The sequence below is a fragment of the Pelodiscus sinensis genome, chromosome 1, assembly GCF_052426305.1.
Source record: "Pelodiscus sinensis isolate ZL-2025 chromosome 1, ASM5242630v1, whole genome shotgun sequence".
In the NCBI taxonomy this organism is placed as follows: Eukaryota; Metazoa; Chordata; order Testudines; family Trionychidae; genus Pelodiscus; species Pelodiscus sinensis.
The window spans coordinates 15,787,290-15,931,468 of record NC_143052.1 but is presented as its reverse complement, the minus strand read 5'-3'; the positions used below and the strand labels follow the sequence as shown (position 1 = coordinate 15,931,468).

Genomic DNA, 144,179 nt, shown 5'->3' with positions numbered 1-144,179 from the left:
GTGCTATTGTGCTGGGGGTAGTGTGAGTGTGCCAGGGGTGTGTGACTGTGCCACAGGGTGTGTCAATGTGAATGTGTGCTGTTGTGCTGGGGGTAGTGTGAGTGTACCAGGGGTGTGTGATTGTGCCAGGAGCAGTGTATCAGAGGGTGTGTCAATGTGAATGTGTGTTATTGTGCTGGGGGTAGTGTGAGTGTGCCAGGGGTGTGTGATTGTGCCAGAGGGTGTGTCAATGTGAATGTGTGCTATTGTGCTGGGGGTAGTGTGAGTGTGCCACGGGTGTGTGACTGTGCCACAGGGTGTGTCAATGTGAATGTGTGCTATTGTGCTGGGGGTAGTGTGAGTGTGCCAGGGGTGTGTGACTGTGCCACAGGGTGTGTCAATGTGAATGTGTGCTATTGTGCTGGGGGTAGTGTGAGTGTGCCAGGGGTGTGTGACTGTGCCAGGAGCTACATCAGCGTGCCTGAGGAGCAGTGCGTGTGAGCATTACAGGGTGCGGTAGAGTATCTGATGGGGAGTGTGCTTGGATGGAATTGGTGGGATAGTGTTCCAGAGCAGAGGTGAGTCACAGGTCTAATCAGAATTGAGGTTTGTAAAAGTCTCATTGACTACAGGATCCTCTAGCACAAGTCAAAGATACATCCCACTAATGTCTCAGTGGTTTGGGGTTTTTTTACACAGCAATTGAAAAAATGAATTGTCCCACCACATGCAAAACATTTTCACACATGCTGATGACTGCACCGATGCAGGCCCTGATTGACCTGGAGGGGGGGAAACACACACAATCTCCTGCTGCCAGGGGCACAAGTGCCAAGAGGGAACCGCCATCTGTTCAGAATAGCCGGGGGTTCTCGGGTGGAGGGCGGGAGCAAAGACTTCCCAAGCTCCCACATCCCTAGACCAATCAGGGTCTGTGGGCGAGGAAGCATGGAAGTATCCTGGCCCCCCCCCCCTTCCACCTGAACCCCCTTTCACCTTCCAGGGCAGCCCAGGGCCACTTACGAAATTTCTGAAGTGGCCCCCGGTCAAAAATTATTGCCCACCCCTGCCATAAGTGATCATTGAATGTTGTCTTAAAATTATTGAATTCATTATTACTGATTTTGAAAAGTATCTACCATGATAGGTTAGGTCTAAGTGGTGAGACTGATGGATTACTTTTGCTACTATATTCAGAGAAGACAATCACCTTTCTCTCTCTTATAAATCTACTATTGAAAGAAGCCATTTGGGTCATTAATGCCATCCAGGCAATCTTATTGATGCAATGTAGCTTCTACTGCTGAACTGATAGAGAGAGCCATTGAAAATGTACTGGAAGAAGCAAAGATTGTATTTCAGAAGTTGCGTAATGAAGGCACTAATAATCCTTAAGTAAAGAGGACAAGAAGTGTTTATTAAGCCAGCTGAAAAAATACACAGACTTGATTCTTACAAATATACAACAGTGGCTTCTGGATTCTACTCAAATCTATGTAGCTTTTACAGATGCCTACCTTGTAAAATACCGACAGTTCAGAGGTGTGAGGCACTACTAACAGAGGGGCTGCCATGTGACTAGGACAAAATAGAGAATTTGAACACTAAGTGGAATGTCAGGCTATGTCTACACTACAGAGTTTTTCCGGGATATTAGAGGTATCCCAGAAAAACTCTGCCGCGTCCAGCGAATGTGTCTGCTTTTTTCAGATCTGTTTCTGAAAAAGCGGGTGTGCTCTTTTGGAATCCCTGTATTCCTCATTTTATGAGGAATAAGGGATCTTCCAAAAGAGGAAGTTTTTCCCATATTTGGCCCCATGTAGACTGGCCAAATGTTGGAAAAGCCTCTTCCGAAAAAAGAATCGGAAAAAGGTATGCAAATTGCGGTTCACAATTTGCATACCTTTTTCAGAAAAATAACTTCAGTGTAGACAGCCTCGGATAGCAAATGAAGATTTAACTGCAACAGCTTCTTTATTATCACTAGTGGCTGGACCCAATCTTTGTGCTGTTTCCTCAGTTAAAATATGTAGGAATTCATCTCTTGTTACTCAGTCAAAATAGCTAGAGTGGAGTGTTCTTTGTCATTGAACAGAATTTTGTGCTCTATGAGAAGCTGCCACTTGCCTGATAATGGGAATGAACTAACGAGCATACCATTTGAAAGACTAGAAGTACCAAATACATGGGAAGCCACTAAAGATTAACACACTGCATTTGAGACAGTCACTAAGATAATTGTGCAAAATTACAACAGAAAATCAAGAAGGAATTAGCTGTAGTGCTTCATACAAGGCTTGAGTAGCCAACTTTAATTTGTGTGAAGATTTTAAAACATGAGTTAAATCTAATAAAATGGTAATGAAACATGTTTTAGGTTTTACTATGGTGCCAGTATGCTGTGGATCCTGCATTTTACAGTTGCCTCTCACCTCTCAGCCTCACCTCCCTGTAAATTTGAACATTCCTCCATAGCTTGAATTCCAATTTCTGGGGAAAATACTGATTCTTGCCTTTCCCTGGGAATAGACCAAGGACAGACCTCATTAAGATAATGCATTCTTTCAACTGACTAATCTGCTCTCTGCCTTCCTTCCCATATATCTTACTTTATGGTATCTTAAACTGTGATCCTGCAGTGAAGAGCCATGTGGATACAGGCGTTTCTTTAACTTTACTCCTCATGGAATCTTTTTTGTTGTCTATATTGTTACAGGCATACTTCCTGACAGATATTTTGAAATAAATTACCAAAATAATTGAAACTGTATTATTATATTGTGTTTATTTTGATAAATAAAGTTTGCAGAATTTTAAACTATTGTGTGCCAATTTTTTAATTTTTTGATACAGAATTGCCCCAGGCATAAACAGTTACTAGGTCATGAATAAGGCCGAACAAAATTCATGGCTATGAAAAACACATAATGGACCATAAAATCTGGTCTCTCCCTGTGAAATCTGGTCTTCTGTTGCTTTAACTCTATGATATACAGCTTTCCTGACTTTGGTAAGGGTATCTGAATAAGAATACACATTACAAATTTAAATCTAACCAGTGTCCCTGAAGTAATTTGCCACACAATGTAAGGACATGTTAGTGTTAGAACTGAGTGGGTCTAATATTTCTTTTTCTTTCTTGATATAGGAACTAGATACAGTGTTCCTGTCAGATAATTTCTAAATTATCTGAAAAAAAAACCCTAGTTTACAATTGCCTAAGAACTCCTGGAATTATGGTTATAGTCCCCTCATCCCCCAAAAAATCTGGAATAGCACCCTCTGAATGAGCACTCTGCACATGGTGCAATTCACCATCACAACACCTTCTGCTGGTCACTCAGGAATTACCTCAGCTTGGTGCTGGAGCACCCCCTTTTAGGGAGTGTTTCACTTGCTATTACCTGTTGGTCTGTTAATGGCTCTGCCACCTTACATTAAAACCTGTGTCCCTCCCAGAGTGTGGCACCTTTCCCTCAGTGTACTGCCCTGCTGCAGTGCCCCCACATTCTGGAGTCTTCACCCTCAGGGAACTTTCAACCCCCTATGCTCACCTTGCCTCAGTGTAGGAATGTTAAATTTAGATTAATTGGCTAATCGAATAGTCGATACAATTCGATTAGCCGATAAGGGTGCCTCTGCCTTCAAAGGCAAAAGCACTGCAGGAAGCACGAGGACAGCAAGGGACGTGCTCCCCACAGCATTTCAAATCTGGGAGTCCCCAGCTGGCCCTGGGCTGTATGCAGCGTTTCAAAGCGGCAGACCCCAGGCTCCATGCTTTGTTGCCGCTTTGAACCACCCCCTACTCTTAACCCCCTTGCTGCCTCTTTCTGATAGAGGCAGCAATGGAGGGGGGAAGCGACTAGTCGACTAGTGTGTCGACTATCCGATAAGCATTTGCTTATTGGGTAGTCGACTAATCATTCACATCCCTACTTCAGTGACCCTACTATCCATCATTATCTAGCTCCTTATCTCGGGCAAATTGCAGTCTGAAATGCCCATTCATCATAGGCAAGGGGGCATAGGCCTGTTGCCTTTGCCTGCCCTGGCTGCCTCCCTGCAGCTCTAGTACTCCTCAGGCCCCTGTCACTGGGCCTCAGCCTGGGACTGCTCAGGCCAGGGCTCCCCTGGTTCACCTTGCCTTTCCCCAGCATTGCTCTGTCCATGGTACCTATGCTAGCAAAGAGCTAGGTCCCTCTCCTTGGACCCTCCAGAGCTGGCATGAGTGTATCTTCAGTCAGGCCAGCCATCTCTTTTATACAGCCCTCCTGGGCTCTGATTGGCTGCCAGAAGCCTTCTCTTGATTGGCTCCTCGCCACAGCCCTCTCCCAGGGCTGGTTTAACCCTTTTTATTCCAGAATGGGGTGGCCACTCCATTACATACTCTTGTTGGAAGGCACAGAATTTGCCTCCCAACACATCACCCCACTGGCCTGAGTGGATTCACCACCCCAAATATAGAAGTCAAACTGTACCAGTGGAGCAAAGTCTGGGCCTGGGAATTCACTAGAGTTGCTCCGCAATGTCATTCAAGAGTGGCTGGTCATAGCCCCCATATACTATACTTGGGAGTCACCATCATCAGCGATCCCTTGAGGTCGAGGATGATCTCTTTCACAGGTCTTATTTTGCATAGACCTTTGGTGACTGAGGAGTCTGATCCTTGAGCCACAGGCTGGTTGGCAGACAATGGTGTTGGGCCACAATTGCTGCATGACACTGTCTTTCCTAGCATTTTTCTGCAGCCATGGCATCGCTTTGCCCACTTGGGAGTAACTTATATGCTGGAAGCAGTTTGGGGAGACCAGGAATGGTAACTCACACAATAAAGCAGAGTAAAAGACACCCCAGGTTGGGGAAGTGACGGGTCAGCTGTTCATTGGTCCAGACTGTACCCTGGCTAACATCACAGAGTAATAACACCTACCAAAGCTACAGGGGTGTAGTGAGGACTCATTAATGTCTGTCAAGAGTTCAACAGATATGACGTGTTAGGTATTATTGTTACACGGTAGGTACAGGAGATCTCTCAGTAAAACCCATTGCTTCAGGAACTACCCTTGGTGATTCAATTAATGGCATGAGCGGCAGGTGAATACCTACTTTGGGAAGGCCAGGCCACTAGCTTCATTCCCTCCTGTCCACGACCCTCGCATCCATGTGCTGAAGCCCCTCCCTAAAATTAAAAGCCCCGAGGGGCCCCCTGATTAGAGAAACTCTAGCCCAGCTGCCCCAGCCTCACTGGGCCAAGCCGCAGATGCTGCCCCCCACCCCAACCCACTGCCTCCCCCAGCAGCAACTGAGCTTCCACTCCCCTGGCCCCAAAGTGCTGTGCTGGGCCCAGTGCTGCTAGTCAGGTTGGCCCCAGTGCTGGGTCGAGTTGTCAGTCTCCCTGAGCGTCTGCTTCTCCCACCCTGAAGGCCTCTCCCCTCGCATCACCTGGCAGCACCTGGCCAAGCCTCCTCTGTACTCCAGCTGCTGGCTTTCCAAATTTCTCCTCACTCCCCCATCCTAAGGAGGAGGGATGCTGTGAGCAACGACTTTTGGGGGTGGGAGTGGTGAAGGGAGGAGGTGATAGGGTTCTCAGGGAAGACTGTGCACTGCAGCCCAGTTGTTTTGCCCCAGATCGATGGCAGTGCCTTCCCTGGCCTATTATATCTGCTGCACATGATTAATGGCATTCTTGACCCTACTGAGTCAGTATTCCAGTATGTCAGGGGATGGCGTGCTCTTTTTTGATTGATATGTAAAATGAAGGCTCTGATTACATGTGGTCATGAGAAAGCTCACAGAACTGCTAGTGAAAAAAGTGGATGTGAGCCCTTGACAATACATTTATTGTTTCTATTGCTTCAGTAGCACTGGGCAAATCAAGTTATTACTAGAATACACATAGATGCCAGTTCCTTTGTACATTGAACAGCTACAGTACTAGTATTATCACTCTGGCACATACACAAGAAAAGGAAAACATAATTATAGACAACACAGCACACATGTATCCAAAGCACATAAGAACTGCATGAGTCAGCCCTCCAGCTTGGCTTCCAACTTACAGCTCCTTACTCAGCCCAAGCTTTGTTGTGATATAACAAGTACACAGCCCAAAGTGGGATACCTGCAGGCAATGAAGTTTCCACACTTTGCTGGTAATATGTTGTGTCAGTGAGAGCTGAAGGCACAGTTTCCAGCAGTGACCAGTCAGTGCAGCAGAAGCATAGCACTGTCGGTATTGATAGAAACTTTCTCCAGGAAAGATGCACTGGCAGATAAGAGCTGGACAATGGGAATGCAGACCGATCTGCAAGAATACAGAATGAAGGCATATTTTTCAAAAACTGGATATACGGTAACTACAGACCACGGGGTTGGGGAGAGAAAGATGACATGTTCAGGGAGTCTGTGAATGCAAACCCTGGTTTTTAGGATTTTTTTTTAAGTTGACTTAAATTATAGTTGACTAGACCTTTTATTGCAGTAGCCACAGTGCAGAATACTTTCCACTAAAACTGTAGAAAACCTTGTGAAAGCACTTCTCAATGATTACAGCTGGATATTTTTGAATGGTCTTTGAAGATGAATGGCTCAGTGGTTTTGAATTGAATATTGTACCTTTAGCCCTTATATCATTCATTAAAATGCAGTCCAGGACATTTGTTATTGAAAGTGTTTTTTCCCCAGTGTTTTTAGTTGGTTTTTAGACAGATTAGAGGGGTGAGGTATTTTGTTATTTATTGAACAAGAGTTCTGAAAGAACACAAATGTGAAATTGCAGAACTATTAACTGTGGTTTGTAACCTATCCTTTAAATTATCTTTAAATCATCTTCTGTACCTAATGACTGGAAGATAGCTAATGTAACACCAATATTTAATAAGGACTCTAGAGGTGATCCTGGCAATTACTGTACAGTCTAACATCAGGACCTGGCAAATTAGCTAAAACTATAGCAAAGAATAGAACTGTCAGACATGTAGATGGACATAATTTGTTGGGGTAAATTCAACATAGTCTCTGTAAAGGGAAATCATGCCTTACTAATCTGGGGCTACTCCTAGGGTGGGAGCAGGGGGACAGCCACCACGCAGCCTGCTGTGTGCCAGAGTTGTCATTTTTCATTTTAATTTAAAATGTTACATGTATTTTGGGAATAACAAAAGAGATGTATTTGGTTCCATACTGAGCCATATTTGGCTTGCGAGTCATAGGTTGCTGACTCGTGGTCTCCAGGGCTGTCAATCTCCTACCGGTATGAAATTCACATGTAAGACAGTTACCTTTTTCTGTAACTGGTGTTCTTCAAGATGTATTGCTTCTATTCACTCCAGATTATGTATGTGTGAGTGTCACATGCACCAGTGTCAGAAGTTCTTCCTTCAGCAATATCAATGGGAGACCAGCACTAACACCCTACACAGTGAGACATGCACATGCCATGGTATAAGAAGTGCCACCTGCCCCGCACTCTCAATTCATTTTTGCTGGAAACTCTGACAGTGGGATAGGAGGGAGGATCATGAGCCGCACATCTTGAAGAACATCAAGATTAGTGATAGAGATGTAGCCGTGTTAGTCTGGGGTAGCTGAAGCAAAATGCAGGACAATGTAGCACTTTAAAGACTAACAAGATGGTTTATTAGATGATGAGCTTTCGTGGGCCAGACCCACTTCCTCAGATCAAATAGTGAAAGAAAATATTTTCTTCCACTATTTGATCTGAGGAAGTGGGTCTGGTCCACGAAAGCTCATCATCTAATAAACCATCTTGTTAGTCTTTAAAGTGCTACATTGTCCTGCATTTTGAAGAACATCAGTTATAGAAAAAGATAACTGTCTTTTCTTCTTTGAGTGAGGGTTGTGTCCATTCCATGTTAGGTGACTCCCAAGCAGTACCAATGGAAGCAGGTAGGAATTCACAAGCATCCAGATTGCAACTCAGCTCTGCCAAACCAGCATCATCTTTGGCTTGCTAGTGATGGCAAAATGCACTGTGAATGTGTGAAGAGAGGACCATGTCACAGCTCTACAGATGTCTGTGGAGTTCCACAGTTTAGAAAGAAATCACTGGAGACACAGAGAGTGGTGATTCCCCTCATACTTCCCAGATCCTCTCCAAAAACAGCAGCATGTTTCTTTAATACAGGCAGTCCCCGACTTACGCAGATCCGACTTACGTCGGATCCGCAGTTACGAACGGGGCTTTTCTCTCCCCGGAGGACACGGACTGCGGGACCTCGCGGTCCCGACCCCCGTGTACTCCGGGGCGAGAAAAGCTGCTCTGCGTCTCCCTGGTCTGCAGACCAGGAAGACGTGGAGCAAAGCCGCGGAGGGGCTCGGGCAGCGGGGCAGCCCAGAAGCGCCTGGGCTGCCCTGCTGCCCGAGCCCCTCCGCGGCTTTGCTCCTCGTCTTCCTGGAGACCCCCCAGCAGACTAGGGAGACATGGAGCAAAGCTGGGGAGGATGCGGGCGGGACCGCGGCGCATCTCCGCGGTCCCGCCGTCCGGGTTTCCCTGGTCTGCTGGGGGGCGCAGTTAGTACGCCCCCCAGCAGACCAGGCTTTTGTCACCTGGGGTAGAGCAGCTGGGGCTGCTGGGTTGGTCCTGCAGTGCTGCTCCTCGGCGCTGCGGGGACCAACCGGGCAGCACCCCAGCTGCTCTCCCCAGGTGTCCCCAAGTCAGCCGCTGCTTAAACTGATCAGCGGCTGACTACAGGAAGCCCGAGGCAGAGTCACGTATGGCAACATTTAACATCTCCTTAAATTCAGTGTTCTGCAAGTTTTTTCAAATTTGCTACAAATTGTACAATTGTTTCACTTTCTTTTTGGTCTCTGTTATGGAACCTAGACCTTCCTGCAATTACCAGTGATTTTGGAGTATAATGTGACCCCAGGATTTCCACAATGTCACTGTAAGATTTGGTTTCTGGCTTAACAGGGATCAGCAAACTGCATAGGAGAGAGTAGGTCTTAGCCCCTACAACACTTAAAAATATTGGCACCTTCTCTTCCTTAATGTCATTCGCAATAACAAAAAATTCAAACCACTCAGTATATACGTGCCATTGCTCCAGAGTCTCCTCAAAAGGTCCCACTGGCCCTGTAAGTGTAGCCATGGCTGCTGCAACTCCTTTCTTTCTTTTTTATTTTTTTATTTTCCAGCCTCTGGGCTTTACTGATCTTAGTTTCAGTTTGCACTGTCAGTATAGTAGTCAGTTCTCACCCCCAGCTTCCAGAACAGCAAAAAGGTTTGTTTTCTTATATTGATTTCTATTTCTTCTGTTACTAGAGGTAGCACAAGTATCCTACCCTCATCATCACTTTGTTATATCGTTTGGAGTTTCACAGTTTAGAAAGAAATCACTGGAAACACAGAGGGTACGTCTACACTGGCCCCTTTTCCGAAAGGGGCATGCTAATTTTGCAGGTCGTAATAGGGAAATCCGCGGGGGATTTAAATATCCCCCGCGGCATTTAAATAAAAATGTCCGCCGCTTTTTTCCGGCTTTTAGAAAAGCCGGAAAAGAGCGTCTACACTGGCCCCGATCCTCCGGAAAAAAGCCCTTTTCCGGAGGATCTCTTATTCCTACTTCGAAGTTTCCTAGTTTCGAAGTAGGAATAAGAGATCCTCCGGAAAAGGGCTTTTTTCCGGAGGATCGGGGCCAGTGTAGACGCTCTTTTCCGGCTTTTCTAAAAGCCGGAAAAAAGCGGCGGACATTTTTATTTAAATGCCGCGGGGGATATTTAAATCCCCCGCGGATTTCCCTATTACGACCTGTAAAATTAGCATGCCCCTTTCGGAAAAGGGGCCAGTGTAGACGTAGCCATTGAGCTTGAGCAGTTGCAAGTGTCCATTTTATTTCATAACACAGAACTTACTAGAATCAGCTCAAACCAGCTGGGCTGACCCATAGTGACCAAACTCAGTTACTATAACAACAAGATCTATATCTACAACCCAATACACAACAACGTCCTGCATAGAAACAAGGGCAGGAAGGCTGCTGAGGATGCCTGAGTTCTATTTAGAAACTGGACCTTTAATAACTACATTCATCTGAAGAAGTGGGTTGTACCCATGAACGCTCATGATACCATCTACATGTTTTGTTAGTCTCTATGGTGCTGCTAGATGATTCGTTGTTTTTAAAAGTTTTTCCAGTTACAGACTAACACGGCTACCCCTCTGAAGCTTTTGAGTTCTATTTGACAGGCTTCTGATGATTGATGGTGGCAGGACTCCATGCCAGTTTGTAATAGGTCCATATGCAAGAGGTAATCTAGTTGGAAATCCTCTGTGAGGACACCAGAAAGCCCTTCATTCTATCTGCTGTAGCAATGAAGAATTGAGTTGATTTATGGAAAGGCTTGGTATGTTCTAGGTAAAAAGACAAGGCCCTTCAGACATCCAGTGCATGATGACACCTCTTTCACTGGTTTTGTGCAGTTTGGGACAGAACACTGGGAGCAAGATGTCCTAGTTCATATGGAAGATAGATACCACAGGAAGGTTGGGTGGGGTCACAGTTGAACCTTGTCTTTGTGGAAGACCATTTATGGGGGTTTGGAGGTCAAGGCTTTAAACTCAGAGACTCATTGCCAATGTCACTGCCGCCAGGAAAGCAAATTTCTGTGACAGGTAGGAAATGAAGCAGGAGCCCAGCAACTCAAAGGGCAGGCCTATAAACCTAGAGAGAGCCAAGTTAAGTCCCCATTGCTCTGGTGTTGGAATGAGTGCCAACTCCATCAGGATTGCTTTAAGGCAGTTGTCACATTCCTTTCTAGTCCAGTGTTTGAAGGACTTGCAAATATGACACTTATCTCCTATGTGCCCTTCTCCAAAGCACTTAGGATGCTAGTAAGGCTATGGGGATCACTAGTGGGCATAGGCCTTTTGCAGCTTGCAGGGCTTAAAGCAGGGGTGGGGAACCCTTTTTGGATCAGGGGCCACTTACCCACAGAAAATGCCTCACTGATGGCTCCCAAATAAGAAGGAGAAAGACATTCTCCACATTCCTCTTGCAAACCAGAGATTTTGTGTGCTTCAGTCCCATGATGAGGCATCAGGGGGCTGGAGCACCAGCACAGGTTCCCCAAAGCTAGGGGAGGCATTGAGCATCTGGAGCCAGATCCAGACAAGCTGGGGTGCCGCATCTGGCCCCCGGCCCCGAGGATCCCCACCACTGGTTGAAAGCCTAGGGACCAGGACCTGCCCAGTCCTCAGGCTGAATGCCTTTCAGGACCAACAAAGATTTTAAGAACTACTGCTAAAGGTAATTAATTCAACTACTAGCTATATATAATTATAGGTTTTGTAAAGTTCACTAGACTGGAGAACAAACAACACTAGCTGAATCATCACTGGTGGAAAGGGGGAATTGAGGTTTGGGGGATTCAGCAGCACCCCTTCTACCACAGCTTGTGTGTGCCACTCCAGAGGGCTCCAGAGCCAGTCCCCTATGGCTACTGTTGAGGGAAAAACTTCCAGCACCCATACATGTGGTGAGCACACACAGCTAATGTGAAATGTACATGAGCAAGCACTTGAAGAAGAAGCTACTTTCTAAATATGTGGGAGTGGAGAGATCCACCTTTTGTCCAGGGAAAAAACTTGAATTATTAGAACCAAAAAGCAGGCTGTTATTTCCTAATGTAACCTAAACCATTTCAGTGTTCTGAATTTTAAACATTTGGTGAAATACAGCTTCTCAGCCAGCGTTGTTGTAGCAACTTTTCATGATTTTAGCTCATAGTGTCCTATGTTACAAGCATTATATTTTAGTACAGAAATTCTCATTGGGAGAGGAGATTGGCAAGATGTCAGGACAGCCTTGTGAGTTGATGCTAATATAGCAGCAGTTCAGAGCAGCTGGGTGGGCTGATAGAGCCGATCAGGGCAGCCCAGAGAAGCAGTAAGAGGATCCAAATAAGTGGATTAGTAGCATACCAAAATATACATTACTTTTAGTTTTCAAAGTCCTATTGATTTTGGTGCAAATGTGCAAGAAATAGAACAGGGTCAAAACAGAATCAAGGAGCAAGAACCCTATGGCAAGCTGGAAGCTATGATAGGATTAAACTGGGAGGCATAGCATGAGGTACTGTCCCCATCATTAGCCTCAGTCTGGACTTACATGAGGCTGGCTGGCTGGGGATGGGGGGGAACCTCATTGTACAGCCTCATATAGCTGGCTACTACTGCTAAGTGCCAGTGGGCCAGCAGCTGATTGATGAATATTTTTGGGGGGGTGTAGCAGCAGTGTACACACTGCAATGCGATTTTTGTGGTGAAAAACACCCAGTTTGGTTAATAAAAAACTTTCACTCCTACAAGAGACTTCCCCTCCCCTTAACTTTCGACAGACATGCAGTGTAAACACCACAAGGTGCTTTTCCACTTTTATTGCCCTCTAGGAAGTGTCCCACAATCCGCATGCTGCAGCTTTGGTCAGAGATTTGAACTCTGCTGCACTGCAGACTGGTAAACAGCTATCCACTACTCCTTCTTGCAACCCCTGGGAACTTTAAATTCCATTTCCTGCTTGCTGGCTCAGTGCAGAAAGATCTCATGGCAACTTCCCAGGTGACCATGGCTAGCTATAGTACCAAACACTCTCCCTCTTGAACCACTGCAGAGCTGTTCGGACCTGATCGATGTATGGGGAGAGGAGTCTGTTCAGTCCCAGCTCATAGGAATTGGGATGCATGTAGGCAAATTTCCTAAGGGGTGTGTGAAAAGGGCTATGAATGGGACAGGTTGCAGTGAAGAGGGAAGATAAAGGAGCTAAGGCTAGTGAACCATAAGGTGCTGCACCAAAGACCTGCCATTTCTATAAGGAGCTGGATGCTATAGACCCCACCTCCACCAACATGAACCACATGAATACTTTGGAGGGCACGGAGACAGTAGAGAGACCTAACCTGGAGGATGAAGAGGTTGAACTAGACAAGGATGCAGGGTGAACAGGCAGCTAGGAGCTATTCTCCACTCCTGGGCTATGTCTAGACTACATGGCTCCATCAATGGAGCCATGTAAAATAGTTTATTCTGCATAGTCAAAGAAGCTGGGATTTAAATAATCCCCACTTCATTAAAATAAAAATGGCTGTCTTGCTGTGCCAACGATCAGCTGATCACAAACTGATCCCCTGCTCATGAGGTTTACCGGAGCGGTCGACAAAGGCGTCCCTTGTCGACTGCGCCGCGTCTAGACTGCCACGCTGTGTTGGATCAGCTGATTGTCGGCACAGCGAAGTGTCCATTTTTATTTTAATGAAGTGGGGATTATTTAAATCCTCAGTTCTTTGACTATGCCGAATAAACTATTTTACATGGCTCCGTCGACGGAGCCATATAGTCTAGACATAGCCCTGAGGTGCAGTCAGTTGCAGTCTTTTGGGAGCAAAATCAGGAAACAAGATGCAGAGTAAGTGGCTGTGGCTTGAGGAGTGAAGAAAAGTGGGAGGCTGGCTGTGTTTCTGTGAGCTGCACATTGCCCTGCATAGCTAATCAGTATGGCCAAGCAGGGCAACATTGGTGCACATTGAGATCTCAGTGGAATCCTCCAGAGCAGGGTTTCCCAAACCCTTTGTTCTATGGGATCCTGAAAATTTAGTGGAGCCCTTATTAGCGCTTTCTCAATGTCAGCAATAAGATCTGGAACACAACGTGCAACAGTACTGTTGACAGTGGCATGCTGCCTCTTTGTTATTCGATTGTTCATCAGGTATACATATTACAATATCTTTTGCACAAGGCTTGATGAGTTTTTCTGCAATTGTATGTGCTTCTCCAGCAAGTGCAACATGGTAGCTCCCGTTGTAGGGTGCTTCTCTTCCATTTTCTTTGTCCAATTTATTGATTTTCATCATTGAGACTTTATTATGTGAAAGTGCACCAAACTTTCACTTGAAAAAACTTAAACCTTTGTCTTTGAGTTCAGAAAGATTTGTTTCTAAAAGTTGTTTCTTCATAGTTTAGCAGGTGTCAGAGAACTAGTACTTAGTGGCACACCATGCACTGTGCATTGTGGGCATCTTTACAACAAATAACTCTCATCATAACTTGTGTTTCTTGTTGCCTGCTGATAATTCAGTGGATGAGAGGGATTTTTTCTTTGACAACTCGCTTTCCAATTTTTCAGTCACAAAAGGCTGTGATTGTCCTTCTTTTCCTGTCCCAACATTTTGCTCACTCATTCCAACCAAAGTCCGATTGCTGGAAGCCAAAGTTTCTTTTTTTAGCCACTTATCCATGAAGAATATGTTTGATAATAAGGACAGGCAGCGATGTATTGTGAAAAGTTAAAAGAAAAAGCAGCATGAAGAGCACTGTATTGCAGGGAGCTTCTGTTTGAAGAAAGCGGAAAATAAATATCTTAAATCTTTGATATGTGAAGAGCTGGGCCAGACAGCTGAAATGGATATTTGAAGCATCCAATACATATCATAGGGTCTGTAGCTTGCATGCAACTTGCTATATACTATTGCACCATACCTTTATCTGCATCAGCAGTAGTCCACGCGTAGCTTGGCAAAACACTGAGTTTTATGTACTCCCTCCCCCTATTTCATGTTGCAATGTTGAGCTTATTTATTAAATAGAGCCATAATAATTTTCAATAGGTTATTTATAAAAACAGTCTTCTAAATTTTTAGCAAAAAATGTTGCTCCATACAACTATCATTAATATTTTCTTGCAGAGCCCCTGGACCCATCGCATGGAGCCCCAAAGCTCCATGGAGCATACTTAGGGACACCCAGCTCCAGAGAAATGCTCTGGAAAGATTTCCATGGCAGGGCAGCTGTGTTCCTTCTCTCACTATTGGACAATGTCCCGTGCCATTTTCCAACCACTTGTGCAAGGACCAAAGCGGCACATAGGTGGGCTGCATATGGAGCAGGGTGAAAGCCGCAAGCATCCAGTAGTTGCGCCTGGTTTCCCTCTATACCCTCACCAGTGAGATGCCTGGTAGAACCAGACTGTCCTGTGGAGAAGTGTGGGATAATTTTAGAATCAGTTCCCTGCATAACTGAACCACAAGCCCTGCAAAAACTATTTTCTTTTGTCCATATGCACACATGCTACCCCAACCGTAATACCATGCTTCGGGTGCTTACAGAGATGTGTGCCTGCCAGGGGTCAGTAAAAAAGTGATTGGTATGTTGCAAAAGATGGTTGTTAGAGAAATGTTTCTATATTCAGCTGGAATTTAACAATCCCTCTTTTGTGCATTGTGCTTACAGTACAGACCCAGAGGTTCAACACACATACATCCTAGCACAGTGGCTCTGGCAGATAAGAAAGGGCCAGGATGAATCAGAAAAAATACAGTTAGAGAGATGAATCAACACTCCTCTGCAGAGACAAGGAGATGATAGGACCACTGGGAAGTGGAAAGACAGGACAGAAAAGAAAATCAGGCATTTACTTGGGACACTAGTGAACAGATGATAAAGGTCATGGAGGAGTAAACTGAAATGCTCAAGTCTTTAAGCAAGCTGCAGAGGGTGAGAAGAAAAACCCTGTTGCGCAATGCCGTTATTCCTGAAAATAATCAGCATAACAGCATTGCACAAGAGGGTTTTTCTAGCGCAAGAAGGGGCAGTGTAGACAGCTCCTTCTTGCGCAAGAGCCTCTTCCGCAAAAATGGTGGCTCATTAGATATGCAAATGAGGCTCAGCGATATTCCACGAATAGCCTCATTTGCATAGCTCTGGAGCAAGATCGTGCCAGAGTAGACATAGCCTAGGTGTGTGGCTTACACTTCAGTGCTCCATCCCAAACAAACATTTCAACCTTAAAAAAAAGCTTAAAAAATGAGTGATCCTGTAGCACCTTAAGACTAACAAAAATATAGATAGTATCATGAGCTTTAGTGGGCACAACCCACTTCTTCAATTTTGTCATTTGAAGAAGTGAGTTGTGCCCACGAAACCTCAGGATACTATGTACAGGAGCTCCCTGGGGAGAGTTATTATGGACTTTGGGACTCGAGATACAAGCTCTGAGGTAAAGGCAAAGAGCTGTCTCCAAGAGGGAAAGCCCAGAAGGCACCACTCTCAGAGTGGGGCATCAAACTGAGATACAGAAACAGAGGGACACTAACAGAGAGTACTAGGATAGGCCCATTAAACATGTACCTTGGAGGGGGTTGTGATCCACACTGAATGTAACTCTGTCAGAGGGCTGAGTAGCCAAAAAGGCTGATACTGAGACAGTGCAGGTACACGTACTTGGCCATATGGGGGCTTGCAGGAAGTGAATGCCTTGAGTTCAAACAAACAAGTCAGGCTCTTGTTCAGAGGGAAGAAAGAATGCCTCCCCACTGGAGAAATGACACGTAGGCCATGTCTACACTATGAGATTAGGTCGAATTAGGGTCAAGTTGTAGCACCTGATTTTGTAAGTTCAGAGGTGCATATCCTCACTGCGCACATCAGGTCAATGTAGTGCATCCCCAGTAGTGTGGCTACCTTGGACTGACAGTGCTGCACTGTGAGTAACCATCCCATAGTTCCCATCGCCCCTTTGCATTCTGGGTTAAATTTTCAATGCCCGATGGAGGAAACTGATTAAGTGAGGGAAGGGAACTGATCCCAAGGTCACACCTCTGGCTCTGTATCATAACACATATGGTTAATGGCAGGGCTGGTCCTAACCAATTGGTGACCCTTGGTGACCACCCATCTCGCCCGCAGGGTTGCCAGATGGTTTAAAAAAAATACTGGACAGAAATTTGTCAAGAAAAAAAAGGGGGGGGGGAGTAACCAGGGAAACCTGGGGGGAAGATTTGGAAGGTCAGGCTGAAATGCAGTCCCGGTCCACCCCTAAGATTGGCTCTTTCGGCAGCCTCTTGAAAATGGCGGCCCCAGGTGACTGCCCAGTTTGCCCACCCCTAAGACATGCTCTGACTAATGGCTTCTCCTTGCACTCACATATGTGAACCTGAATTCTTTCAGTCCTCAAGGAGGTACCCTGAGAAGGAATCATGGGTAGCAAAGCCAGAGGGGTCTCTAAGATTGGCCCAGCCCTACAGCCAATCCGGCCTGGCTATAGTCAGGATCTCTGTATGAGGTCACCTCTTTCCGACCATCTTTGCCCAATAAACTGAGATCCTGCAAATGGCACTTGTGATGTCACTGCCACACCTGCAGGGCTAAAGTACTACCTTTGGATGTTTGAGATGCGTCATCTCACTCATTAGGAAATAAGTTCTAGGAAATAAGCAGATTCGCATAAAAATCAGAAGTCGCTCAAAGTGTCACTCAGTTTTTCATAGTTTTGTCAACTCTCAAGACAGAAGAGACTATTAAATCATCTGATCTGAGCCCCCTTCCTGCATATCATAGGCCTCCTATATAGCCTCCTATATAGCACTGTCACCGGTTTTTGACCAAGCACACTCCAGAAAGGCATCTAGTCTTCATTAGTAGACAACAAGAGATGAAGAAACCAACTACTGGGTAGTTTGGAGAAAACTGATGAAGTGAGGGAAAGAAATTGATCACAGGGCCACACTTCTGGCTCTGTATCATAACACATATGCCCAATGGAACTGCACTAAGGTTCTATGGGAAGCCTTAAGTCTTTCGTTTGATGACATTTAAAGGTCTTTGTTATAAGACTATTTTGGGTAGGGTTGCATTTATTTATTAATTTTTACCTAAGTAATTGTCCCCACACACTTGTATTGTGAACACAGTAATGTCTTTATAAAAGGGCCTTTGTCAGGGGGCGATATACCCGTGGAGGCCCCTCAAGCCTAATCTACTTCAATTAGGTGACTTGCCCATCACCACCACAATTTACAGGACAGCTCAACAGCCTCAGTTTGTACTCCCGACCAGTGTTCCCTCTAAGCTGCCTGGTAGCACAGCTTCACAGGTGATTAATCAGCCCCGCCCAGTCAGAGGCTCAGGGCTCCATGCACTGAACTGACTAACTGGACAGGGCTGCTCCTCATCTTAGAAGAAACACTGCCCCCGACCTTTGATTCAGGGTATTTCGGCTCAGCAGCCCAAGTCCATTTGTAAGTCTCTCCTACTCAGGTTAATACAGCCCAGCAGCCTAAGTCCATAGGTAAGGGGAACTCCCCCACACAGGGATATGTACGGAGGGGGTAAAGGGACCCAGGCCCTCCCATTCCACCGGGTCCCAGCTGAGGGCCCTGTTGGCAGTAGCAGGGGATCCTGCCACAACACGCTGAGCGCTCTGGGATCAGTTCCCTGCCCTGAGCTACTTCCTGCCGGTCCCTAGCAGATCTTGTCTCCATAGTCTCACTCTGTCGCTGCAGCTTCTCATATACTAGGTCTGACTGCACTTCCTTCCCTGTAGGTTCCTCAGCACCTCCTTCCCCTTCAACAGTCAGCCCTAGCTGAGCTGTTCCAGAGGCTTTTATAGTCTGTCTCCAATTGGAGCATGCCCAGTAGGGCTGTGGGGGTGGGACCCTCTCAGCCAGCTGGGCCAAGACAATTCCATTAGCTTCAGTGCAGGGTTGATACACCCAATCACAGCCTTACACTTGTACAGCTTATTCCCCTCCCTGTACTAGAATAGCCATGCTGATATAAGGCAACTTTATACTGGTATAACTAGGTACGTCTAGACTACACCTCTGACGACAGAGAGATATAGATTAGGCACGTTGAAATTGCTAATGAAGCAGGGATTTAAATATCCCGCGTTTCATTAGCATAGACATGGCCACCGCTTTTTTTTTTCAAAACTGAGCTTTTTAAAAAAAAAAACGGCAGTCTAGATGCGGATCTTTCGAAAATACAACCCTTTTTCAAAAGATCCTGTATTCCAAAAAATGAGGAATACAGGATCTTTCAAAAAAGGGTTGTATTTTCGAAAGATCCACATCTAGACTGCCTTTTTTTTTTTTTTCAAAAAACTCCATTTTGAAAAAAAGCGGTGGCCATATTTATGCTAATGAAGTGTGGGATATTTAAATTCCCACTTCATTAGCAATTTCGACGTGCCTAATCTATATGGGTATGTCTACACTACCACCCTAGTTCGAACTAGGGTGGTTAATGTAGTCATACAAACTTGCAAATGAAGCCTGGTATTTGAATTTCCCGGGCTTCATTTGCATGTTGCCGGGCGCTGCCATTTTTAAATGTCTGCTAGTGCGAACTCCGTGCCCATGGCTACACGCGGCACGAACTAGATAGTTCGGATTAGGCTTCCTATTCCGAACTATCTGTACACCTCGTTCCAAAGAAGTCATTAAACATTTCTGCCATTTCCAAGTTTCCTGTTACTGTTTCTATCTCCTCACTGAGCAATGGGCCTACCCTGTCCTTGGTCTTCCTCTTGCTTCTAATATATTTATAAAATATCTTCTTGTTTCCCTTTATGCCTGTAGCTAGTTCAAGCTCGTTTTGTGCCTCTGTTTTTCTAATCTTGCCCCTGCATTCCTATATTGTTTGCCTATATTCATCCTTCGTAATTTGCCTTAATTTCTATTTTTATATGACTCCTTTTTTATTTTTAGATCATGCAAGATCTCCTGGTTGATCCAAGACGGTCTTTTGCCATATTTTCTATCTTTCCTACGCAGCGGAATAGCTTGCTTTTGGGCCCGTAATAATGTCCCTTTGAAAAATTGCCAACTCTCTTAAGTTATTTTTCCCCTCAGTCTTGCTTCCTATGGGACCTAGCTCTCTGAGCTTACCAAAATCCACCTTCCTGAAATCCATTGTCTCTAATTTGCCGTTCTCCCTTCTACCTTAGAATCAGGGCTCGACAGATTATGGAAAACCCTACTTGCCAGACAAAAAAGGGACTCACGCCCCGCCAAAGTGTTTTTTAAATGGCATACATTCCTAATAAGAATAATAACAGTAATTACTAATAAGTTATTAGTAAATATCACCCAAGTTATTAATAAATATCTTATAAACCTCTACCTCTTCCCTCTGCTGCCATGTCTCCTCCCCTTGCTCCATCAGCTCCTCTGGTGCCTCCTGTCCCCCAACTCCTCATCCTCCTCTGCTGTCCTGACTCCTGCCCTTCTCACTGCCCTCAGCCTTCCTGAGACCTGCCCTCCTCCACCAGCCCTTCTCTCCCCCCTGTACCCACTCCTCCAGTAGCCCCACTGGATCATGTGAGCTACCCTTCCTCATCCCCTCTATTAACACCTCCCTCTACACACCTGCCCTGCCTCTCTCCTCTGGTGCTGGTCCCTCCCCTGCAGGTTTCTGGCCTTCTGCTTCACCCCCAGAATCCCCTGGCACCAGCACCCTCCTGGTGCCTCCCCCTTCCCTCACTGCCCCTGCTCCCTTTGCCCTCTTTTTCCCTGATACCCACCCCCTCACCACCCTCTCCCCCATTCCGCTCATGCCTCTGTGCCCTCACACATGCCTAGCTCCAACCCCGCCTTCCTCATGCCCACTCCTTCTTTCAAGCCTTCTCCCAGCACCTTCCCCTCCCCCTTTAGCTCCCAATGCCCTTACCCTCTCCTCTCCCAATATCACTCTGTTCCCCCCTCCCACTGACACCTCCCCTCCTGCCCTTTTCCTCATTGTCTGCACTTTGCCCCCTGGCATTTGTCTCTCCTGCACTCCTGTCCCTTGGTGCCTCTCCCTTCTTCTTCTTCTTTTCCTGACCTCCTCCTCTCTCTTCCCCTCTCCTAAGCACAAGCCCCTTCCCCATATTTTTCCCCTTCCCTCCCCTCAGCACTAGCCCCTTCCCCCTATTTTTCCCTTCCCTTCCCTTCCCTTCCCTTCCCTTCCCTTCCCTTCCCTTCCCTTCCCTTCCCTTTGCACAGCACAGCACAGCACAGCACAGCACAGCACAGCACAGCACAGCAGAGCTCAAGCCCAAGCCCTTTCCGCTCCCCTACCTGGCTTCTGCCTTCCACTTTGAGGGGTTGCCGGAACCTTTTGAATCCGGCGGTCGCCAGCCGTGACGTCAGGACTCCACGTCACGCCAGCGTCCTGGTGTCTGCCGGCATCCCGCCTCTGGCTTGCGCCCTGCCTCCTCGTGCTGGAGCTGCATGCAGGCAGGCCGGCACTGAGAATTGCTGCACTTCTCCCTCCCTGGCGGCGCTCCACTCCTCTGCCCAGCCAGTGGATTGGATGGGGCTGCGCCGCCCCATAGTGCGGGCTTCGGCCAGCCCGTCACAACGGCCCACCAGACCAGTCTGCCCCTGCACTCGCCAGCTGGTAAAATCTACTCTCCATGGGCGAGCGGATTTGTCGAGCCCTGCTTATAATCAAAAAGTGATAGGGAATAGCCAGCATGGGTTTGTGAAGAACAAGTCATGCCAAACTAATCTGATAGCTTTCTTTGATAGGATAATGAGCCTTGTGGATAAGGGAGAAGCGGTGGATGTCATATACCTAGACTTTAGTAAGGCATTTGATACGGTCTCGCATGATATTCTTATTGATAAACTAGGCAAATATAACTTAGATAGGGCCACGATAAGGTGGGTGCATAATTGGCTGGATAACCATAGTCAAAGAGTTGTTGTTAACGGTGCTAAATCCTGCTGGAAAGGGATAACAAGTGGAGTTCCGCAAAGGTCTGTTTTGGGACCCGTACTGTTCAATATCTTCATCAATGATGTAGATATTGGGATAGAGAGTACGCTTATTAAGTTTGCAGATGATACCAAACTGGGAGGGGTTGCAACTTCTTTACATAACATAAGAACATAAGAACGGCCATACTGGGTCACACCAAAGGTCCATCTAGCCCAGTATCCTGTCTACCGACAGTGGCCAGCACCAGGTGCCCCAGAGAGGGTGGACCGAAGACAATGATCAAGCGATTTGTCTCCTGCCATCCCTCTCCAGCCTCTGACAAACAGCGGTCAAGGACACCATTTTATCCCCTGGCTAATAGCCTTTTATGGACCTAACCTCCATGAATTTATCCAGCTTCTCTTTAAACTCTATTATAGTCCTAGCCTTCACAGCCTCCTCTGGCAAGGAGTTCCACAGGTTGACAACACGCTGTGTGAAGAAGAACTTCCTTTTATTAGTTTTAAACCTGCTACCCATTAATTTCATTTGGTGTCCTCTAGTTCTTCTATTATGGGAACTAATAAATAACTTTTCTTTATCAGCCCTCTCCACACCACTCATGATTTTATAGACCTCTATCATATCCCCCCTCAGTCTCCTCTTTTCTAAACTGAAAAGTCCCAGTCTCTTTAGCCTCTCCTCATATGGGACCCGTTCCAAACCCCTAATCATTTTAGTTGCCCTTTTCTGAACCCTTTCCAAGGCCAAAATATCTTTTTTGAGGTGAGGAGACCACATCTGTACACAGTATTCAAGATGTGGGCATACCATAGTTTTATACAGGGGCAGTAAGATATTCTGGGTCTTATTTTCTATCCCTTTCCTAATAATTCCTAGCATCCTATTTGCCTTTTTGACTTTTTGACTTTAGAGGATAGGGACATAATTCAAAATGACTTTAGCAAGTTAGAGAAATGGTGAGAGGTAAACAGGATGAGGTTTAATAAAGAGAAATGCAAAGTGCTCCACTTAGGAAGGAACAATCAGTTCCATACATACAAGATGGGAAGCGACTGTCTAGGAAGGAGCATGGCGGAAAGGGATCTAGGGGTCATAGTGGACCACAAGTTGAATATGAGTCAACAGTGTGATGCTGTTGCAAAAAAAGCAAATATGATTCTAGGTTGTATCAACAGGTGTGTTGTAAGCAAAACTTGTGAAGTCATTCTGCCGCTCTACTCTGCACTAGTTAGGCCTCAGCTGGAGTACTGTGTCCAGTTCTGGGCGCCACATTTCAAGAAAGATGTGGAGAAATTGGAAAGGGTACAGAGAAGAGCGACAAGAATGATTAAAGGTCTTGAGAACATGACCTATGAAGCCAGGCTTCATGAACTGGGCTTGTTTAGTTTGGAAAAAAGAAGATTAAGGGGGGACATGATAGCGGTTTTCAAATATCTAAAAGGGTGTCACAAGGAGGAAGGAGAAAATTTGTTCCTCTTGGTTTCTGAGGACAGGACAAGGAGTAATGGGCTTAAAGTGCAGCAGGAGAGGTTTAGATTGGACATTAGGAAAAAATTCCTAACTGTCAGGGTGGTCAAATATTGGAATAAATTGCCAAGGGAGGTGGTGGAATCTCCCTCTCTGGAGATATTTAAGAACAGTTTAGATAGACATCTGTCAGGGATGGTGTAGACAGAGCTTGGTCCTGCCTTGAGGGCGGGGGGCTGGACTCGATGACCTCTCGAGGTCCCTTCCAGTCCTATTATTCTATGATTCTATGATTCTATGAACTCTATGATTTCATGATCACTTTCACCCAAGTTGCCTTCCACTTTCAAATTCTCAACCAGTTCCTCCCTGTTTGTTAAAATCAAATCTAGAACAGCTTCCTCACTAGTAGCTTTTTCAACCTGTCTTCAATGCAGTCCAAGAACTTATTGGATAGTCTGTGCCCTGCTGTGTTAGTTTCCCAACATATATCTGGATAGCTGAAGTCCCCCATCACCACCAAATCCTGTGCTTTGGATGATTTTTTTAGTTATTTAAAAAAAGTCTCGTCCACCTCTTCCACCTGGGTAGGTGGCCTGTAGTAGACCCCCTAGCATGACATCACCCCTGTTTTTTACCCTGTTAGCCTAACCCAGAGACGCTCAACACATCTGTCTCCTATGACCATCTCCACCTCAGTCCAAGTGTGTACATTTTTAATACATAAGGCAACACCTCTTCCCTTTTTTCCCTGCCTGTCCTTCCTTAGTAAGCTATACCCTTCTATACCAATATTCCAATTAAGTGTATTATCCCACCAAGTCTCTGTGATGCTAATGTTATCATAGTTGTATTTATTTATTAGCACTTCCAGTTCTTCCTGCTTATTACCCAGACTTCTTGCATGTGTATATAGGCATCTAAGATACTGATTTGATCTTGCCTCCCAGTTCTGCCTTGTCCCTCCTTTCTCTCTGCTATTATAGCCCACATTTCCTCCCATTTCCGACCAATATCCCAGGTCTCTATGTTCTTCATTTACCCGTGGGCTTTGGTCATCTGTCCCCATTGAACCTAGTTTAAAACCCTCCTCACTTGGTTAGCCAGTCTGTATCCAAATATGGTCTTCCCCTTCCTCAAAAGGTGAACGCCATCCCTGCTTAGCAGTCCTTCCTGGAATAGTATGCTGTGGTCGAGGAAGGCAAAGCCCTCCTGGAGACACCAGCTTCACAGCCAGGCATTCACCTCCAGGATGCATCTGTCTCTGGCTGGGCCCTTACCTTTGACAGGTCACCTTTGACCCCTGGACTCTGCTGGGGGTGAAGAAAAAGTGCAAGCGGTAAAGGATTAAGAATGTCAAACTGTTTTCTTATAATAATGTTAAGATGCTTCTTGGTAAATCTTTTGTAAATGTCATTTGTAAGCTCCCTACCCTTTCCCAGTGTGAATGCAGAAGTATGCTTGTGGTAGACACGGGGGCCTCATGGGGACATGAACACGACAACGCACGCACAACCAGGGGTGGCCCATGCCTACAGGCAAACTAGGCAGCTGCCTAGGGCACCAAGTTGCATGGGGTGCCAAATTCCAAACCCTGCCCCTTCCATTTCCCATTCCCTTTCCGGTGCCTTACCGGGAGCACGGCTTCCCTGCAGCCAGGAGGGGGTAAGTCCTGGGAGAGGCAGCACGCGGGGGGGGGGGGGGGTTCCCTGTGCCACGGAGGGGGGGTTGGCCCCGGGGGAAGAGGAATGCGGGGGGTTTCCCCTGTGCCGCGGGGGAGGGGGTCAGCCCCAGGGGAGGAGGAACGTGGGGGGGGTTCCCCTGTGCCACAGGGGGGGGTTGGCCCCGGGGGAAGAGGAATGCGGGGGGTTTCCCCTGTGCCACAGGGGAGGGGTTGGCCCAGGGGGGAGGAGGAACGCGGGGGGGTCAGCCCCGGGAGAGGAGGAACGCGGGGGGGTTTCCCCTGTGCCGCAGGAGGGGGGGTTGGCCCTGGGGAAGGAGGAACACGGGGGGGTTCCCCTGCGCCGCGGGGGGGGGGTCACCCCGGGAGAGGCGCATGCCGGCTTCTCTCTGGGGGGAGGGGGATCTTGGGAGGAGGCGTGTGCAGGGGACTCTCTCCCCTGACTGGCACCCTGGCACCCTGTTCCCTCCCTGTCCCCCAACCCCCAAACTCCATCCCCAGCCCCCCTCTCCCCAGCACAGAACCAAAACCCTCAGTCGATATCTGCCCTTGGGGTTGGGGGAGGGGCAGGGGGCTGATTGCATGGTTCGCCTAGGGCGCCACTTGCTGGCAGCTAGTCTAGGGCCGCCCCTGCGCACAACACAAACTACATGTAGACATGCCCAAATATGGACGACTCAAGAAAGCCAAGCTAAGGAACAAGCAGCGATCAGTAAAAGAGGGAGGGACGCAGCAGAAGTCGTCGACCATCAAGCAGAACCTCCCGACGGTGCCCTCTGCTCGGATTGCCTGGCCAGCAAACCAGCTCAGGATTTATTGCGGGAAGACGGCATGCAGTGGTGCCTGCTAGCACTGGCGTACTGCCTTGAACTGTAAGTGTGCTCGATAGCATAAGTGAGTCCCCATTCCCCTCCCTTTACTGACATGATCAATAAACCCTTCACATTCCCATAAGGCGGTCCCTTGTCCTTAGTGCCCGAAGCAATTGCATCAGGCTCCATCTTGGGTTTTGCCCCTGGAACATTCAGAGACTGTTGGGGAACTGGTTCGAATCAGATTTTTCTGCATTTGTGGGCAGCTCCATTCCCCTCAGATTTCCCGAACCTAAGCCATTCCCCTCAGGGTTAGTCAATAAGGGGCCCTGCTGTGGCTCTACAGTTTAAATGTAGCAGGAGCCGGGCACGCAGGCAGTGGACATCCTGGATTGCTGTGGCTCTGCATTTTAAATGTAGTAAGGGTGGCTCTTACTACACTTAAAATGCAGCGGCACAGCAATCTGCTCCCACCAAGTCCCAGACCGCTGCGCTTCTGCCTCCTTTGTCTCCCTCACCTGCCCTCCACACTGTGGAGACGGTGCTGGAAAGAACCGGCTTTTAAGCTGGCTCCCCCCAGCACTGGCTCCTGCTTCCCTATACAGAGGCAGCGAGCGAGGGGAGCAAGTAGTCGAGTAGTGACTCGACAACCCGATAAGCCTAGGCTTATAAGGTAGTTGACTACAGGCAGTCCCCGGGTTACGTACAAGATAGGGACTATAGGTTTGTTCTTAAGTTGAATTTGTATGTAAGTCAGAACTGTCTCCAGATTCAGCTGCTGCTGCTGAAACTGACCAGGGGCTGACTACAGGAAGCTGGAGGCAGAATTGCTCTGTCCCCAGCTTCCTGGAATCAGCCACTGATCAGTTTCAACAGCGGCTGAATCTCGAGCCTGGGACAGAACAGCTGGGCTGCCAGGTAGGTCCCTGCAGGACCAACCCGGCAGCACCCCAGCTGCTCTACCCCAGGGTCCACAACAAAAGCCTGGTCTGCTGGGGGGGGGGAGGAGGCGCACTAGCTGCACCCCCCCCCCTCCCCGCAGCAGACCAGGGACACAGGGAGCAAAGCCGCAGTGGCGTGCTGCGCCTCTGAGGCTTTGCTCTGGCAAAGCCTCAGAGGCGCGGGACCCGCCGCCGCTGCGGCTTTGTTCCCGGTGCCTCTGGTCTGCTGGGGACCGTCTCCAGCAGACCAGGGACACCGGGAGCAAAGCCGCAGCGGCGGCGGAGTCCCGCGCCTCTGAGGCTTTGCCACATCAATGGGGACTGGCCAGCCTTGCACGCTGCAGCTTTGCCCAACCACCAGTCTTGTACATCCACCCTATCATCAACTACTTGATCCCCACCACTTATCACTGGCCTGTGGTTGGCTGGCGAGCAGGAATTCAAAAAGCAGTAGGACCTACCAGCACTGATGAGAGGGGAGAGACAGAAAATAAGGAACAATTGCAAAGGGGGGACAGAAGGGGTACTCCAAAGTGGCAGCACTGCACAGTGGCACCGCTACTTTGAAACCCCAAGGCGGTATTTCAAAGGCGCAGACACTGCACAGATGATTTGCAGATCAGCTGTGCGACAGCTGCCCCTTTAAAATGCCACTTCTGTGCTTTTCAAAGGAGCAGCTGGGGAGCCCAGGGGTCAGCTGGGGACTCCCAGCTGATCCCGGATTCCACGCAGCACTTCCCCGGAACTTGGGATCAGCTGGGGAGTCCCCAGCTGATTCTGGGTTCCACATGGAATTGCCACGGGGAGCCCAGGGTTAGCTAGGGAGTCCATAGCTGACCCCGGGCTCCTAGCAGCATGAAGCATAGCATGGAGCTTGGGGTCAGCGGGGGACTTTGAGTCCCCTGCTGACACTGGACTCCATGGCTTTGAAATGTACAAGAGCCCCTGCTGGGGACTGTTGTGCATTTCAAAGCAGGCACAGCTGTGTGCGGCCCAGAGTCAGCGGGACTTCCCGCCAGCCCTGGGCTGTACGTGGTGTTCCATATTCCTCCTTGGAACTCTTGTACATTTCAAAGGAGGAATGAGGAAGGCCTATCAACTACTCAATGGACATTCCATTGACTAGTCAATTAACCGCATTTTAATATCGTTAGTTGGTCTAGTTGTGATCAAGGTAGTTTTATTGTGTGGTTTGGTTTGAACTGCTCTGTGTAAATCTATGTCTCCCCTCCACATTTACTATCTCGCATTGTGCCCAGAAACTTTTCTCTGTGTTTTGTTTTCCTTACTTGCTCTGTAACATCTGGCAATCAAGTATGCCTTATCAAGTCTATCTTTTGTTTTCTAATAAAAATCACTTTTTTAAGGTGATGATTTGATTCTTGAGTCCTGAAAGGTCTGTTTGTCTGTGTATTTGCATGCCTCTGACTGAGAGGTCAGCTACCAGAGACTGCAGCTTATTTTTCTATTTTCTTTTTCCAAGCTCTTTTGGGAGCTTAGAGTACCCCAGGGGTGGGTTCAAGTGTTCACCTCCAGTTTTAGGGATAAAAAATAACTTGATGGTGGCAGTTTGTTTACTTCTCAGAGCCAGGGAATCTGTGACTCTGGGAAGTTTTGGTAACCAGTGCCTGTAGAGGCAAGGTTTTTAAGCTCTCTCGAGGGCCCTCACCTTCTGCACTTGGAGTGCCAGAGTGGGGAACAGCTCTGACAAAGGGTCACATGCCCCTTAATGCCATTGGGAGGCAAGTGACGAGCTGCCCGCAGGCAGATCCTGATTTGTCCAACCGCTCTAGGCCCTGCGCTTGGGAGACCCTACAGGGCCCAGGCAATCTGGAGCACTGGTGGGGTATGATGCCAGCAGCAGTGGTTGCTCCCCCCGCAGCAGTAGAAAGTAGAGCAACCTGCCACCAGCCTATACTGCTCCCCCCTTGGGGAAGGGGAAGGGGAAGGGAAGGGTTGGAACTGCTCCCCATACTCATCCGCAGTGTGAAGTGGAGGGACATGTGTGGAAGCCAGATGAGTGGAGTGGGCTGGATCACTCCACTTCCCATGCATTCACTTGTGAATGCAGTGTGTGTGTAAACCAGGGAGAGCTTCTCTTCTGAAGAACTAGGTAAGCTCAAAAGCCTGTCTTTCTCCAGCAGAGGTTCATCCAATAAAAGATACTACCTCATCAACCTTGTCTCTTTAATACTACAGTACACAGCTTTTAGCGACATGGCTGTGTCACTACAGCTGTGTCACTAAAAATCAGGCAGTATAGCCAGTGTTTATTGGCTCTTTTGCTGACAAAATGCTTCCACAGCCAGCAAGTAGCATTAACTTTATTGGCAGGACAAAGTGCTGTTCACACAGGCACTTGTTGGAAAAACTTGTCTTTCATGGACAAGAGGGTCATTTAACACCTTTGAATAACAAAAAGTTTGTTGTTCAGTTGTCAGGATAGACTTAGCCTTAGACCATGATACACTACAAAATTATGTCAATTTAATTGATGCTGCCACACAGCTACTACAGTTACTAAATCACGTGGGCTACGTCTACACTGGCATGATTTTCCGAAAATGCTTTTAACGGAAAAGTTTTCCATTAAAAGCATTTTCGGAAAAGCACGTCTAGATTGGCAGGATGCTTTTCCGCAAAAGCACTTTTTGCGGAAAAGCATCCGTGGCCAATCTAGACGCGGTTTTCCGCAAAAAAGCCCCAATAGCCATTTTCGCGATCAGGGCTTTTTTGCGGAAAACACTACTGTGCTGTTTACACTGGCCCTTTTGCGCAAAAGTCTTTTGGAAAAAGACTTTTGCCCGAACGGGAGCAGCATAGTATTTCTGCAAGAACACTGATGATCTTACATGAGATCGTCAGTGTTCTTGTGGAAATTCAAGCAGCCAGTGTAGACATCTGGCAAGTTTTTCCGCAAAATCACATGATTTTGTGGAAAAACTTGCCAGTCTAGACACAGCCGTGGATTCTTGCATCAGTGATGCATGTTCTCACCAGGAATGCTTGTATCCATTGTATTGTCAGTGTGGGGCATTGTCGGACAGCTCCAGAAAGCCAGTGATAGTCATCATAAGCAATTTGTTGATATAATTACATCGTGACTCTGCACTGCTCAGGGAGGTGCTGTTATTAAATGGGTGTAGAAACATTTACATCAGTAGAAGCCAAATTTAAGTGACGAACACTTCCACAGCTAATTTGAGGCAAGGCAGGTTACATTAACCTACCCCGTAGCGTAGACCAGGCCAAATGCACTTAAAGTGACTTAACCTCCAGTGTGGATCCACTGGTAGCCAGTACTGGCATAGTTGTATCCCCATTAGGATGGAGGCATAATAACTATTCTGGTTTAAAAACCCAGCCCTCACCGAAATAGTTGTTCTGGTACAAATATGTATGCAGATGAGGCCTAAAAATGAAAATCAAGCAGAAGCATTCCTTGCTTTTAATTGAAGCCTGGTGTCCAGCAATGTTCCCGTAAAGATTTCCCATCTATGGCGGAATAAATTTTGTCCTGTGCACCAAGACATATGCAGATGTGTACCACCAACAGAAACACATGCTGCTGACTGTGGTCAGCTGTGGGCACTCTGCCAATCAACTGGGTGGCTGTCCAAGTGCTCTAGGGCTGTGTCTAGACTGGCAAGTTTTTCCACAAAAGCAGCTGCTTTTGCAGAAAAACTTGCCAGCTGTCTACATTGACTGCTTGAATTTCCGCAAGAGCACTGATTTCCTACTGTCTGAAATCAGTGCTCCTTGCGGAAATACTATGCTGCTCCCGTTCAGGCGAAAGCTTTTGCGCAAAAGGGTCAGTGTAGACAGCCCAGATTTGTTTTGCGTAAAAAAGCCCCGATCGTGAAAATGGCGATCGGGGCTTTTTTGCGCAAAAGTGCATCTAGATTGGCACGGACACTTTTCCGCAAAAAGTGCTTTTGCGGAAAAGCATCCGTGCCAATCTAGACGCTCTTTTCCGCAAATGCTTTTAACGGAAAGCTTTTCCGTTAAAAGCATTGGTGGAAAATCATGCCAGGCTAGACGTAGCCTAGGTGTGTTCTGGTCTGAAAGGGGTTGTCTTTGATCCACAGCCTGAACTTTACTTAAGATGGCAAATCCTTTTAGCAGAGCTGGGGGCCTGGCAGGAGGCAGCACCTGACCCTCATTCTAGGCTGCGTGAGGACAGAGCCTGCATCTTCCTACATGGCCCCAATCTCTTCTGCCTTAGCACTGCAGGCCCTAGATTCCCTCCCCTCTCCTGAGGAAGTAGGGTGGGGTGTGCCCCGTGGGCGCACTGCAGGCAGCGCACCCTAGGCTGGGGGAACAGGGCCCTGGGGAGGGGGGGGACCCAATGCCACCAGCCTGCCTCACTAACACCCAGTTCTGGAGCCAGGCGGCGGCGCTGGCTGGCGCCCTGCGCCTGGGGCAAGCACCCAGCCCGGGGGGCGGCCCGCGGCTCCAGGGGGCCGCGGCAGGCGCCAGCTCGCGCCGCGCGCCTCAGGGGACCGCACAGGGGACGGGTGCACAAAATGGCGCCGCCCTTGCGTTCCCTTCCCCCTCCGAGAGTCAGATCCCGATCCCCCCCCCCTCCCCGAGACCTGCCCCGCCCCGCCCGGCCGGCAGCGGAGGGGGAAGAGTCACCTCGCCGCCCTCTCCGTTCACTACCATGAGGCTGAAACCGCTCCCCCTCCCCCCTCCCTTGGGGCCCGCGGCCGCCGCCGCCGCCTCGGCGTGGCGTGGGGCTGCGGGCCGGCCTCGGGGTGGCGGCCTGCGGGCCAGGCTCCCTCAGTCACCACGGGGCGCGCTGTGGTGCGCGCAAGCTTCCCCCAGCAGGTGGCAGCGGGGTCCCAGGCGCCGCTGAGGCAGCGCCACACGCCCGCCGCCGAGCGCTGCTTCCCTTGGCGGTGGCGGCGGCTCCCGGGAGGCGGCCGGCGAGCTCCCCGCACGCAGCCGGGGCTTCCCCGGCACCTGGCGATCTGCCCCCCGCAAAGTTTGGGGTTGGCCCCGGGAGGTGGGGGAAGGGAGCCCGGAGCCAACTTGTCCCAAATCCCCGCTCCGCAGTTGGAACTGAAATCTCCCAGCCCCGGTTTATTTTTGCTGATTAAAGGGACGGACCTTGGTCCTGCGGCTGGGTGGCTGTATAGCCTCCCACTCGCTCTGTGCCATCCCCTTTCTCCTTCCTTTCTTCCTCCTCCTCCCTCCTGCCCACACCATGGAGTTTACGGAGAGGAAGAGGAGCAGGAAATCCCAAAGCTTTAAACTGATCAACCAAGGTAAAGTGGTGCCGGTGGGGGGTAGCGTGGTGTGTGACTTTTTGTTGTTGTTCATTTGTCTCTCCAAAGGACTTTCGGCTCAACGTAGCTGGCTTTCAAAGGAGAAGAGCAGGGTGTTATGAAATGTATGCTGCTTTCCCTTCCCTCTGTCTCCTTCAGTGTCTTTCTGTCTTTATGATTTAACTCCTTGGATTTGTTTTTAAACCCCCTCCCCAATGACAGCACGGTTTTCAAGGCAGATGGTCTCCAAAATAAAGTTGGATCGTAATTTCCTTGTAAACCCCGAGTTAAAAAAACGAAGCAGGAAATTAGTAAAATAATGGTACTTGGGGAACAGAGAAGAGAGCCCTTTCGGTATTCAACTCCTGTAGGGTTTTTTCCCCTGTTGATTGCGCACATACACGTATTTCAAATAAAACACTAATAGAGGTTGTTTTTCTTTTTTAAAAAGGCAACGCAGCCAATTAATTGTATAGAGATAAGGAAGAATTCCTGTCATGCAACTTGTTCGCTCATTATGTATTTGCTTTACGAAAAGAATAGGGTGATTTAAAAGGGATGGTAAAGACTTGTATTTATGTCGGGGGGAAACAGACCTTTCTGTTTAGATCTAAAAATCGTTGATGGTCATTTTCACAGGTGAGCTTTACAGCCTTAGTGTTTTATTTTGGTGGGGATGTGGACTGCTACTCCCACTGATTAGATCTTTTCCTCTCATTGATTTGACTTCCGTGTTTTAAAGTATTGAACTGAAATATCTCCATGAAAAGCTGTGTGTGTCCAGCATGCTAAGTTCAAGGCAAGTGACTTCTCTGGCATAATGTTACACACTTTTTCTTCAGTGTGTCACACTTGGGCACTTTTAGGCATCCCTCTTCAGTCACTGTTGGATGAAAACAAATGGGAAGCAAAGGAATTTAAACATGAAAATAACTTTCGGGAATCTAATGAAAAATATTCATTATGAGCATTGGACATAACATACTTTCTTAATCTAGAGGAATACTGTACTGTCAGGTCAAAATTGGCCAAAAATTAGTGTAGATTTTATAAAAGCAAGTATTTGCAAACATAAGGCCAGAAGAAATTAATCTGGGATTTAAAGTTCAAAAGGAAACTTTTTGAGAAACAAGTATTCTTCTGCACTGCTTATAGTATAAGCACTAGAACAGTGGTTCTCAATGTGTGGTCCATGGACTCCTGGGGGTCTGCGATAGTACTCTAGGGGGTCCACAGAAAACTTAGGAAAGGAAAAGTAAGGATTGGGCCACCACATGACTGGAGCTTTACGCCAAGTGATCCTCACCTGGGGCGTGCACACACTCTCCCCTCCCCCCCCCCTTCGTTCCCACAATGGACCCCAAACCTTACTTTTCTTTTCCTTTTCTCTCCCGGGGCTCTGTGCCTGGCCAAGGGCAGAATGCCAGGGCAGGAGCTGCCTTTGGCCTTGAGAGCCCCCTTGCAGTATCCTCTGTGGATGGGCAGGGAATGAAGCAGCACAGATCAAGGGATGTGCTGGTTGCCCCTTCATGCCACTCCCCTTGGGGGTCCATAACATTTTAGCAGATTGAAAAGGGGTCCGTATGCTCGAAAAGGCTGGGAACCACTGTGCTAGAGTATGAGGATCTGAAAGTGAAACTGATTAGTTTGTATTTCCAAGTTGAGAAAACTGTTAGATGTGCAGAATAACTCAAATAGTCAAAAGTAAATTAATATTTTACAAGCATTTAGTCTTGACATGTCATTTGTAACATAGATTAATAATTTTGTAATAATACTTTTAACTATTTTTCACTGGTGATTTAGCTTGTGTTTCACTTGTGGGTTAGCTGTTTTTTGTCTGAGAACCCTTCTAAATTATAGAACACTAACAACACTAAATGCAATTTTGGAAAAAGTGGTGTTTTGATTCAGGGAGAACAGAGAAGATAAAAAATGTATATTAGCAAAGTAAGATTCAGCTTTTATGTATGTCCCTCCTCATTTCCTATGCAAATTGATTACAAAGATCATTGAGTATAAATAGGTGTTTCCCTGCTACTCAGCTTTTGCTTCCTGCTTGAGTCATTCACTGTCAGAGTTTAATGTTTACTGTGAAGATATTGATAGTGATTTCAAAGCCTTGGACTAGGACATTGCAGACAAAAGAAGGGGGCCAAAGGAGACACCCACTGTATTGACTTATATTATGTAAATTATTGTCATTTTTACTGTATACTGTACATCCTACATCTTCTTTCATCCCACTGAATCTCAAAGCAGTTTGTCATCATAATGAAGTAATTCAGACTACTGTATATATAAAATTGTGTATTCTTCCACTGAAATGCAGAAACTGATACAGCAGTCAAGGACCAGTGAAGAGTACCATATCTAACTGGAGACATAGGGGAATTTTTAAAGATATCATGCAATCTGGGTGTCTAAGCCAGGAGTGGGGAACCAATTTTGGGTTGGGGGTCACTGACCCGCAGAAAAATCAGTTGGGGGCTGCACACAAGTTGGGGGAGAGGAACCCTTCATTGACATTGTCTTTTTCCTTCTCAGTCAGGGATACTCCCCACATTTTCCTCATGCACCAGAACTTACGGGGGGCCAGCCTGGTAGATTTTGTGTGCTCCATCGCTGCAGTGTGGTAGCAGGGGGGCTGGAGCATCACTGCTGACTCCCCAATACTGGGGGGAAGGGGAACGCTGAGCCTCAGGGGCTGGACCCAGTCAAGCTGGGGGCCCCCCGGGCCTGAGGTTCCCCACCCCTGATCTAAGCATTCTGAATCTGTGCCTCACTGTAGTTCTTAAGCATTATTACACACTTTTGCCCAAATTTTGACAATCTTCACCAGGAGGAATAAAAATATAGAAAAAAAAGGTAAATGCTTTTTTAAAGAATTCTCATAAAAGAGACTTAGCTTTTCCCACTTCACTTCCTGGAATTTTATTTTTGGTCCCATGTGTCATGCAACTTAATTCTCCTTCATCTACCTGCCCCAGTACAATAAACCAAAACCAATCCTCCTTTCTTCTGACTTGTCTATCATCACTTACTTCCTCATCATTCCTTCCTTATGTTCACAGTCCTCATCCTTTCTTTACAGCCCCTTCTGCCTGTCATGTTGCTACTGTATTATGTGTGACTTTGGTTTCCTGATGGAGAGCGTGTCTTTTTTTAGATAGTCACAATAGTATTGTCTTACAAATAATAAGTAACAATAATGTTTGTAAATTATGGGTCTTTTACATCTGGACCTGATTATTTTGTCGGAGGCGCAGGTGCCTTTCTCAAAAAAGGAATGAACATAATACTCATTTTTGTTGTGCCTTTTTTCCGAGTATCTCAAAGCACTTTTCCATAAATTTAATTAAGGAAGCCTCACAACGCCTTTATGAAGCATGTGAATGTTTTAAAAACCACTTTTAAAGAAGGAGAAACAGAGACACATGGAATTAAAGAATCCTGTCCTGGTGAAGTGCTTAGTGGGCTCAAGTCCTATTAAAGTCAGTAGGAATTGAGAGTTGCAACATCTCCCAAAAGCTTCTTACTACCTTATTCTTTAGTTCAAAGTGATTTTTCTCAAGGTCACACAGTTATGGTCACGGTCACTGTCACATTGTCAGTAGTAGAGCGAGAGTTAGAATCCTGGTGTGTTATCTACCAGTATTCCTTGTTGTAAAAGTTACTCTCTTTTTGTGTGCATGTAAATAAAGTAGTTTGTTTTTACTACATGCACACTTGTAGTCCGAGCTCAGACTACTTATCCAAATTGTATTTCATTTGCAATAAAAAATGAGTGTTTTTATGACGGTTGTGAAGATCAGTTGTCATGAGTCAGTACCCGTACATAGCTCTCAAATCTAGTCAGATAGGAATTCAATGGCCAAACGATGTCAGCGACTCAGGATCAGGCCACAAAGTTAAAAATGTATCCCATAATGTATATCACTAATTTTGTTTTGAGATAAGGTGTGAAAGTTTCCCTTAGCCTATAGGGAGGTAAACTTACATTATACATTTGCTTTCCATCTGTAAAGCAAGATAATAGTCATCTGTGGAATAATTTACTGTGAAAATGAACACGGTAATTTACAGCAGGCATATCTTATCTCTAAAATCAGAAACTTTTCAGTTGTCTTTGGTGTGAACAAAGGTTTTTAGGAAGTGCTGATGCAGGGCACATTTTTTGTGGTTAATGTACATGGAGTAAACTGCAGATGTATTGATAAATGATGTAGTAAAGCAAGGGTGGGAAAACTTTTTTGGATTGGGAACCTTTTTTGGGTCAGGGGCTACTGATCCACAGAAAAATTAATCGGGGGCCGCACACAAGTGAGAACCAAAATGAGAAGCCCCTGACTGAGAAGGAGTAAGACACTCCCTACATTCCCCTTGCACACTGGGGAGGCCCACGCTAGTATATTTTGTGTGCTCCAGCCCTGCAGGTGGGTGGCAGGGGAGTTGGAGCGTCAGCGCAAGCTCCCCAGTGCTGAGCCTCGGGCCTGATCCAGGCAAGCTGGGGGCCTCATCCAATCCTGGGGCCAGAGATTCCCCACTCCTGGGCTGTGTTTAGACTGGCAAAATTTTCCGCAAAAGCAGTTGCTTTTGAGGAAAAACTTGTCAGCTGTCTACACTGGCCGCTTGAATTTCCTCAAGAACACTGACTTCCTACTGTCTGAAATCAGTGCTTCTTGCGGAAATGCTATGCTGCTCCCGTTGGGGCAAAAGTCCTTTTGCGCAAAGCTTTTGCGCAAAAGGGCCAGTGTAGACAGCTCAGATTTGTTTTGGGCAAAAAAGCCCCCATCGCGAAAATGGCGATCGGGGCTTTTTTGCGCAAAGGCGTGTCTAGATTGGCACGGACGCTTTTCCGCAAAAAGTGCTTTTGCGGAAAAGCGTCCGTGCCAATCTAGACGCTCTTTTCTGCAAATGCTTTTAACGGAAAACTTTTCCGTTAAAAGCATTTGCGGAAAATCATGCCAGTCTAGACATAGCCCTGTAGTAAAGCTTTAGCAATGTATTCAGTGGTCTTTTTTACAGGTCACTTGAGCTCTATTTTTAAATTTTTTTTGTTTGTTACAGATTATCATCACGAGGTATACATGATTTCTGACTACAGCAATGATGTTAATGGGGAAACCAAAGAAACACAACCGGTTTTTTTAGGTATGGCATTGTGTCGATTAATTTCTGAGCAACACCATAGCCATTTGCAATTAAGGTGCAGTGCAAATATAGGAGGTATATACCATTATTTAATGTGACATGGTTTTACAGGACTTTTTATTTTACAAATTGCCAATATATCCTTTATTAACATTGCTAAAAGTTGTAGTTTCAGACATAAATGTTTATTAGAATCTACAGAGTGCTAATTATCACTCACTCTCAGAGCCAGATGCTGACTGGGCAGTTTTGCAGCTCTCTGTTCACCCCATTTACATTGCATATTCCCTGGCATGCTTCACTGGCAATAGTTTGTGTAATGGGGGTATTACATCTTTGACATCTGAATAACAGAAATTCAATTTCCAGGAAGCTGCTATTTGTTTGGTATTGCTTCTGCCATAGGTGGGACAGAGAATTAATGTAATGTCTTAATGTAATGTCCTTTCACCTCTGTAGCCTGGCTGCTAATCCTGCCATCGCAAAATTGAATTAAATCAACAGTCAAAAATGTGTAAAGAAAACAGATAAGTAATGTATAGGCTGCCTTAACTCTTAGCTTGATAGAATTGGTTATCACTGAGCTACTCATCATTTTGGTGGCTGTGTATTCTTCCTTTTACATTCCACTCCTGACTTATCTGTAGTCTGATCTTGAGAGGTTTTGAGCCTTTGCAGAAAAATTCAACTGCTTTATCCCATGGACTTCAGCAGGACTTGAAGATACTCAACACATCACCTCATTAAAGACCTGGGCAGCTGCCAGTGAAGTCAATATGAGTCTTTCAGTTGATATCCATGAGAGTTGGATTTGAAAGCAAATACAGTATCTCTGATCCTGAATAGTCCCATTAAATTCACATGAGTAAAGGTTGTCAGGTTCAGGCTCTGGGTCAGATGTTTGAGTCGGTAAACCCCATTACTGTCTGGCAGATACTGACAGCATGTCTGTTTTAACGCAAAGATGTTAGCTCAGAGATGAGCATGCAAGTCCTTGAGAGGATTGTACACTATATATTGCAGACAATACTGTTGCATATAGACACGATGGCTTTTAAAAAGTTGATTGCATACATAATTTGTTTTCTTCAGTCTTTGTATTTTATTATCTTCAAAAAAATGTTGAAGTATATTGTGAGGTATCTCCTATCTGAGTCTTTTTACAGTTCTTTTGACTTGAAATTCATGCTCTATGTTTGAAAGGTTAATGTGGAAAACTAATTATTATCCTGGTAGCCAAATGTGTGATGAGACATTTGTCTGTGTAATTAACAGTGAAAAACTTTTATAGTTTCATAAAATCGAATGTCATATACAGTATGCTGTGTACATTTGTTTTGAAGAGGTGTCCAAAACAGAGATGTTTATGGCTGATATAAAGTGGAACTGAAATGTACTGTAATGCAGATGTCTGTGCATTTTACAACATTTCACATTGTTAAATGAAAGTCAGCAGATTAATAACTTTATTTTGTCATGATAAAATGAGTTATGTGTACTTGGAACAGTGGAACAATGCATACGTTTCTCAGTAATTCCAAGAATATATTCTGTTCCAGGAATAATATCCTTCACAATTTATTCATACAGAAAAAGTTGACTTTACGTAAGACTATGAAGTTACTTGTTAGATTGAATTGAATTATATCCAGGTATGATTTTTCTGAGGCAGCAGCTACTATAGTTTAGCTTGCAAAAGGGTTTATTTTATATAGCTGTTTTTCAGATTGTCATAACCAAAGCCATCTCTTAATTACAGAGAATTGGGGTGACTGCTCCAGTCCCTACACTTTGGAGGGGGGCCACTGTTAGTCTTAGAAGATATGGACATGGGAACTAGTGATGCGGGTATTGCTACAGACTGCAGCAACCCCATGCTTCGAACTGCCAGCACCAAGTGCCCGAGTTCCTGGCTACTGGCCCTGTGTGCTCAGGGATCTACTGCAGAGTGAGACTCCCAAGCTAGTGAGGGCTGATTTGTCCTGGGGCCTGCATTCCCCTATGGATGGCCCCGGTTATAACTATGCAAAACATTCACCTTTATGACTGAGATTTACTCTGCTTGATATCTGCCCAAAGGTGACTTCGCCTCTCTTTTTTAGATTTATAAGATTAGAATGGCCATACTGGTTCAGACCAATGATCCATCCAGTCTAGGGTCCTGACTTCCAGCAGTGACCAGTACCAGATATTTCAGAGGCAATGAACAGAACAGGGCAATTTAATGAGTGATTCATTCCTTGTTGTCTGGTGCCAGCTTCTGGTAGCCAGATATTTAGGGACACTTTGAACACCAGAGCACCTTGGCTAACCACTGGTGGACCGATCCTGCATAAATTTATCTAATTCTTTTTTTTCAAGCCAGCTGTACTTTTGGCCTTCACAATATCATCTGGCAACGAGTTCCTCAGATTGGCTGTGTGTTGTGTAAGGTAGTACTTCCTTGTCTTTGTTTTAAACTTGCTGTCTATTAATTTCATTGGGTGACCCCTGGCTCTTGTCTTATGTGAAGGGGCAAATACTTCCTTAGTGACTTTCTCCTCACCATTCTTGATAATCTAGTGTATCTTTTTGAGTGAGGGCAACCAGAACCATACATAATTTTCAAAATGTAGGTGTACCAGGAATTAATATAGAGGCATTTTGATGTTTTCTGTTTTACTATCTGCCCCTTTCCTAATGGTTACTAGCATTCCTTATTGGGGATGGGGATTTGAAGCCCACTTTCCATTAAAAAAATAATGTGACTTTATTTATTTAGCTATATATTGAACAGCCCTCCAGCTGAAACATCTAGCTATAGATTAATAGTTGCAATGTAACATGTAGTTCTGCTCCAGGGAAAATGGTTTTGATCTGACTGATTATAAGATTTTCAAAAGCTTATACCAAGCACACACAAGTAAAGGGTGGGGGTTTTCCTCCTTTGCTAAGCTTGTCCAGGGCTGACACCTGTGTCCTGCTCTTATTGAAGTCAGTTTTAAAACTCCCACTGATGGAAGATCTGACCCTCAGGTCAGATCCTTTAACTTGCTCAGCTGAGATGGATGCCTGCATCCACATGGACCTTCGTTAACTTCTCTGAGTTTCCATGTGGACTGAGGGTTTGGCCCATATCTTTGCAGGATTGGGGACAAAATGTACAATGAGAAAATGATACTATGCCAGATTTTAATAATTTAGTTATAAAGTGAAATGGCTATTCTCAGCTACAAAATAGGGCAACTTTCCAGTTGTTTTGGTAAACCTATGATCTCATAGAAAACACCCTCCTCATGCCTTACTTTCCCAGCCAAAGTACTTCCTTCATCTAGGGCAGGGGTTCCCAAACTTTTTGACATGGGGACCAGTAAATCTATTCACGAGCTTTTGAAAGACTGGTAACATTCATTTGCATATTTGCATATTCATTAAGCAAATTATGAATATTCAAATACGTTGTTTATGGTCTTCCCAAAGCCCCCAGTGCCAGCTTTAACAAAGCTTTTGATACGGTCACCCACAATATTCTTGCCAGCAAGTTAAGGGAATATGGATTGGATAAATGGTCTGTAAGTTGGATAGAAAGCTGGTTAGACCAGGGTTTCCCAAACTTTTTACTTTATTTGAAACCTGGTTTTTCTTAGTACTGTTTTTTGCAGCCCAAAAATATAAACGCATATGAAAAATGAATAAATTTTCAGTGTTTCACCCGGCTGCATCCTCTGCCCAGCCTGGGCCAGGGCTTGGGGGGACCCAGTACCGCATAGGCACTCCAGGAGGCGGGAGTAGGAACAGATTGGGGATAGGCTATCTGGCTAGGAGGAAGGGTACAAGGAGGGGTAGGGTTGCCAGGTGTCTGGTTTTGTACCTGATAGTCCGGTATTTGAGGGTTCTGTCCGGGAAACAAATTGAGAAAATACCGGACATATAAAATGTCTGGTATTTTCTAATTAGGTATGTTTTATTATTATTAGGTGTATCAGTCCTTAGCTGCGAACTGCCTGGCTGGTAGATGTGCTAACGCTGCATGAGTGTGTCTACCAGCCAGGCAGTTCACAACTACTCGATGGAGGGTATGGGGAGGGGGCAAAATGGAATCCCTGGGGCCGGACTCTCTCGTGTGCCCGGGTCTGCATGTGCCACGGTCAGCCCCGCTTCCCGCCGACCGATTCGCGCCCCCCTACCCCGCCTCCCGCTTCTCCTCCCGATTTCCCCCGTCCAGCCCTGCTTCTGCTGGCTGGTTCCCTACTGATCTCCCCCAGCCAGCCCCGCTCCCCCTGACGATCCCCCCGACCAACCCCACTCCCCCCCACGCCCTCCCAGCTGGCCACTTCTCCTCCCGATCTCCCCCGGCCAGCCCCATTTCCGGCAGCTGCTTCTGGCGGCTGATTCTGGCGTCCTCCTCCTCCCGATCTCCCCTGTCCAGCCCCTTCCCCCCCGCCAGCCCTGATTCCACCAGCAAGTCCCCCCCCCCCATCTCCTCCTCCCAGCCCTGCTCCCCCCGACCCCCTCCCAGCCGGCCGATTCTCCCCTGCTTCTCCTCCAGATCTCCCCTGGCCAGCCCCACTGCCCCCGTCCAGCCCTGCTTCCAGAGGCTGGATCTCCTGTCCTCCTCTCTATCTCCCCCGGTCAGCCCTGCTTCCACCGGCCACCCACCCGGCCTTCCCCTCTCCCCCCGATCTCCGCCGGACAGCCCCGTTGCCCCCAACCCTGCTTTCCAGCGGCCGTTTTCCCCCCCCCACACACATACACCTCCTCCCAGCCCGCCCCGCTCCCCTCCTGGCAGCCACGCTGAGGCCTGGTATTTTTTTCCCATAGTTTGGGAAATGCTGATCTAGGGAAATGTGCACAGAGCAGGAGAGGGCATGAGTTTGGCAGTCCTGTTTCCACCTTTTTCTACTGAATGGCCTTCATAATTACATGCACTTCAAAGCCACAATTTGGTGACATGTGAAGAGGATTACTGCAGAAACATTTGAAGTTGAAAGTTGTGTTTGGATATGGAAATAGTCCTAGCAGAGGATGATTGCATGTGTTTATGCTAGGAGAAATTTACTTTCTTTTGACCACACATTTATAAATCAAATAGCGTGAATATGTGAGTTTTGGCTGGCTCATTAGCAATGTACATAAGAAAGAATGCACTGCCCTTGCCCATGTGTGTAGTTGTGTGCTTTAAACTCTCTGGTCCCCTGAAGCGCTTTGAATTAGTCCATGTAAATTCTTCAAATATGGCATCTGAATTTTCCTGGCCTTTGTACAGAAAGGCAGCATTCTGGTGATGATTTGAATGGAAGAACTTGAATGTTTTGTTGCACTTATTTGTAATTCAGCAAAATCTTGAAACTATATCAAGTAAAAGGAAAAACTGACTAAATTTGGTAAATATTTCCCACCTTTTTATATAAAATAAAAACTGGGACGTTAAATTTGTGCTAAGAGAACATTAATGTTGTTTGTTTTATCTGTGCACTGAGTAAGGAAATGCCAAAGCAAAGGATGAATGTGTAACACTAACACTTCTCTCTTTTGTCTGTATATATATTTCCATAGAGATTTTAATTTCATGATCACATATCATTTCTCAGCTACTGTAATATAATCATATATGTTTTCTCACAATCCTTGGTAGCAAAGTTGCATTGTTCTATATGCCATTATGATAAAGACAGTCTGTAACATTAATGTACATGAAAAGTACACAAGTCTAAATGCAATCACAATATACTACATACAAAGTATAACAATAAAGAAAAATAGTAAAACCATAGCGGTGAAGTAGAGGTTTAGAATTAAATTACAACATTTTCAGTGCTGTTTCATTAATTCAAGTTGCTATAAATACACTGTTGTTACTTAATACAGTTAAATATTTTGCACGTAGAATTACACATGTGTTTGTTAGTGGGAGAATTCAATTTGCACTTGTTTTAATTTCAAGTATTTTGATGATTCTCAAAGCAGTATTGTGAATTCTGTACACAAATTCTCACTATTAAAGAAACAATTTAACATGATTTTTAAAGAGAGCTCAACCATTCCTCAAAAAAAGTGGTATCTGAGCTTTATTAAGTTAGCTGGTAGTTAGGACACATGAAAATTACAAATTAGTTATGCTTTGGCATAAAAGGGATGCAGTTGAACAAGAAATAATAAAAAGTATGTTTTGTAATACACCTTGGTTATGAGCATTTCTTTGAAAAAATGTTTGTGATATATTAAAATAGGGTCAGATTTTTCCACTTTTCCTCACTGTTCTACAATAGGGCAGAACCAGCCTTGGCAATGTTGAAGCCAGTCAGATGGGAGATGCACTGATTCGGTAGAGACAGATTTTGCAGCTGTCCTCCCATGTTTATTTCGCCACTCAAGTCCAAAGCTCTCTTTCAACATAGCAGGCCCCATGGACACGCTGGGATTGCAGGATGCACAATTACAGACCCATATTGTGTATTAGTTATAAAATAGGCTCCAATTCAGCAAAGAACCAAAGCTCATTGCAATTATTATTATTGTTTGTATTGTATCACTGAGGAGCCCCAGTCATGGACCAGGATCCTATTGCACTAGGCATTGTACAGGCACAACAAAAAGACAGTCTTTGCCCCACAGACCTTACAATCTAATTATAAGGATACAGACATACTGATTTGAGGGAACAGAGTACAAGGGAACAATGAGACCATGTTGGTCAACATGAACTGCTGTGTTCCCTACTGCCTAACTGTTGTCAAGTCACTTTAGGCATCACAACAGCCTAATTTTCATGAATAGTTTCATTCAATTTGATATGACTGGATATTATGTTTCTGAAGTTACGCATGTGCTTAAGTACTTTGCTGAATTGGAGCCATTTTATATTTCTTTCCTAAATCTTTTTCGTATAGATGAACATATAATTCCAAGTGGCATTGTCTTAAATGTATTCTGAGAGGAGGATTGATTAGATCAGTTTCTTGATCTTCTTCATTTCTCTTGCATACGATGCTTGATTTTTTTTTTCTTTTACCGGTAAAAAATAGACGCTTCTTATTTCAGAAGTAGTTATGAATATTTCCTTCTTACTAATGAAATGTAATGCCTACTTTTATAGCTACTATCTGCACAAAACATATATATTCATTGTGCAATCGGTAGTTTCATACATAAAATTAATACTTAAATGTTGCTGAGAGCATTAAAGTATGTAATTATTATTTAAATGTGCTGAATTTATTTGAAACTTACATTTTTCCTGTACTAATTTTCTTTTTTTCCTCATATGACCTGTATTTTAAGGCATCCAGAAATTTGCCTATATCAGGTTATTCAGATATTAACTGTTTTAAAATTACTGTCTCATTATTATGAAATTCTGTGGACCAAAGGACTTAAAGTTAACGGGAGCTATTTTGTTGATTTCAGTGGGGAATGGAACTGTCCCTCCTAGGTAACTGGCTCCTTTCTTTACAGTTTGATCCTACATCCTTTACTCAGATGAAACTCCCATTGATGTCAATGTCTGAATAGTAGTAGATTCATAAAAGGATAGTGTATTTGAAACAGTTGTACCCATTGTTGTTTCCTTCAGCAAACCAAACAAAAAACAACAAAATTAGTATACATAAGAGCTTTAAAAACAGTATTAGGAAAGCCAAAATCAGAGGAGTTTTTTAACCATAGATATCCCAGCCAGTGCTGTATTAAAGCGTGGCACAATACATGGCAACTACCACTTGATTGTGTGTTTTATTTTTATTTATTTGTTGTTTTGTAGTCCAGCACCTAGACAGTCTTTAAAATCACTAATCTCTATCAATTACCATTTTTGCTAATTTACAGTGATAACTGTAGCTCTGTTTTCATTAGGAGATGAAAGCCGGGAAATTAAAAAACAAATTACAGGGATGAGAAGATTACTGAATGACAGCACTGGAAGAATCTATCAGCGAGTTGGCAAAGAAGGAGAAAAACTGAAGGAAGAACCCCAGGATTTAGATACAGCATGGGCCCAACGCCTGACCGCCCTAGCAGACTCCCAGGCGAGCCTCCATCCTTCTCAGAGTGGTGCATGGAATGAAGTATCACCTCAAGCTAGCCATTTTTCAGGGCAATATGGGACTCGGTCTAAAACCTTCCAAAATCAAGCAAGAGCTGCAGGATCTAATGGTATGAATTAGATTAGATATTCCAAATACCATTTTTACTATACTAAATATCTACCTGTGTTCAGATAAATATGGTATAAATAAATGACTGATAAATGATACTTCATCATTAGCAAAATGAAATTCAGTTATCACTTTGAAAAACTGTGGATAGGGGCATGGTGCATGCTGATCCCAGAGGTCTTAGTTTTTAAAGCGGATTCTTAGTGGTTGGGTATAATATTAATATTTTATTCTATAGACTTTATTCATGTATTTATTAAAACCATTGTTACTGAATTCATAGCTCTTTACAAGGCAGATTTTGTCACTCATATTCCCGTTGAGTAACACAATGAAGTAAGGATGTAAGCGACTAGTCGATTACCCAATAAGTATATGCCATCAAAGAGAAGCAGCAAAGCACCGGGGGAGCAGGAGCCAGTGCTGGGGGGGAAGCTGCCTTAACAGCTGGTTCCTCCCAGCACTGACTCCGCAGGCAGGCAGGGGTGACAGAGGCATAGTGTGGGGAGCAGGTGCGAGCCAGGCCAGTTGATTCCCAGCTCGCACCTGGTACCCCCTGCTGCAGCTCTGCCTTTTAAATGTATTAAGAACCTCTAAGCTCTTAATACATTTAGAGGTGCAGTGGGGTTAGCTCCCTCCTTATCAACTAATCAAGTAGTCGATGGAAATTCCATTGACTACTCGATTAGCTGATCAAATGCAACTTAATGTCCCTACAATGAAGTCTAGCACAGGGAGATCAGAGGACTGGAACAAAATTCAACTCATTGTGAGTAAAGGTGGCAGAATCAGGTTTAAATCACTTTTTACCTTCAGACATGAAATTCCATTGTAGCCATGATCTAAACTATCAGTTTTTTTTCAACATAGAGCACATGCACATGTAGGCTTTTGTTCTTATGGGATCATTAGGGTTAAATTGTGCTTTAATCTGGTGCATGTTGTCTATCAGACTTCCAATATAGGATTGTTTCTGAAGTAGATGTTCCAGTGTTTTTAAATATATTTTTTCCTAGAGCTTTAAATGTCACAAATGAGCTTTCTTTACTCCAGATGTGGGCAATAATTTTTGACAGGGGGCCACTCCAAGAATTTGGACAGTGGTTAAGGGCCGCACTCTTCCATGATATTAATGGAGGAGGTACATGGTCTTGGATGGAGGTTAGAGAGAGTTTGGGTGAAGGAGGCAGTTGTGACCTAAGACACTGGACTGAAGCGCAGGGGGTTGGATTGTGAACTAGGGCAGGGAATTGGGGTACAGGAGGGAGTGCAGGGGGTTAGGTTGTGAACTAGAGCAAGAGGTGACTGCGATCTGGGGCAGGGGATTGGAGTGTTGGATCTGGGAGGGGGTATGGGTGCAGGCGGGGGGCAGAGGATTTGGGCATGTGGAGTGGGGGGCAGGAGTCCGGGGCAGAGGATTGGGGGAGGCAGGCTTTGGCCAGGAGACTTACCAGCCATTCCTGAATTAGCCTCTCTGCCTGCCCTGTCCCTGCACAGGCTGCTCTGTGAATAGCTATGAGTTCCTTGTGCTTTGTGGCTGCTTGTTATTGAAACTGGCAGCTCCCGTTGGCCAGTTTCTGGCCAGAAGCTGTTCAATGGGATTGTGTCCTAAAGTTTTTCCCCCTCCCCTCCGGGCTCAGTTTTTGAAGTGACACCACCCCACAGCCACATTTCTGAGTGGTGTGCAGGTAGGGCAAGGCAAGCAGGGATTCTGCCTGGGGCTCCCCGCTATGTCCACAGGACGGATCTGGTGTCTTGATTGGCTGAATCCAGCCTGCAGGCCTTATTTTGCTCAGGCCTGCTTTACTTCCTTGGAAGATTCTTCCATCATCTGCTAGATCTTTCTGTCAGAGAAATTTCCCTGATACTCAACCTGAATTACAAATTTTTAATTTAAAATTCTGAAAATTGTGAGCTTCTATCCAAAACCAGTGTCAACTAAATTGCAGTTGTCCCCACAGATATTAATAATTGCCATAAAATGGTATCTCTTGTGTGTCTTTATGTAAGGACACACATATATTCACCATTGTAGCAGATGCAGAAATTATTATTGTTGTTATTCCCTCCCTGTGCTGTACTAGACCTGCATTCAGAAGCTTAGGCATCAGTTTTCTTGGATTGACTATATCCCTGTATAGACAATTATTGGACTCACGTACTGGGAGATCTAAAGAATGGTGTTATAATAACTGAGGTTTTGTGGATATCTTTGTGTTGGTGTGGCAGTACATTTTTGAGGTATAGCAACTTAGGGTTTGTGGGCCTTGCAGGATTTTGTTTTTAAGGAGAGATTTGGAGGATGTGCAAGGGGATAGGGTGGGAGTTCCAAGTGTAGAAGACAGCACAGACAAGAGCGAAAGAAGAAGGTGAAAGGGTACAATGATTATTGAAACTAAAGCAAAGAAATAACAAGGTCATGATTACAAAGCAAGAACCAGATCCTGCAACACTGAAGCCAGTGGGAGCTTTGCTTCGATCAGGCCTTAAAGTGCTAATCCTGACCAGGATGGGCGAATTCCTGTGCTCATTTAGTGCCCCATTGCTTTTAGTGGAAGTCTGTCTGGCCGCAAAGATCTGGCTTAACATACCAGTCCTGCAAATGCTCATGCATGTAAGTAAAGTGTTTATATAATCTGGGCCAAAATTACTTTCTGAGATTTTTTTTTGTAAATTTCTCTGTTTCGTTGGAGGATCTGGAAGCAATATACCATCTTAATTGCTTTTTGGTTACACACAAATTGTTTTTGATAAATTGTACTCAAGTGCTTTTCAAGAATAAATTTGTTAGTGTAGTAATGTTATTACACCAACATGATTTACTGTCATCAGATCCATTTTTAGGGAGAACCATCCCAAAATACTTGCTGATTATGCAGAGAGAGAGAGTCATCAGGTGATGTATTTGTGTCACCTCCATCATACAAGCCAGTATCAAATTCACATGCTGGCTTGCCTCCAGAATGGTGGGAGATGGCTCTATAAAGACTCCTCCATAAAAATAAAAAGTCTGCTCTCTTTTTAAAATTAAAAATTGATTTATAGCAAGTGTAAAAAGTTGCTTTTGTTCTCTAAAAATGAAAACGCTAGTGTTTGGAACAATGACTGGGACCATTCTACAAGATGTTTCTTACTCCACTGTTGTAACTGATTAGAAGAGAGATGATGGAAGAAAAATAAAAACTCTTCATGAATATGTATGAAGCTGGCAGAAATCTGCTTTGATTTGAAATACTGGTGATCTCTTTTCCCATTTACAATACATATCAGAGATTTACATGGGTAATTTCTATCAATACTAATGGGAATTATAATGTAAATCCCACATGCCTCAATGGGAAAATAGACCCTTTGGTTTTTAGTCAGGGGCTTCTGTGCCTTCATTAGGAATGTATTATATTTGTAACAGGAAAGAGGAACAGGTATTTACTGGCAGTATTTGCTTAGTCAAAGTTTCTACATTCTCAAGACTAATACGTAAATCAGAAATATCTGCTCTTTCAAATGTTATTTGTTTGCTACGCCCCTGCAATATGCTTGATGCTGTACAAGCGAGAAAATAAGACTGGGGCAGTCCAAGGAGATTGTTGTTCAAAGAATTAGAGTAGACAGGATGCCTTGGAGAAGCCCAGAGAGAGGGTGACTGAGGTTTCTTTTATTTTTGTTGTTTTAATTGCTGGTATTATAACTCACTTTTTGTGGACACCCATTACAGCTGTTTTCTTGCTGGAGGTGGCAGGTAGCTGTGATGTTGCTGCTGAATTTTTATACCAAGCACTTACACATTTGGAAGCTGCCTTGAACCTAATTTATTACTGATATCTAAGTTAAAGTACCAGTGAAAGGTTTTGGTGGATGTTTCTTCAGGGACTTAGAGGGCTGGTTTACACTGGGAACTTATATAGGCATAGCTCTGTCTCTCAGGGAGTGTGAAAAATCCACATGCTTGAGAGACATAGCTACATAAGCATGGTCTACGGAGGGGAGTGAGGTTAAGATGACCTAGCTAGTGCTTCTTAGGCAAGTGGTTTACCTATGTTGATGGGAGAATACCTCCTTTTGTCATAGGTAGCGTCTACATTGACACTCAGCTGCATCAGTTCAGATGTGCAGCTGTAACATGTCAAATGTAAATAAGCCCGGAAGATATACAGAGGCAGTGGCACTGTAACAATTTAAGTGTAGATGTACCCTGAGTGATTTGCCATAACACTAAAAATAAAAATCTTCCTTATGTGTTGTTTTTGTAGCTCTAACCGTGGCCTAAGCACTTTATGAGCAATTGGGAAGATGAAGTCCCATTCCTCTCCTCAAAATACCTTAAAGCTAAATCTATACTATAAAATTATGTCAACCTAACTTATGTTGGCATACAGCCACTGCAGTTATTAGTTGGCTCCTTGTGTCACTGGTATGCATCCAGACTAAGAGCTCTTGTGTCAATTGTTTTGCCAATGTGGGGCATTATAAGACAGTTCCTGAAAGCCAGTAGCAGTTGACATATGCAATGCAGTCCAACACTGCATTGACCTAATTACATCGAATTTGACACTATGCCATTGAGGAAGTGGTGTTACTGAATTGGTGTAGAAAGGCACTTAAATCAGTGGGAGCTATGTTTAAATGAGGATGCTTCTACAACAAGGAAGACACAAGGCAATTTACATTGACTAAATGGTGTAGTGTAGACTAGGCAAGGGGTCAAACTTGGTGGGCTTGTGCTAAGTCTGTAATTCCCTTCTTGATTGTTTCTTTTTTTTTTAATTTAAATTGGGACTTTCTTCCTAGTCTTCAAAATTGCTTTTTACATTTAACCAAAACCTAATTGCTATCTTTAGGATTGCAAACAAAGACATAAAACATGACTCAAGTGTAACTGGTGCAGTTGTGTTTGCTAAATAAACAGAAAGCCTGAAACAATAGGTCTCAGACATGAAATGCTCCCATTATTTCAATATGATATTAATAGTAGATTCCCTGGGGGAGAAATTTAAATGGTAATATTCTTAATTACTTTGCTGATGGCAATCAAAATATATAAATAAATAAAGGAAGGATCATATTGTGAAAGGCTGTCCAGTCTACTGTGAGTGACCTCACACATTGGTACCACCAGTGGGAGGCTCTTGGGAGAATTATCACTATTTATTTTTCCTTCAGTCTGCTCTTTGGGGGTGTCACACAAAGTAGTGTGAGACTGGAAAATACAATTCTTCAGTAATCTTTGATTTCCAGTCTTTATTTTGATTTTTTTTATGGGAGATTGTTGTTTAGTTTTGCCAGTACAGGCAGTCCCCGGGTTACGTGCAAGATAGGGACTGTAGGTTTGTTCTTAAGTTGAATCTGTATGTAAGTCGGAACTGGAGTCAGCCGCTGCTGAAACTGATCAGTTTCAACCGCGGCTGAATCTGGACTCCAGTTCTGACTTACATACAGATTCAACTTAAGAAACCCAGGCGTCCCCAAGTCAGCTGCTGCTGAAACTGATCAGCGGCTGATTCCAGGAAGCCTGGGGCAGAGCAACTCTGGCTCGGGATTCCTGTAGTCAGCCGCTGGTCTGTTTCAGCAGCGGCTGACTTGGGGACGCCTGGGGCAGAGCAGCTGGGGTGGGTGCTGCTGGGTTGCTCCAGTAGCGCGGGTCCTCGGCGCTACTGGAGCAATCCAGCAGCACCCCAGCTGCTCTGCCCCAGGCGTCCTGATTCAGCCGCTGCTGAAACTGACCAGCAGCGGCTGAATCAGGACGCCTGGGGCAGAGCAGCTGGGGTGCTGCCGGGTTGGTCCGGAGCAGCGCTGCGGGACCAACCCGGCAGCCCCCAGCTGCTCTACCCCAGGGGCAGGCAAGAAAAGTCTGGTCTGCTGGGGGGGGCACTAGCTGCACCCCTCCCCAGCAGACCAGGGAGACGGGGGTGGCGGGACCGCCCAAGTCCTCCACGGCTTTGCTCCGTCTCCCTGGTCTGCTGACCTGGGAGACGCGGAGCAAAGCCGCAGAGCACGCGGGCAGCGGGACAGTCCAGGCGCGCCGCGTGCTCCAAGGCTTTGCTCCCCGTCTCCCTCATTCCACGAGGAGTAACGGTAGTTCGGAATAGGAAGCCTAATCCGAACTACCTAGTTCATGCCGCGTGTAGCCGCGGGCACGGAGTCCGAACTAGCGGACATTTAAAAATGGCGGCGCCCTGCAATATGCAAATGAAGCCCGGGAAATTCAAATCCCGGGCTTCATTTGCAACTCCGGTTGCCTACATTAACCACCCTCGTTCGAACTAGGGTGGTAGTGTAGACATACCCCTAGTCAGGTTGGAGAAAAAATAAACAGTGGTACTCACCCAAGGTTCGCACACTAGGGATTTCCTAGTGTAAGTGACTAGTTGATTATGCAATAAACATAAGTCGACTAGTCGGCAAAGGGGGGGGGGGGGACAAGAACCGGTGCTGGGGGAACTTGTTTCAAAGCTGGTTTTCCCCAGCACTGTTTCTACAGTGGGCAGTGGAGGCAGAGGTGTAGTGGGGGACTGGGCGTAAGCTAAATCCTGACTCGCCTCTAGTCCTAGGCACCACACCTCTGCTTCTTAAATGTATTAAGAGCCAGCAGTCAATGGACACAAATCAGATATATGTAAAGGGAACATACAGAAACCTGTTGGGGAACACTTCAGTCTACCTAATCACTCTTCAAAACATCTCCTAGTGTCTGTCTTGTCACAAGCCAAATACACAGAGAGGCATTGGAATTACAATTCATCCACAAATTCAGTTCTCACACTGATGGCCTCCTCAATCGAGATAATGGATGGCTGGGACATTATCAACCTAACATTCAATGAAGGTGCCAACAGCTCTTTGTCTGTGTGGATTCTTGTGTTAGTACCCTTCCTCTCCAATTGCTATCCTATGATCCTTCTCTGCTTCTTTTAACTATCCAATCTTTAGGTGCTTATAGATGACCTGTTCTGCCTATTTGGTTTTCCCTTTGATATTTTCATACCCTCTGCTTCTTGTTTCCCACCCCCTTCCATTTTTCCCTTCTCCCCTATTTATTTTGGGTCTGCACATTCTAAATTCAAAACTCCGGTCATCTGAAGAAGTGGGCTGTGCTCATGAAAGCTCATACCCAGGGCTCAACAATCTATGTAATCTATTCGCCCGTGGCGAGTAGATTACATCCTGGAAGAGCCGGGTTTGGGTGATCTGCGCATGCGCAGAACAATCTGCGCATGCATGGAACGCCGGACAGCACGGCTGGCTAGCAGGGCTCGCCGCGGCCCAGTGAGCCCTGCTCATACCACCATCTACATGTTTTGTTAGTCTATAAAGTGCAACCAGACTATTTGTTGTTTTTTTAAGTTTATCCTTAACTCAGCTACCCCCTGAAGCTTAAAAAGCAGAAGTGGGGGTTGAGTGGCGGGGGGGGGAGACCAAGAGCGAGTCTGGACAGCTCATTCCCCCTCCCTCCCCGCTGTGCTTCAACCTTTTAAATACATTAAGAGCCAGCCACTTCTTAATACATTTAAAAGGCAGAGCCACAGTTTCCCCCACTTATTGACTAGTTGATTAAACACAATTTAACATCCCTATCACACTCCTGTGACACACAAATGAGATGACTTGTATTAGGTTGTTCAGATCTTCATAATATTATCATACCTCTTGTGCTTTGCTAAACAGAAAAATACCATTTTAAATAATCATCGTTAGTCTTCAGTGTTAATGATTATTGAAATGAGGTCAGTTTCTTTATGTTTACAAGTTCGGACTGATATCTTTGCTGCTGTTGACATTCTGTTTGTATTTTATAAGTTTTATTTGCAGCTTTAAATGCTAGAAGCTTAATTTTTATAACAAAAACTTTAGATTCTTCAGCAAAAGATACATCCATCCATTTCAAGACCTGAAAGTATGTGAAGATGAAAATGGTCTGGAGACTGAGGCAGAGCTAAGGTTTTTACAAGGAGCTAGAACTAGAAGTAAATGAATGAAATTAAGAACAGAAAAATTAAGCTGAAACATCAGTAAGAAATTGTGGCCCAAACCAGTCTATTGGATTGTTGAATAATCTCCCCAGCAGACTTGTGGGAACACTGTCTTCAGGGACACAGCATTAGAAAACATACTGTAGGAAATAAACCTCTATTGGCAGAAGGATGGAGCAGATTATGTAGGTTTTCTTGCTGATGGTTTTTTCCCATCTGCAATTTCTGTAACCATAGGATCTGATTTTCATTTTCAATTATTCATGTTCTAAAGCAACATGTATAGCATTCAAGCAATTTTAGAATTGTTAGGCTCTTATTTAATGCTTAATATACACCTTTATTACACAGGTGGCTACCCATTCTTTGTGGGGCTGTTCTAGGAGATGGTTTTTTGGTTTTTTTGTGCGTGATAAAGTGAGCATGTTTATAATGAGATGTGGAGCTCTTGTTATCTGAGATGAACAAGCCTGGCAATAGAGAGCCCTGCTGTGAGAGTGCATTGTGTTCACACTTTTGTGCAGTGCTCACCAACCCTAATAACATCATGTCCCTCCCCAAGTATATAAGCATAACAGGATAAACAGGAATGTGTAGCACTTTAAAGACTAACAAGATGGTTTAATAGGTGATGAGCTTTCGTGGGCCAGACCCACTTCCTCAGATCAAATAGTGGATCTATTTGATCTGAGGAAGTGGGTCTGGCCCACGAAAGCTCATCACCTATTAAACCATCTTGTTAGTCTTTAAAGTGCTACACATTCCTGCTTTTTGTTTCAGCTGCACCAGACTAACACGGCTACATTTCTACCACTACATAACAGGATAAATGGCCCCTTTCTCCCAAAAAAATGAATGTTATGGTAATTATTGGCTGTGCTTTCCTTGGGTCCAACTTCACGATAGCACCCATTGCTAGCTTAAAATCCTGTCCAGTTCTGTTGACTGTATCATTGTTTTATTTCATTCCTCCTCCAGGAGAAATTCCAGGGGTCAATTCATCAGTTGGACCAAACTGTTGTACTTGTAATTGCCAGTCCACTTTGCAGGCCATTCTCCAAGAGCTGAAGACTATGAGGAAGTTAATGCAGATTCAAGCAGGTACCGTGATCTCTCACTCTCATATACCTTTAATCTGTGTGTGATACCTTTCATCAGGATGTTTTTAGATTGCTTTCACAACAAAGAATGGTCCTGGGTTCAATTCCCTACTCCTCAGGGCCAATTTTCATAAGCGCCTAGGTGACTTAGCTCGATAAGAGACTTAGGAACCTAACAATCATAGAACACTAGAACTGGAAGGGACTTCAAGAAATCATCAAGTCTAGACCCCTGCTCTCATGGCAGGATCAAGCACTGTCTAGATCATCCCAGTTAGATGTCTATCCAGCCTGCTCTTAAATATCTCCAGTGATGGAGATTCAGCAACCTCCCTAGACAATTTATTCCACTGTTTAACCACCTTAAAGTTTTTCCTAATGTCTAAGCTAAACCTCCCTTGCTGCAGTTTAAGCCCATTGTTTCTTGTCCTACCATCAGAGGCCAAGGAGAACAATTTTTCTTCCTCCTCCTGGTGACACCCTTTCAGATATTTGAAAACTGCTAAGGCCTGGATCCACAAAGAAACGTAGCTATTGGTATGCTAAGTGCCACAGTGCCTAACTGTTAGATAACTAGAAAATCACTAGAACAGCAATGTGCTCCACAAAGCCCAAGTTAGGCATCTAGACCAGTGTTTCTTAAACTGTTCTGCGGCACTCCAGTGTGCTGTGGAGATCAACAATTCAAAACCCAAACTCCTTGGTGTTCCTCATAAAAAATAAATTATTGTTTCGTGTTTCTCGGTCTTAAAAATTTAAGAAACACTGATCTAGACTCTCTGTACAACAAATGGGGAGATATAGGCACCTTAGACTGCAATTCACAAAAGCCAAAGTGCTAAGTGGGGAGATGCCAACCAGAGAAGTGTGTCCTAAACCATGCCTCTCTCATGGTGATACGTGCATAATCTCAGCTGCAAGAAGGCTTCTGTCTCTGCTTGTAATCCACTAATGGGAACCCCTCTTTGGCAACCAGAGTTATTGCTTGTGAGAATGTTAGACAGCCATGTAATTCCACATAACATGGCCCGGGAACAAGGGGGAAAGGAGGAGGAGCAGTTGCTCCCTTCCAACTTTTGGTTGGGGTATTCACCTGGGGTGTGGCAGATCCTGGTTCACATCCTCACGCTGCATGATAGAGAGTGGTTATTTAAACAGAGGATCACCACCTTGGAGAAGTTATGCTGTTCATAGTCTCTGAAAAATAGGCAAAAGAGGCCTATTTAAGCTATCAGTCATGCTCGATAATTCACAATGTAGACAGGAAACTGCAGCATGGAAATACCCCTGTCAGGATAGGGAGAAATGCAGGTCTTCGCCTACAAGAGTTGACAACTGGGAAGTCATAAGTTTGAAAGTGAGCACCTTTGATGAACTATGACAGGGATACATAGGTGCAGTCATCTGAACTATGACAGCCAACAGACCTAGGGGAAAATTCTTTTAATTGAAATATGATGGAAGTTGAAAGGACAATGAAAGCGATGCATAGGCATAGTATGATACCTGAAATAATGTTAATATGAGCTAATGATAGATGAGACAATTACTGTAATGTCAAGTAGCTTGAGTAAAGATATTTGGGTTTCAAAGAAGAGTGAGGGTCCTCTAACTTTTATGCAGGTGAGAAATCCTTTAAAAGTAGTTGCATGGACTTCAGTTTGATTATTTGCATGAGTAAGGATGATATGAGGATTAGGGATGTGAATGACTAGTCGACTATCCGAATGCAAATGCTTATCGGATAGTCGACAGGCTAGTTGACTAGTTGCTTCCCCACCTTGCTGCCTCTTGCTGCCTCTATCAGAAAGAGGCAGCAAGGGGGGGAGAGGAAGTGGTACTTCAAAGGAGCAGCATCGCGTGGAGCCTGAGGCCAGACCCTGGGCTCCACGTGCGCTGCCGCTTTGAAACGCTGCATGCAACCCAGAGCCAGCTAGGGCATCTCCAGCTGCATGCGGGTGTTTCAAAGCAGCAGTGCCACACAGAGCCTGGGATCAGCTGGGGACTCCCCCACTAACTCCGGGCTCCATGCAGCACTGCCACTTTGAAATGATGCGGGGAGCCTGGTGCCAGGCTCCTCGCAGTGTTTCAAAGCGGCAACGGAGCCTGGGGTCAGCGGGAGAGTCCCCAGCTGACCCCGGGCTCCATGTAGCACTTTCACCTTTGAAGTGTAGCAACAGTCCTAGGATTGTTGCTACACTTCAAAGGTGGAAGCACCCTATCGACTAATTAAATAGTCAATTATTCGATATTTAAAATCCTTAATCGGGATAAAAATGTGGGACTAGACCTTCAGGAATAAAAGCTTAAATCCAGGATAATAGGAGTATTTCTCTTTCCATGCTGTGTAACTGTAATGTAAGTAAATTTGTGCATAATAGACCTCTTGATGAAAAGGTGTGGGGAATCGTTTTTAGTTTGTGATATGTAATAAAGAGTACTTGCAACAGAATAGCTTGTTTGGCATTCTTGTTTTATATATATATATATAAATATATATATATATATATATATATATATATATGAATTAGCACCTAAAATACAAACATGGACACGAAAACATGATGATTTATTTTGGTAGTTAAGAACGTTACTATTTAAATTAAAGTACAAATTGCAGCACTCGTAATTCTTGCCAGAAACCTCTCAAAAATCCATTAATTAACTGTCACTTTACAATGGGGTTCCTATTAAGAAACCTTTGCAGAGGATGGCAGTTTGCTGTTAGCTAGAAGCTATAGCATTTTGAATGGGGCTTTCAGTTGCACGTGGACAAAAAATAAGGTCTGTTCTACATTAAATAGTTACATTGACCCAGCTATGTCACTCTGGAGAGTCAAAAATCCACACCCTTAAGTGAGGTAGTTAAGCTAATCTAACCCCCAGTGTAGATAATACTAGATACATGGAAGAATTTTTCTGTCAACCTAGTTACAAGCCCTTAGGGAGGTGGATTACCTACACTGACAGGAGATATGATTATTTTCTATAAAGACATCAGAGGAGTAAACACCAGCGAGGGAGAATTGTTGTTCCCAGTAAGGGCCAATGCAGACCCCAAAACAAGTGGTTATAAACTGATAATCAACCAGTTTAGGCTTGAAATTAGACTATGGTTTCTAACCATCAGAGAAGTGAAGTACTTGGCCTTCCGAAGGAGCAATGGGGGCTGGGATGGGGTGGGAAACCTTACTGAAACTTTCCAGATTGAGCTTAATACATCTATGGAGGAGATGAGAAATTATGTTAAGATTGCTTACAGTGGCATCTGTCCCAACTGTAAGTGTCTCCAGTGGCTGAAGATGGGACATTAGCTGGAAAGAGCTTTGAGTTACTGCAGGGAATTCTCTCTCGGTTGTCTGGCTGGTAGATCTTGAGCACATACTCAGGGTCAAACTGATTGCCATATTTGGGGTCAGGAAGGATTTTTCTCCCAGATCAGGTTAGCAGAAACTCTGGTGGGGGATGGGATTGCTTTCTCTGCAGTATATGACATGGGTCAACTTGTTGATTTGAGCTAGAGTAATTAATAGATTCTCTGTAACTTGATGTCTTTAAATTGTTGTTTGAAGTCTTCAGAAAGCCAGCCAGAGATTATAGGTCTATTTCATGGGAGGATGGGAGAGATTCAGTGCCCTGTGATATGTAGGATTATCACAGTGGTTCCTTAGGGCAGGAGTGAGGAACCTTCAGCCTGCAACTTTCCTTGATTGAACCTGCAAGGCTTAGGACCCCCACCTAACCCCGGCATAGGCATAAACCAGCCAGCCATGCGGGGGGAGGCACTGTCAATGGCACTGCGGGGTGGGGCCAGAGTCTTGCAAGCCTGATCAAAGCAAACCCTGCAGGCTCTGCCTGGCAAGGGGAGGAAGTGGCTCTTCACGCTGCAGGGAACTACTCTCTGCGTGCATTGCCCTCTATCGCTCCCGTTGGCTGGGAATCTTGGCCAGTGGAAGCACTGGTGGGTGGTACCTGCAGGGAGTGCTTTCCTTCAGTGTGCAGACCCACATGGAGCCACTTGTGCCCCCCCACCCCACTCCTGGAGCTTTGCCAAGTAGGTGCTCCTGTCCCCTGCCCTTTCCCATCCAGACCCCGCACCTCTAGCCCACTCCACCCTCCCTACCTTCCAGACCCCGCATCCCCACCCCCACCCCAATCTGCTCCCACACCTTTCCTCCCATGAAGACCCTGAACTCCTACCTCCAGCCTGCTCCCTGGCAGCCTCCTTCTGCACACTGAACCCCTCACTTTTGGCCCCACCCCAAGGCCTAGTGGGGGCCCCATCCAATCTTCTACCCCAGATCCCCAGAAAAGCTAATCCAGCCCTAGTAAATACTGAACCTTGGTGCTTCCCTTTGGTCTGGGGAGTAAGGGGACTGTCTCTTCTTCCTACTCCTCAGTTAGGGGTAACATCTGTGAAGAGTGTATTTTTTCTCACTTGGGGACCAGGTCATTGAGGGCTTTTGTGGGAGGCTTTTCACTTTGTGTGGCTCCCAATTGATCTTTCTGAGAGTCACTTCTTCTCAACCCAAAAAAAGGTTCCCTACTCCTGCCTTTGGGCATGAAAGTCTATGAGATGGGAGACTGTCTCCCATTGGTGTATACACTGAAGTGCAGCTGAAGTGCTGCTGTAGTGTTTCAAGTGTAGACAAGCCCTAAGCTGCTTGATACTGATTATTTTAGTCCTGATTCTGCAATTTGATCCATGTGGATGTTCCTTTGCATCTGCAGAGTCAGTCCTTGCAGATCTGTTTGCAGGAGCCTTAATTTATAAAGTATTCACGTGTTCCTGAAAAATGCTGTATAAATGTAAAATATTGATATATGCAAGAAATAAGAGTCATTGGGTTTCAAACAGAGCCAACTGTATAAAGTTCTAGTAATTGTTTTCCAGAATATAAAAATTAAATTGTTAAATATTTTTTACTGATTCTTGATTAAAATAGTTCTTTCAACGTACTCTTTGAGCCAGTTTTCTTCAGAAAAGAGCATGATTGCAAATGCACATGAAGTTTTCTTATTTCCATCAATAAAAGATGCTAAAAATCATAGGATCCTTGATAATGTGACAGGATATACAATTTAACACAACTATAATAATTGTTCGACTCTTTTTTAAAAGTAAGTATTAATTATGCAAACCCGAGAAAATGTTTCATTTGCACAAACTGTCTTGTAAATAGTGCTGCTTAGCCAGAGAATGAATATAGGTAAATGCAATAACTTAGTTTAAACTGCAGTTGTGTACATGTTTCTGTAAATATATTCACAGCTTTTTTTCCCCTTCAGTTGGCACTCAAAACAGACAGCAGCCTCTGATTCCTCTGATCTGTGCACAGAAATCAACAATACCAAGGAAGAGAAATAAAAAGAAAAAAATGCCCCAAAAGACTCTTGAGCCTATTACAGTGAATAAGAAACCCAATACTGTAGAGAATGAAAAGAAGTTGTCAGTAAACTCTGAAAGAGCCAGCCTGCAAGCAGCTGAACATACTATAAAGCCGGAGACCCCTGTTTCAGGATTTGGCATCATTCTTGAATCCTCTTCCTCAGATGTAAGTTAATATTTCAGTTGCATACAATGCCAGAGAATCTTATAGAACTGTAGCTTGGGGTCAATGTTGAAGTCTATTTTAGGCTATATTGGAGTCAGGAAAGTGCTGCTGCCAAGGCCTTACATTCTTTTTCTCTGGCCCATAGAAACCACTCTGCAGGTGCTTTGTAGGCATCAAAATTTCTGCTTAACCCTACAAAATAAACTTGCTTCCCCATCTGCCATGCTATCCAGGACCCAAATAAGTCTGGGAGCCCCTGAAAGGATCTATGTAAGGAATTCAGAACCCTAGTCTGTCTTGACTAATGTAATTATTAGGCTTACATCTAAGCCTTGATCCTGAAAAGACTTATTTATTCACTTTTACACACTTGAGTAATTCTCCTGGCTTCTGTGGGGCTGCTCACATGAATAAAGTTTAAGTATGTATGCAAGTCTTTGCAACTTTGGGATATTAAACTTTCATCCCTGTGGTATCTAGGTGAAGTCAGTGGGACTCTCTAGGAGTGTAGGCGGTTTCCCTGACAGATCCAGTTTCAGGATTAGAAGGAGCAGCTATTAGAATTAAGGATGTTAAATATCGGTTAATTGAATAGTCAAGTAACCTCATTAATTCTTATCGGTTACTTGACTAGTCATAGTACCTGGGGGCGGGGGTGGCAGCCAGTGCGCTCTAGCCTCGCTCTCGAGCTCCTGCCACTCCACGCTGCTACCTCTATATCAGAGGCAACAGCTGGTCCGCAAGGGGAGCCAGTTTAAAAACCAGCTCCACTCGTGGACCAGCTGCCTGTCGCCCCCTGTCTGAGCTTCCGGACCCGATGCAAACCAGAACTGAGCCGGACTGCATGCCTGCCCAGCTCCTAATACACTTTAAATTCAGAGCCACAGCGGGAGAAGGTCCTGGACCTGTCGCAAGCCAGGACTGAGCCAGGCTGCTGGCCAGCCTGCTAACATTTTTACTGGTGTTGGGGGATTGTGTTTAGTCTATATAGCCCAGTTATCTAAGAGGGACAGGTCACTGACAAGCCGGACCATGAACCACAAGATGCCTCACCAACAGACAAGTCATCGCCCTCTCCTGATGAGGTGGTCATTCCAGACAACACATTCCCAACCGATGACTAGAAACAATTTCACAACGTTTTTAAAAAAGGTCACTAACAGCCAGGAGGTCACTCTGTTTGAGGTTAAGGAAAAACAACCCAAGTGGGTAAATTGTTTAACCAACTACACTATTACATCCCTAATTAGAATATGTGACTGGAGCATTGGAAGGTTGCAGGTGGCATTGTCTCTTTCAGATAATGTGTATATTTTGATTAATGAAGTGTCTGTGTGGTGACCATAGGATGGTAGATTGGCTTTGTTTAATGATCAGATAGGTTGTGTTTGAAAAGTTCACTGATGAAAGCTGATCATTAATTTCTTTAATATATTTTTAATTTTGAGAAGACAGTTTCCAATTTCCTAAGTACAGTGAGCTAGAGGAACATAATTACGTTTTGTATCAATGAGTGTAAATGAAAAGAATCCTGTAGATAATGTTGTACCTTTCTAGAAGTGCAAACTAATCATAAAAAAGAGCAGTCATGATAATTCAGTTATATAGATGCAAGCTACACCACTAATTAGATTACAGTGTCATGCAAGAGCGTGTGTGTAATGATATATAGTAACTAGTTTAATGCTTTTCAAGGTTCTTCTGTTGTATTGTGGTTAAAAATGTTCGCAGTGATAGTAGATATTGGGTAACTTCTGCCTCAAATGTACAATTTACATTTCTAAGAATACTATGTTTGTGGCTTGATTTTTAGGCTGGATTTCCAATTTTTAGGAAGCTTTGTGCATACAGTAGAATGTCATTCACAGTTTCGTGGTTTCATTTCATTCACTCTAGTTTTGTGGTGATTCATTCTGGGGGCAATTCCTTGTAGATTAGTGGTTCTCAAACTTTAGCAACCCAAGAACCTGTATTTTGATATAACATTTTTTTGCAGACCTCCAAGATAGCTTCTGATTTTTTAGGGTGTGCTCAACCCCTGCTCAGCCCAAGACCCCAACCCCACTCCAACTCCTTCCTCTAGGCCACACCCCCACTCTTCTCACTCCTATTCTACTCCTGCCACTCCTCCTCCCGCCTCTTTTCTCTCCCTTCCCTCTCAGTGCCGTTTGCAGGCTGCTAAACAGTCATTACTCAGCATGCAGAATTTACTGGGAGAGAGGGAAGGGGAGGAATTGATCAGTGGGGCCAGTGGCCCCATACATTACTTACAGACCTATGGAGTATCCTCATGTCCATGGAGCCCAGCTTGAGACCACTGTTGTAGATGGCAGGTTTGCACCTAAAAGAATGGTTGGCTTAAAAATCAGGTCTTATTTTTCTTCCGTTATTTTGGAATTAATGTACACTATTGCCACACTTAATGGTTCAGTATGTTTCCAGCCTCTGAACCTTCTTCTTCGACTTATGTCCTGGTGGGTGCTCCACTGTTGGTGATGGGCTCATCCCGGTACCGCAGATCAGAGATTTTTCCAGCAATGCCTTGTTGAGCTGCACATGCACCGCAAGGATGCATGTCATTTGCATCTTTGGAGATCCTGTGCGTGGCTTGACTCCCCTCAGTTCCTTTGTACCACCCTCAGTCACAGATAGAGCTTAAAACTCCTCCATTTCCCTTTCTGCGAGCAAAAACAGATTTAATTAGTGAGTTAATCACTTATAAATCTTTCTGTTGGAATTTCTAGGTTTAATCATTTAAACAAAAAAGACTTGTTTCTTCATGTAAATAGTTTCCCCTCAACCTGTTGAGAAATGCTGCAGCAAAACTGGGCCTCAAATGGCCCCCTCACCAAGAGACTAAGGTAGTGCCAAATTCAAAACAAAACAAAACAAAAAACCAAGGAAGAACCAAAACAATTCCTGGTTCATCCGGATTTAAGAAATGCGACACGTGTTGTGACCCAGTGTCTGTTTTGGACGGCCACGAATCCTGTATTCAGTGCTTAGGTGAGGTGCACTTCCCTCAAAAATGCGTGCAATGTTGCAGCCTCACAGCCAGGGCACGAAAAGATAGGGAGCTCAGATTAAGAATGTTCCTCTTCAATAAAGCCCTTGAGTCCCAAGCAACTGAAAAAGGGAATACTCATCAAGAGACCTCTACTAAACAGAAGGAATGCGCAAGTTCTACTTCCTCTGAATCACAACCAAAGAAGAAGGTCTCTCGAGCCTGTTCCCTGGCTCCAAGATTCAGCACTGGAGACAAGCTGGGTACATCCAGCACCAGCTGCCCCCTGCCGCATCAGTTGCAGAACCTAAAGCAAGAACCCTGCAGTCAATGGCACTGGCATCAACGGCCATCAACGGCACTGAAGCTGCGGGTGGACTCGGAACTAGATAACATCATGGTGCCAACACCGCAGGTGCCGAGTCAGACCCAAAAGCTAAGGCTAAATTCATGAGGCCATTACCATGGTCACCATGCCTGGAACTGGTGCCCTCCCTACCCCCACCCCCGGTACTAATGCCTCCTCTATCAGCAGCTATGTCACCCACACTGTGAAAGTCTTCTAATTCTCGGCACTGCTCGTATCACAAACATAGCACCAACACACCAGTACCGATGGTGGCACTGAGATCTCAACCATCGTGTGATGAATCTTGTATGCAGTTTCAACAGTGGCTGAATCTGGATGCCAGTTCTGACTTACATACAGATTCAACTTAAGAACCCCAGGCTCCGTGGCTTTGCTCTGCTTTGCTCCCCGTCCCCCTGGCCTGCAGACCAGGGGGACGGGGAGCAAAGCAGAGCAAAGCCACGGAGCACGCGGGCAGCAGACAGCCCAGACGCGTCTGGGCTGTCTGCTGCCCGCGTGTTCCGCCGCTTTGCTTCCTCTCCCTGGTCTGCTGGAGACCAGGGAGAGGGAGGGCCCCGTTCGTAACTGCGGATCCGACATAAGTCGGATCCGCGTAACTCGGGGACTGCCTGTAGATACTCCCCCCATTTGCCGAGATTACCGGTTCTCTCTCACTTCTCAGAATATGAGGCTGACCAGAGTGGTGCTTTCTCCTCTCAGCATTCCTCTCCAACCAAATTATATACGCCTTATGACAAACACTCTCCGCAATACCATCACTGCCCCGCCTGCTACTCTGAATGGTCCTATCACTCTCACCACACAGCATGGTGGTCACCATGCCGCCATTGTGTTCCATTGCGTTCCATTGCAACATCATTCCACAGCACCACCCACTCCTGTCCACAGGCCATCATCACTTCCCCTTCCCCCCCCATAGCCCTCCTCTACCAATGGAGGACCCAGTTATCGAAAAGGGACAGGTCACTGACGAGCCGGACCATGAACCACAAGATGCCTCACCAACAGACAAGTCATTGCCCTCTCCTGAAGAGGTGGTCATTCCAGACAACACATTTCCAACCAATGACCAGAAACAATTTCACAAGCTTTTTAAAAAAGGTCACTAACAGCCAGGAGGTTACTGTGTCTGAGGTTAAGGAAAAACAACATAGGTTCTTAAAGAACGTACACCCAGCAGCCAAATCAAAGATTGTGCTTCCAGTTGATGAAGCTATCTAGAAGCTGAAGGTGAAGTATGGCAGACACTGGCATCAGCCTTGCCTACTAACAAATGAGCTGATTAGAAGAATATCAAGTCTTCAAAAGGCATGGATTTCTTTTTCCTGGATCTGCAACCAAACTCTTTAGTCGTAGATGCAGCAACTTAAGAGACCCAAAAAAACCCAATACAAGATGTCTGCCCATGATAAGAGACTAGATCTGGTTGGTAGGATGGTATATTCTTCCTCTGTTTTGCAACTCCAAATCGCTAATTACACTGCCTTACTCGCAAATCATAATTTCGACAATTATGCCAAACTAACTGAATTAATGCAGCGTTTACCAGATGACAAACAACCCATTTTGAAATCCGTTGTTCAGGAGGGTTATGCTGCTTCACACACAGCACTTCAGATGGCAATGGATGCTGCTGATACAGCGGCAAGAGCAATGGCTACTTCAATAGTCATGTGACATTTTTCTTGGCTGTAAGCAGTAGCAGTGCCAAAAGAGCTGCAAACTAAAGTCGAGGACTTATACTTTGACAAGAAGAAACTCTTTGCTGCAGACACCAATGAAGCTTTACATTCTAGTAAATACTCCCAGATAACATTATGTACTCTGGGAATGTATATACCACCATATAGGAGAACACGTTATACTCCTTATCAGAGGAACCGACACTTCTCCATACCCTACTTTTCTACCTAAAGTTTGCACAGAATTCCACATCAGTGAGTCCATTGTTCTCCTTGCTTTCTACCCAAAGCCTCATAAGTCCCACAAGGAAGCAGTGTTGTGTACCTTAGACGTGTGCAGGGCATTATCCTTTTACTTTGACCACACATGACCTTTCCGCAGATCACAGGCTCTTTTTATCACTTGCGGAATGATCTCAGGGAACACCGTTATCATCCCAGTGTATTTCCAAGCTGCTAATGTCTTGCATCACCCAATGTTGCTCCCGCATGGGGCAGAACACTTCCTGTGTGTTTTCTTCCCTCCCCCCTCACCCCCGCCCCGAGCACACTCCATGCAAGCATTAGTCACCTCAGCAGCCTTTCTGAAGGGTGTTTCCCTCAATAACATCCGTGGAACAGCTACTTTGTCATCCAACCACACATTCATGAGACAGTATGCAATCCCTTCACAAGTAGACTCAACCTCTACAGGTATCAGAGGGGTGACCGTGTTAGTCTGAATCTGCATAAACAACAAGAAGTCCTGTGGCACCTTATAGACTAACTGATTTATTGGAGCATAAGCTTTTGTGGGCAAAGACCCTCTTTGTAGCTCATGCAGTCCTTTCATCGATGCACAATACTTAATCCAAAGCCCGCCTGCCAGATTGTGGGTACTCCTCCATAGCCACCAACAGTGGAGCACCCACGGGGACATCACTTGCAGAAGAAAGGGAAGTTACTCGTGTGTGGTAATGACGGTTCTTTGAGATGAGTGTTCCACAACCCATTCTTCCTCCGCTCTTCTTAAGATTCATTACACGCAAGAGGGCGTGCACGAAGAAATTGAGGAGAGTCGGGCCACGTGCACACCCAATCTCCAAAGGTGCGAATGATACATGCCCCTGCTGCACGTGCATGGTCCGACCAGGCACGCCTGGAAAAATCTCTGATCGGCAGCGCTCCATCACCAATAGTAGAGCACCCGCAGGGACACACATCTCGAAGAACCGTTGTTATCACACAGGTGAGTAACTTCCCTGTTCCAGCCGCAGTGCAGCTTAGGACAGTTCTGAAGATAAGCAAGGCTTTATTACTTAAACTATATGAGTTTTGTTTTAAAAAGAAGAAAGATGAAGTTTAGGAATGGATGTATTTGCCAGTGAAAATAAAATGCAATCTCTAAACATTTTGAATGGACTACATAATCTCACTTTAAAAAAAATGAATGAGGGCATTGTTTTATCTTTTCCTTCTGTTTATTTATAGGCATTTATGTTGCACTCACGGTCATCATGTCTGAGCCCCTAGGAAAGCTGAAAGGCAGTTTTGATAGTACAGTATATAAATAATCTCATTGAAGAATTGTACAAATTGCCGCTTGTATGTACTGATTTATACAATTGCTAACTGATGCCATTATTTTCACTACATCTTTGCTAGAAATTATCTCTATTCCACTTCAGTAAACCAATGTTAAGGTTTCACTGGAGGTACCTTGGAGTCACATCAGTGAGTCAGAGGTTAGAATGTGGCCCATGAACCAGATTAGCCTTTGTAAAATATAATGATCACTTACTTAGTTAAACTTCCTTGTCTTTGCTTTACTATTAATGCAGATAATGAAAGTTACACTACACATGAATATACTTGTTCTTTATACCTTGCTTCTTATTATTGCTAACAAGAGCTATTCTATTTAATAAATCACATGCTAAGCTGTCCATGAAAGCTCAGTTAGATACTGATTGCCTTTGATTGAAGAATAATTTGCTACTAAAGTAAAGCAGATGTAAATCAGGATTTATATAATCGATTTATGTGGCTGATATGTTTAGTTTAGGCTTTTTAAAATAAATTAATCAATTTGTGTGTAACAGATTCTGTCCTTCCTGCCCTGCACAATGCACAGGTGGATTTCACAGATAATTCACAGCAGTATTAATGAGATTTGTTTATGGCATTTCCTCCTTGCATCACTGCAATCTTGCTAAGCTATGTCTGATTATTGTTTGTGGGTGTGAATAAAATCAACCCTCTGAGCACTGTAAGCTTTACTGGCATATGCACTGGTGTGCACAGCGTTATGTCAATGGAAGAAGCCTGATGAGCTGGTTTTGTAATGTATGTGAGAGAATTCTCTCCCATCAGCATAACATGGCAACATAAGCCCTCTTTACAGCAGCACAGATGTGTCAGTACAGCTGTGATGTTGTAAGCTTGTCAGTGTGGACTGGGCCTTAGATTTCAAAGGCTATGTCTACACTAGAGAGTTTTCAGCAACAGAGCTGTACGCAACTGCACTGCTGTAAGATCTCTCATGTAGCTGCTCTACCGCTTCGCACATTACCTCTTATGCCAGTGTAACTTATGTTCAGCAGTGGTATGTTATTTTTCACACATCTGAGCAACATAAGTGTTGCCAATATAAACGGTGGTGTAGAAATGGCTAATCGTGTCTGTCACTGACATACCTTCTGCCATTTGTGGACATTTTTTTTATGCCAACAGGAGAACTGGCTCATGTCAGCAGAAAGCATCTTCAGAAGACACTCTGTATGTACAGACTTGACCAAAGTTTCAAGCCAAGTCTGGCAAAGTAATATCTGTTACCCACCATCTGTCATTCACATCCTAACAACTTCATAAGTATATTATGGTTAGTATTAGGGATGTTAACTAAAAAGTATTTGTGTAACACTGTAACCACTGGATTTTTTTAGTGGTTACACATTTACATACAGGGGAGCAGGTGGGAGCTGGTGCTTGCAGGAAGCCAGCTTAAAAACTGACTCCCCTCTAGGGTTGCTAGATGGTTTCAGAAAAGATATCGAACCAAAAAAAAAAAACCCCAGCTTAGATCAACCTGTACTTGTAGTGTAGACCTGCCTTCGATGAGGTTGCAGGAGGCATGTTAGGATGAAATTTGCCCTGTAATTTTAAGTGTCTTTGAAAATGCACCCACAGTATATGCCGGTGAATGCGTGCATTAGTAAAGCAAAACCAAAATGTTGCTTGAGCAAACAGGCTAAAAATGTGTAATTGAACAAAATATACATCTTTCATGCCCAATGTGTATTTTGGGGTTAGGGACCCTCTCAAAGACCGCTGGAAAGTGTTGGACTTCAAAGTTTAGCTGTACCGGAAATACAAGGCAGTGATATTTTTCCTTTCTCTTCTGATAATGACGCTTAGCTATATGATTTACCACAATTTCTTTTTACTATAAGTATCAATTTAATGTTATCATGTTTTAAGGATGCACTCATACATGATAACAGAAAAGGGAGTGACTGGTAAACCAGCACAGGATTTGGGAGCAATCATTATTATTTTTGCCACTTTTAACACACATGGGTTGTCCTTGCACTGTTAGATCCTACTGATTTGACTTTCTGTGAAGCTTTGAATGGAACTTTAAGCCAGTTCGCTACTGGAAGATGGGTGTCGTACTGTTTCCTCTGAGAACATATCCCTGAGAACACCTGTTTCCTCTGAGAACATATCCCTTCTCTGGTGCCCTGTTGATGTTCCTCTCCATTTGTGCCTAAGGATACAGATTGTACTCCCTGTGCCCACGGGAATGAATCCGGTCCATTAAAGGGTCCTATAAACCCTATTTTAAAAAGCTATTTGGCCTTGTTCAGATGATGATGTTCTGGTGGTAACCTTCTGGGTCCTACCTGTAATTAGATATAGCAAGGTATTTTCACCCTTTGGGTTTTTGTTTTGTGCAGAGATTTGAAGTAACATAGTTAGTGTTGAGTATCTGCAGTAGTACATAAAGATGCAATGTATTTTATTTGCCTTGTAATGTGCTCATTCACTGGTTACTTTTATTTGAGTAAAATAAACTGTTATCATGACTCTTGGAAAAAAGCTTACGTGATCACATGCATGGAGTGACAATAAAGTCTTGCTGGGTGTGCATGTAAAACTGTGTGTGTGAATAATATTCGAATTAAAATATTTATTTGTGTTCCTTTGGTAGCCAGAAGTGCAACTTGCTGAAGGCTTTGATGTTTTTATGCCCAAATCTCAGCTGGACTCTATATTGTCAAACTATACTCGCTCAGGAAGCCTGCTGTTTAGAAAGTTGGTGTGTGCGTTTTTTGATGACAAGACCTTGGCTAACTCTTTACCTAATGGCAAAAGAAAAAGAGGACTTAATGACAACCGGAAAGGACTAGACCAAAATATTGTGGGCGCAATAAAAGGTACGTTTCTGCTTTGTTTTGTGTGCATGTATGCGTGTTTGTGTGTGTGCGCGCATGGGCATAGTTGAGACTGTGTTCTATACATTGAGTAATGCCATTTAGCTAGATTCCCTGGAGTTTGAGTCAGAAAATGTGCACTCTTTTATTTTATAATTTTTCCATAAATTCTGAAGTGGTCCCTCCAGGCCAGATTAAGCCATAGAAGCCCATGCATAGGGTCTCTCCCCTCTAAAGGCATGTGGTGAAATAAGAATGTCAACTTTATCTTCTTTATGGCTGCAGCAAAAAGCTTGAAAATGTGACCAGAATACTTTAGTCAGCGTACTTGAGTACTTCTGTGTGAGTTAGAAAACAACCTGAAACATTCGCTCCAAGTATAGAAATGCACTGCTCATTCATTAGATTAACTGTGTCATATCTATTCTGTGAATAACTGGATTAGTGGTTTCTGACTGACTGAGAGGTGGAGAAGATCTTATTGAGGAAAATCTAGTAAAAGAAATGACTTATGTATGAATCTAGTTCTGATGTCAGTGATGATGTGGTTCTGCTTGTCTGGTGGGAGTGAGTTCCACAGTCTATGGGTACATCTACACAGCAACATTATTTCAAAATAACTAGCATTATTTTGAAATAACTTAGTCCACGTCTACACAGTAGGCAGTTATTTTGAAATAATGTCAAAATACTGTCAAGTTGGAGAACATCTTACTTCGACTCCTGTAACCCTCCTTGTACCAGGAGTAAGGGAAGTCAGAGGAAGGATACATCTAGACTACAAGCCTCTTTCAAAAGAAAGCGTCTAGACAACAAACAGATTTTTCGAAAAAGCGAGCAGCTTTTTTTGAAAGAGAGTCTAGATTCTCACTTTCGAAAATGCACAGTTTGCATTCAGTAGCGCCTTTTTTTTGAAAGAGTACTTTTGAAAAAAGGCGTTATTCCTCGTAAAATGAGGTTTACCGTGATCGAAAAAACTGCCGCATTCCTTTGATTTACTTTTGAAAGAATGCAGTCTAGACGCAGGTGAAGTTTTTTTGAAAAAAGGCTACTTTTTTCGGAAAAACACTGTGTCTAGACACACCTGAAGAGTGCTCTATATCGAAATAAATGCTGTATAGATGTTCCCAATTTCAAAATAAGCAATTTCAAAATAAGCTACACAATTGACATAGCTCAATTTGCATAGCTTATTTCGAGTTAAGCCCTGCTGTATAGACACACCATATGTCAGTAGCTATCAACCTTTTCAAACTACTGTACCTCTTTCAAGAGTCTGATTTATCTTGTGTATCCCCAAGTTTCACCTAACTTAAAATTATTTGCTTACAAAATCATTCATAAAATGCAAAAGTGTCACAGAACACCATTACTGAAAAATTTCTTCATTTCTCATTTTTAGCATATAAATTATAAATCAACTGCAATATAAATATTGTAATTATATTTGTGCGTGTGTGTGTGTGTGTGTGTGTATATATATATATATATATATATATATATATATATAGTGCCCATTGTTTGAAATTTTAGTTTGTGCTGACTTCACTGGTGCTTTGTATATGGCCTGTTGTTTACCTATTTTTACATTTAGATGGGTTAATATACTCCTGGGAGTGGCATGTGTACTTGTGGTCTAGGTCAAGCTCCTCCGAATGTTCTGTCCACCTCTGAGTTGTCTTCCCCGTTGATCAGTGGTTTCAGGATTCCAGTAGAATGTAGGTGCTAGGGAAATTATGGTCCAGGGCTTTGAATATTAGGATAAAGACTCTGTTCAACTTAATCAGGGAACTAGTGAAAAAAGGAAAGCAGAGGGGTGGTCTATGTTAACTAGACAAGCTGTTGCATTTTGTACCATCTGGAGCTTTTAAGTACATGTGATTCATTCCTAGTTATGAGTTGCCATAAGCTAACTTGGGGGAGAAGACTATATGGATCATGGAAAGCTGGGAGAAGGCTCGAGATATGGGGGATCCTGGATCATTATAGCAGGGACAAGAGAGCGGAGAAATAAAATTAGGATCTTAGATGTCTGTATAATAAGATAAGTATGGAGAATAAACAGGAAGAACTAGAAATACTAGCGAATAAACACAATTGTGACATAATTGGCATCACAGTGATTTGGTGGGATAATTTACATGACTGAAATATTGGTATAGAAACATACAGTTTGCACAGGAATAGGGAAAAAAGGAGGTGTTTTTGCTTTGTATATCCAAAATGTATAAAGTTGGATGGAGGTTGAGATGAAAATAAGAGACAGACTTCTACAGTGTTTTTGAGTAAGGATAAAAGAGATAAAAAACATGAGTGCTTTTATAGTAGGGATCTACCATAGATTGCCTAACCTTGAAGAAGAGTCTAGACAAGGCTTTTTTTTTTATAATATATAAACTATTAGCAAAATTATCCAAAGCACAGGACTTCTGGTTGATGGGGGACTTCAGCTACCCAGAAATGTTTGGAAAATAACAAACAGCAGAGCATTGATTATCCAACACGGTCTTGGAATGCATTGGTAATACTTTTTCATTTCAGAAGGTGGAGAAAAAAACTAGTGGAGAGGCTGTTCTAGATTTGATTTTTACAAACAAGGAGGAACTGGTTGAGAATTTGAAAGTGGAAGGCAGCTTGGGTGAAAGTGATCATGAAATGAGAGTTTGTGGTTTCCCACAGCTCCCATTGACCAGAAGTAGCGAACTGCTGCTACTGGGACCTGCCGGGAGCCAGGCCTGCAGGACGTCCAACATAAACAAACTGTCTCGCGGCCCACAAGTGGATTACCTTGAAAAGCCGCATGCCAGAGTTTGACAATCCCTGAGCTAGAGAGACCAGGAAGGTTTGAATATGAATTTTAAAATCAGCTTATCTGGAGCAAAGGTAGCAAGGGACAGATATTTCCAGTAGGTGGGGCCACACCATTGAAGTAACAAAACTCTCCCCACTGTAGAAAGCCTCAGTCACTGATGCAAATTGAAAAGCCTGAGTTACGTACCACTAAAAATTGGAGTTTGTAATGGAAATAGAAAGGTATTTGTGTAGCACTACTAGGCATTGCTATAATAAGAGGATTGCATTCACTGCATTTAGAGTATAACCAAATGATAGTGCATGACCCTTATCATGCTTCATTAGGGGAATTCTTTCATAGGGGCTAATGTAACATGTTGCCAAGGGTTGACACACTGTGGGACTTTACTCAGCCTGGCTCCAATAGCACTGTTTTTCCCTGAGGAGCTATGCTATAAGATTCTGTGGTTTCATTTATTCCAAGTAATGACTGAGCCAGTGTGAAATCTTCATGAGAACAACATCATATTGTTTGCATCATCATTAAGACTTTACTCTGCCAACTTCTTGGATATTGTTTAGTGGTGCTTTTAGTCCTTTTCCATGATGTGGATACAGAAATAGAGAAAAAGCTATATTCATTGGAAAAATTAGCAGAAAACTTAAGGGGACACTGTCCACTTGAAAATTAGCCTTCTATCTGAAAATATTTTACCTACCATCTTTACAATCTTGGGGGGGAGCCTTGGGGGCCGGATCCAAGGAAGCCAGGTGCTGCATTTGGTCTCCGGGTCTTAGGCTCCCCACCTCTGCTGTAAGTGAAAATGGTTACAGGATTAATTCTCTACTTTCTGCACATTTTGTGGAGTGCCCGTTTCACTGTTGTCCCCATGTAGTCATTTCCCTCTGTGTGTGTCTTTCATACAACATAGAGGAGAGAAAAATCTTGTTTACAAATAAGCAAATGTGATTGTAAAATCACAAAAATTGGCAGAGAAGTAGAAGCTAAAACTATTATCTTTTTAATTTACTAGAATTCAAGTTATTGTCTGTTACAAAGGATAATGTAATCTTTCCCATCATTAGACTCTGATATATTGTGGTCAGTTGTTGATTATTACAGTTGAACCTCTTTAATCCAGCAACCCTGAGAAACAGATTTTGTTAAAGATTTTGTCAGGCCAGGGAAGCTGCTGCAGGGTCTTGGCATGCTGGGGATGGGGTGCTCACCTAGCACTCCGTTCCTGGAAGCAGTTTGCTTTTATATATGTTTTGCCATTATGATAAATGCTCTCTTCATATCACCTGCTTGCTAGCAGCCTGACAGACAAGACCATATGAAACCAGAAGTACCAGGAAGAGAACTGCAGTTCTCCACTTATGCCAAATGAATATGGTGGATAGTTATAAATATCTATCATGCCTTGAGGCTTAGGTCAGAGTTCACCATTATTTCAATACAGATTTTGTATATGTGACATACATGAGTATATCACATGAGATGTAGACATTTTCTCTCTCTCAGGTTTTTATAAGCAGCTACTCAATATAGTATCTATGTACAAAATCATATTTTTAAAGATACACGGAACGTTGAATTGCCCTCTGCTCTTGCCCTCCCAGGTTTGACTGCTTTAACCTCGGTTTTTGTTATTGTTGGTATTATTTTTAATCTTCTCTTCTTTTTCCCCCTCTTTTCAGTTTTGATAAGACACATTTTTTAAAAAATGTTACCTTTTATTTTAGTCTTCACAGAAAAGTATTGCACTGCTAACCACGTGGATAAACTTCCTGGCCCCCGAGACTGGGTACAGATTCTACAAGATCAAATTAAACTGGCAAGAAGACGGTTAAAAAGAGGCTCAGGTAAGCATGAAAATGTCAGAAATAACAACTTAGCCTAAGACTACAGTCACAGAGCCTAATTTTTTTCAGAAGTGCACTGAGCACCTGCAACTTGAAAGTAGGAATAAGAGATCCTCCGGAAAAGGCTTTATTTTCCGGAGAATCACATCTAGACTGGCGCTTTTCTCCGGCTTATCCCCAAGCCGGAAATCAAATCAGTGTAGACGTAGCCAGCATGTATCACTCCTCTGCCCCTCCCCTCACCAGCTGGGAGCGAGAAGAATGCAGGCAAGCTGTGCACTTGATTTTTTCTCCCTGATAGTGAGGGGAAGGGGAATAAGAACAAGCAATGTCCCAGTATGTGCAGCTGTAGCCTCCCCGTCCCCTCCTGAAATGATAGCCTTGGATAAGTACCCAGAAGACCTAGTGACACACATGGGCAAGTGTGGCAGCAGTTCAAGTCTGGCTTTGCAGTGTCACTGCCCACATTGAGGTTAGGCTAATCCAAGTGCTCAGACCCAGATGCTGATTACCTTATTTAACACTGCAGTGAAGATACATCCTTGGGCTCTAGTCCTACAATTAAGGGAATGTCAGCGCTGCACTCTGGCCATGTTCTGTCAGTTACAGTTGAAATGAGAATTTATATAATCAAAATCCATGGTAGAATTTCCAGGAAGCTGAAAACCATTTCTCCCCAATAAAGACGTGTGTGTAATTATTTTATCAGCTTATACTGGTCTGTTTTTGAAGTATTTTGCCCACTTTCCTCCTGGGGACACTCTTCTTATGTTGGGACTTTCAAAAAATGCTGGGGAGGGAAGTGAGACTCTCCATATGCAAGTATTCCCAGGCCTCTAAGAACTCTCTTTCCAATAGCACCTGCCCCCATTGTATGAAGCATATTATTTGTAACACACCAAGAACTCTGCCTTACAAACACCTTTCTTTGCTTGCTTCCTTTTTCTTACTGCTCCTCACTGCAAATAATTGTACTGTTCCTGATATGACATCGGGAACAGCGGCATCCATTATGACAGTGCAAAGCTATAGGTTTTGAACCAAGTAGAATTAAATTCTTAACCAGTTGAAATTGTGTGTGTTTATATATAGACCCTTCTTAAATAAACTAAGAATGGCTATACTGGGTCAGACCAAAGGTCCGTCTATCCCAGTGTTCTGTCTTCTGACCATGGCCAATTCTAGGTGCCCCAGGGGGAAAAAACAGAACAAATAATCAAGTGATCTTTCCCCTGTCACCCATTCCAAGCTTCTGACAGAAGCTAGGGACACAATTCCTACCCATCCTGGCTAATAGCCACTAGTTCTTTTATGAATTCTGTTAGTCGTGGTCTTCACAACATCCTCTGACAAGGAGTTCCACAGTTAGACTGTGCATTGTGTGAAGAAATACTTCCTTTAGTTTGTTTTAAACCTGCTGCTTATTAATTTCATTTGGTGACCCCTATTTCTTGTGTTATGGAAACAGGTAAATAACTTTTCCTTATCTATTTTCTCCACATCAGACCTGATTTTATAGATCTCTGTTGTATTCCCTCTTTAGTCTACGTTAATAAAACTGGGACTTTTTAGTTTGGAAATGTTTCCTCATTCTGCAGCCATTCCAAGCCCCTAATCATTTTTGTTGCCCTTTTCTGAACTTTGTCAAATGCCAATATTTTTTTTTTTTTGAGATGAGATGATCACATCTCTCACGTTATTCAAGAAGTGGCTGTACCATGGATTTATATAAAGGCAATAAGATATTCTCTGTCATTTTTTAATGATTCCTAATATACTGTTTGCTTTATTGACTGCTGCTGCACATTGAGTAGATGTCTTAGAGAACTATCCACAGTGACTCCAAGATCTTTCCCTTGCGTGGCAGTAGCTAATTTAGCCCCCATCATTTTGCACATATAGTTGGGGTTATGTTTTCCAATATGCATTACTTTTCATTTATCAACGTTAAAATTCATCTGCCATTTTTTTGCCCAGTCACTTTGGTTTGTGAGATCCGTTTGAAGCTCTTCACATCTGCTTTGGACGTAACTATCTTGAGCAGTTTAGTCTTGTCTGCAAATCTTTCAACCTCACTGTTTACCCCATTCTCCAGATTGTTTATGAATATGTTGATTAGGATTGGTCCCAGTACAGACCCCAGTGGGACACCACTAATTACCTCTCTCCATTATGAAAACTGACCATTTATTCCTACCCTTTGTTTCCTAGCTTTTAACTAGTTATCAGTCCATGAGAGGACCTTGCAGTGTTTAATCACCCTGACAGTTAGGAAGTTTTTCCTAATGTCCAGCCTAAGCCCCCCTTGCTTCAAGTTAAGCCCATTGCTTCTTGTCCTATCATCAGAGGCTAAGGAGAATGATTTTTCTCCCTCCTCTTTGTGACACCCTTTTAGATACCTGAAAACTGCTATCAAGTCCCCTCTCAGTCTTCTCCTTTCCAAACTAAACAAGCCCAGTTCTTTCAGTCTTCCTTCATAGGTCATATTCTCTAGACCTCTAATCATTCTTATTATTCTTCCCTGGACCTTCTCCAATTTCTCCACATCTTTCCTGAAATGTGGTACCCAGAACTAGACATAGTACTCCAGTTGAGGCCTCATCATCACAGAGCAGAGCAGAAGAATGACTTCTCATGTCTTGCTCACAACACTCCTGCTAATGCATCCCAGAATCGTTTGCTTTTTTTGCAACAGTGTCACACTGTTGACTCATATTTAGCTTGTGGTCCACTATGACCCCTAAATCCCTTTCAGCAGTATTACTTCCTAGACAGTCACTTCCCATTCTGTATGTATGAAATTGATTGTTCCTTCCTAAATGGAGCACTTTGCATTTGTCCTCATTAAATTTCATCCTATTTACCTCAGACCATTTCTCCAGTTTGTCCAGACCATTTTGAATTTTGACTTTACTGTGCTTGAGTGCTCCTTTAGTGTCTCGATTGTCCAGTGACCCCACTGTTTTTTTAGCAGATTTCCTGCTTCTGATGTACTTTAAAAAATATTACTTTTTGAAGTTTTGATTAGCTGTTCTTCAAATTCCTTTTTGGCCTATTTTTACACTTCATTTGACAGTTTATGCTCCTCTCTATATTCCTCACTAGGACTTAACTTCCACTTTTTCAATGATGCCTTTTTATATCTCACTGCTTCTTCTAGTTGGTTAAGCCACAGTGGCACTTTTTTGGTTCTCTTTCTGTGTTTTTTTAATTTTAGGAATACATTTATGTTGAGCCTCTACTATGGTGTCTTTGAAAAGTTTCCAAGCAGCTTTCAGGGATTTTACTTTTAGCACTATACCTTTTAATTTCTGTTTAATTAACCTCCTCATTTGTGCATAGTTCCCCTTTCTGAAATTAAATGCTACAGCGTTGGTCTGCTGTGGCGTTTCCCCCCTCCACCTCCCACAGAGGCAGCAGGAGGACAAGCAGGAGCCAGTGCTCGGGGGAAGCCATCTTAAAAGCCGACTCCACCTGAGCAGGGTAGGCTTCCGCAGAGCAGCATCTGTCTGCGGCAGGTCCGGGCTTGCCTTGGACAGAGGCCACTCTGCGGATGCAGCCCCTGTACACAGGGAACCCAAGCTCCCCACAAACAAAGACTGCTGGGATCCATGGAGCAGCTGCTGCCGCAGAGAAGCTTCCAACTGCAACAGGCCCAGATTCACCTTGAATTGAGGCTGCTCTGTGGATGCTGGTGCAGCTTCAGTCTGCGGGGAGCTTCGCCCTCCCGTGGACAGAGGCTGCTGCTACCCCGCGCTACTGCCTCTGTATCAGTGGCAGCAGTGCAGAATGGCAGGGGGCTCCCCAGGAGTGGGACTGGGAGCACACTGGCTGCTGGCCCCACCCTGGGAACTATCAGATAGTTGTGTAAGCACTAAAATTTGATGCAGTTATATGACTATTCAATTACATGCTATATAACAGCATGGAGTGTCAGGGTGTGTCAGGGAGGGGTAGCACCTCTGGTGGCTGAACAAAGGCGGATCGTCCACCTTTGGCCCCCACCTGGCACCCAGCTCTCATCTGTGGCTCCTCTTAGCTGTTTGCATGTGACAGCAGCCACACCCCAGGCAACGGCTTCGACTGGCCGGCCAAACCAGATGATGGTAGCCGATGGGCCCAAAACCCTCGGTGAGACAGGGAGTTGTCTATCCCAGCATGTGAAGACAGACTCCGGGGGATTGGATGAGACCAATGGAAGGTCCAACGGTCAAGAAGGCGGTCTCCACAAGTGTTGTGGAATGCGTAGAGCAGGACAAGACACAGAAGATGCCCTGGTCATCCACTGCGCCCAGTCCCATCTCCAGCTGTCTTGACTTTCGTCTTGCTACTGGACCCAGATGGGAATTGGGAAGAGAGAGTGAGGTTGACGCTGCACAACTTTTCCTCACTTAAATCCAAATCACGCGCAAGTCTCGACACCACATTATTACCATCATCATTATCGCAACCTTCGAAGTCCTGTGGCGATGGGCGAGTGATGAAGCAGCAAGTGTGGACACACTGGGAGCTGTAGTCATGGACCTGCATACAAGTGGCTCAGGTTTAATGGTCGTTTCTTACTGATCGAAGCAGCAGTGAAATCTGGCGTCTACCTGGGCGACTGAGCAGTCCTTTTTAGGAACGCACTGCTCACCTCCGTAGAATTAGGGAAGGGACTAGAAAAGGTGCCCTAAACATTGCCTGCTTCACTACATCCTGGCCAGTTTACCGCGGCTGGCGGGATTCCCGTTATGTTGGTCGAACAAATACAAATAAACAGATTAAACGTATGGTGACATTGCTCACCATTGGAACGTGCACATGCTTTTGGACAACCCTACAACAGACAGACCAGAGAGAAGAACAGCCTTGGTTGCCAGAGAGCTTGCAAGATACAACATTGATATTGCAGCCCTCAGTGAGACTCGTCTTGCTAATGAAGGTCAGCTAACTGAAACTGGAGGTTCTTATACTTTTTTTTGGAGTGGTTGTGGCACCGATGAGCGTCGCAATGCTAGAGTCGGATTCGCCGTCAGGAATCACCTTGTTCAGCAATTTGCCAGTCTTCCCAAGGGTGTGAATGATTGGCTTATGACACTACAGCTTCTGCTACAGAATAGAAACCAAGCCACTCTGATCAGTGCCTATGCTCCCACAATGACTAACCCAAACGAGATGAAAGACAGGTTCTATGAAGAACTGGATTCCTTACTATCAACTGTGAGTAGCACCGACAAGCTGATCCTGCTCAGTGACTTCAGTGCAAGAGTAGGATGCGACTCAATAGCCTGGCATGGAGTCGTTGGCAGACATGGAGTGGGCAAATGAAAGACAATGGCAAATTAAAGTAACAGCAACGGCCTACTCCTACTGAAGACCTGTACAGCGCACGACCTTCTTATCACCAACACAACATTCCACTTGCCTACCCGGAACAAGACCTCTTGGATGAACCCCCGCTCTAAGCATTGGCATCTTATCGACTATGTCATTGTCAGGAGAAAAGACAGGCAAGATGTCAGAGTGACTGTACAAGGGGGGGGGGGACCCCACCGACCCCCGTTTCGGGGTCCTTTGACCACGTCCCGTGTGGGCTTGATTCCCACTCAATGTCTAGTCTTCCCGCTTTCAAGACGGGGAATGCGGGTTGTCGGTCGTGCCTTGTGCAGCCGCACGGCCGGTCACCAGCTCACACGTTTCTCCCCCCCTTATGGAGAGGGGAGGGAAAGGGGGGCCCGGGCCCGCCCTCACTCACGGGCCCCAGCCCAGGGCCCTAAGGACACGGAGGTATTTAGCTCCGGTCCGGCTGACGGGGCTCCATGCCGAAACGCGTCAGCCCGCCAGCTCCAATGAGCTCTGCCCTGGGCTGCTTCCTTTCCCTCCTCAGGCGCCCTTCCTCCCTCGCCTCGGGGCGGTCACCTTGGGCTCGTCCGTCAGGCTGGCGTTCGAGCGTCCGTATGTCCGCACCTTGCTCTGGGCTGGCTCCCCAGCCCAGAGGACTGTCGTGGCTGGGCTCAAAGGGAGGTGGTTTCGCTCCGACCTCCGCCTCTTTGGCAACAAGCCCCCTCACGGCTGCCGCCCGACTCCTCTCTCCCCCCACCTGAGCGGACGGGGGTCCATCTTAAATCTCCTGCCGGGCGTCCGCCTTTGCTCACGTCACCGGGCGGGCGCCTCCCCTATCGCCCGTCCTGTCTCCCCATTGGCCGGCTCCCCTGTCACTCCAGGCGGGGAAGTGCTGCCCCCGCTACCGCCGCGTCGGCTGCCGCGGCACTACCGCTTCGGGGGGGGGGGCGGCCGGCTTTCCCTGCCCCGGCGCGGCCCGCGTGCACGCCGCGCAACCCCTGCAGGGCCCCCCCTTACCCCCAGGAATGCCTGCTCGGCGGCGCCCCAGGGACGGGCGGGGGGCGCCCCGTCACAGTGACCAAGGCCATGTGTGGTGCTGATTGTTGGACAGATCACAGGCTCATTGTCTCCAAAATGAATCTCCGAATTAGAATGAAGAGGCGGCCACAAGGTAGCAAGCCCATAAAAAGAGTTAATGTGGCCAGGCTAAAGAACCCAAGCATAGCCTCAGCATTGACTGAGGATCTAGAAAGCAAGCTTTCTGACCTGCACCTTGCAGGCAGTGCTGCGGACGACTGGGAACTTTTCCGGAATGCTATCCACTCATCTGCACTGAAGATTTTGGTACCCTCTTCGCGCAAGCAGCCCGATTGGTTCGATGAGAATGATGGGGAGATATTGTCTCTACTTGCTGAAAAGCACCGCCTTCATCGTGCACATCAGAATGATCCATCATCATCTGCTAAGAATGCCTTTGCAAATGCTCGCAGGACAGTCCAGAACAAACTGCGTAAAATACAGGATGCTTGGTTAAGTGACCAGGCAGCTGAAATTCAGGGGCATGCTGACAGGAATGACCTGAAACGGTTCTATGCAGCCCTCAACACTCTCTATGGACCTAAGTCTCTCAGGAGCTCCCCCCTTATTAGTACAGATGGTACAACTCTGATTACAGAGAAGGCTCAGATCCTGCAGAGATGGGCTGAACATTTTGAAGAGGTCCTCAACCAACCGTCATTTATCAACGACGAGGCGATTGAGAGGATTCCCCACATTGACATCAACGGCGCCATGGATGATCCACCGGTAGTAGCCGAAGTTTCACAAGCTGTTAGCCAGCTATCCAGCGGCAAAGCTCCAGGGGCAGATGCTATACCTGCAGAGGTCTATAAAGCCGGTGGTCACTTACTCACAGAGAAGCTCACCGAGATGTTCCAGTCTTTTTGGGAGCAAGGATCCATTCCTCAGGAACTCAAGGATGCATCCATTGTACACCTCTATAAGAGGAAGGGCAATCGACAGGTATATGACAATCATCAGGGAATTTCACTGCTTTCCATCGCAGGTAAAATCCTTGCAAGAGTGATGTTAAATCGTCTGGTCACTCATCTGGAGTGTGGCCTCCTGCCAGAGTCACAATGTGGCTTTCGTAAGGGCCGTGGGACTATTGACATGATCTTTGCCGCGCGCCAACTTCAGGAGAAGTGTCAGGAGCAGAATCGTGAACTTTACACAACCTTTGTTGACCTCACGAAAGCCTTTGACACTGTCAGCCAGCAAGGTCTGTGGAGGATCATGTCAAAGTTTGGCTGCCCCCCCAAATTCATTCAGATGGTACTCCAGTTTCATGATGGCATGATGGCCAGAGTGCTAGATGGTGGAGAATCTTCTAAGGCATTCCCCGTCACCAATGGCGTCAAACAGGGCTGTGTACTCGCACTACACTGTTCAGCATCATGTTTACTGCTATGCTGAATGATGCCTTCCAGGATAGCGTTGGCAGAATCAGCCTTAAGTACAGAGTGGACGGGAATCTTTTCAACCTGAGGAGACTTCAGGCTATCACCAAAGTGAAAGAGACTGTTCTGAGAGATTTCTTGTTTGCCGATGATTATGCCTTGTACGCTGGCTCTGAAGCAGAGATGCAAGTTAGTGTGGACAAGTTCTGCACAGCTTGTGACAACTTTGGACTCACCATTAACAGCAGAAAGACCGAAGTTATGTATCAGCCTGTCCCTTATGCACCGTACACAGAACTCACAATCTCAGTCACAGGGCGGATGTTACAGGCAGTGGACCAGTTCACTTACCTCGGCAGCACTCTTTCCCATGCAGCTAACATTGACGTAGAAGTCACATGCAGAATAGCGAAGGCAAGTTCTGCTTTTGGTAGACTGCACCCCACTGTATGGGAATGTCGAGGAATCAGCCAAGCAATAAAACTGAAGGTCTACAGAGCCGTGGTACTCGCCACCCTCCTGTATGCCTGTGAAACGTGGACTGTGTATCGGAGGCACGCAAGACAGCTTAATCACTTCCACATGACTTGTCTTCGCAGAATATTACGCATCAGATGGCAAGACAAAATACCAGACACTGAGGTTCTCTCTAGAGCAAGTTTACCGTCAGTCCACACTCTGCTGATGAGTGCACAGACTAGATGGGCAGGTCATGTCATTCGTATGCTGGACGAACGTATACCTAAGCAGCTCCTTTTTGGGGAACTCTCTACTGGTAAACACTCGCATGGTGGACAGAGGAAACGTTACAAAGACACACTCAAGGCCTCCCTGAAGTCATTCGGAATTGATACAACCACCTGGGAATCGCTGGCACACAACTGCCCTCCCTGGCGCAGTCTCATCCACAAGGGATGCCAAGCTCTCGAAACAAGGCGCATCTCTGAAGCACAACACAAGCACGTGCTGCGCAAGTCCAAAGCTACCAGCTCAACGATTGCAATGCCTACACATGTCTGCCCGACATGTTCCAGGACATTTGGTGCCCGAATTGGCCTGATAAGTCATCTTCGGACACACAGTATCCAGTCTCAAAGCACTTAGTGGTGTTGAGGTCTTCATCGACTACGATGGACGAACAACAACAATATAACAGCCCTAGTATAAAGGAAGAGGGAAGGAAGAAGAAATAGAAACAAAAAGGAGGAAAGAGGTGCAGATTGTGTAGTCGCATGAAAGAATCCCCCTCTTCAAAAAGGTGATCTACCAGATTCTTAAACTATCAAGCCAACTCTGTGTGCCCTTAAATATGAAGTTATGAGGTAAGCTTGCTAGTGAGAAACATCAGTTTGCTTGTCATTGCAAAGCAGTACCCTCTTTTTCCATTGATTGAGGCTTCAGAAGGCTACCTGTTCCTCTTTAACTGGAAGAATTGTACTGTGGTACAGTTCTTCAATGACATTAAGATTTATAGATACATATGTGCAGTTTGGGGACAGGGAGAAAGACGGAGTCCTTGGGGTGTCTGAAGAGATGCAGAAGACCTTTTCTGAATAACTCCATTGGCCTAATTTGGGTTAGTTTGTTTTGAATATTCAGCAGTGTTCCTGTTTGCTTTTTTTGGTGTGCCTCTCCAGGATGGTAGTTAGCGCTGCAGCTCTCCTGTAAGCAATGGCTTTACAGGTTCTCTTGAGGGGCTACCCAAGAATCTCTCCCATCTCTGCTCTTTTATCAGTATCAGCAAGCCTAACTTTAGAATGCTGCATCTCAGCCTGAGCAGTAATAGGTTCCTTATGAAGAGATGAGTGAAACTGAGCCCAGTATACTGAATGAGTATGTCAACCCATAATTGAAATATACTGGTTCTAAAACTGAAAACTCTATGTACTCTTTACATTTATAAATCAGGAGTAATATCACTGAAGTCAATGGAGTTGAAGTAAAATAAATGAGAGGAGATGTAGGTCTGGAGTGAAATTCTATCTGCTTTCAAGTTAATGACAAAACCCCCCATTCACTTCAGTGAGGTCAGGATTTCATCTTCTGTATGTGATTGATTGCTTTTGTTTTTCATTATTTACTTCATCCTCAGTTCTGACATCATCACAGAACTATGTAATAATTTTCCTAGCAGTACATGCTTTCAAAAGAGTTCTCAAAGCAGAGTTGTAGCACCTTGGACAGAGGTGGGAAAAATACGTCCTCTGGGCTGGATTCAGCTTGCCAAACCACTGGATCCAGTCTGTGGACCATCCTACTGGGACCTTCAGGCACAGCTGCTGCTGCTATTTTCAGTGGCGGGCTGTTCTGTGTGGTTCTCTGCTCTGGAGGGAGGGAGCGGGTAACGGTTAGGGTTTCTTCTACAGAAAACTGCAGCACTTGACCACTTTCCAAAATCTTAGAGTGGCCCCTCAACAAAAATTATTATGCCTCCTGAGCTTGGGGCTAATTTCAAAATGCTGCTCCCTGTTTTGAAACCAGTTCTCTTTATTTTTACTTTAAAACTTTGCATAATGAAAGTAATGCTTGGGAAATGAATGGGTCTATTTGGCATATCCAGAGGCTGAAATCCATTATTAGCGTGTACCAATATGTATCTGTTGGTGGTTGTGCAAGCTTCCCTCACACTCCACCTTCCTTGGAGAGATCACCATGATTTGTGATGGGGATGCTTTCACAAACTGCAGTCTAAATCTGCATTCTCAGGCCCGTATCCTCACAGGTATTTAGGTTTCTAATTCCCATTGATTTAAGTGTGCCCCAGTTGCACCAGTGTAATTTTGAAGTGTGGTTTTTAAATCTGCACTGTTGCTGTAGCATGTTGTCCCCAGGATATTAGAATGACAAGGTGGATGAGGTAATATATTTTATTGCCCCAACTTCAGTTGGTAAGAGAGACAAGTTCTTTAGCTCCACAGAGCTCTTCTTCAGGATTGGGAAAGGTAATCAGAGTGTCACAGTTTTAGGCAATAAGGTGGAACAGATTGTTAAGCATAAGGCACACAAGTTGCAAGAAACCATTCAAAATGAAGTTGACAATTAACATCTTTGCAACATTGCAAGAGGAGAGAGTGGCTTACAAACTGTTGTCATGAGATGGTGTCTCTATTGAGACCGTTATTTTAGGTGTCTAGCAAAGTTGGAATTTAAGCTCCCCAGCTTGTCTTTTGAAGATATTGTGCAGGTTTGCTTTGAGAACAGAGACTCAGCTATAGTATGATCATTTTGTGAAAAATGTTGGCCCCCTAGGGAATAATGTGTTTCTCTTTTATCATTTTTCTCTGAGTTCATTCGAGCATATAGTGATTGTCCAGATTCACCCACATAGTAGTGTTCTTTGTGCATTTGACACACTGGATGCAGCACACCACCTTGTGATAGTCATGGATAGGACCATGGATCTTGAAAGGCATGTTGTGAGGAGTATTGATTATCATAGCAGCAGAAATATGGCTGCAGGTTTCTCACATGTTGCTCTGGCAAGTGCTACTTTTAATTGCTGTGCCCAAGTCTGTGGGTACCTTACTTCTGAAGGTAAGCTCAGGGAGGCTGCAGGTACTGTTTGAAGGCCAGCATAGGGAGTTCAGGAAATCCTGGTTTCTTGAAAAGTGTGTTTTTTCACCAACAGAAATTGGTCCAGTAAACTATATTACCTCACCCACCTGATTTTTATGTTAGTTTATGCAACTTCTTGTGCAGACACTCTTAAATCAGTTTAAGCACTGGTATGCACTCAGTTTTTGTAATACTTTAGCTGTATCGGTACAGAAGAAGATATAGTTATACCAGTATGACCCTATAGCAGTGGTGGGCAAAGGGCCCTCTATGGGCCAGATCCTGCCTGCCAAGCTGGTGGATCTGGCCTGCGGCTGCCCTGCTGCTCCCCCACCCCAAGCCAATCAGGGCCTGGGAGTGGGGGAGTGTGTGAAGTCTCCTCGCACCCGCAAGAGTGTGCGGTGGCTAGAGAGACATGCTGGCTGTTTTAAAACATTCAGCTTTTATCTCTAGCAGCTGCACGCCTTTGGTGGCTGGGGGAACTTTGCACACTCTCCGCCCCCAGGCCAATCAAGGCCTGGGGGAGGGAGTGCACAAAATCTCTTGCGTCCTTTCCCTGCCCTGCCAGCGGTGTGCAGTAGCTAGAGAGACACGTGTGCTGTTTTAAAACAGCCAGCATGTGTCTCTAGCTTCCGCGGGGGCGAGGACACTTCGCACACTCCCTCACCCCTAGACTGTGATTGGCCTGAGGGCAGGAAGGGCTCATGAGGTCTCCTCCCGCTAGGCGTCTAGAGGAAATGCGAGCTGTTTTAAAACATCTGGTGTTTCTCCCTGGGGGTGGCGGGAGGTAGGTGAAAGACTTCTGCTCCTCCACCGCAGGTTAATCAGGGTGTGGGGGGAGCACAACAAGTATCCTGGCTCCACCCCTTCTGTTTGAGGCCCCGCCCCATGTGGGGTGGTCTGGGGCCACTTCAGAAATTTCTGAAGTGACCCCCTTTTAAAAAATTATTGCCCACCCCTGCCCTATAGTATACTTGAATAGGAGTAAGCTATAAGACACTTTTTGTATTGGTATAACTGTACCCATAAACAGGTGCATAAGCATTGTAGATCAGCCTGAGGGATTGTCTGCATAGAAAAGTAGATTCAATTTAAGGTAGGCTAAATAGTTAAAGAACAGCTGTTCCTGGTTAACTCCATGTATGGATGTTCTTATTTTGCACTAATTCACCATGAAGACATATCCTAAGTATCAAGGTGCCTAAAGATCTTGTTTGCAAGTGAGTTTAAGACTTTTGTTAAACTGATAAGAGTTCCACTTTGGTGGGTTACACCAATTTAACTACATCAGTTTCTAGTTAAGCTGGTGCACAGACTCTGTGTGGTCAAACTTGAGACCACTTCTGTATTTCACAAATGCCACCAAAACCCATTTGGCTCCTACTGATGTGGGCTGCTGAGTTGGAAGGGAAAGGCTCTCTATTCCATTACCAATCCTCTGATGCATTCAGTCTACCCTACGACTGGGTTTTTCTATGTAGGCCAAGTAGCTATTTGCATGTCCACATGATGACACATTATGTTTATGAGTAATCTTCCGTGCTGAATCCTGTGGTTTGATAATTTGATAAGCTAATGGTATAAACACCAGTGTATTCCCCTAGCCATCTGTGACAGTATTAGTTTGAGAACTCCAGCAAATGGATGGGAAGGATCTCTGCCTTTAGTGCTGCTTTCTTTAGTATTTACCCTCTTGAGTATTTTCAGATTAAATGATATTCTGATCACAGGATCGTAGATGTTGTCCAGTTTCAACCTTATTTATCGTATTTGACTCAGTTCATAGAATTAAACACAGAATAGTCTCTGACTGGGAAGGCTAATCAGCAAACTGCTTTTAAGAAACTCCTGCTCTCTCTAGAAAAAACTTCCCTGGGTAGATTTTGAAAGGTTGTTATCCTAATACAAATTAAAATTAATTGAAGTTTAGCATCAGCTATACCATTTTTTCATAACTAGAAATAGTCTTATTTTGCTTTGGATTTTTCTCAGTTTCATTAGATTATTGCCTCAGATCTGAGACTTGGTTTTTTTCTTTTAATTTGTTAGATCAGAGAATAAAGCTGTCATTGCCATTAAATTTTTATTGGCCTTATTCAGTCTTTTCAAAATTTCACAAGTTAGCTGTCACAAGAGGGGGAAGACTGTGAAGTTAATGTTACACATAGATGGTATAATTAAAATTAAATAGCACAATAATATTCTCCACCCTTAAATATTGGTTCCACTTCATGCAATTGGCATGGCCAAAACCAAAAATCCATGTGTGACATGCATTCTGAGACACTGGAACATATTGCCAACACTGTCCCCTCCACAACATCTAGTCTCAGCTCTCTGCAACTGTTGGGCAGGGAGGAAATGTGGCCCAGGAAAGAGGGGCATAAAGTTGAGGGAAAAGCAGATGTACACATTTCTCTTTGTAGAACAGGATAAATTACAGTTGCACTGTGATTTATTGCTGCCCTGACCAGCAGTAGCTTTCATTGTGTTGTCTTTCCACGGTATAAAAGGGGACTATGGGTAGGTGGCTAGTAGACCAGCAAGTGACAACACAGCCAGAGACACAGCTGTTGGCACAAAGATTTAAGGAGGGTCATGAATGGGCTAATGCCAGCAGGAAACAGCCCTGCAGTTCTCATCATCTCTACATCCAAAACTAGTATCCAAACCAGGCAATTCTACTCTATCTCCTATAAAAAATGAGGCAGCCACACATCTCTTGTGGTAAGTCTTTCCTCCCTTTTCATGTCTTGAAAAGGAAATGAATCATTATTCCTTAATGGCAGCATGATGCTAAAAGCCTCCGTATAGATAGGAATGCTGGTACAGTATGACTAAATGCTTCTAAAGCAAAGAGTAAGAAAGAGCTCTTCATGCAATATGATTTTACTGTATGTAACTCAAAAGCCTGTAAGGACCATACATAATAAAGGAAAATGAAGCAGCACCTTGAAATGTGCTCTCACTTTTCAGGTCTAAGTGGTATAAAGTAGTCACCTGATCTGATTATAATAGTTGCGTCATTTTACTATTGTTTGTAATCAGGCAATGTTTGAAAATAATGCAAGATGCTGGAGGTGAGAGGAAAACAATTAAAAAATATTAAATCCTTGCTGGACTGTGCTGTCTCTCCCACCCATGTACTGAGGTCTCCACTCTGCCGTTAACGTATTTCCCTATGTCTCTTGTGGTATTCTTCTCCCCCTCTTTTGTCTTTGCCCTTCCTCTGTGCCCTCTGATTTCTCTGGTTCTCTCTTTGAGGTAATTAATACACAAGGCATCTGTCTCTTGTGAGATAGCAGATTCTTGCTAGTGCTGATTTATGTGTAGTAGCAGATGCAAGGGCAGATAGTATGTTGGATGGGAATCACAGAAGGAACATCATGCTTTCCAGGTCAGTATTTTATCTAGATTAAGGAGAGTGAAGACAGCAGTACTAATAAGGGCATCCTCTCTATTAACCCCTTCATTCCTGCACATACATGCATCTGTGCAAGCAGCAAAATATCAGGTGCACATTTGCCAAACAAGCACATTAGCAGCAGTGAAATGATTTTGGAAAAAGGTCTGAAGGACATGGCTACAGGGGTGTTTGCTGTAATCAACAAATACTTTATAAACAAAGAATACAAAAGGGTTTCAAAATTCCCATTAGAGTATCTAATCCTGCTTAACCATGAAGTCAAGACAAGTAAGATTTGGCTCAGTTTTATAGGAGTGGTGTTTGAAGGTAAACCACATCTTCCTGTTTAGAATAGAATGTGGAAGGGTGACCTACCTCAGCATTTGCAGGATCAAGGTGTCTGTTATTAACTTGTGAACTTGCACTTAGCTTGACATGCTTCCCCGATAGTCATCTGAAACCTCTTCTGTTGGGAAGCAAGGGAGCCCACTGGGCAAGGGCCCAGAAATATGCTGTTTAATGTTGGTTCTGAGCAGGTCATAGTGCTTTAAGATCTTCAGCTGCTTAAAAAATAAAGTAAGTCTTGTTTTTAAGAGTTTGATGCTTTCTGACAAAACTGAAGACACAAGTGCTTTATCTGCTCAAAGAATGGGTGCAGCAGAAGTAGTGTCCTTTCCCCCTGGTTCGGCCACCAGCCAGTGTGCACCAACTCTGACCTGGAGTGTCCAGATCTACTGCATAGAAATTTCAGTCTTTGTAGCTAGTTCAGGAGTCTCTGTTGAGACTTCCAGTAGGGCTGCCCATCTGTGCCAGTATTCTGGCTTTGTTTGTAAACATAGACTACCCTAGAAACTGGACATGGGCCTTGTAGATTTTTTTATACCATATGCATTGTCACGGTTTCTGATGTCCTGCTCACTTCACAGCACTATCTCTTATCACATTGCTCACCCAATAGCAATTAGGAAACAGCGGCTTTCCATTATTGCCTGTCTGGCTTGGATTTGAACCAGTAACCCAGAGAGAAAAAGCCGCTATTACCAATTTATGGTGCTGTCCTTGCTTCTGAAATGAAATGACTTGCCTTGAGCTGTTCTAACTGAATAACGTTTGTTTCTACTTCAGAGCTACATGTTCCATCACAAGTTGGGATGACAGTTTACATACAGAACAGTGCAAAATCTCTGCATGTGGGTCCCTGTTAAAGTTAATCTGCACAAACATCTCAATGAAAGACCTGCATTGAATTTGGTTGTCCTGTGTATCTATAGTACTTTGGCCAGTTTCTGACATCTGCTAATTTGGGGGCACACTACAGTGGCAATGTACCCATTGCTTTATGACCACAATCCTCTGTGGGGAAAAATATTAAATATCAATGTATAAGGAGTGGTATCTGTATCTATACTATTATAAAAGGAGAGGTGTCTGTCATGCTGTCTGTCACAGAACATTTGAGAATACACTGGAAGACTTGAGCAATCTTGGGTGGGTCCTCCAGTGGCCTAATGAATAAAGTGCCGGCCTCCGGAATCTGGAGTCATGGGTTTGAGTCCTGCCCCAGGAACAGCTGGGTAGTTGCCTCCAGCTTCCTCAGGCCTAGAGCTGGCACGAGCTGAGGGTAGGGAGGTTGGTTACCAGCTTCCCCAGGGCAGGAGCCAATAGGGAAGAGCAGCTGACTCTGTAGCAACTGGCCCCAGGCAAGGGGGCTGCATGTGCAGGGCACCTCTGGGCCTGCCCCTGGGGGGGCATGATGCTGGCACATGGGGCTCTCAGTCTGGTGGGGAGGGAGGGTTGGCACACTGGAGATGTGGTGCTTCCTGCTTTCAACACCTTACATGGGGGACAGTGCCTGGCTCACCCTTCCCCCCCAGCGCAGGGCAGCTCCCAGGCCCCCAGCCACACCCTCCCCTGCAGCTGGGGATAATGCTGGCTCAGGTTTGCCCAGTCCTCTGGCCAGGCCACGAAGGACAGGAGAGCAGCCCAGCCTCCCCACCAGGCTGATCCCACTGGGGCAGAGCAAGGACCCCCAACCCCAGCTCTAGTGTCTGTAACAGTGTTTATTGTAACAGACACTCTGCACAAACTGATGAGAATTAAGGGGAAAAATCCTTTTTTTAACAGAAGGGTCACATTTGGGGATTCTTGCACCTTCCTATGAAGCCTGATCTGGAATGACAGTTGTTCAGTTAATTTTACAAAATGACTGCAAGCTTTTTATAGCAGCAGGAGTTTGAGCTCTTCAAAGGAATAGTGTATTACTCCAACCTAATGCCTGGCATAACTACAAATTAATACCTTTTCTAAGTTTGCATTTTTATTATATGACATTTCCACACAAGCAATGACTGTGTAACTGGATGCTAGCAAATTGCAGCTGAGAAGAGTAGATAGAAAATGCAAAAGCATTCTACAGTATGTAGCTTTTTAATCATATTCCTGTATTCAGTAAAAGTAATGAGATTTCTTGTTTATATTTGTAATCAGCAGAGGCGACTGACTGCGATGAGAAACCAGACATTTCTCTACTACAAACAGGTAAAATGCATTACGTTTTTTTAATCTGGTTCCATTGTTTTTATTTATGTATAAAGCAGTTTTCAATATTCTAGATATTGCATGTACAGTCTGGGTAATCTGTACACAAGGACCAGATGTCCAAGTTTTGAGTGTCCTGTCTTTATGAAAAAAGGAGACAGAACATGTACCAAAATTACACTATTTCTTCCTTGATTTCCTGTTCATAAAACCTCTAGTTTCACTGTAATGACTAAGTGACACAAACAAGTAAGTAATTGTCCTGACCCCAGATAGGGAAGTTAATCAGCTAATCGAGTAGTCAATGGAATTTCCACCGACTACTCAATTAGTTTATAAGGGGTGAGGCGGGGCACTCTCTATCCCCGATGCACCTCTGCCATATTTAAAAGGCAGAGGTGCAACAGCAAACCTAGGGTGAGTGGAGACTGCTTGAGTCTCCACTCGCCCCAGATTCCCTCTGCGCTGCCTCTGAATTTGAAATGTGGCAAGAGCCCTGCGGGGGGCGCTTGCTACATATCAAAGGCAGAGGCACAGCAAGCAGACCGGCGCAAGCGGGGACTGCTTGAGTCCCCTCTCAAGCCATTTCCCGCTGTGCCTCTGCCTCCGCTGCCACCCCACGCAGAGACGGTGCTTGGGGGAACCAACTTTTAAGCTAGGTTTCTCCTAGCATCGGCTCCTGCTTCCCCCCTGTTACTGCCTCTGATACAGAGGCAGCAAGGGGAGGAAGCAACTAGTCAATTAGTCACTTACATCCCTAACTCCAAATAACATTTTGTGCTCATTCATTATATTTCTGGATACTTTCAAAATTCGTGACACAAAATTACTTCCAAGTACTGGCACAGCAGTTTGTATCATCATGTGCTTGAGGTCTGCATTGATGTACTACTAGCAATAATATCGTAGGTTTACAAACAGATTACAAAGTTCTTTATCTGATAAGAAAGGATCACTTTTAGCCTCACTACAGTCCCTCAAAATTCATCTGCCCTCAAATCAAACATGACAGTTATTTTTTAGCAAACAGCAGTATCATGCAACAGTCTAGGGCAGTAGCTGATTAAGATTTCCATATGCAATTAAAACTTCCAGTTGGAAGTAGGTAGGCCAAGAGTTTTCTAGTGATTTTGAGTGCTGAACATGAGACCCTACCAGGACTTACCTGATAGTTAGAAAGTGCTGAGCACATACCTTCTGATGTGTTCCAAGTTGGGCCTCCAGAATCACTGATCATTTTTGAGAATCTTCACCATATAGATGGTAATTACCTGTGTGTTTAAAATTTCACCAAAATGCAGCTTAGTAACTCTAGACATGAGAAAAATGTGGTAAAAGTCTTGAATGATCAGGATCTTGGGTTTAGTTTCTCTCAGATCAGTATAATATAATGAACACTAATGAAAAAGATTCCTTGGATATTAGTCATGCAATGTCTGTGAAGAATAAGTGTAGGGTAGCAGCTTGCTATATCCAGGGTAGTACTTTGACAGCAGTTTCACACGGAGCTATTATATACTCCATGGTGGTCATGAGCGCAGTATTGCAACATTTGTCCTAGCACAAACTGCTAGCAGTGAGGTATTGGTGGTTGAAATCTTGTTTTCAAACCATCTGGAGTTACTCAGGAGTAGGACCAGTGAAGCAGTTGTCCTGTAGTCTTGTTCATGGAGTACTGGGGGCACATGCTGACTGTGATAGGAGCTACAGGGCTGCTTTCTTAGCTATCCACTGTACATTTCGTGGTACTGTTTTGATAACAGATGCAGGAAGGTCTGGTTTTAAAAGTCTCTTCCAAGTGATCTCCTGTGTTTCTGTTAATAGGGATGGAAGCAATTCTAGTAAAGGAGAACCCTAATAAATGTTATGTTACTATGCAGTGTTATCTCTTCATTTCTCTTGTAATTTTATTCAGTACCAGAATTATTTTATTATTTTATCATTTCCTCTAATGTAGTTTTTTTAGTATATCACATCTTATATTATTGGAAAACATTAATATAATGCATTAAGACCGCCATATTAGTAAAGAGAGATGATTTCCATTCTGGGAATTCTATTCTCTCTTCGGCAAGATTTGCAATGTGTATTTTTGAATGCATGCAAACTGCATGCCCGTATGCTCTGCACATGCGTGTGTGTGCTCAGTTTTAAGGCTTAAGATCTGTCTTGCAGAGTATATTTCTCCCTGGGATCTCTAAGCAGATCCCTAAATAAATGAAGCTATTTCTACACAGCAGCATTATTTCAGAATAACTGATGTTATTTCGAAATAACATAGCGCGTGTCAACACAGGAAGCCATTATTTTGAAATAATGTTGAGATGGAGGATTTCTTACTTTGACTCCTGTAACCCTCATTTCACGAGGAAAAAGGGAAGTTGAAGGAAGAGTGTTCTTTCTTTGATTTCCTGCTGTGTAGACAGCGCCAAAAGCTGAATTAAGCTATTTCGATTTCAGCTACGCAGTCAACATAGCTGAAGATACATATCTTAATTTGACTTTTGCCCTACTGTGTAGATATGCCCTGCAATAGTCCCAACAATCATTTTCTTTTTGAGAGAGAATAAAAGGTGCACTCCAAAGGCTTTCAGCCAAGCATTTCAATTACACACATTATTATATATGTACAAGTGACTCTTCAGAAATTGTATCAATAGTAGAGCTGTCAATTAACATGCGTTAACGCCTGCGATTAACGCAGTCCAGGATTAACGCATTAAATTTTTTAATACATTAGTTACAGGCGTTAATGCTGCGCTGTCCCCTTTGAGGTGCCGCTGCGGTGCTTCAACGGGGCAGCGCAACACGGAGCCCAGGATCAGCTGGGAACTCCCCAGCTGCCCCTAAACTCCACTGCCCCTTTGGAACAAGCAGAGGTGGCGTTTCAAAGGAGCAGCTGCCTCACAGCTGAGTTGGGGATCAGCTGTGCAGCGGCTGCCCCTTAGAAACGCTGCCTCCGTTTGTTTCAAAGGGGCAGTGGAGCCCGGGGTCAGCTGGGGACTCCCCAGCTAACCCTGGGTTCTGGGGAGATGCCGCGCAGAGCCCAGGATCAGCTGGGGATTCCCCAGCTGACCCTGGGCTCCAGGGCTGCTCCTTTCAAACGCACGTGGAGACAGTGTTTGAAAGGGGCAGCCCTGGAGACTGGGTCAGCTAAGGACTCCCCAGCTGATCCCAGGCTCTGCGCGGCATTTCCCCAGAATCTGGGTCAGCTGAGGAGTCCACAGCTGACCCCAGGTTCCGCTGCCGCACAGAGGCCAGGATCAAGTGGGAAGTCCCCAGCTGCCCCTTTGAAATGCCAGAAGCGGTGGCAATGGAACCCAGGGTCAGCTGGGCACTCCAGCTGATCCTGGGCGCCGTGTTGTGCTGCCCCTTTGAGGTGCCACGGTGGATGGATTCTAGCTGATCCCAGGCTCCATGTAGCGCTGTCCCGTTGAAACGCCACCACGGCGTTTCAAAGAGGAGACCAACACAATTAATCGTAATTAAATTTTTTTATTGCTTAACAGCCCTAAAAATAGTTACAATTATTCAATCCCAAGAATGATATATTAAGTGATATACAGACAATATAATTTTGGTAATTATAATAAAGGTTACTGAAGTTGGATGCCAAAATAGACACCTTCAATCAAGGAGGCTGGTAAAAGACGGAAGAAATAATCTTTACAGCAATCCTTACCTGTAGATAAGATTCCTTTAAAAGGGATATCATTGGTGGATCATTTACGGAAATCTTGGATGTGATCTGTTCATCTGGTCTTGTGTGTTTAAATTGCATGCTCTTTGCTCTCGGTAGTCTCCTATTATGTGTTTGTTCAGTGCCCAGTACAATTGGCTTTGATCTCTGATGGGACCTCAAAGGAGTGCTGTAAGACAAATAATAAATCAATAATGGCCAAGGGCAAACTATCATGTTTGTCTTCCATGATGCAGAGAAATCCCTTGACACACAGATTGAATGGGATTACTTGAAAAGACTACTGCAGGAAGTGGGACTAGGAGCAACAACGCTTAACTGTATATATTTAAAACGTTTATTACCTTGGTATCTAAGAACTGGACAAAATTTAGAAGCGAGAGAGTCCAGAACAGATGCATTGAATAAAGTTTGGATAAATATGGAAAAATCAAATGTCTTTAATCTGCACAGAGGGAAGACTCAGAGGGTGTCCATTATTCCTTCCTTTGTCTCTGCGGTGTGTGTGTGTGTGTGTGTGTGTGTGTGTGTGTGTGTGTGTGTGTGTGTGTGTGTGTGTGTGTGTGTGTGTGTGTGTGTGTATGTATATATATATATATATATATTTTAATCTGAACATGGGAGATACAGGCTGAGGACTCCCAGTATACATATAAATCGCTCAGCCTTTGTGCTCAGAGTTAATGAAATTTTGGACTTATGATTTCTTGTGTTAAGATAATATGACATCCAAATGTTTAATTATTTTTCATTATTTTTAAATTCTAAAACTAAGGAAGGATTTTTTGCCTAGCCAAGTTATTCATTTTCTATGAGAACAAATCATGGTGTGGTTTAAAAGGTATCTTTGATGTAAATTATTCCCTTCTGCTTAATTGGTGTAATAAATTGGGGGGCCTTTAAAGTGAAGTGGAACAATTATGGCTGTTAAAATTGAACTTATCAAAAACTTGGGTTTTGTTTCAAACTTTGTCATTAGGCTCTTGAAAGTATTGGTAAATTTACAGTCCCGTATTCACTTCAACATAGGCAGAAGACTGTTTAGGACTTGCCAAAATCCAACTGGTGTGGAGGGAGATCAGGCAGCTAGTTACCCAGATTAACATCTTAGTGTTAAGGAGACCATTGCTGATGTTGGATAGACGTTTTATTTATTTTGAGCATAGTGAAAATATGGCATCCCTCTTGGATCTTTAACTTTCCTACTTAAGGAATAGTGGCTATGACAAGAGTTCTGATACGGGCATATGATTTACATTGCATATTTGGAATTAATGAGGATTAATTCTGCCTGACTCACCTTCCTAAAATACCAAGCAGGGAAACAAATCTAATCCACCCTCAGTATCAGTTGTTATGTATCTTTAGCTGAAACATTATACACTAAAGATGTGTACATCCAGGGATACTACAAGGTCCTCCTTTAGCCTCAAGCTAAGGGTTTAAGCAGGGCTGAAGAGTTTGCATAGTTCCTTTGTACTAGAATGAATATCAAGCTGTAAAAGAATTTGAGACCACTAATAAGAGTTCCAGTCTCAATCTTCAGGTGCCAGGAGATACAGCTTTGTGAAAAGATGGGAACAATCTCTTACTAAAGAAAGAGCTGATAAGAAAATAAGTATGAGCCAATCCTGTATGGTCTGCCTCCTTTTCTCTCAGAATACAATGTGAAGAAAATGATACCTTAGAAACCTCTTCAAAACCTTAAATATAAATCCTTTATTGTAATCTTTATCCTTTCAGTGCATGATTCTACAAGTTACCTTTTCATCTTGTTGTATTTGCCTCTTAAACTGACTGATGTCTGTCTCCTCTATGTTCTGTGTTCTTCCTTCTGTAGTTGTAATTCTTCTGTCCATCTTCCATTGTTCTGTTTAAAAATATATTTTAATGTGGTTTAAAAAAGATGCAATATAATCATACAATTTATCTCTGGTTTTTGTTCTGCTATAGGCATTTATAGTATCATGATTTTTCAAGTTTTCCAAAGAAATAACCCAATGTATACTGTGGGTTTGAAATTCATGTGGTGCTTTGTTCACCTCTTTAGAACCATAGAACTTCAAAGATATAAGCACTGTAGTTCAGTTTGTACAAAATTCTAACACTTTACGCCTTATTTCATGTGTTCTGTGTTTTTGGTATCAAAACCTCTATTCACACATTCAGTACATAATAGGATCTTTTTTGGACACTAAACTGATATCCAACAGTTGCCATCCAAACACAGACACATTATTCAGCAACCTCACAAATACTACCTTTGAGTCTCAAAATATTTAACTTCTGTTGGTTACTTTGGAAAACAACTTTAGGAAATGACTGAAGTGGTATAATTTATTTTTTCTAATTTATTGAAATCCTCTCTTTCTTCAGGTAGCATTCTTGAGATCACGACAGATAAGCCAGTCGACTCAAAACTAGATTTTTCTGCTTAAATTTTACTTTCTACGTCAGTGTTTCATTAGCAGATATAAACATCCTTCAGTTTGAACATCATTCCTGCAAGATCTGTGTAAGCATTTCTGCATGCTTCCAAGTGGGGGATGTTCCGTGCAGTTTTCCCTTCAAGTTTGGGTTGTTCCACCTTTTTTTTATGAAGCATAGGATAACAAAGCGACCAAATTGTTTCAAGATTTCTCATCATAATTAGAGGTGATTTTTTTCAATATCCAATTCATTGCCTAATTAGTGTGGTATCCACTGCAATTGAATAAATTCATTTGCCTTTGTTTTTCATTCATGATTGTATTTTCCCACATGATTGTATGCATGCTAATTGTATTTCATTTTAAATTATACAGAAGTAAAATTAACAGTTTAGGGAGCTGTGATGGAATTTTCCCCTTCATGGGACGAGGAAGCTAATAAGAACATTCAGTTATGGGGATTGATTTGTTCTTGTTTGTTTGAAAGGCCCATTTTTGCTTTTTGTTCACCATTTCGCTATGTTTGAAGATGGTACAAACTGCCTGTTGAACTAACAAGGCACATATTGTATTTGGACATAGGGAGACTAGAGCAGGGTACGTGCTGACAATATCTGTTTCCTAGTGGATAATATACAGAATGTATTTGTGAACTGAGTGGCGTTCTCAGCCACTTTCTGGTGCAGTAGTTCTCCAGAGTTTTTACTTCATAAGACCACTCTTCCCCACAGCCTCACACAATGCCCCGCTGACTGATTCTCAACGCATTTTATTTTGTAGACCACCAGAAAAAGGGTTCATGGACTCTGCTGGTCCACAGACCATCATTTGAAAACCACTGCCCTTGTGGACATATGTGGACCTGTGGACATGTATACACCTACATAAACCATCATTACTGTCTTCTGTTGACAGTCTCAGCAGTTAGGATGAGTTAGTTTGACCAAGAGATTAACTACCCTCTCAACCCTCTGTGTGGTCCCTTCAGGTCCGGACTGAGGCTTACTGATGTGGCAGGGTGGGGAAAACCACACTGCTGCTTCTTATGCAACATCTCCTGTTGCCCTCTGCACCTTTAACTATGCACCTTCACCAGCACTAAATTCACTTTAAAAAAATAGAGAGAAAAATATAGAAAGTATCTTATTCCACAAATATATTGATCACCAGCCAGTTAACTAAGAGTATAGTATGTGTGTTTCCTGTAATGCTACGGAGTTCAGTAGACTTCGCCATTGTGTTTTGTTTTCCTTTGTATATTTTCAGCCCATCATGATGCTTTCTCCTTGAAACTATTTGGTCTTTTTTATCACGTGTTTTAACAAAGTGCTTTTACAGAGTGTAAAATTTTTCTCAAAATATTTAAAGGGTTTTTTTTTTTGCTGCTTTTCAAAAAAAAATATTTGTCAAAATCATTAACTAGCCTGAAGACGAGCGGCCGGATGGTCACAACTGCTGAATACTCACAACTAACACTGAAGCCAACAGAAACTACTGATTCTCAGCACCTTTGAAAATCAGGCTGTTGACCTTTCTCTTCCTGTTTTAAAACACATGTACTATTAAAAGTAATGATGTTCTCTTTAAAATTGTGGACTATATTGAATGTGCACTGCAGACCTTAAAGAGCTTTTCCTTCAAAGTCTGATAAGACTGCTTCCCCCGTGACCTGGATTTCTGAGCAGGGCTGTGGCAATCTACAGTCTGTGCAGTGAATCTACCAGGTACATGTCACAACCCTTAACTGATGGAATCAGCATTTTGTAAATTTTTAAAAATTGCATTTGTGTTTACTTACTGTGACTACTGTTCAGACTTTCTTCAGCAATTTTTATAGGGTTTATTAGAAAAATCATTCCATATTTAGGTAAAGCATCTCAATCTTCTGTATATATGTTTTATTAATATGTAAATATTTAGATATTTTTAAATTGCTATGTTCTTAATAAAACAACAAGGGGCTAGTTGTGAAATGGTGTATAACGTTGTGTTGTGTTATCAATCTCTGGGAAATCCTCTTTGTCAGTTCAGAAAAGAAAAACCCACAATAAATTACTTTAATTGACTTTGTGTTTTCTGTGTTATATACCAGATGTCTCTATTTAGAACAGGGTACTTGTTAGTTTAATGATTATTAATATTTTAACAACCTTGTACAAAAATGGCAATTTCAGGGAAGCTCATGGAAAAACCTATAGGTTACACCACAATAAGGCTTTTGTATCTGAATTTTAAACTGTTTTGTCTGCCAAATCGAACAATATAGCTACATCAAATCTCATACATATCAAATGTTGACATGCTTGAAATGCTTAATAATTTTAATTAAATTAGATGCCTTTCTAATATTCACTTAAAAGGTTAAGCTCTGCTTCTATGGAAACAACACATAGAAAAGACAAACCAGTATTCATAATGTAAAAGTAGCTGCTACAGCATACATCTTCATAACTAGAACCTCAGAGTTACGAACACCAGCATTACAGATTGATTGGTCAACTTACACATTTGGAACTGGACATATGCAATATGGTAACAGAGACCCAACCACCACCCCCACAAATACTGTACAGTACTGTATTAAACATAAACTCCTAAAAAGAGAGGGAAAGTTTTTTAAAAATTGACAAGGTAAGGGAAATTGGGTTTGTGATTGTTTTCATGTAAACTAAGGTGGTTAAAAGCAGCCTTTTTCTTCAAGAGAGAAGTTTCAAAGCTGTATTCAGTCAACATTCAGTTAGACTTGAAAGATCTACCATAACATTTTGTTCAGAGTTACAAACAGTCTCCATTCCTGAGGTGTTTGTAATTTTGAAGTTCCATTGTATCACCCATCATCAAACATTGTTTAGCTTTAGAAAATATTTCCTGTGCAAACATGTTCCTGAGTAATAATCAGTCAATTACAGTGGCCTATTGAAATAAAAGAGCAGCCAGCCATATATTGTCTATTTTTATATAGTAGCAACTGTGAAGAATTGTGTAGTAAAGGGTCTGATGGTGATTCATTTACAGATCTCAGAGGTTGTATTGAGCTTCTGAAATTTTGCATGCATGTACAGATCTTGAATCAGTTAAGTGACTTAATTGTAAAGTACAGGCAGTCCCCGGGTTACGTACAAGATAGGGACTGTAGGTTTGTTCTTAAGTTGAATTTGTATGCAAGTCGGAACTGGTACATATTGTAGGGGAAACTCTAGCCAAACATTTTTTTTAGTTTTGGATAGCATAGGGAAAGGTTAACTCCCCTCTAATGTTTGTTTTGCTGTCTGTTCCCCTGTTCAGAAGATTTCACATCTATTTCTGTCCCTGTGACAAACTCAGGACTAAAGGAGTAACTCATCAAATACCAAACAGCTCTGCACCATGCTTTGAGCTAATAGCTTTATTTCCACACACCGCCCAGGGTTCTAGGAGGAGGGTCCTTTTTTTGCTAACACAATGAGGCCAGCACTTTGTTTGTTTTGGTGGAGTCTTTGTTTGCCCAGGGAGCCCAGCATGTATAGGGGGAGGAGGGGCGGAGAGGCTGCTTTTGTCTGCTGTTCGGCAGCCTGTTGCTCAGGGGAGGGGGCAGCCTGTTGCTGGTTGGAGGGGAAGGGGGGAAGCGTGCAGGATGCGAGGCCGTGGGGGGGGGGGGCAGCGGGCGTGGGGAGGCACTTTTCCTCTGCCCAGCAGCTCTGCGGGATCCCTGTCCCTGTGGCCAGCTGCTGCAGGCAGAGGCCAGTTGGAGCCGGCCGAAGAGGAGGAGGAGGTGGATTCTAGGACCCAGGTGAGCGAGCCCCGGGGATGCTGCTGCGCTCCGGGAGCCCGGCATGTATAGAGGGGAGGAGGGGCAGAGAGGCTGCTTTTGTCTGTTCGGCAGCCTGTTGCTCAGGGGAGGGGGCAGCCTGTTGCTGGCAGGGGGATGGGGGGGGCAGCGGGCGTGGGGAGGCACTTTTCCTCTGCCCGGCAGCTCTGCGGGACCCCAGTCGGAGCCGGCCCGAGGAGGGGGAGGATCCTAGGACCCAGGTGAGCGAGCCCCGGGAATGCTGTTGCGCATGTGCGGGAGTTGCCTCACCCCGTTCGTATCTAGGGATCCGACGTAAGTCGGATCCACGTAAGTCGGGGACTGCCTGTATCTTTTAAAAAATCATTAAACTGTGTGTTCACTTTGGTCCGCCAAGTAAATAAATTGCTTTCAGATCAAATGTATTTCATAACTCCTACCATTAATGCTTATTTAACTTTGTGGATCAAATCACAAACACGTTAGTAACTTTGTTGAATTGTCCTCTGCTGTACATCTTTGATGTCTCAGTGTGATTGGATTTTGTTTTATTTTTGTCATCTTTTGGTTTTAAATGTATGTAAGTATGAAATATAAACTTTTAAAAATATTTTTATAAAACTTAAATTGGAGTTGAGCTACATTACCAGTGATGTCATTTATACTATTAAAAGCCAATGTATGGTGGTCAGTCGTGCCATCTGCTAAAAAGTAAATATCAAACCCTATGGCACGACTGCCATTTTACACAGTTGAAACAGCTGTATAAGTGCTCGCAAACAAAGTAATGGGAATGAACATATACTGCAATTAAAGCATCAGTGACCAGTGCCTTGTCTTTTGGCTAATACGTTCATTTAACCTAATTACAGGTCATTAGATGATATTTCTTTGAGGGAAAATCCTCATACAGCTTCACAGGAAAAGGATATCCTCTCTATAATATGAAAGGAAATTGGAGCCTGAGCTTTATAAAAAATGTATCAATTGCAAGACAAGAAGAAAAACATTGGACATGTAAGTGCCTTCAGCGTGTTGGTTCAGAAGGAAAGGCTGTCTGAGCCATTGGGATATTAGAAAAACTGCGTAAAGCTAAACTCTAAATCTTGGGATCTACTGCACAGCACCTGAGACCAACTTAAGAATCATAGAATCCTAGGGCTGAACTAAATCATCCCAGCCAGTACTTTTGTCAAGCCGGTACTTAAAAACCTCGGGATGGAGATTCCACCACCTCCCTAGGCAACCCATTCCGTGCTTCATCACCTCCTTGTGACATAGTTTTTCCTAAATACCTCCCCCACTGCTCCTTGTGCTGCCATCGGTCACTACTGAGAACAGCCTCTCTCCATCCTCTTTGGAACCTCCCTTCAGGAAGTTGAAGGCTACTATCCTCCCTCAATCTTCTGCAGACTAAATAAGCCCAAATCCCTCAGCCTCTCCTCATAGGTCATGTGCTCCAGCCCCCTAATCATTTTGGTTGCCCTCCGCTGGACCCTCTCTAATGTGTCCACATCCTTTGTATAATGGGGGGCCTAGAACTGGTTGCAATACTCCAGATGTGGCCTCACCTGTGCTGAATAAAGAGGAATAATAACTTCTCTTGGTCTGCTGGCAGTGCTCCTCCTAATGCACCCTAATATGCCATTAGCCTTCTTGGCTACAAGGGCACACTGACTCATATTCAGCTTCTCATCCACTGTAATCCTCAGCTCTTTTTCTGCTGAACTGCTACTTAGCCAGTCAGTTCCCATCCTGTAAAAGTGCTTGGGATTCTTCCGTCCCAAGTGATTTCTGTTGGTCCAATCTTCCAATTTGTCTAGGTCACTCTGGATTTTATCCCTACCCTCCAACATATTTACCTTTCCCCATAGCTTAGTGTCATTCGCAAACTTGCTGAGGGTGCAATCCATCCCCTTATCCAGGTCATTAATAAAGATGTTGAACAAAACTGTACCCAGAACTGATCGTTGGGGCACTCCGCTTAATACCAACCTCCAACCAGACATTGAGCTGTTGATCACCACCCACTGAGCCCAACAATCTAGCCAACTTTCTATCCACCTTACAGTCAATTTATCGAATCCATACTTCCTTAACTTGCTGCCAGGAATACTGTGGGAGACACTATCAAAAGCTTTGCTAAAGTCAAGGTATATCACATCCACCTACTTCCCTGACGGGTCTATAGTTCCCTGGATTGTCGTCCTTCCCTTTTTTAAAGATGGGAACTACATTTGCCTTTTTCCAATCATCCAGGACCTCTCCTGATCTCCACGGATTTTCAAAGATAATAGTCAAAGGCTCTATAGTAACATCTGCCAACTCCCTCAGTACCCTCAGATATATTAAATCTGGACCCATGGATTTGTGTATGTCTAGCTTTTCTAAATAGTTCTTAGCCTGTTCTTTCTCCACCGAGGGCTGCCTACCTGCTTCCCATACTGTGTTGCCTAGTCTGAGCTGGTCTAGGAAAATACATCAGCCATAAATGTCATAGAATTAATTTGCTGAGGGTGAAAGAGTTTCAAAAATTCCCACCATCTCTACCAAAATCTGCTGATTTCATATTGGAAAAGGAATGTCTTTTTAGCTGGGAAAGGGAGGTGATGAGCTCTAGTATAGAAAAGCACTGTCCTGGGATTCAGAAACCATGGGTGTCACAGGTCAGGTCACCTGCACCTGCATTTCCCCTCCATGGTCCAGCAAGGGCTTCAGTATCCTTCAGCTATCACCTCTCTTGGGTGAAACCAGTGTACCCTGTAAAATGAGCACTTGTGCGACTGCTCAGGAGAGATTCACATGCCACCCAGCAGGTTAATAGAGCACTCACAACTAGGGTTTTTAAAAAAAATATTTCTACTGGTGGTGCACATTTGCACATGCCTCGGTACACATAAAAATTTATTCTGCACATGTGTGGAAAAAATCCGCATGTGGATGGAAGAGATTAGAGGGAACAAAGTGTGAGAGCCGTGTCTCTCTCCCTCATGACCAGAGTATTTTCTAGGCTTCAGTTCTCTGCCTACAGTGTAATATTCCCATCAAGCCAGATTGCTAGAGAGGCCGGCATCTGCGCTTTGCTTTCTCTCTGAAGGCTCAGAACAGTGTAATCACCGGCAGTCACAGGTTATCTCACAGCTCTTTCTAAGTGAGCATATTTATTCTTAATGTGAAAGCATTACAGAGAAAATTTATTAAAACAATAAAAGAACCTACACATATGCCAAAGAGATCATCCCATCTCCAACATGGGCTCTGAAAGGAGACACTCCTTCAAACCCTAGAGGAGTTTGTCTGTGGTCAGTTCTTACCAGCTTAAGTCCAGAACGAATAGCTGAGATGAATAGCTCAGTTTTTCTTTACACAGGGGCTACGTCTACACTGGCACCCTTTTCCGGAAATGCTTAAAACGGAACAGTTTTCCGTTATAAGTATTTCCAGAAAAAGCGTGTCTACATTGGCAGGATGCTTTTCCGGAAAAGCGTCCGTGCCAATGTAGATGCGCTTTTTCGCAAAAAAGCCCCGATCATCATTTTCACGATCGGGGCTTTTTTGCGGAAAAGACTACTGGGCTGTCTACACTGGCCCTTTTCCGGAACAGTTTTCTGGAAAAGGACTTTTGCCCGAACGGGAGCAGCATAGTTTTTCCGGAAAAGCACTGATGATTTTACAGTAGATCGTCAGTGCTTTTCCGGAAATTCAAGGGGCCAGTGTAGACAGCTGGCAAGTTATTCCGGAAAAGCAGCTGATTTTCCGGAATAAGTGGCCAGTATAGACACAGCCAGGGTGACAGACCTAAGCCAGCAGGCTGCCACACTCTGGTGGAAGGCAGGTATACAGGGCACTGGATAAGTGGTTTTCTCTTCCCAGAGTAAGCTACTAGATCCTCTGATCTTGAGCCTTTGGAAACAAGTGATCAGCAGACAATGGTCCTCTCCTCACAACAAATTTGCACCATTAGAGGTGGAGAATTTGCATTTACTTCCTCCTAGAGATTTCCCAGGCAAATTATGTGACTGTCCCAAGGATCCATTCTTTTCTGGCCCAAAATTCAGTATAGTCCTTTGAAGTTATGAACTGTGGGAAGTGTTATATCTCATTCCACCACCCCCACCCCCTACAGAGTCTATATACAATCCTGGCCCACGACCTTTGCATTAATAAGGCTGGGACTTTTCAGCTTGGAAAAAGAGATGATTAAGAGAGGATATAATAGAGGTCTATACAATCATGATTGTTGTGGAAAAGTGAATAAAGGAGAGTTATTTACTCCTTTCCAGAACACATGAACTAGGGGTCACCAAATGAAATTAATAGGCAGCAGGTTTAAAACAAACAAAAGGAAGTAATTCTTCACAACACGCACTATCAACCTGTGGAACTCCTTGCCAGAGGATGTTGTGAAATCCAAGATTATAACAGAGTTTAAAAAAAGAACAAGATAAATACATGGAGAAAAGGTCCATCATTAGCTTAGGATGGGCAGGAATGATGTCTCTAGCCTCTGTTGGTTAGAGAATATGCGACAAGAGATCGATCACTTGATGGGTACTTGTTCTCTTCATTCCCTCTGTGGCATCTGGTATCTGCCACTGTCAGAAGACAGGATACGGAGCTAGATGAACTTTTATCTGACCCAGTATGGCCATTCTTATATAATACAATGGATTGAAAAAATGTTTCAACTTTTTCAAGGATATTTAATTAAATTGCCATATCTGGTACAATGGGTTCAAGTCCCAGCTCTGCCACTGTTTTGCTGGGTGATCTTCAACAAATTATTTTCCCCATTTGAAAAAACAAAGAAGTGGGATGATGATACTTCTTTTGTAAAATGCTTTGAGATCTGCCAAAGTAGTGTGTTAGCTAGAACAGCCTGATGATGTAATTATTTTCCTTTTGCAGACTGCTGTGAGATCTCCGGTTGGAAAGCACTAAACAGGAACATTAAGTGGTGGGGATATTGCTTTTATTTATAAGAACTAAAGATTATTGCCATAGACATAGACCTAGACCTAACAGTGAGGATATTCCTTCACTCTCTGGAACAAAGGCAAAGCTGTCAATCAGCATTGGAGAGACCCCCACTTTCATTAAACTCTCCAAAGCAAGCCAATTTCAAAGCTGTAGCAATGAAGAACTCCTGCTCTGTCAGCCCTGTCCCTGTGCCAATTAGAGTAAAATTAGCTATTAGAGTAAAATAGACATGGTGCACAAAGTTTGGCCACGTGGATGCTCACCAAAACCCAGACAAATGGCAGGTGGCACTATGGGGACGTGTTTGCAAATACTGGTGGTATGTGTGTGGCCTGGCATTCTTTCTTACATGCCGCTGATGGAATCTTTCATAATGTGGCTAGCAGAGGCAATGTATGGGTGGGAATGAATGTGGAGACATGTGCTGCCCCCTAGTGTTGCTACTTGGCTTGTACTGAGCATGCTCACATGGTCTGAGCATGCTCAGTAACGTCTGCTGAGGGAAGTTGCTGCCTTCATTCTCCCTACCGTCACCCCACTGCTGCCACTATTGGCAGGTACAGGTAGGGCCAGCTCTTGATCAAATGGCAGTCCAGATGAGGAATGTCTTTGGCAGCCCCCGCACACTTTAAAAAAAATTTGAATACCTTATTTTTATTGAAATTGGCTACAAATGCATGGCTTTGATACATGATTTTCCATGTTTGATTTATCCCTGTCTTAGAAGATGATAAATTTGCATGCTATGATCCTAGTTTATTTATTATGATCCTATGATTTATTCATGTCATATACAAGCAAATCAAATTGTTTCCTCTTAGCTTATAGAAACTTTTTAAGTTTATTATTAAATTTTTCTAACATCAAGGAATTGAACTGTGCACCCACATTGGGTGGACCAGTATGAAACAGTATTACAGCAGGTGACCGCTTTAGAATGTTAACCACAGTTGGTTAGTTCTAAAGTCCACTTTTGTCATCTTTGCCCTTGGAAACTCAAGTACAAGACAAGCCAATGGCATTTTCAGGAGATAAAAAAGCAAGCAGTGTCAATCTCTCAGCAGTCATCATTGATTGAAGATACGTTTTATTGATCCTGAGCTTTGAAAAACTGCACTCGCTGTTCGCGACTGACAATGTTGAATAGAATCCCTTACGCCTATCCACACATTAGGAAAAACATCCTCCAGCTCTGTATCATGAATGAACTAGAGAACTAGGAGTTGAGAGTTCTTCCCATGTTGCAAATGTTTCATTGTTCAGTTCAATATAGAAATCTGTCATTGATGTCCAAACGTTCCTGACATGTTAGCATCTGGTGAAGGTCCATACAATTGTCCATGAGTGTTTTCCTGTGTACTGGCAGCTTACTAAGGTAGGGTTGCCAGGTGTCCAGTATTGGCCTGGACAGTCTGGTATTTGCAGCCTCTGTCTGGTTAAAAAAATCCCAGAAAATATTGGACACGTAAAATGTCCGGTATTTTCTGTTTTTCTCAGATGGAAGGCCGCTTGGGACATTCTTCCTAGGGGAGCAGGGAGTATGTGGATTTAAAGGAACGGTGACTTTTTTTTCTGTGCGGTAGTGGGGTTTTGTTTTTTTTCCCCTCCATGTTTGGTATTTTTTGTGAAAGTATCTAGCTACCCTATACTAAGGTCATTCAAAACCTCCCATGTCTTTTGGTGGTGCTTCATTTGGCCAAACCGTTCATCAGTGGACACTCAAGCAGTGTCAACAAGCAAGCAAAAAACTCCTTTCTTGAATTTTTCTTCCAAGCTTCCCATTGCCCTTGTAACCAAATTGTCTCTTCTTCCATTCAGAATAAGTTTCCTTGCTTTGCAACTCCTGTTGGATTTTGGTTTTACTCAACTGCACCAGTTCCATCAGGACCTCACAAACCTCAGTCACTTAATACCTCGCTGGCCTTACACTGTCAGTGCAGCTCTCCCTGTAAGTGTTAATTAGCTGCGTCAGGGTCAGTTTTATAACATTGTCCATAAGCCTCTTCTACCTCAGCTGATGTGGAAAACTAGACGCGTAGCTTCTTCGCAGTACTCTGAAGAGAGGGTCTGACTCGAAAGGCGATGATGCTGCATCTGACGCAACCAGTTTGAGGGAATGGCAACCACAACGCACAATGAAAGTTCCTGGATTCAGTGCAAGGATCCTTGCCTGGACATCACTCTTTCATCCCTTCATTTTTATGCCTTTGGCATAGTCTTGACCATAGCAGTCCTGAAGTTTTATTTTATTCTCATTCCAAATGGTCATAAACAGTTCTGTTTGGCTTTTTCCAGTAAAATCATCCACAGACTGGAAATAAAGTGTTCCTTTACTTGGATACAGTCATCCTCTTAGTCAACTAATCTTACCTTAAATGACATCTCACTGCGACTAATGTTGGGAGTGCAGAGTAGTACTTCGCTTTGCCAAGCCACATCAATATGTTAACAAGCACCTTCCTTGCCAGAAGGTCAATCAACTTGTTTTGAATTGTTTTGCTGCAGTAATGGTCCATAGTTTCTTTATGAACTACTCAGTATAGCTGCTCATGAATGACATCATTATATTTCCCAAGGAGCTCTACCAAATTGAGGAAAATCTGTTCAATGAACAACTTATCCAACGAGCCCCAGAAAACCAAATTATTCTTTGCAAGAAAGAGGGTAATTGAGATCAGACACTATAGCACATTCCTCCAGTGCTGAGTTTCTACATTAATAATGCAGTGGTTTTCGGCATCTAGGCATTTATTCAACTTGATTCTGGAGTCAGCTTCCATCTGTTTGGAGTAGGCCATAAAATGGCCAAGTGACTTTTCATATTACTGCAGAGCATCAGCTAAAAGTTATGCCAGTAATTGTACCTGGAAAGCGCAAACAACAATTTAGCATTCTTGTCAAAACAGAAGAAAAATAGAGCACTTATTTGATAAACTAGCCAACGCCAATTCAGTCAATGGAGCTGGAACAATTTTTACTATGGGAGTGCTGAGAACTAATTAACTAAATTGTAAATCTTCTATATAATGGAAACTTCAAGTCCAGAGATGCTGCAGCACCCTTTGTTCCAGCAACTAGGAATTCAGTTTTTCACCATTCTCCATCATATTTTTGCAGTGTGACTCTGAGAAGTGTTGCTTCTGCGCATTTACTGGAAACATACCCTCAGTTTTGTATGGCCCATTCAGAATGGAACAGTGAATATCACAGTCTTCTTTATCATCACTCTTCTTAATGTCTCTGGGAAAACTGGATGATCCTCCATCACTTTCCTCACATTTTCATTCTTTATCTTGAGGTATATCTGCTAATTCCTTAATAAAAGAAATTCCATCATTTATAGTTGGCAATTCAATTTCTTCTGCACTGTCATGATGGCTACTACCTAAAGCCAGTCTATGTTGTTCTGTTTCTGATATTTCCCATCAAATTTGCCTCTTGTTGCAAGGTAGGTTGCAACTGAGCATTTCACTTCTAATACTGAGCTCCTGAAGGCTTCTTTGGGAGCATCTTTTATTTTCTGCAGGGGAAAACAGTAATCAAACATTAAATGTTATGCATGGCAGAAGGAGTAACAATATTTCTTTTATATTGTTGTGTAGATTGGGGTTCAGTAGATATCTCTGGCATCTAATTAAATGTCTTGTAGTGATTGCTAATTGCACTCTTCAAATTTAAAACACAAGTACACTTTAACAGTTACACAATGAAAGAAGGTTCACAGGATCGCTTTTGGGCTCTCACTTCAGTTCATTCTTATATCTTACTGACTGGTGATGCCCCACCCCTTATATGGCCTCAAGGGCATGGCTTACAACATTCTAAGAGGTTCAGGGAAAATGTAGTTCTCAGAAAGTCTGGTAGATTCTACAAGATTCTACAAAATTCCAGAACATTCTAGGACGTTAGTGAAAAATGAATCCACATACTGAATACTTGAAACGTTACTTCAAACATTTTGTTTCCCCTTTTGTGACTAACAACAAAAACAGCTCCCCCTATGCCTGGCAGCCCAGGCAGTTGCCTGTCCTTAAATCCAGCCCTGGGTACAGGTTGTCTGGTGAGTAGAGAATGAAGGTTCACCACTAGTACCTTTCCTTTTGTAGCCTAACTTCATAGAAAGAGTTTAGATAATTTTTCATAAGTAGGTCAAGTCTGATTTCTCATCCACTGCATGCTAATAAATGCCACTGATGTGAAACCTATAACATTATAGGTATAAATAATTTAGCTCAGCTGTGTAAACACTGATTCTGTGCTTTAAGAAATGACATAATTTCACTGCCTTCCTCTGTGTAGAGGTATTATTGTGCACCAGTACAAACAGGGGCTGTTTATAAAAATGGTTAGCACTAAAGAAGATTGAGAAATCTTGGAAACAAGCCTCTTGTGTTTCTATTGTGGTTCCTTTCTTTGTGGAGGGCTTAGCGGCTTTGTTACTCTGAAACCCACACAGCAGCACAGGTGCTTTGCATGTTTCCAAGAGCTGTAGAAACAGCTTGTTTGTAACTTCTCAACCTTTGCCTCTTTCTCTTGTTGGATCTGAAGGACACGGTTGGAAAAAAACTAGCAGGAATTTCGTTGGGGAAGATATACCCTGCTTCCTTCTACAATTCTTGGAATCATTGGGCTTTTTCCCATTGGTGTGAGTGGAAGTAGCTAGCCAATACTGAGTGCTTTTGACAGTACCATAATCAGTGTTGGGAGAGGAAAAGGGATGATGCAGACAAGTCAGTACTTTAGCACATGGAGCTAACCAGGTTTGGTATAATGGGTAGGCTCTATCATCTACTTGGGATGTTAAAATGTTTTTAATTAAGTGTGTTACCAATGAAAATATCAGCAGTTACGCAGATATAGGTAGGGCGGCAGTCAGCTCCCTGGGAGTAGGTGCTTGTGGGGAACTGGCTTTTAAGCCAGCTCCCTGCATGCACTAGCTCCCTGTCAGCCATCCTGCACTGCTGCCTCTGTATCAGAGGCAGCAGCAGGCAAGGGAAGGGGCAGGGGGAGTAAAGCAGCTCCCCAGGAGCCCATGCGCATGGGGAACTGGCTTTTAAGCTGGATCCCTGCATGTACTGGGAGCCTGTGTGTAACCGTGACTTTTAACCAATGAACCCAGGCGCATTGGTTAACCGTGTACACTGTACTGTGACCTACCCAGGTCCCGTTAGGAGATATCAACTGGACAAGCTCCGTCCACACTATGGTCCTTTCTCACCTCCGCTGAGGACAGAATCTTGCATTTAAACTGTCAGTTCCCTGAAGACACTGTACATGGCCATGTCTGCTGTCAGCATTCAGTGTAACCAAAAGTGAGGCTTAATTGCATGTATGTTACAGCAGTCCAAATGTGCGCAGGTGGGGGGAGATGTAGTGATCACAGCTCTAATTTCCAAGGCAAAGGGAACAACTAAATGCAAACTCTAAATCATTAAATAGACAAACAACAAAGTGAACATTAAATTAGCCTGCTCTGAGTGCAACCCCAAACATCCAGCCCAGCCTGCCATATACCACACAGCCATAGAACCCCATAGGCCTAGGTAACAAGGGAATGAAACATGAACTTGGCTCCCCTGTCATTAGAGACTGGCAGCTGGAGATGAACAAAGACCTGAAACGTGGGGGTGAAATGTAAAAAGTGCCCACTTTGGCTTGCCCGTGTCACGTGGCAGCAACATGAGCCGGTGAGAGCGGCACCAGCCATCAGGAACCAGTTTGGCAGGTAACAAGCTCTTGGCTTTACCTCAAGCCAGGTACTTGCCAAACTGGTTCATAAACTTCATGATGCCCTCTTAAGAGCTGCTTACTGTGTCACTGACAGGTCATTTTGCCCTCCCGATTGCCTCACCTTAGTATAAATGGGTTTATGTATCAGCGGTCACCTTGCATAGCTAACATCCTGCCACTGGTTTTGGGACAGATGCAGCATGAGCCTATGAGGATTGTCTTCCATGCCCCTAGCCCAGCCTTTGCAGATACTTGCTATATGGAGGGATGGCATTTTCCAGCCTCCAGTGCCCCAGCCTGTGTCAGTGACTGATGAACCCTTTCTGTGACCCTGCATGGAGATTGTCAAATGGCCTAGTTCTTCACAGCGCTATTCACTAGGATCAGGTCCCACTGCTGGGCATGGAGCCGATAGGAGCAGGGATGCTTCAGAGGAAACCTGCTACCTCAGTGCCTGGGGAGAAGGAGTGTTTCATGTCATGCCACAAAAGAGTCAAGTGCTCCTTGGTAAGGGGATTGACATTCTACGGAGCTCAGTCTGCGCCTCCTCCCTTCTCCCCAGGCCTTGCATGGCCCAGATGAGTCCAGGAGTCTGTACGGGGTATAAAGAAAACGTTACATGGAGGAGAGGAGCCAGTTTATCAGCCCTGCATTTCTCCACAGACCTGAATCACAATGGGCAGCGCCGATCCACCCGAGAAGGGCTGCCCTCAGTGGCCTCAGGCATAGGGAACTGTCACAAAAGTGTCTCCTACTGATGTTATTTAATCACTAAATAGCTGATCCTTACCTTAGAGAGTCTAATAGCGCTTCCCTTCCTCACAGAGGTGCTGTGAGTATAAATGCTCACTCAGAAAGACTATCAGGTGCTCTCATAGGTTACGTCTAGACTACAGGCTTCTTCTGAAAGAGAGCGTCCACACTGCAAAAGTGCATCAAAAAAGCGATCTGCTTTTTCGAAAGCTAGTGTCCAGACTGAATGGACGTAAGCTGTGATTGCTATGGACGGAATGGCTGCCAGGGAACCTGTGCTTTTTCCTCTTTCCTCATCTTTCAAAAGAACTTCTTCTTCCCTGTCCACACACGCCTTTTTGCAAAAGAGCTTTCTCAAAAAGGCTTCTTCCTCATAGAATGAGGATTACCAATGCTGGAAAACCCCCTCTATTCTTTCGATTTTCTTGTGGAAGAACGCAATTGCAGTGTGGACGTTCCTCAAGTTTTGTCAGAACAATGGCCATTTTTCATACAAAACTCTATACTGTAGACATACCCATAGGCTGCTTTTGTGGAAAAACTTGCCAGCTGTCTACACTGGCCGCTTGAATTTCCGCAAGAACACTGACGATCTCATGTAAGATTGTCACTGTTCTTGCGGAAATACTATGCTGCTCCCGTTTGGGCAAAAGCCCTCTTGCACAAATCATTTGCACAAGAGGGCCAGTGTAGACAGCACAGTACTGTTTTGCGCAAAAAAGCCCCAATGGCTAAAATGGCGATCGGGGCTTTTTTGCGCAAAAGTGCGTCTAGATTGGCACTGATGCTTTTCCGCAAAAGCACTTTGCAGAAAAGCGTTCGTGCCAATCTAGACGCTCGTTTCCGAAAATGCTTTTAATGGAAAACTTTTCCGTTAAAAGCATTTCCGGAAAATCATGCCAGTCTAGACGTAGCCATAGTGTGTTTGTAGGGCCCAGCGGTTTCAGACAGGCTGGCCGAGCTGCTAAGCACCAAATGCCTCCATGCTACCATTCAGCAGTAGCTATAACCAGCTTGCACTCTGCTGCCTACAACATGCTGTGGACACAATGGGAAGTCCCACTTCAAGGAGTCCCACAGGCAGCAGCCGCATGGCTTTTAGTTGGCACTTTGCCCTATATAATTTCTAGGGCTGTTTCAGAAAGTTGCCAGCACTTCTGTCACTGCTGTGTCCTGTGCTTCATCCCCAGCTTCAACCTTAGCTTGATTTGGAACTCACCTGACTTAATATCTACTCCTGGCCTGGAACTTGAATATAAACTTTTTTGCTACTCTCAGCCTCAGGTTTGACCCTGCGCCAACCCTTGGCCCTGACTGCCCTTTTCAGGTTCTTTGATAGATTGATGCATTCAGTGCCCTGGACTGGGGACTAAAAATGTTGCCCCTGGTTCCACTTCATCTAAGAGGAGAAATTAAAATTTTCCCCAACCCCTGTAGGATGACTAAGGGTGCATCTCAAAATAAGGCTTAACTCGCAATAAGCTACACAAATTGAGCTATGTCAATTGCGTAGCTTATATTGAAATTGGGAGCATCTACACAGCACTTATTTCGAAATAGAGCACCTCTGGCTTCCCTTACTCATCATACAATGAGGATTACAGGTGTTTGAGTAAGAAGTCCTCCAGCTTGACAGTATGTCAACATTATTTCAAAATAACTGCCTGCTGTGTAGACACGGACTAAGTTATTTTGAAATAACGCTAGTTATTTTGAAATAATGTTGCTGTGTAGACATACCCTAAGGGATTAGAGCCAAAGGCAGCAGGCAGGTAAAACTTCCCACATGGGTGAAAGTACTTTGGATGCATTCACCACTAGATTCCACCGATGCAACTATTTTTCTTCTCGCAAAGAAGTTTTGCGTACTCAAATTCCTTGCACGGTTTTGGGAAATGGAGCTCAGCCTAGCTACCTGGCAGGCATCTGAGTTTCATAAAGAGTCACTGGTAGCAAAGCCCTGGTATCACAGGAGGTTTTCAAAAGCACAAAGGGCAAAGCAATCAGTCAATGGGAATTAGGCAACCACCTGCCTCGTTCGGGAATTTTAGAGGGAAAGAGCTCTCTGCTGCCATCTATTGATGAACCAGAATAAGAGAATGAACAGCCTTATTTGCATGTTAGTTGCTTACCATCCCACTGTGATCATCCAGGTAATTTTGTTTAACAGTGATTTAAGTTTTATCTGTAGCGGTAATGAAATGTTGTTATGTGACAAAAGGGGAATAGGGCTGTAATTAATATGCACTGAAGGGGGAGTCACCCTAACTAAATTCTTAGTCTTGCATGGCTGGCTATTGGAGCTTGGTTAGGCAAAGAAGAGGTTCCTATTTTGTATGAAAGACAGTGCCTCAAGGTTGTAGATGATGTTGCACTTTGGAAATGATATCCTGACAGAGGTGAATTCACTTTAGTTGTATCAAATGAAGGAGTTTGGCTTGGTATTGTAATAAGACACAGTAGTGTAGTGGGATATGGTGTTGAGGCAATATTGTAATGAGAGGTAGCAGCATCACATGGCAAGAGATGATTCAGGGGTTTAGCAAGGCACCTCCTACCCAATATCAGTAGAGCTGTAACCACTGAAAGGGGGGGGAGTGAGGTGGAGCTGTTGGTGGTGCTGAGGTAATATTGTAGCTAGAGGCAGCAACCAGGCACCTCCTCACAGAAGTGAGGCAGAACCTCTTGCTAGGAGCTGGAGCCAGACCTGCCTGAGTACACTCCTGTACTTTGCTAACCACTTATAATGTCTCGTTAATGGGATGAAGCTGAGTGGGGGAAACAGAAAGTGGTCTGTTAGAGGCACAGCTCTTCATCAGATGGTTGCTACCTCCCATGAGGAAACTGAGGTGGGTATTTTACTCATTATTCATATAAACATGTTGTTGATTTATTGTTGGTGTGTTGTCCCAAATTAACGCCATGTCCCCTTCATAAAATTTTCCAGTGATAGATTGTTAATTTTAAGAGGGGCCCCAAGATTTTGAATGCATCCTTTTTGTTCCTGGCAACCCAGTAGAAGAGTTATACTAAGAAAACATATTTCATTTCTTTCATTGCACAGATATATGTTCTCAGCCACCAGGGCATAACTTAAAATAGGAGGGCAGCAACTGAAGAGAATTCACCTCATGCCCCCCTCAAATGATTCCTTTTCCCAACTATTACAATCCTGGCTTCCATTTTCATTCAACAGGGAACGTGACAGAGAATCCTCAGCTAGAAACAATACTATAAGGAATCCGTGCCCTTAGGGTGTGTCTAGGCTGTGATTTAAGATCTGCAGCTGGCCCGTTCCTGCTGACTGTGGGGCTCAAACTAAGGGTCTGTTTCATTGTGGTATGGACATCTGAGTGCAAGCTGGAGCCAGGGCTTCAGGGCCTTGCACATGCTGAGTCTGCCTGTCCCTGAGGGAGTCCCAGGAGGCTGTAGGCCTGCTGTTATACCATCCTGAGTGGGGGGAGTAGTGCAGCTCCCTGTTACTAACACCAAAGTTCTGTTGGTTGGAGCAGGAATTGGGAGGAATATGCACTTGAGCCCAGGCCCACCGATGGGGAGGGCAAAGGGGACAACTGCCCCGGGGCCGGCAATACAAAAAGGCCCTTTAAGTCACTGCCAGAGTACCGCGTGCTGTGCTCTAGGCAGCACCGAGGGCTGTCGGCGGGCGGTGTGGCTGGGGGAGGTGCCTGGCCCCACCCCCACCTCTTCTGACTGAAGCCCTGCCCCTTCCAGGCTGGGGAGCAGGGCCTGCCCCCCCCCTCCCACCTTGCCCAGGGGCTTGGTGAGGCTTTGTCCTGCTGCTTCAACCCTGAAACCTTGCACCCTCCTGGACCAGTTGCAGACTGGGGAGAGGGGGAGGCAGCTGGAGTCTGGGGCCAGCCTCCAGAGCCCTGCCCACTCCCCTCTCCTGGCTAGGCTGAAGGATGTGGGGGGATGGACCCTGGAGGCCAGCACTGGCTCCCACACCTCCAATCAGCTGCAGGGCACGGGGGAACGCTGGAGGCCAGGGCTGTCCCATAGATCCCTGGCTGCCCCTCCCCAGACAAGCTGGAGGCCAGGGCCAGCTCTCAGATTCCTGCCTCCCCCCACCCCCACCCACAGACAAGATGGAGGTGAGGGCTGGCCCATAGAGTCCCGGTCCCACAGGAGAAGCCACCAGCCAGGGAGCGCAGCCCCAGCCCCCTAGGAGAAACTACTGCCAGAGCAGCGCCACCGTCACTGCTATGGACGACCCCAGTAAGCTCCCTTACCCACTCCCCAGCCTCCCAGGAGCCACTCCCTGCCCCGAGCCCCCCATCTCACTGCCCCTGCCCTGAGCCCCACACATTCCAAACTCTGAGTCTCTCACCCTGTCCTCATTCCAGAACCTGCCACCCCCTGCCCTGTGCCCCCAACTCTCCCAGCCCCCTGCCCTCACTCCTGCACTCCCACCCCCTTTTATTCCAGCATGAGACAGAAAAACTGCAAATATTGTCTATCAACAGGCTCTAATGTTCCTTTCTTTTATTAATACAAACGTCTTTTTCCCTTCACTTTTGAAAAATACAATCATTTAAATAAAGCATTTACATTTTCCTATTATTTTCCAAACAAACCCCAAAACCCATCACTTCACTTAAAGACCCGAGCAAGGCCAGGTCCATCTGCTAGTGATTTTTAGGTTTGTCTGAACACTTCCATGCAGTTCAGCCAAGTACAAAATCATCAGCTTGTACTGGAAGGATGTGTAACAGATCCTATCTCTGGATACTTCTATTAGCAAAGGAACAGAAAAACAGACTGATTTAACACATACGAAACTGAACCCAAGGGAGTTTTAGGACTCAATTCTCTTCTCCAATTCATTTCATGTGTAGTAGTGCAGAGTGGGTATAAAATACCATTGTTCTTTCCTGGATTTACTTCCATTCCATTTGTCCTTCCACATTGCACAGGTGTAAATGATGACTTACTAACACCCACATTGCGGGACTGATAGACCTTGGCTCTGACTTGGTATTTCCTGTGACCTAAAGCAGGAGAGAATAAGGCACTTCACGTAAGGCCATCTCTGAAGCTGGTGCCAACAGCGTTGCTCCACTGATGTTTCTGGAACTAGGTTAATTTACCATTTACTCTTGCCTAGCAACTGGCCTTAGTGTATAGCAGATCCTGCAAAACTTTTGCCCTTACGTGCAGTTTTCTGGTCCTATTGTAACCCTCCAGTGAGATTCAATGCAATGTGAGCTACACACTGACCCATTTGGGGTACCATCAGCCAAAGTTTGTAAGGACAGGATCAATGTTTTTTTTGCAAAACAGAAGCAGTGATGACCATGTATAAAGATATCGCAGTCATCAATAGTGGAGTTAGGAAAGATGTCAAATTAAAGCAATTAAAGGAGAAACTGCATTCAAGAGCCAGAACAGTCATGTTAAAAAACAGCAACGGAAAGGATGTTGAGAAAACAGAACCCACAGTAAGACAGTGGTAGAAATCACCAAAATGATACATAAGCATAATTAAAGGTTCCCAATAGGATGAGAAATGACTTGGCATCTGTGTTGTTTGTTTACACCCACACTGGAAGGGTGTGGATGTATGTACATGCGTATATGTGTGTTATTAATTTCAGGCATCCACAATATTTGCCATCCTTGGCCCTGATCCTGCAGATCCTTGTACACATATTTAGCTTAACTCATGCGAGTTAGGATGTTGGCTTTAGTGATGCTCCAACTTTTCAGTCAGCCATAGCACTTTACTGCACAAAACCCTCAGCTGTCCTAGCTATTCCCTGCCATATTCTGATCTATTGTCCCTGTAGAGAAGGGGTAGGGACCCTTTTTGGGTCACGGGCCACTGATCCACAAAAAAATCAGTCGGGGGCCACACACACAAAAAAATCAAAAACAACCCTTATTGACCGAGAAGGAGAAAGACACTCCCCATGTTCCCCTTGCACACCAGAGACTGGGGGTCCTAGACGAGTAGATTTTGTGTGCTCCAGCCTGGTGGTGAGACAGTGGGCGAGGGGGCCCTGAAACACCAGTATGCTGAAGTCCCTGAGCTTCAGGGGCAAGATCCAGGCAAGCTGGGGGCCTCATCCAAGATGGGTGTAGAGCAGCCTCTGGCTTCATAATTGGTAAGAACAGGCATGTTTGACTGACAGGCAGACAGTACTGGTGCCCAGAGGCAACAAAGAGGTGACATCACTAAAGCCAGGTGCTGAGATCACCATCCACAGAGGTGGTACCAGAACCAAGCCAGGCCAAAGAGGTTGCAAGGCCCAAGGAAGCGTGGCTGAGCTGCGCGGCTCTCAGTCAGGGCAGCAAGTGAGCGGTCAGGTGTGCGGGGCTGGGAGCCGGGCAGTGCAGGGCCCTGAATGCACAGGGCCCAAGGCAACCGCCTCGATCACCTTGCCCTAAGGCCAGGCCAGGGTTTCCAGATAGTTTCAACAAAAATACCAGACACACTTGACATGACATCACCATCTACATTACATCTTATTTAGAAAATACCAGACATTTATATTTTCTCAATTTGTTTCCCTGAACAGAAAGCTCAAATACTGGACTACCCTAGGCCTGACCAGAACTGTCATGGTGTCCATGGTGGGATCAGGAGGCAATAGCTAGGTTGACTGAAGAATTCCTCTGCTAGCTGTGTGTACAGCACAGCTTAGGTCAGCGTTACCATGTTGCATAGGGCATGGCTTTTTTCACAGCCCTGAGCAATGTTGTTAAGCTGACCTAACTTTGCAGTATAGACAAGGCTTTAGAGCGGAAATGGGCAACCCATGGCCAAAAGGCCACATATGGCCCATCAGGGTTCTGTGTATGGCCCCTGAAACATTTTGCCCACGTGCAGGATTGCCAGATTCTGCTGGTTTTTGTCTAGTGGTTTTTTTCTACCACTTTTACTGAAGTGACATGCATGTAAAGGAAGGGCCCACAAAGTGAAGTGCGTGCTGATTGTGCACAAAGTTGACAGTGAGAGCCGTGCGCTCCTGCTGCATCCAACCAACGCGCTGCTACGGTTCAATCAGCACAGCCCTGCAAATTCGAGGTATGAACGTGCAGTTAGCAAAGCTATTCTGGGTGACTGTCTTGGTTATGACAATCTTGCAGATGAAGGAGGGCCACACCTGTGGCACACTCTAGCCTTGGTTGTCTGTCACTGCCCTAGGGTAAGAAGCTTGCAAAGCTCCATTGATTGAGTTTATCCAAGAGAAAGTTAAGAGGTGACTCAATGAGCTTACATGAACACAGGGAAGAGATTTCTGTAGGCAGCTCTTTAATCTAGAGGAAAAAGAAATAATGTGGCTCGGTGGTTGGAAGCTGAAGCTAGACAAATTCAGACTGGAAATAAGGGACACATTTTTTCAGCAAGGGTAATAAACTAATGGAACTAGTTACCCAGGGATGTGCTGGATTCTCCATTTGAAACCTTAGTCATAACTGAATGTCTCTCGGAGATGCTACAGCTCAGACAGAAGTTGCAGGCTTTCTGCATCCAGGAAACTCAGCAGCAGTTTACAGGGTTGGTGGTTAGAAAAAAATGAACCAGATCCAGCTAGTGTAAATCAGGGCAGTGCCACTGAGTGAGGCTGATTTACTCCAGTTGAGTATCTGGCCCAGTGTGGTTTGCACATAAACTAAAGATGCTTGAGGAGGAAAATTGCTGAGGCACGATGGAAGATGCTGTTGGAACACTTGCTTCTCAAAGTGCTGCACGATGATTCTCCCACTTACCGTAACTCATCTACACTGCTCAGGAAGAGCTCTCTGAAGAGACACAGTAACAGCCGAACTGCTGAGCACATTCATTTACCCAAACTACATACAACAATGTAGGCTCCTCCCCAACATAAGAACATTTCCATTTCCTGGCTTGTATGGGTTTAAAGCAGGGGTGGGCAACCTATGGCCCGGGGGTTGGATCTGGCTCATGGCTTGCCTTGTTCTGGTCCATGAGGCATGGGGCTTGGCCCCTGCAGATGTGCAATCTGGCACTGGCGTGGTGCATGGTTGGATCACCAGCACCTGTTCCCCATTGTGGGGGGAGGGAGCCCCCGGCCTCAAGGGCCCAATCCAGGCAAGCCAGAGCCAGATCTTGCCAGTAGGCTCTGCGTGGTAGGGGGAGGAAATGGTCCTGCGTGTCTCTGCAAGCTACAGGGAAGAGCTCTGGTACATCCCTGCAATGCACAGCTGCCCAGAGCCAGATGCACCCCCACCAAGAGCTGCCCCCTCCTGCTCACCCACCCCCCTACTCCTGCACGCCTATTCTGCTCCTGCGCCCACTCTTCCAAACTCCACCCCTTGCCCACTCCTTGACCCTCCCACCTTTCCAGACCCTGCTCCTGCACTCTCCCTTCTACCCAGACCCTTCACCCCCAACCTGCTCCCACACCCTACCTTTCACCAGATCACACCTCAAGCTCACTCCTTCACCCTACCTCCTGCCCAGACTCGACATCCCCACCTCAGCGTGTAGCCGCGCGGCACGGGGTTCGCACTAGCCGGCTTTTAAAAATGGCGGCGCCGGATTTATGCTAATGAAGCCCGGGAAATTCAAATCCCAGGCTTCATTAGCAAGTTCGGTATGCCTACATTACCCCGCTAGTTCGAACTAGGGAGGTAGTGTTGACATACCCTAAGGGAAGTTGTCTTGTCTAGCAGCTAGAGCCAGGGCAGCCTCATGACTCCTGGCTCAGCTGCTGCCCTACCTGTAACAGTGGCAGATGGACTCAATGGCTCGCCAGGTGGCAGGGGCTTTAACCTTTTGAGCCCTGGCCCAAACCACGTGTCAGGGGCCAGAGAATGAATCCGTTTCTTCTGCATGCCTTTGTGCCACCACCTCTTTCCTCTCCCCTTCGGCTTCTTATTTCCACCACTTCTGCTCCTGCACTCTCCCTCCTACCCAGACCCCTCACCCCTAGGGTCCACAGTTCACGCCCTGGGAAACTGCATTGATGGTAGCTGCAGTGGCCTGTGCTAATGCTGCTGATTTGAATGTTAGGCCACATCTCCACTTGTCACATCAGAGATTGATCTTCTGGCCTTGGATTTAGCAGGTCTAGTTAAGACCCACTAAATCAAATGCTGAGGGAAGCTCTGGTCAGAGCTGGTACTCCTCGCAGTCAGCTGGTATTCCTTGTTTGTTCCTATCAGCCTCCCTCTGTGAAGATGGCACCAAACTCAGCTTAATGTAAGCAGACTCCAGCTATGTATTTTATGTAGCTGGAGTTGCGTACCTGAACCCTATTTTACAGGTCTAGTTTAGAGCTGGCCTTACTCACTCTTGTCCCAAAGCTATCAGCCCTCTGCACTGATTTTATAGTCTGTTGAATGCAACACAAGATGTGGCTTCCATTCCTAACTTCGCTACTGGCTTTCGGTAACTCACCTGTGCTGTGCCTTCATTTCCTCATCAGGAGTGGAAAGAAAACTGAGATTTTCCTTGTGGGAATTGTGTTCAGATTTTTCAGAGGAAAAACATCACGTCAGTGCTAAGGTTAATCCATAAGACCTTTACAGTGTGGTGCTGTTCTAAATATGGCACAAGTTTGCCAGAGAATTCAGATCCCTTTTTACTGAAACAAATTGCTCTTCAACTATTGCCATCTTGTGGCATCTGTGACCTGATACTCATTCCTTTATCTGCTAATGGTGTTAGCGAGGATCAGAAATGTACATAGGCGATTTTAAAATGAAATGTAAATGAATTAGAATTGCTGACGGAAGATCCATTAGCATAAATCCAATCAAAGGGCTTTGTTTAACTTGATAAAAGTGACTAAATATTTTGTGAAAGTGTGTATGTGTGTGTGTGTGTGTGTGTGTGTGTGTGTGTGTGTGTGTGGTTTTAGTTACATTCTATAAATCTGAGAATCAAAACTACTTCTGATATCATAAGTGACAGACCCTATTAGCAATTTTGTATTCTGATCTTTGTCTCCTTTGGCCTATAGTATACTGTAACACCACGACATATACAAGGTAGCAGCCTGTAAAATATCATTATTTCTAATAATAGTCAAATCACACAGCAATGAACACCTGGAAGTTCAAACTTCACAGGGAAATGCAGCACATCCTGGATATTGCAGGCAGATGAATCTCATCAGCTGCACACCTTCAGATGGAGTAAATCAGAATAGTTCCATTGACATCATTAAACTACAGAGGGGTAGCTGAGTTAGTCTGTAAGTAGAAAAAATTTAAAAAACAACAAATAGTCTTGCACCACCGTAGGGTACATCTACACAGCAACATTATTTCAAAATAACTAGCGTTATTTCAAAATAACTTAATCCATGTCTACCCAGCAGGCAGTTATTTTGAAATAATGTCGAAATACTGTCAAGCTGGAGGACTTCTTACTCCGACTCTTGTAACCTTCATTGTATGAGAAGTAAGAAGGAAGAATTCTCTGTTTCGAAATAAGTGCTGTGTAGATGCTCCCAATTTCAAAATGAGCTATTTTGAAATAAGCTACGCAATTGATGTAGCTCAATTTGCATAGCTTATTTCGAGTTAAGCCCTACTGTTTAGATGCACCCTTCGAGCTAACAAAACATGTAGAGGGTATCATGAGCTTCCGTGGGCACAACCCACTTCTTCAGATTAATGGAGTTATTAAAGGTTCAGTTTCTAAATAAAGAGGGATGGGGCGAGAGAAGAAAAAGGGGGAAAGAAATAGTCAATTCAGACTGGACTGGCGCCTACTGGGAATGCAATGTCTTTTCCAGGCTGCAGGAGGAATGCTGTGGTCATGGCCTAGGGCAATTCTATGCTTAAAATGCTGTATTGGCACAGCTGGGAGACTGTAACACTTCCATGAATACTCTAAGCTGACGGCAGAGAGCTCTCCTCTCAGCATAGTTAATTCACCTCCCCAAGAGGCAGTAGCATTGTATACATGAGCGGTTAAGTCGGTGTAACTATGTTGCACAGGAGGGAGGGTGGATTTTTCATGCCCGTGAGCGTTGTAGTTAGATTGATCACTGTCGTGTAGACTGGAGCCTGTAATCTGTCAAGAGACTTTAACAAGTAGTTTGTGCTGGGGGGACAGGGCCTGGTATAATGTTGTTCCTCAAAAAGCAAGTAATGAACAGGTCACCATCCCCTCGTGAACTTTGTTTAAAGCCCTCCTCACTATGTTAGTAAACCAGCCTGTGAAGATGCTCTTTCCTCTCTTCATTAGGTGGATCCTCTCTCTTCTAGCAATCCTTCTTCGAACAACATCCCATGGTCCTCTCTCTGACACCACCTGCACAATCATACATTTATCTCCACAATTTGATGGTGCCTACCTAGGCCTTTTCCTTCAACAGGGAGGATGGACAAGAACAAGACTTGCACCTCAAATGCCTTTATCCTTCCTCCCAGAGATACGTAGTCTGCAGTGACCCACCCAAGGTCATTCTTGGCAGTATCATTGGTGTCCACATGGAGAAGTAGGAAGGGTGGTAGTCTGATGGCTTGATCATTCTCAGCAGATATGCCATCCCATGCTGAATTCTAGGTGAAGGAAAGCAGCATACTTCTCAAGTATCCCGGTCTGGACAGGAGATGGATGACCCCATCCCTCTTAGGAGGGAGTCCCTGACAGCTACCACATGTTTCCTCCTTTTTGGACCCTCCACTTCTAGGACAATGCATCCCATGCCTTCTAGTTGACAGGGTCTCTCTCTGATCCCATCCCTCAGATAACCCTTCCTTACCATAGTACTTGTGCAGAGATCCTGAAAACAGTTTCTTACCTCTAGCTGCACTGGAGGTATGTGAATTCTCCTCTTATTTTTCTTCTAGAAAGTCTTCATTTTTTCTGATGCAACACAGGGTAGATACTGGAGTCTCTAATCCTTTAACCTTCTCTTCCAATATGAAGACTAGCTGGCACAGACAACATAATTTCTGGGAGAACAAACATGGCACATCCTTTGCAGGTCACAGCAGCTGATCACTCACTATCCATATGTCTTCCAGCTAAGAGACTCTTCAGATGTTGCATTTATTGCTCACAGAAGCCTGAAAGGCAAAAACATTCTGTGGGAACTCCCCACTGGCAAACTCCAACGCAGACTCTCTCAGTTTGCCAGGGGTTGGTGATTTAAGCCCTGAGGTAAGTGAAGGAGCGGGCTACAGAGAGGAAACACGACGGAGGAGGTGGAACAGGGAGGCGTCATACTGTGAAAACAGGGCAATTGGCTAGTTATTTCAGATGCCTGTACATGAACACAAAAAGCCTGGAAAACAAAAAGGAAGAATTGGAACTCCTGGCTCAGTCAAGAAACTAAGATGTGATTGGAATAACAGATTTGGTGAGGTAATTCGCATGATTGGAGCACTGTCATGGATGTGTATAAACCATTCAGAAGGACAGATGGGAGACAAGGTGGAAGAGCTGCACTGTATGTAAGATCGCAGTATGACTGTTCAGAGCTCCAGTATGAAACTGAAAAAAAGGCTGTTGGGAGTCTTTGGGTTAAGATTAGAGGCAAGTGTGACATGAGTGATATTGTGGTGGGCATCTGCTATAAGCCACCAGACTAGAAGCACAGGATAGACAAGACTGTGTTCAGACAACTAACAAAAATGTCCAGATCATGGGCCCTGGGTCTCATAAGAGCATCAATTACCCTGACATCTGCTGGGAGATAAATACAGCAGTGCACAGACAATCCAGGAAGTTTTTGGAGAGTGTTCAGGATAACTTCCTGGTGCAAGTGCTGGAGGAACCAACTAGGGGTCATGCTCCTCTTGACCTGCTGCTCACAAACAGGGAAGAATGAGTAGGGGAAGCAGAAGCAGTGGCAACCTGGGCAGCAGCGAACATGAAATGGTCAAGTTCAGGATCCTGACAAATGGCAGAAAGAAGAGCAACAGAATATGGATCCTGGACTTCAGAAAAGCAGACAATGACCCCCTCTGGGAGCTGATGGACAGCATCCCCTGGGAAACTAATATGAGGGAGAAAGGAGTCCAGGAGAGCTGGCTGTATTTTAAAGAAACCTTATTGGAGGTACAGGAATAAGCCATCCCAATGTGCAGAAAGAATAGCAAATATGTCAGGCAACCAGCTTGGCTTAATGGAGAAATCTCCTATGAACCTAAACATGAAAAGGAAGGTTACAAGAAGAGGAAATTTGGACAGATGACTTGGGAGGAGTATAAAGATATTGCTCAAGCATGCAGGGATGTAATCAAGAAGGCCAAAGCACAACTAGAGTTTTGGCTAGCAAGGAATGTGAAGAATAACGAGAAGTTTTCTACAAGTTAGCAAGAAGAAGTCAGAGAAGTTGTAGGACCCTTACTGAATGGGAAAGGAAATTTAGTGACAGTTGATGTGGAAAAAGTTGAAAGTGCTCGATGCTTTTTTGGCCTCAATCTTCACAAAGCTACCTCCCAGACTGCTGCACTGGGCAGAAGAGTATGGGGAGAAGATGAGCAGCCATTAGTGGTGAAAGAACAGGTTAAGCACTATTTAGAAAACACAAATCCATGGGGCCGAATCTAATGCCTCTGAGGGTGCAGAGGGAGCTGGCTGATGTGATTGCACAGCCATTGGTCATTATCTTTGAAAACTCGTGGCAATCAAGGGAGGCCCTGGACAATTGGAAAAGGGCAAATGTAGTGACCATCTTTAAAAAAGAATCTGGGAAACTACAGGCCGGTCAGTCTCACCTCAGTCCCTGGAAAAATAATGGAACAAGTCCTCAAAGGATCCATTCTGAAACTCTTGGAAGAGAGGAAAGTGATCGGGAACAGTCAACATGGATTCACCAAGGGCAAGTCATGCCTGACCCACTTAATTGCCTTCTATATTGAGATAACTGGCTTTGGTGGATATGGGGAACAGGTATGGCCCGTGGATGTAGGCAACCTCGGCAGTTGCCTAGGACGCTGCGTTTAACGCAGCACCCAGTGATGACGTCACGCCATTGAGGGCTATGGAGGTAGGGGCACCAATCACGCATTCCGCCTAGGGCGCCAGTTGCCGGCAGCTCTCCTCAAGCCACTCCTGATGTGGAAAGCAGTGGACATGAATTACCAGGTTAAATATATTGGATTGGATGAATGGACTGTAAAGTGGATAGAAAGCTGGTTAAATAATCAGCCTTAATGGGTAGTGATCAACAGTATGATGTCTGGCTGGTGGCTAGTATCAAGTGGAGTGGCTCAGGGGTTGGTCCTGAGGCCAATTTTGTTCAACATCTTATTTAATGACCTGGATGAGGGGATGGATTGCACTTTCAGCAAGTTTACAGATGACAGTAAGCTGGAGAGAGATAGATACACAGGAGGGTTGGGATAGGGTCCAGAGTGACAAATTGAAAGAGTGAACCAAAAGAAATCTGATGAGGTTCAACAAGGACAAGTGCAGAGTCCTCTGCTAAGAACGGAAGAATCCCATGAACTACTAGGGTACGTCTAGACTACACGCCTTTTTCGAAAGAGGCTTTTTCGAAAGATACTTTCGAAAAAGCCTCTTTTGAAAAAGAGCATCTAGACTACAACCAGTACTTTCGAAAAAGCACAGTTTGAATTATATAGTGCCTTTTATCGAAAGAGCACTTTCGAGAAAAGGCATTATTCCTCGTAAAATGAGGTTTTCCACGGTTGAAAAAACTGCCGCATTCTTTCAATTTACTTTCAAAAGAACGCAGCAGCAGTCTAGATGCAGGGGATGCTTTTTTCAAAAAAAGGCCACATTTTTTCAAAAAAACCCTGTAGTCTAGACACACCCCTACAGTCTGGGGACCAACTGGCTAAGTGGCAGGTCTTCAGAAGGGGACCTGAAACTGGATATGTGTCAACAGTATTGCCAAGAAGGCTAATGGCATATTGAGCTGCATTAGAAGGAACACTGCCAGCAGACTGAGGGAAGTGATTATTTCCCTCTATTCAGCACAGGTAAGGACACATCTGGAGTATTGCATCCAGCTTTGAGGCCCCCACTACAGAAAGGATGTGCACAAATTGGATCGTCCAATGAAGGGCAACAAAAACGGTTAGGGGGCTATAGCACATGCCTTATGAGGAGAGGCTGAGAGAACTGGGCTTCTTTAGTCCGCAGAAGAGAAGAGTGAGGGGGGATTTAATAGCAGCCTTCAACTACCTGAAGTGGGTTCCAAAGAGGATGGAGAGAGGCTGTTCTGAGAACAAGGAGCAATGGCCTCAAGTTACAGTGCGCGAGGTCTAGTTGGATTTTAGGAAAAACTATTTCAGTAGGAGGGAGGGTGGTGAAGCACTGGAATGGGTGACCTGGGGAGGTGATGGAATCTCCATCCCTAGAGGTTTTTAAATCCTGGCTTGACAAAGCCCTGGCTGAAACAATGTATTTGGGGTTGGTCCTGCTTTAAGCAGGGGGTTGGACTCAATGACCTCCTGAGGTCTCTTCCATCCCAAATCTTCTATTCTCTGAAGATTTGACCACATGGGAATGATCATGCCCAGTAGAAACTTGACTTCCAAGCGGAACATTAAGCTATTAGCTCCACACGTGCGACCAAGTTCTTTAGTCCATCTAGCTAGGCTCCTCGGTAGTGGGTCAGAGGGAGGCGTCCTTAGCCCAGGCAATAGAGTGCCTGCCAAGCCATCCTACCAAGGTCACTAATCACAGAGCAGAGGGACAAAGGTTGTGTGTAGCAGTGCAGGACCACAGGAGTCAAATCAGTGGAGGCTGCTGAATCAGGATTTCCTCTAGCTCTGCAGGCCAGGCACCATTCCTGGCCAGCAACGTCTGATGCTTGAGCAAGTGTCCCTCCCTTCACAAATGAGAGGCTGTGGTCACTTGCTGTAGCTCTCTCCCACCCCAGTGGACTCGCCTCTGAAAAGTGACTCCACCAACATAACCCTGTGGAGTCTCGTTGTAATAATCTGATTCCTGTTTAAAGACACCATAATAGAGGCCCAACTTAAATGTATATCCCAAATTAAAAAACATAGCAAGAGACCTAAAAAAGTGTCACCGTGGCTTAACCACCATGTAAAAGAAGCAGTGAGGGACAAAAAGAAGTGGAAGTCCAATCCTAGTGAGATAAATAGAAAGGAACATAAACACTGTCCAATCAAGTGTAAAAATGTAATAAGAAAAGCAAAAAAAGATTTTAAGGAACAACTAGCCAAAAACTCAAAAAGAAATAACAAAATGTTTTTTAAGTACATTAGAAGCAGGAAGCCTGCTAAAAAACCTGTGGGTCCCCTAGATGATCGAGCTATAAAAGGAGCAATCAAGGATGATAAAGCCATTGCGGAGAAACTAAATGATTTCTTTGCTTCAGTCTTCACGGCTGAGGACGTTGGGGAGATTCCCAAATCTGCACCGTCCTTTGTGGGTGACGAATCTGAGGAACTGTCCCAGATTGAAGTGTCATTAGAGGAGGTTTTGGAACAAATAGAAAAACTTAATGTTAACAAATCTCCGGGACCGGATGGCATTCATCCAAGGGTTCTAAAAGAACTCAAATGGGAAATTGCTGAGCTATTATCTGTGGTTTGTAACCTATCCTTTAAATCGGCTTCTGTACCTAGTGACTGGAAGGTAGCCAACGTGACACCAATATTTAAAAAGGGCTCTAGAGGCGATCCTGGCAATTACAGACCAGTAAGTCTAACTTCAGTACTGGGCAAATTAGTCGAAACAATAGTAAAGAATAAAATTGTGAAGCATGTAGAAGAACATAATTTGTTGGACAAAAGTCAACATGGTTTCTGTAAAGGGAAATCCTGTTTTACTAATCTATTAGGGGATGTCTACACTACAAAGTTAATTCGAACTAACGGATGTTAGTTAGGCACTACACAAACACTCCGCTAGTTCGAACTTAATTCGAACTAGCGTAGCGCTTAGTTTGAACTAGGTAAACCTCATTCTACGAGGACTAAGCCTAGTTTGAACTTACTAGTTCGAATTAAGGGGTGTGTAGCCCCTTAATTCGAACTAGTGAGAGGCTAGCCCTCCCCAGCTTTCCCTGGTGGCCACTCTGGCCAACACCAGGGAAACTAGTTTTTTAGTCTGGATGCATTAGTTCTAATTAGCTTAGTTCGAATTAACTAATTCGAACTAAGTTAGTTCGAATTAGCGCTGTAGTGTAGACATACCCTTAGAGTTCTTTGAAGGGGTTAACAAACATGCGGATAAGGGGGATCCAGTAGATATAGTATACTTGGATTTTCAGAAAGCCTTTGACAAGGTCCCTCACCAAAGGCTCTTGTGTAAATTACATGGCCATGGAATAAGAGGGAAGGTCCTTTCTTGGATTGAGAACTGGTTAAAAGACAGGAAACAAAGGGTAGGAATAAATGGTAAATTTTCAGATTGGAGAGGCGTAACTAGTGGTGTCCACCAAGGGTCAGTCCTGGGACCAATCCTTTTCAAATTATTCATAAATGATCTGGAGAAAGGGGTAAGCAGTGAGGTAGTAAAGTTTGCTGATGATACAAAACTGTTTAGGATAGTCAAGACAGAAGCAGACTGTGAGGGACTCCAAGAAGATCTCACCAAACTGAGTGATTGGGCAACAAAATGGCAAATGAAATTTAATGTGGATAAGTGTAAAGTAATGCACATTGGGAAAAATAACCCCAACTATACGTACAGTATGATGGGGACTAATTTGGCTAAGACAAATCAGGAAAGAGATCTTGGAGTTATCATGGACAGTTCTCTGAAAGCTTCCACGCAGTGTGCAGTCGCGATCAAAAAGGCAAATAGGATGCTAGGAATTATTAGGAAAGGGATAGAAAATAAGACCCAGAATATCTTACTGCCCCTGTATAAAACTATGGTATGCCCACATCTTGAATACTGTGTACAGATGTGGTCTCCTCACCTCAAAAAAGATATTTTGGCCTTAGAAAGGGTTCAGAAAAGGGCAACTAAAATGATTAAGGGTTTGGAACGGGTCCCATATGAGGAGAGGTTAAAGCGACTGGGACTTTTCAGTTTAGAAAAGAGGAGACTGAGGGGGGATATGATAGAGGTCTATAAAATCATGAGTGGTGTGGAGAAGGCCAATAAAGAAAAGTTATTTATTAGTTCCTTAAATAGAAGAACAAGAGGACACCAAATGAAATTAATGGGTAGCAGGTTTAATACTAATAAAAGAAAGTTCTTCTTAACACAGCATGTAGTCAACCTGTGGAACTCCTTGCCAGAGGAGGCTGTGAAGGCTAGGACTATAATAGAGTTTAAAGAGAAGCTAGATAATTTCATGGAGGTTAGGTCCATAAAAGGCTATTAGCCAGGGGATAAAATGGTGTCCTTGGCCTCTGTTTGTCAGAGGCTGGAGAGAGATGGCAGGAGACAAATCACTTGATCATTGTCTTCGGTCAACCCTCTCTGGGGCACCTGCTGCTGGCCACTGTCGACAAACAGGCTACTGGGCTAGATGGACCTTTGGTCTGACCCAGTATGGCCGTTCTTATGTTCTTATGTTCTTGTTATGTTCTGCTCTTAACTCAAGAGATGCTTTTCCTAACCCATGGCTCTGCGAGCTCCCCTGGGAGCAGAAAATCAAGCTGTGCTCATTGGTCCCTTGTACCCTGCCATCAGCACTAGGCACAAAAAACGCTACACCTGGTCAGACCAGTGATCCTAGTGTTAAGGGTTGCTAGGTCCCCGGTTTTCTACTGGACAGTCCGGTATTTGCACCATCTGTCCAGTCGAAAAATTCAGAAAATACTGGACATGTGCAATGTCCGGTATTTTCTGAATTCCCAGAGGGGTGCCGTATGGAAGCCTGGCGGGGGTGGGGGAGCGACTGGGAGACGGGGCTGTGATTGGCGCTGGGAGCCCTGTGGTCGTGTGCAAAAGCTGGGTGGGGAGGGGGCAGTGGCTGGGACTCCTGGCCACTCCCCCTGCCTGGCTTTTGCATGCGACCAGAGGCTCCCAGCACCAATCGTGGCCCCACCTCCCAGCTGGGAATCTCTGGTTGCGAGCAGAAGCCGGACGGGGGGAGTAGCTCCCAGCCCCTCTCCCGCTCCCACTCCCGTCCCCGCCCAGCTTCTGCTTGCAACTAAAGGGAGTGCCTGCCGGGGACACAGCCCGAAGGACTCTGGCTGTGGCCAGTGGCTGCACCCCCCCGCCAGGTCTGCTTCCCGCCCCCCTTCCTCCGGGCCCCCCCTCTTCCCGTCCAGCCCCGCAGCCCCCAACTTCCCCCAGCTCTGCTTCCCGGCCACCCCCCTTCCTCCTGGACAGTCCTGCAGCCCCTGGCCACCCCCCCCCCCACCTCTGCTTCTCCCACCTCCTCCCGTCTAGCCCCACAGCCCCCAGACACCTCCCGCCAGCTCTGCTTCCCGCCCCGCCCCCCTCCCGGCCTGTTCTCCTCCCTCCCCCCCCCACGACCAAGTGTGTCCGTTTTTTTGGCGGGGTCTTCCTGGCAACCCTAGTGTCTGTTGTCAGTGGCCAGGACCAGGTGTTATAAAGGAAGATGTGGATTCCCCATAGCAGATAGTGACTCAGCGACTGGTCTAGGTGCCATCATAAGGAAATATTCAAACTTGATAATGAAAGAGGAAGGGTTCCAGAGGTGTGGGAAGGGCAGGAAGACCGAAATTGAGTCCAGCAATGGGAGAGAACAGGAAAGAGAGCATGGGCATATCATGCATTCTGCTGTTTCCCATATGATTGTTAGCACCAGCGAAAGGTGACTGTGAGGACTGGGGTCCACTCCATAACCACAGAACAAGCAGCCCAATATGTTGGCCTATCTGTATCTGTCTTGCTTTTCCTGAGTGAAGTCCACCTTTAGGGGAGGAAGGGTGGTTCATACATGGAAATAGTCCCCATAGCATTGGCCTGAGTCCAGTTGCAAGCAGCTAAGTACCAAGGGTCTGTGTGAAGTGAATTTGGGGCACTACTGTCTGATATTATAGCTGTTCGTCACCACCAGTTTGGGTGGAATTGGAACCAGCTACAGCCTGTGCACCAGAGATAATCCAATGGCATCCACTGTGCAGCTCACATGAACAGCCATACTGGGTCAGAACAATGAGCAATACTAGAGCTTCAGCTGGTGTGTACCTAGACCATTGGAGCAATCTGCCGCTCTAACCATCTTGACTAATAGCTATTGATGGACCTCTCCTCCGTAGACTTATCTAGTTCTTTTTTGGAACCTGTTAATCTTTTGGCCATCCTATGGCAATGAGTTCCACAGGTTAATTGTGCACTGTGTGGAAAAATTACTTTCTGTCATTTTTTCTAAAACCTCTGCCTATTAATGTCATTGGGTGAGCACTGATTTTTGTATTATCAGAACGAGTACATGATGATCTCTTCACTTTTCCCATATCCCTTCATGATTTCATGGACCCATTACATCCCCCACCTTAGTAATCTCTTTTCTAAGCTGTTCAGCCCTAAACTTTTTAGTCTCACCTTGTATGAAGCTGTACCATCCTCTTGGTCCCCTTGGTTATCTCCAGGGTTCAACAAATCGCTGTTTCTACTCACCCGTGGCGAGTAGCTTTTAGCCGGTCGCTCCATTCGCCCCCTTCTCCGGCGCTGCGCACATGCGCAGTGCCAGTCTGGCGCATGCGCGGTGCAGGGCTGGCAAGTAGATCTTGCCGCAGTTTGTCGAGCTTTGGTTATCTCTATTGCCCTTCTCTGAGCCTTTTCCAGTTCACTATGTCCTTTCTGAGATGGGGCAACCAATGTGCGTGTTCCCCCATCCATGTTCCCCCCATGGAGCTACACCCCACCCCACCCTCAGCACTTGATCTGGGAGGTTAGCAGAGGGATGCAGACAGGGGTAAGAAGGGATGCAACCTTCAAAAGTTTGTGGGCTACTGATGTAGATGAAGTACTTCATGCTGGGGCCTACCTTCTCCATGGGTCACGTCTCTATTAAACAATGGCTGCAGTCCACTCTATTTTACACACATTGGGTACAGCCTAGAGGCTCCTGGAAAGTTGATATGTTGACCTCAGTTTAGCAATATTTGTCTTTCCTAGAATTAGATGAGCTGATAGTAAGGACATGGGAATTTTTGTATTCATAGAGACCACATTGCAGCCAAATTACCACGGTAACCATTTGGCAGTAACTTAGACCCTACACTGAAAGGAAAAATATGGCTGTACTTAATAGCAGTGCACATGGAAAGAATTGCCTTTATAACTAAGGCCACTTGGACCACACTCTTCATCTGCTGACCTGAAAGCATCTTGCAGAGGGGGGGGTTGTGTCATTCTACCCAATTGCTCAGAGAAGGTAGCGGATCTGCAGAAGTGATGGGCCCACATTTTCCCAAGCGGCCTCTAATTTTGGCTGCCCAGTTTGATAACTAGAATCTGGTTTCTTTAGAGGTGCTAAGCACCTGCAGCTCTCAGTAACACCACACTCTGAACGGCAAGTTTAAGCTTGTTAAGCTGTCTCAAGCTAAGCACCCAAAATTAGAGGCTACTTCTGAGAAGCCTGAACACTAAGGCAGTGGCAGGAATAGAACCCCATCTCTCCTGATTGGAAAGCCTGGGCTCAGAAGAGAAGAGGCCTCAGGGTGAACGGTGTCCCTGTGCAGGGGAGCCAGTATGAGCCCTCTGTGTCACACAAGTCTTATTTGAGAGTTAAAAGGGATTTAAGCAATGCTGGGCCCCCACAGAGCAATCATCCTGTGCACATTGCTAAACTTGAGGGCAGCAGTTAAAATCAGGAGCTACTGCTGTGGGTTTGGCAGCAGAGAGCGTACCAAAAACACAGTCCTGGATTGAGTTACTGAGAAGACAATGTGCCAAAAAATTATCGAAAGCAGGTGGTTCCGACTTGCAGGAACTCACTTGATATTCTCCAACGACTCACTGGAAGCTGTGCATAATGGAGGCCAGGCAGATGTTTTAGTGACTGCCAGCTGCTGGAACATGATAGGTAGCTCGGATCCACTGCACCCGGCACTAGAGATGGTCATGTGGGAAGTTAGTGCTTAAGGTGCATCCTGGGAGTTAAGCCCCCCCAAATATCCGGAATCTGCAGCTCTGGCATCCACGATCATGTTCCTTTCTTCAAAACTAAGGGGATCAGTGATGCAGTAACTGACAGCAGGTGAGGCTTTTAGACTGTTCAGATTCAGATGCAGAGAGAATGTTGGTACAGGAAAATACAGACTAGGTTGACTGCATTACGTGAAAAACTGGTCTGGCTTGGGTAGTTGATTCCAAACCGTAAAGAGCAAAGCTTCCTCCCTGCTTGCAATGCAGAATCAATGTCACTTCAGAAACAAAAGCCAGATCCCTGCTACAGACCCTTGCCTGCACACCTGTGTGGAACAGAGTTCTGTGGAGTTGTGGTCTCTGCCTGAGGTAAGCAACATTTCCTAGTGCAGATGCAGTTACACTGGCAAGACTGCACTTTCACAAGTATTGGCTGCATTCACTAGGAGTGCACTGTTGGTATCACATCCTAGCCCTCCTTGTGTAGACCTGGCCTAAGTCTTTTGGCTTGGAATCTATGTTCTGGGTATTATGGAATTTCAAAAAAGAAAGCCAATGAAAGAGCAACAACGGTTAATATTAAGGCCAGGTCTACACTAGGAGGTAATGTCGAACTAAGGTACACAACTCCAGCTACATGAATAGCGTAGCTGGAATCAACTTAGTTCAAGTCACCAGCTCCACCCCTCCCTCCGCCACTGCTTCCTGCAGGGTGGGGAGAGCAGGGGAGGCTGCCGCAAAACAGCCTCTGTCTGCGGCGGGAAAGGAGGGTCCGAGCTCCTCGCAGACAGAGGCTGCTCTACATCCCTCCAAGCAGCCTCTGTCCGCGGTGAGCCTGGTCTGAGAGGAGAGCAGTGTTTTTAACTGCTCCCGCCTGCTAGAAGCAAGCAGCCAGTAACCATGTATGGAGAAGATGGGGGATTCCTGGCCTCAGGGGGTGTGCTGGGGTGTCTCTGAAGGTAGGAGAGGTGACTGCCCTAGATATGGAGTGTGAGGTAAAAGCAGAGGTCCCTTTGCGTGAAGCAATGAGTGGAAGGAACTGGGTGGAGCCACAGGCCCGGCTTGGAGCCATTGAGGGTGGGGATTGGAGTGGAGCTCAGAGGCCTGTAGATCAGAGCTGGGGCCATGGGGGAGTGCAAAGGTTGGAGAGGAGCTAGGGGAAGGAGGGCAGGACTTGATGACCTCCTGAGGTCTCTTCCAGCACTATGATTCTAAGGCTTGTGGGGGCAAATGAGGGAAGGCAAGGGGAACAGGAAGGGAGCTAAGGACCTGGAGGGGTGATTTGATTGGGATGGAGGAGCAGAGGGCTGGACTAGAGGAGGCGGTGGGGGGGGGGCAGAAAAAAGGGGTTAGGGTTGCCAAGCATCAGTAAATTCAAGGACAGCCTGTAAAAAAAAAAAAAAAAGAGCTAAAATTGGACCTGTTTGTAAAATCTGTATAAACATGGTGGGTACGTCTACACTACAAAGTTAGTTCGAACTAACTTAGTTCGAATTAGTTAATTCGAACTAAGCTAATTCGAACTAACGCGTCTAGAACTAAAAACTAGTTCGAATTAGCGTTTTGCTAATTCGAACTAGCAAGTCCACATTGAGTGGACTCTGAACAGGGCTTAAGGATGGCCGGAAGCAGTGCCGGCAGGGCATAAGAGGAGGACTTAGAGCATGGAGATGCTGTCTCAGGCTAGCCGAGGGCTGCGCTTAAAGGGTCCTGACCCCCACCCCGGACACACAGTTCTAAGGGGTGCCCCGCTTGCAAAGCAGTCCTGGCTTAGATTGCCCTGAGTGCCCACACTGTGTGAGGAGAGGGGGCAATTGGGGGGCTGCAGGAGAGCTTCCACCCCCAGAAGCCCGCAGAGCCAGCCCAGTCCTCCCCATCGGGGGCTCATACCCCATTCCTCCCTCACCTCCTTCCACTTACCCTTCCCTAGCCCCCCTTCTTATTGATGTACAAAATAAAGATAACGTTTCTTCCAACATTGACTCTGTCTTTATTGAACAAAACTGGGGGAGACTGGGAAAAGGAGGTGGGAGAGGGGAAGAGAAAGGCTGGGAGAAGGGAGGGCAACTAACATGATCAGGGGTTGGGAACAGGTCCCAGATGAAGAAAGGCTACAGAGACTGGGACTGTTCAGCTTAGAAAAGAGGAGACGGAGGGGGGACAGGATAGAGGTCTCTAAAAGCAGGGGTTGGGTGGAGAGGGTGCATTCAGAAAAGTTCTTCCTGAGTTCCCATAAAGAAGGACTAGAGGACACCAAAGGAAAGGAATGGGTAGCAGGCTTGAAACTAGTAAGAGAAAGTTGTTCTTCTTGACAAAGCAAATAGTTAACCTGCGGAACTCCTTGCTGCAGGAGGCTGTGAAGGCTACAACTAGAACAGAGTTTAAAGGGAAGTGAGATCAAGTCATGGAGGTTGGGTCCATGGAGTGGTCTTAGCCAGGGGGTAGGAGTGGTGTCCCTGCCCAAAGTTTGTGGAAGGCTGGAGAGGGATGGCACGAGACAAATGGCTTGGTCACTGTCTTCGGTCCATCCCCTCCAGGGTCCCTAGGGTTGGCCGCTGTCAGCAGACAGGCTACTGGGCTAGATGGACCTTTGGTCTGACCCAGGACGGCCATTGTAAGCTCAGGGCTCAGGGTCGGGGGTCTCAGTGGACCCCCTTGATTTTCATGCACACCTGCTCCTGGGTGGCCAGGCTGGCAGCTCTCCTGCCCTAGCCGGCCACTTTCCTGTGCCTAGTGCGGAGATCGTGGACGAGTTCCACGATGTCCGCACTAGCCCAGGAAGGTGCCCGCCTCTTGCGGTCCAGGGCAAGCTCCCGGGAGCCGCCAGCCTGGTCCCGGGAAGAGGGGGTGGGCTGGGGGACATCGGGTGGGTGGCTCTGTGCTGTGCCAGGTGCAGGGTCTGCTGGCTGGGTGCTGGCAGGCTTGCACCTGGCACGGGCACCGTAGCCAGCCCGTGCCCCTTTAAGGAGTCCGGGGCCGGGAGGGGGGCATAGAGTTTCCCTGGTGTTGGCTACACACCCCTTAATTCGAACTAGCTAGTTCGAACTAGGCTTAATCCTCGTAAAATGAGGTTTACCTAGTTCGAACTAAGCGCTCCGCTAGTTCGATTCAAATTCGAACTAGCGGAGCGCTAGTGTAGCGCCTATTAAAGTTAGTTCGAACTAACGTCCATTAGTTCGAACTAACTTTGTAGTGTAGACATACCCATAGATATTGGTAAAAAACCAAAACCCCCAAACCCACTAAGCTTTGCGATGGAGCCGAGAAGCCCCTCCCCTTGATCTCAGGGTGAGCTCCACACAAACAGGGCAGCTCCAGAGAGTCTACAATTCCCCGAGCAGGGGCGGGTGGAGGAATTCTCCTGATGAGGCTCCCTGCGACCTGCTGCTGGCGGCAGGGAACTGCTCTTTTCTGCCTCCGGCTTTGGATTCTCATTTGTCCTGGCTGGCATCAGCACAGCAGTGATTCTTGGTGGGTGTGCATACAGCACACACCCCTGCCAGGCTCCCTGCAGCTGGGGGGGTATTGGGGTATAGGGTACAGCAGAGCAGGCAGAATGGCTTCCCATTGGCTCCCCGCGGGTAAGACACAGCGCAGCAGTCACTGGTGGTAACCCGTGGTCCCAGCTGGCTAAGCAGCTCCTGGACGTCTCCTCTCCAGGTGGGAGGGATCTGTAATAGGAATAAGATTGTGTTTGCATGCCTGGCCAACATGCTGGGGGTCCAGCTGTTTGTGTTGAGGGCTCCCCCTTCTCCCCGCTGCCCGACTCAGTTTGCTGGCTGGGCTGGGGTTTCACAGGTGCCATCTGGGTTGGGGAAAGCTGGAAGCAGGGGGTCAGCAGATGCTGCTCTGTCTAGCTATAAGCACACTACTAGGCAGCTGCTTAGGGCAGCAGAGTTCTAGGCAGAGGCACCTTTGTCCTGGGACTGTGACCCCGTGCACCAGTCATTCCGATTGATCCAGCCACCTCCTTTTTCACTCACAATGGAGTGGTAAGCAGCCAAATTTGAGTAGCATGGAGAATGGCCCGTGGTGGGATAGCCAGGCCTGGAAGATTGCCTTTAGCTGCTTTTGGGATTGGCCTGAGACTGTGGGGAGCTGATTTCAGGAAGGGACCCCCTGACCTTTTCTTCCATCATGGTCCACTCAGGCCATATTGCACCACTGCAGTTTCAAACATCCCTCCAGCCAGCACTTAACTCCACAGGGTTTTAACCAGGGTCTTGCTACCAGTCCTGCTGTGTCTGCCCAGTGCTTCCTTATATGGGTCTGCAGTGGTTCTGGCTGCATCTACATACCATTCTCTTAAACAATACCCAGAAAAAACCTTCCACCTACATAGATTAGTTTCTGGCTGGCCTTGCATGGTCTGTGTCCCAGGCTGTGACTCCTGCTGTCAGTTGCACAAAGAAGCTTGATTGTGTCTTATATTATCCCGAATAAAGGGCTACAGTTACATCCCTCAGCTTCATCAAAGCTTAACCCAGCTCCTAGAATAACAAAGTGTGTGTTTTGGAAGTGGAGGGGGGGGGGGGGAGAAATGTCACACGGGAATTATAAAATATTGATTCCATGGGGTCAGGATTTCACCCACTGTTTTGGTTTTCTTTAATGATTTTGCAATTGCATCTTTGCAATCTGAGCCTCCAGTAAAGTCAGTGGGATTTGGGCCAGTTCAGAGGCCTCCCATTTGGATGCAGCTACAGGACTGTGATCAAAACATTAACTACAGACTTTCCCAATATTGTGTGTGTGCCTAGGAGAGAAAGTGGAAAGGCAATTGAAGAGGGCACCAAACCATTATCCAACTGGTGAGGGCAGGAAATTGGAAGGGGTGGGGAGAGGGAATACCAAACAGAAACTTCAGAGAGAATTTGGTGTGGGCAGAATATAGTTATCCAGAAACCCAGAGTTAAAAGCTGCCTCTTCTTGCAAACAGGACCACACAAGAACAATTATGCACATGAGAATGATCACAAGTAAAGAAACTCTCATGTACTGGCTGGAACTTCAAACCTCACCTCACTATCCTGGAGGAACTGTGGAGAAGAGCACCATCTATTGAATTGTGCCCCTCACTTCCTACCACATGGATTGTCCTTGGCACTCCCACATTCAAGCCCAACTCTGGCCAACTTCCTTGTGAGATTCAACAGGATCCATGCAAAGCTGCGTAGCCGTAAGCCATTATTAAACCAAGGGATGAGTGGAAATCTAAACACATAAAAGCAAAGAAGTGTATCGTCTATAGCTATTTTCAGTCTACCCAAACACAGGCAAAAGACCTAAGGTGAGGCATGCAGCAGGACTAGCATGGCATAAATATAATGCCAATTTCATGTTTTGGCATTATATTTATCTAGAATTGCAGTAGCACCTGGAGGCATCATCCAACTGGCACTGTAAACACAGAATGAGAGATGAGCCATATGCTAGAATATTATTGTTCCCGTTTACACATGGGGAGGTAAGAGACAAAGAGAAGTGACTTACCATCAGGTCAGTGCCTGAGCCAAAAATAGAACCGAACTCCCTGTCCAGTGCCCCTGTCCACTGGCCCTTATACCATTTAGGGTATGTCTACACTACCCCGCTAGTTCGAACTAGCGGGAGTAATGTAGTCATGCGCAGTTGCAAATGAAGCCCGGGATTTGAATTTCCCGGGCTTCATTTGCATGAAGCCGGCCGGCGCCATTTTTAAATGCCGGCTAGTTCGAACTCCATGCCGTGCGGCTACACGCAGCACGGAGTAGCTAGTTCGGATTAGGCTTCCTAATCCGAACTAGCTGTACTCGTTCCACAGACAGTAAGTTTTGGTGGAAGGAGAAGGAAAAGATAGTCCAGCATTTAGGGTCCTAACCTGGGACCTGAGACACAAGTTCAGTTCCCCGCCTCTGCTACAAACATCCTGTGAGATCATATGGGTCAATTATTTAATCTCTGTGCCTCAATTTCCCATCTGCAAAACAGGAATAGAAGCACTTCCTTACCTCAGGGGTGCTATAAGGATAAATGGGCTGAACACTGATAGGTGCTCAGTCACTACAGTAGTGATGGCCATATTTATGCTCAAATCAAACAGAGCTCTGTGGAATGGAAGAACATTTGCCTGTGAAATTAGGAAAGTGGCAAGATATGCACTTTGCCTTCCCATCATTTTGTGTATGTGTGTGTGTGTGAGAGTGTATGCACGCCCATATAAAAGGAGGTAGTAGCACAACATGTGGATAGGCAAGCAAAGTTTCCGTAAGGGAAAACTGCACTTCTGTAAATAATTATAAGCTGAACATCTCTAGTCCGGCACTCTCTGGTCCAAAATGATGTTAGTTAGTCAGATGTTCACTTATGGGCACAGACACGTTTCCTGTGGTCACATAAAGTTTGTTTACAGCCTCCAATCTTGGCTCTCAGTGTGCTGTGCTGTTATTTAGCTCTAATTTACCCCTAAAAGTTTTCTAAGATTCCAGCAAGCAGTGGAAGTGTTGGTAATGCTGTTGGACAATATTGACATGGTGTGGTTTGGCAAATTCTCTAGTTCAGCACTGGTCAGGTCCTGAGGGTGACAGGCTAAAGAGAGTATCAGAGGGGTAGCCGTGTTAGTCTGAATCTGCAAAAGCGACGAGGAGTCCTATGGCACCTTATAGACTAACTGAAGTGTAGGAGCATAAGCTTTCGTGGGCAAAGACCCACTTCGTCAGATGCATGTAGTGGAAATTTCCAGAGGCAGGAATAAATATGCAGGCCAGGATCAGGCTGGAGATGATGAGGTGATCCAATCAAGGAGGATGAGGCCCACTTCTAGCAGCTGATCTGGAGGTGTGAATTCCAAGGGAACAGAAGCTGCTTTTGTAGTTAGCAAGCCATTCACAGTCTTTGTTTAATCCAGAGTTGATTGTGTCAAACTTAAAGATGAACTGTGATAGAAATGTAGCCGTGTTAGTCTGGGGTAGTTGAAGCAAAATGCAGGACAATGTAGCACTTTAAAGACTAACAAGATGGTTTATTAGATGATGAGCTTTCGTGGGCCAAACCCACTTCCACTATTTGATCTGAGGAAGTGGGTCTGGCCCACGAAAGCTCATCATCTAATAAACCATCTTGTTAGTCTTTAAAGTGCTACATTGTCCTGCATTTTCCTTAAAGATGAACTGTAGCTCAGCAGTTTCTCTTTGAAGTCTGGTCCTGAAGTTTTTTGCTGCAGGATGGCTACTTTTAGATCTGCAATTGTGTGTCCAGGAAGATTGAAGTGTTCCCCTACAGGTTTTTGTATGTTGCCATTCCTAATATCAGATTTGTGTCCATTGATTCTTTTACGTAGGGACTGTCCTGTTTGGCCGATGTATATAGCAGTGGGGCATTGTTGGCACATGATGGCATATATTACGTTGGTGGATGTGCAGGAGAATGTACCAGTGACAGTATGGCTGATCTGGTTAGGTCCTGTGATGGTGTTGCTGGTGTAAATATGTGGGCAGAGTTGGCACCGAGGTTTGTTGCAAGGATTGGTTCCTGAGTTCGAGTTATTATGGTGCGGTGTGTAGTTGCTGGTGAGAATATGCTTCAGGTTGGCGGGTTGTCTGTGGGCAAGGACCGGCCTACCTCCCAAGGCCTGTGAAAGCGAGGGATCATTGTCCAGGATGGGTTGAAGATCACTAATGATGCGTTGGAGAGGTTTTAGCTGGGGACTGTAGGTGATGGCCAGTGGTGTTCTGTTGGTTTCTTTCTTGGGCTTGTCCCGTAGCAGGAGGCTTCTGGGTACATGTCTGGCTCTCTCAATCTGTCTCCTCACTTCCTCGTGTGGGTATCGCAGTTTACAGAATGCTTGTTGAAGATCTTGTAGGTGTAGGTCTCTGTCTGAGGGGTTGGAGCATATGCGGTTGTACCTCAGTGCTTGGCTGTAAACAATGGATCGTGTGGTGTGTCCGGGATGGAAACTGGAGGCGTGCAGGTAAGTATAGCGGTCGGTAGGTTTTCGGTATAGGGTGGTATTGATATGACCGTCACTTATTTGTATCGTGGTGTCCAGGAAATGGACCTCCCGTGTAGATTGGTCCATGCTGAGGTTGATGGTGGGGTGGAAGCTGTTGAAATCATGGTGAAATTCTTCCAGAGTCTCCTTCCCATGGGTCCAGATGATGAAGATGTCATCGATGTAGCGTAGGTAGAGAAGGGGTGTAAGTGGACGAGAGCTGAGGAAGCGTTGTTCCAGGTCAGCCATAAAAATGTTGGCGTATTGTGGGGCCATGCGGGTGCCCATAGCAGTGCCACTGGTCTGGAGGTATATGTTGTCACCAAATCTGAAATAGTTGTGTGTGAGGATAAATTCACAGAGTTCAGCCACCAGTTGTGCTGTGGCATCATCAGGAATACTGTTCCTGACAGCTTGTACTCCATCTGCATGTGGGATGTTTGTGTAGAGAGCCTCTACATCCATGGTGGCTAGGATGGTGTTTTCTGGAAGATCACCTATGCATTGTAGTTTTCTCAGGAAATCCGTAGTGTCACGAAGGTAACTGGGAGTGCTGGTGGCGTAGGGTCTGAGCAGAGAGTCCACATAGCCAGACAGTCCTTCAGTAAGAGTGCCAATGCCCGAGATGATGGGGCGTCCGGGATTTCCAGGTTTGTGGATCTTGGGTAATAGATAGAACAACCCTGGTCGGGGCTCTAAAGGTGTGTCGATTTGTTCTTGTGTTTGTTTAGGGAGTGTCCTGAGCAGATGGTGCAATTTCTTAGTGTATTCCTTAGTGGGATCTGAGGAAAGAGGCCTGTAGAATTTGGTATTGGAGAGTTGTCTGGCAGCCTCCTTTAGGTAGTCAGGCCTGTTCATGATGACAACAGCACCTCCTTTGTCAGCCTCTTTGATTATAATGTCAGAGTTGTTCCGGAGGCTGTGGATGGCATTGCGTTCTGCACGACTGAGGTTACCAGGCAAGCGATGCTGTTTTTCCACAATTTCTGCCTGTGCACGTCGGCGGAAGCATTCTATGTAGAGGTCCAGACTGCCATTTCGGCCCTCAGGAGGAGTCCATGTGGAGTTCTTCTTCTTGTGCTGTTGATGGGAAGGTATCTGTGTGTCAGTGCACTGTTCAGTGTCGTGTTGGAAGTATTCCTTGAGACGGAGACGGCGAAAGTAGGCTTCCAGATCACCGCAGAACTGAATCATGTTAGTGGGGGTGGCGGGGCAAAAAGAGAGTCCCCGAGATAGAACAGATTCTTCTGCCGAGCTGAGTGTGTAGTTGGAGAGATTGACGATATTGCTGGGTGAGTTAGGGGTACCATTGTTGTGGCCCCATGTGGCAGGTAGGATTTTAGACAGCTTACAGTCCTTTTTCCTCTGTAGAGAAGTGAAGTGTGTAATGTAGATCTCCTGTCTTATTTTAGTAAAGTCCACTTGTGCAGAAGGTTGGTGTTTTATGAGAGACTCCAGATTTGAGAGCTCTTTTTTGATGTTTTCCTGTTTGCTGTACAGGATGCTGATCAGGTGGTTCCTCAGTTTTTTGGATAGTATATGGCATAATCTCTCACTGTAGTCTGTGCAGTATGTTGATTGCAATGGATTTTTCACCTTCAGTCCATTATGTTGATTGCAATGGATTTTTCACCTTCAGTCCATTTCACCTTCATCTTCAGGCTAAAGAGATTAAACCTGGATGTAATCTGGGAAGAACGTAATAAAACTATGGATTGCAGTGAGCTGGTAGACATAGTTTACTTAGATTTTCATAGGCTTTTGATGAAGTCCCTCATAAAAAACTATTAAGTAAAGTAACTTATCACAGAGTAAGGGCAAAGTCCTTAGTGAGTAACAGAAAACAATATCATAATAAACACTTGCTTGTCTGAGTACAGGGAAGTAAATATTGAGGTGTATCAGAGGTCAGTATTGCAATCATGATTATTTTAATGCTATGTATTAATGATTTCCAGGA

At 45.0% G+C, this 144,179-nt stretch overlaps 1 protein-coding gene across 4 annotated transcripts; it reads left to right on the top strand.

Annotated features, from left to right (window-relative positions):
- The first annotated feature begins 30,994 nt into the window (after window positions 1–30,994).
- On the top strand, window positions 30,995–100,537 carry BEND7 (BEN domain containing 7). 4 transcript variants are annotated; one of them, XR_012903142.2, is made up of 10 exons: window positions 30,999–31,652; window positions 36,723–36,806; window positions 44,637–44,936; window positions 53,884–54,006; window positions 59,295–59,560; window positions 68,809–69,034; window positions 73,571–73,690; window positions 90,923–90,973; window positions 97,050–97,188; window positions 97,883–100,537. XR_012903142.2 is itself a non-coding variant. In XM_014570483.4 (9 exons), exons 1-9 carry the CDS (start codon window positions 31,592–31,594, stop codon window positions 97,109–97,111), a joined length of 1,290 nt encoding a protein of 429 aa, XP_014425969.3. In that variant the 5' UTR covers window positions 30,995–31,591; the 3' UTR covers window positions 97,112–100,535. The 4 variants fall into 4 exon arrangements, 3 of the variants coding, with proteins under 3 accessions (XP_014425969.3, XP_089634486.1, XP_006117174.3); XM_014570483.4 differs by having other exon boundaries at window positions 30,995–31,652; window positions 90,926–90,973; window positions 97,050–100,535; XM_006117112.5 differs by having other exon boundaries at window positions 97,050–100,534.
- The last annotated feature ends 43,642 nt before the right edge of the window (window positions 100,538–144,179 follow it).

What these genes read in the sequence shown, in the direction of transcription:
- BEND7 (XM_006117112.5), top strand. Translation starts at nt 31,592, where the DNA reads ATGGAGTTTACGGAGAGGAAGAGGAGCAGGAAATCCCAAAGCTTTAAA. An exon ending in AAGAGCTGCAGGATCTAATG is followed by an intron (nt 44,937 to 53,883) that starts GTATGAATTAGA and finishes TTCCTCCTCCAG; the next exon opens with GAGAAATTCCAGGGGTCAAT. An exon ending in GTTAATGCAGATTCAAGCAG is followed by an intron (nt 54,007 to 59,294) that starts GTACCGTGATCT and finishes TTTCCCCTTCAG; the next exon opens with TTGGCACTCAAAACAGACAG.